A 118,749-nucleotide genomic window follows, 5' to 3' on the forward strand; every position below is an offset into this window, starting at 1 on the left:
ACGAACCACATTTAAGTGCCAGGGAATCTCAAGAACAGAGCCAGTTTCCAAAAAATATAAATCCACATTTAGACCAAGATTAGCTTCTAGTCTAGCAGAATCAATCAAATAATAATAAACTCCTACCTTAGCTGAGAATAGGGTTGGGTCCCTTGGAGGACAAAAGAGAAACATAGTCAAGGCTCTAGCAACTCAACAATTTAAGCCAAAGGGGAATGTGTTGAGAAGTCCAAGGGTGGCTCCACCTTCACGCTCCATTTGCTCTTTCCCCTCTCGCTCTAGGACTTGGCTCTGCTTGCTTCTGCTTCTCCTGGAGCAGCTGCCTGACTTTCTCCTTCAGACAAGCTTTTCTCCATGACGCAGGAAAGCTGGCCACACTGATAGTCCAAGCCAACTTCCCTAGAGCAGATGAGGAGGAGAGAAACCTGCTCTCTTCCAGGTCTGTATAGCAAATCACAGGGAAGAACTGAATGGCTTTGCAAAACCAGCCATCATGGAAGTGGGTGACTGACCAGACCTGGGTGGTGTGCCATCCCTGCGGTGAGGGGCCATGCTGGGCACCAGGAGACCCTGGGATTGACAGTTTCACCTGAATGACATGGGATGAGGAGGCGCAGTTCCCAAAGGAAAGGGGGTGCAGGGCAGACAAAAACAACAGGTGTCCACTACAATAGCACTTGTTCTCAGGTTGCGTAGAGACATGACTTATCCACCAAAACAATCAGAGAGGGATAAAAACAGTAGTGCATTCACATGCCCAAGCCTTGAGTCAAAGCCCTTCAGGAAAAGGAAGTGATCTGATGGCCTAAAGGAGATTCTTTAGAATAGGAGGAGAAAGACACAAATATTTTGGTCGGCTTCCCTCCCCCTTCTTGAGAATTATCATCATAATCACCTTATTCTCCAAATTAAGTTTGGAAACTGTGATTTGATAATTATGCAGACAATTAGCCAGAATGTTTGAGATTGGGATCCTTTGGGAAAACCTGGAAGATTTGGTCAACATAATCATACTCATTGAGAGAATGGGCCTGATGAAGGATTTTTTTTCTTTTTCTTACAAATAACTTTTCTTTCTGATTATAAATGGGTGTGTTTATTGCAGAAATTTTGGAAAATACAGAACAGTACACAATGAAAATAAAAACCACTCTTGTATTTGTTAGGACTGGGTGTGACTGCAAGTGAGAGGAACCCCAAGATAACAATGGCTTAAACAGGAGTGAAGTTTATTTTGCTCAAAGCTACATGAAGTCCAAAAGTCCAGGCTGGCATGGGAGTTCTGCTCCACAGAGGCCTCAGGATGCCCAGGCTCCTTCCAGTTCACTACTCTGCCATCCCTGCAGCGAGGCCTGCATCCTCATAATCTAAGCTAGCAGAGCAGAAAGGCAGCAAGAAGAGAAAAGGATAAAGAGGCCAAGGACCCATGATGGCTATCTCCTAGGGAAGGTTCTCAGAAGTAGCAACACAACACGTCCATACCATCCCATTGGTAAGAATGTAGTCACACGGCCACATCTACCTGCTGGGAAGACTGGGAAATGTAGTCTTTTTTCTGGGTGGCTATTTGCCCAGGTAAAACCCTATTACCATAGAACAATGGCTTTTGAGGCAACTAGGGGTCTCTGATAAACCTGTAACCATAATACCCAGAGATAACCACTGTTAACATCTTGGTATACGTCATTTATACACACATACAAAAACACACACACACCTGCATATAGAAAAATAGATATAGGTATATGTAGACATGTAGATAATGATACTTGGTGTATATGTGTGTGTGTGTGTATAGGTGTGTGTGTGTGTGTAAGTATATATGTGTGTGTATTTTTATAATTTATATGAATAACATATATAAATATTTTAAATGAAATTGAGATCCCACCAATTATACTATTTTCTCATCCCGCTTTTCTGAAAAATTGCAGACCTTAAATAAAGTCTCTTTTATTATCTATTTTAGCACTGAGTCATTTAACAATTAGAGTAATGTAATGCTTTATGATTTTCTTTTAAATACCTGTTTTTCCTTTATAAATCCTGGTTCATGAAGTTTTCGTTTATTTATTTTGAAATCACTGTAGATGCACAGGAGGTTGAAAGCAAGGTACACCAAGGCACATGCATTCTTCCCTTGCCTCCTCCAATGGTAACATCTTATACAGCAGTGGTACAGTATCAAAACCAAGATATTGACACTGGTACAGTCCATAGAGCTTATTTAGATTTCACTAGTTATACATGGACTCATGTGTAGCCTTACATAACCATCGCCACAGTCAAGAAACTCAGTTCTACTATCCTTTGTGTCATGCCTTCAGAGCCACTCCCATCCCCCCACTCATCCCTAACTCTTGGCAACCATGAATCCACTCTTTATCTCCATAATTATGTTTTTTCATTAATGTTTCATTAATGTTACGCAAATGGAATTAGGTAGCATGTATACTTTTGAGATTGGCTTTTTTCACTCAGTGTAATTGTCTAGAGGTTCATCTAAGTTGTTGCATACACCAATAGTTCCTTTTTACTGCTGAGCTGTATTCCACGGTATGGATGTACTGCAGTTTGTTTAAACATTAACCAATCGGAGAACATTTATTTGGGTAGTTTTCAGTTCGGGGCTATCATGAATAAAGCTGCTATGAACATTCATGTACAACTTCCTATTTGGACATAAGTGCTCATTTCTCTGGGATAAATGACCAAGAGTGTAATTGCTGGGTTGCATTATATGTCCATTTTCAGTTTTGAAAGGAACTGCCAAACTATTTTCCAGAGTGACTGGAAACGTAACAATATGTTGTCAACAATTCTCCTTATCATTAAGCACTTCCTATGTCATTAAATATTCTTCTAAAACATGATATTCCATTGTATGGCCGTACTATAATTTCCAAACAAGTTCCTAATTTTGAATTTTAGGAATATTCTTATTTTTGTGTTATAAATAATAAAGTGAAAAATATTGTGGATAAATCTTTGTGCCTTTCCTTAGGATAAATTTTTAGACATAAATATGCTGGTTTAAAGGGTATGAAAAAACATTTTAAAGTCTTTTGCTTTTTTTTTTTTTTTTTCAAATTGTCCTATTAAAGGTTTCAATTTACAATCCCACAGCAATATATGAGAATTGGGCAAAGTTTCTAAAAATACTAATATTTCAACATAAATTGCAGTCAAACAGTTGGTATCCTTAATATATAAATAGATCTTATAAGTCAACTAGAAAAAATAAATACCCAAAATCAAGATGCTTTGGGCTGCAAATGACAGAAAATTCCAATTAAAATTATATAAGCAATAGAGAAATTTATCACTTCATATAATAAGAAGTCTAAAGGCAGGGCAACTTCTGAATTTGTCGATTTCACACAACTTTAAAAAAAAAGGCACCACGATATATAGACTAATGGTGCAGGCTCTGAAGCTAGATTGTTGGGTTTACATCCCAACCCTTCCATTTACTGAGTGTGTGACACTGAGCAAGTTACTTATCTTATTTATGCCTTAGGTTCCTCTTTTGATAATGGTTATATTAATAGTATCTGTCTCAAAGGATTGCTTTAAGGATGAAGAGTTAATATATGTAAACTATCCATTAAGTATTGACATTATCAAGAGTCTAGGCTCTTTCTGTTTTTCTGTTCTGAAATCCTCAGAATGTTAACATTATCCTCAGTCTTAAGACCTCGTGGTCACAAGATAGCTGCATTAACTCTAGGAATCTCATCCAAGGAGTCCAGAAATAGAAGAGACTACGTAGTCTTCTCTGTTTCTTTCTTAAGAACAGGGAAACCTTTCCAGGAAGTCCTAAACAGATTTTCCTTACATCTCACTGACTAGAAAATGGGTTATTCTACACCAATCTGTAAAAAAAAAAGTAGAATGGAATTACTATGATTGGCTTAGACCAATCAGGATTTATTCATAAGCTAAAACCACCTTCCCTGTGGGTAGAAACCAAACAAAATCAGTTCTTTTTAACAAGGAAGAGAAAAAAGTATATTGAATGAACAACCAGAATGTCTGCTATACATCATATTAGAAAAATGGGCAAACCACATGCACCAGTAATTCATAAGAGAAGCAATGCAAATGGTAAATAAACATGAAAAAGGCTCATCTTGATTAATGAGCAAAGGAATGAAAATTAAAAGGAGCTTCTGTATTTTCTCTATCAATTTGGCAATGATGAAAAAGAATGATAATCATCTACAATAGTGACAAATATATAAGATGCCTAGGAATAAATTTTATACACAAGATGTGCAAGACCTAAATGGAGAAAATTATAAAATTTTACTGGACAACATTAAAGAAGACCTAAATAAGAAGAGATATACACCATGTTCATGGATAGTAAGACTCAGTATCTTAAAGATGTCAATTGTCCTCAAATTGATATAGAGATTTAAAGCAATGTCTATCAAAATCTCAATAGAGTGGATTTTTTTTTGAGAAATAGACAATTTATTTCTAAAATATATATGAAAGAGCAAAGGCCCAAAACTAGTCAGGACACTCTTAAAGAAAGGAATATGGTAAGGGAGTTTTTCTTACCAGAGAGCAAGACTTTTAAAAAAATAAGACAGTAGTAATTAAGATAATGTAATACTGGCTCAGGGATAAGCAAATTTAGCAATGGAACAAAATAGAGGGCCCCAAAACAGACTCACACAATATACAAACTTCACATAGTACAATGGTAGCACTGGAAATCACTGAAGAAAGAATGGAAAAAGAAAATAAAATTGGATCCCAGCTCTTACCCTACATAGAAAGTAATTCAAAATTATATGTAAAGGCAATTTTTAAAATACAGGAGATTATCTTTATGCCTTTAGATTAGGGAAGGATTTTCTAAATAAAACACAAAAAGCATTAACTATAAAAGACAAGATTGATACATTTAATCACATTAAAATCAAGAACTCTGTTCAAAGACATCTCAAAGTGAGTAAAAAGACAAGCCATAAACTAAGAAAAAAATTAGTATTCAGAATATATAAGGAACGCCTAAAAATCTATTAGAAAAAGTTTTTTTTTTTTAACCAAAAGAAAGTAGGTAAAAGACACAAGTAGATATTTCACAAAGGAGAAAAAACACACGGCCAATAAACATATGGAAAAAAAAAAAAGAACAACCTCATTAGTAATCAGGAAAACAAATTAAGATTCCAATGATATATCCTTTTATATCCACCTGATTCCACCCCTACCCCCCAAAATAGTTGATAATACCAAGTGTTGGTAAGCTAGAACTCTTTAAGCCCTACTGGAGGGAGCATACATTGATTTAACCACTTTGGAATACTAGCACTATTTGTAAAGTTGAATATTCACATAGCCTATGACCCAGCTGTTCCACTTGTAGGTATGCCAAGATATACAAAAGAATATTTATAGTTTATATTCTCTCACCCCCCAAAAAGATTGGAAACAACCCAAATATCTGTTGAAGGAAAATGAATACATAAATTGTGGTATAGTCACATGATGGAACATTACACAGCAGTGCAAACAAGAGAACTACAGATACATATAACAACATGGATAAATTTTAGCAATGTCATACTAAGTAAAAAAAAGCAACTTGTAGAAGATTACATTATAATACCATTTGTAAAAAAACTCCAAAACAAGCAAAATTAATCACTATGTTGTTTAGGGATTGTAAATATAAATTATTTTTTCATAAAGCAAAGGAATATCAATCAAAATTTAGTTTAGTGGTTATCCTTGGGTGTGGCAGAAGGCAGGGAAATGGGTTAGGAGAATAGCACACACATTGATGTGATGGTACTGGCAGTATTCTAGGTGTTTTTTTAAAATATCACAAATTATTTTTTAAAATTGTGGTAAAATATACGTAACATAAAATTTACCATTTTAACCCTTAAGTGTGCAGTTCAGTGGCATTAAATGCACTTACATTGTTGTACAATATAAATGGACATCCATCATCAACCATTCATTTCTAGAATTCCTTTCATCTTGTACAACTGAAACTCTGAACATTAAACAATAAATAATCCCTCCCTCAAGCCTCTGACAACCACCATTCTATTTTCTGTGTCTATGAATTTGAGATTTTTAGTTTTCAAGTTGACAGATGGGCCCATGGGTGTTCATTTTGTTGTCAAGTTTCATAACTTGCATATACATACTATATACACATGCGCACATATTCTTTTGTATGTTTAAAATAGTACGTACCTTATTTTTTAATGGCTTTATACCTGGAAAAATAATGACAATATCCAAAATTGGCCAGAACATAAGTGCCAGCAAGCATGTAAACTCATAGAATTTTTTGGACATTTTAAACTTAACACACAGTAAAATTGACAAATATTTTATGGCTTTTGGGAGCTACTATGTTTTCAATTTTGGTTTCTGATTATTCATCAATAGTATACAGAAATATGATAAATTTTTGTGTGTTGACCTTGTATCCTTGCTAAATTCACATATTAGTTCTAGGAGGTTTTTTCTTATTATTGTTGATTCTTTGGGAATTTCTATGTAGACAATGATGTTTTCGGTTAATAAGGACAGTTTTCTTTCTTTCCAGTCTGTATGTTTTTAAAATTTCTTTTTCTTGCCTTATTGCACTGGCTAGATCTTTTGAGTATAATATTAAATAGGAGTAGTGACAGTGGACATCCTTGCCTTGTTCCTGATCTTAGAGAGAAAGTAGTCTTTCACCATAAAGTATGATGTTAGGTATAGGATTTTGTAGATGCCCCTTATCATGCTGAAGAATTTCCTTTCTACTGCTAGTTGTCTGAGAGGTTTTGTGTGTTTTATTTTAATTCAATGGCTGTTGATTTTTGTCAAATGCTTCTTGCATCAATTGATATGATCCTGTGGTTTTACTTTTCAGAATATTAATATGGTTTCTCAAATTGATTTTCAAATACTGAAACAGCTTTGCATTCCAGGTTTAAATTCTACTTGATAATTATACATTAATCTTTTATGTACTGATGGATTTGGTTTGCTAATAATTTGTTGCAGATCTTTGTATCTGCATTCATGAGGGACAATGGTCTGTAATTTTCTTTTCTTGTACTATCTTTGTCTGATTTTCATATTGATATATTTTTTTGGAGAACAATTTGTCAACTGTAACAACAGTCTTAGAAATGTGTGTGCCCAAGGACTTCACTTCTAAGGATTTATCTTAAGGAAATACTTAGAGATTCTCATTACACACAGACTTTGGGTTCAGACACACCTGGATTTAAATATAAACGCATCCCCTTACTAACTGCTTAAGTTCTGTGGCTCTGTTTCCTGATCTGTAAAATGAGGATAAGAGGACCTACCTCACAGAGATGCATTAGATGAGACAATTCACACACAGTGTGCAACACCTAGTAAGCTTTAAGTAAATGGTAGCTCTTGGTGTTATGTTATACTCTCTAGTCTCTGTAATCTGTCCAGATGGAAGGACATCATCTTTGCTCCCATATTAACTCCCACTTTGAATCTCCTTATTGGTGGGTATTCGATCTCCTCATCCCCGATTCCTCCGTCGTATATTATGCGTGCTAGATGTTGAAAAGGAAAAGGCAAACAAACAAAATATATATATATATTGTCCCTGCCTTCAGGGAGCTCAATCTATTAGAGAGACAGAGGCGCAAACGAACCAGTAACACGCAGTGTAACAGCACTATAACGGGGCGTCGGCCCATGGGGTAGCTGACCCTGGACGCACACTCTGAGCGTCTGTGTCTGGAGGCTGGGCCGTCACCGGAGCTGAGGGAACGGGAAGGAGGGCGGCAACTTCTCCAGCGTAGCCTCGGGTAGTGGTGGGGGACGTTCAGACTGGCTGTTTCCACAACAACTGGTCTAGCCACCCTCCTGAGGCCTCACTTGCGAGGTCTTCTGCGTCTGAGGAGGTAGGAACGGTCACTTCCGCTCCTCCAACCTCGGAGGCGCGCGGGCGCTCGGCCGTAACTGAACAAATCGAGCTCCAAGTCTCTGATTGGCTCTGGCAGGTGGCGGGGCGGGATGTGGCAGCGAGGGGCGTGGCCCTGCCGTCTCCCAAACTGGAGTCTTCCTCCCAGAGCGGAAGCCGACCTCTCCTGCCCCGGAAGTGCAAGCCTGGAGGTCGTGCAGGTGTGGATTCCTCCGGCGAGGCGGCTCCTTTCGAGATGCCGGGGGCTGAGGCCAAGGACTCGGAGTTGTCCGAGAGGATCGAGAGTTTCGTGGAGGCACTGAAGCGGGGCGGCGGGCGGCACAGCTCCGAGGACATGGCCCGGGAGACCCTGGGGCTGCTGCGCCGGATCATCACGGACCACCGCTGGAGCAATGCAGGTGAGGCAGGCCTAGCTCCATCGCCTCCCTCGCCACTTTCCGTTTTCGATCCTGGGGCGGAAAGTCGCCCAGGCCCTACCGCGCCCTTGCCGCGCTTACCCTCTCTCTTTGGACGACAGGGGAGCTGATGGAATTGATCCGCAGAGAAGGCCGGCGGATGACGGCCGCTCAACCCTCGGAGACCACCGTGGGCAACATGGTGCGGAGAGTGCTCAGGATCATCCGGGAGGAATATGGCAGGTCAGGCCCACGTCCTGGGCCGGGGGTTGGACCCAGTGACGCTTTTTGCATGGAGCCTTTATTGGAGCTGAGCAGCTGTTGTTGCCTTAATGACCACATCTCTTCCCCACCTCCCTCTTTGGGTCTTGTTGCCTCCATAGACTCCACGGACGCAGCGACGAGAGCGATCAGCAGGAGTCCCTGCACAAACTCTTGACATCCGGGGGCCTGAGCGAGGATTTCCGCTCCCATTATGCTCAACTCCAGTCCAACATCATTGAAGCAATTAATGAGCTGCTTGTGGAACTGGGTGAGTCCTGATCCCTAGGTGGACAGGACAGGTGGCAGGCAGATGAGGGAACAGAAGACCCTGGAAGTTGTTCATCAGCAGAGATGGGAGATAACCAGTCCTCTGGTTCTCGGAAGTTTGCCCTCATCCTGATTAGGAAGGGTTGGAATAGGTGGCAGACTAAGATAACCCTCTTTACATTTCCTTACAGACTAACCCCTTATCGACTGCAAATCCGCTGTGGCAGAGACTCTATTTGGGAAGAGCTTTATTTTTATTTTAAAGAAGATGAACCCCCGAAAACCACAGTTGATAGACTCTCCTTCACTAAACTTCCTCTTGAATTTTTATACAGACACACATACACATATACATATACATACACATACACACAGGCCACCTCCATCCCCCTTGTCTCTGTGACCCGGGAGAACTGCAGATACTTATTGCAATCAGCGTTCCCAGGGGAGGAAGAAGCCGGGTCTGTCTGTGCACTGAGCTGCTGCTTCCAAATTCCCCCCCCCCCCCCAATTTTTCTGCCATGGCCTCCCTGTCAGGTGGAGGTGTTGTGGCCACCTTTTGGAGGAGTTCTTTTAGGGGGAAGCTCTGTTTACCCCATGCTCAGCACTTTAGAATTTCCCAAATTGGACCATTTCTTGCCTAAATTCATTGTCTTCAAAGTCAATTGTAAAGAGCTGGTGTTGGGACCCGGCAGGGGCGAGGGGAGTAAGTTGATGAATAGGGGTGCTGCTGGGCAAGAGGGTAGACTGAGAACTTGGGAGGTGGAAGATCATGGAGGAGCAGGGCTTTTAAGGAAAGGTGACATTCTACATTAAGTCCATTGACCACATGTTACCAGGGTCTGCTAGGTGGGCAGTCTAGAGAAGGGCGTACATCCCTTTCTGTTTTCTGACGTGTCTGTCTGTGTTGTAGCATGGCAGTGTCATATTTTCCTTGAAAAACTGGCTTCTTGCAGAAGGGACAACGGAGAACATCGCAGCCCAGGCTCTGGAGCACATCCACTCCAATGAGGTGATCATGACCATTGGCTTCTCCCGAACAGTGGAGGCCTTCCTCAAAGAGGCTGCCCGAAAGAGGAAATTCCATGTCATCGTGGCAGAGTGTGCGCCTTTTTGTCAGGTACGGGGACTGCTGGAGTTGCTAAGAAAAATTTAAAATGAGAGAATAAAGGAGGCGTAGGTGGGCTCCATGCCATCTTTGAATTGATAAGCAAGGCACAGTGAGAAGACAAAGTAAAACACTAAGGGAATTTTCAAGTTGTTCATCCTGTTAACATTCTTAAACATTGGTTTAGGAAAGTTAGGTGACATATTTTTCATACCATATAAAGAATGAAACCTTTGTTTTTAACCTTCAAGACCCAGTTTAGATATCATCTCCTCTGGGAAACTGTTTTTCACGGCTATTCTTCTCCCCCTTCTCCCCAACCCTTCCAATCGAAAATGAATCAATTCTAGCTCTATACTACTTCCTACTTCAGTACCTCTATTATTATATCTATTACTGAATGTTAGAGTTTTATATATATGCCTCTCCTAAAAACTCCTTGAGAGAGTCAGTGGTATTCACTTCTGTAAAATAAAGGCTCAATAAATGTTTTCATAGAACTGGGTAAAAAAAGAAAAAGAAAAAAAAGAAAGTTGGGTGAGCTGCTAGGCCCAAGAAAAGATAAATATTGGTTGTTTTAGGCATCAAAATAGGGTAAATTACCTTGAGGATGACTGATGCTTGGTCTAACCTCACTCAATCTTTAGGTAAATAGTAGGTCTCCAAAAAAGGAAATATGTAAGGATGCAAGGATGTTGTAAAATAATGAGCTAGGATCTGTCTTGTCAGCTCTGCTGGATTATGCAAGCAAGTCATATTTCCAGTTTTGTGGCTGTCCTAGTGCTGCTGGGGAGTAATAAACATTTATTAGAGTCCCCTGGGCTTCCTCCCGCTTCCCAGAGAATACCTACCAGATGAGTTAGTTATCTGTTGGAAGTTGCGCGTTGGATATGTCCAGTATCACAGAATCCCCCAGAGCTCTTTCATTCTCTCTCACTCTTCCTCCCAGCATCAGCCTTTCTCTCCTATTGCAGGGTCATGAGATGGCAGTCAATTTGTCCAAAACAGGTATTGAGACAACTGTCATGACGGATGCTGCCATTTTTGCTGTTATGTCAAGAGTCAACAAGGTGGGTGTATTTGGGTTATAGTATGTCGAATTCATGAAGATTATACTTCTAAAATGTTGGTTCTCCACCCCCACCCCACCCCCAATATCCATGAGAAGAGAGGAAAGTTTCTAGCACCTTTTAAAAATACATACATGGGCCTTTTCAATCTATTAACTGATTTTGTTTCCCCCTTTATCTGAGTCATTGTTCCTCACTTGGAGGAGCCTCATTTTGGTTAAAGCATTGAAAAGAAATAAGTGGGACTAAGTTAAGTGTGTCAGCTGCTAGGGATCTGGTAAAGGGCTGCTCACTTCTGCTCAGAGAGCTTGGCGCTGGTGGATGGTGGAAGAAAGGCTCCCCGCTTCTCAGGAGGTATGACAGATAGATTTCCAGGAAAGACAGGGCTAAGAACAGTAGATATTGCAGTTTCCTGTCCTGTACTATGTTCATTCTTCCCTTGCAAACCCACTTTTATGCTAGAACTTGTGGTCTGAGCCTAGACTCCCTTTCCCTTGGGTGTACCAGTGTGTGACCCCCCCCAGTACACCAAGACTGAGGCTGAGCATTCAGGCTCTTGTGCCCAATGGCCTGTTTAAGGCTCTATTCCCAGGATGGCTCACGTTTTCTTTCCTGTCCCAAAGGTGATCATTGGCACAAAGACCATCCTGGCCAACGGTGCCCTGAGAGCTGTGACAGGAACTCATACTCTAGCACTGGCAGCAAAACACCATTCCACCCCACTCATCGTCTGTGCACCTATGTTCAAGCTTTCCCCACAGGTATGTCTGTCCGTCTCCAGCTGGTCTCTCGTCTGTCTCTAGCCAACAGAAGGAAGTCAAGGTGTAGGTCTGAACTCTGGGCCTTCAACCTTCTCACTCTGGGGCTTCTCTTTGTCTGCATTTACTCAATGGATTAGACCCAGTTGAGGCTGGAAAAAGCCACAGAAGTCTTGATCCAGGAAAAGCCATTGATAGTTACAACCTGTGAGCTTCAGTAAGTCAAAATTGTAAGGTCAGGACAATACGCAGTTGGGGAAGGCCCTTTGTTTACATTGCCACCACTTGCTGACACCATTTCTGAAAGTGCCAAGTAAGTTGAAACTAGAAACATAGAATTGGTTTTATTTGTTCCAGGGACTGTCCTCTGTAGCCTGAATACAAGAAGTTACTAAGGTGAAAAGCAATTTCACCAGTGATAGAAGCTACTTGCTTTGAACATATCAGCCTATCTATAGGTGTTTACTTTTTTAAAAATTGAGGTGAAATTCACATAACATACAATTAACCATTTAAAATTGTATAGTTCAGTGGCATTTACTACATTCACAGCATTGTGCAACTACCACTCTCTAGCTTCAAAACTTTTTCATCATCCCAGAAAAACACTCTGTACCTATTGAGTAATCACTCCCTATTCCTCCTTCTCCCCCATCTCCTAGTAATTGCTAATCTGCTTTCTGTCTCTATGGATTTGCTTATTTTTGATATTTCACATAAAAGGAGTCATACAATATGGACCCTTTTGTTTCTGATTTCTTTCACTTAGCATAATGTTTTGGGGCTTCATCCGAGTTGTAGCACAGTACTTTGTTCCTTTTTGTGGCTGAATAGTATTCCATTGCATGGATATACTGCAATTTAATTATCCATTCATCTGTTGATAAGCATCTGCGTTATTTGTACCTTTTGGCTTTTGTGAATAATGCTGCTGTAAGCCTTTGTAATCAAACGTCTGTGGATGTATGTTTTTTATTTCTCTTGGGTGTATACCTAAAAGTGGAAGTGTCAGATCTCTCTCTCTTTTTTTTTCTTTTTCCCTAATTCTTTTCCAGTTCCCCAATGAAGAAGATTCATTTCACAAGTTTGTGGCTCCTGAAGAAGTCCTGCCTTTCACAGAAGGTACAGAAGTTGCTTGAATGTATGTGGCACACGCGCTTGTGTGTTTTGGGTTTTTGTGTATGTGTGTTTCGGTTTTTGGTTTTGGTTTTGGTGGCCAATGGGATTGAATGCCGTCAGGTTGTGTTTTTTTTTATCATACTTCTTGTGGGGACTGTTCTCTTTAGCAGCTTAGAGTGCTTGGGGTCCTGATCTAATCCATGTTCATTTTCTTCTAAAACTAATATATTTTAGCTGAGTTATTGGGGCCATGGCGGGTTGGATCACCCAGCACTGACTGGGTTTGGCCTTGAAAGTTGTTTCAGACACAGGCGACAACCCAATGATAAAATGTTCTTGTTTTCGGCTGCTGCAGGGAGTCATTTTGGTACCGTAAGGTGACTGCCAAAGAAAGCAGGCTGTGAAATGTTACTTCTGAAACTCGCCTGTAGCCTGGACACCTTTGTGTGTTGGGGTCCATTTCTCTCACATATTCTGAAGGCAGCTTTGCTCAAAGAGCCTGCTGCCTCATCAACAGTTCGCATGGGCTTTAACACCCTCTTGGAGCAAAGCATAGTACTCGGGGTGCTGATTCTTCTTGGAAATTGAATAACTTCACCATTTATCCAAACATTCATTCTTTCAAGAAATATTTATGACTATTGAGTAACCACTGTGTATCCAACACTATTTCAGGCACTAGGGATATAACAGTGAATAACATAGATAGGCCCTGCTCCCCCAGAGTTTACATTATGTTTCAAAAGACAGACAAGAATATGTCAGGTCATGGGATGTTTTAGGAAGAAAACAAATACGAAGGATGAGCAAGAGAGAGAGTAATATGAACTATAATTAGTGTAGTGCGGTGGCGAGGGGCCAGATCTTGAAGGTTGCAATCCCAAATTTGAATATTACTCTAAGGGTTATCTATGGAAAGGCATTAGAGAGTTATAAGCATAGGGTGTATCATGATCTGAAGTCATCTCTTCTGGTTTGCATGTTGCTGCAGTTTCCCTTCCTTGGGGTGGCGAGTATACTTGCATTACTGAGCCTAGAATCTATAAGATATTTAATTATTAGAACAGGAGCCTTGGTTTTATCTTTTGCTCGTGTGATTACCTTTCAGGGGACATCTTGGAGAAGGTCAGTGTTCATTGCCCTGTGTTTGACTACGTCCCCCCAGAGCTCATTACCCTCTTTATCTCCAACATTGGTGGGAATGCACCTTCCTACATCTATCGCCTGATGAGTGAACTCTACCATCCTGATGATCATGTCCTATGACCACCACGCGTCCTAAGCAGAAGCTGCTTAGGCACACACAGAATGGAGTGGAGACTTCAGTGCCACGGCTGAAACACATCTTCCTTGTAATGGGGGAGTGATCTGGAGTCAAGCTGAGAAAACTTGATACTGATAATGTTCCCTGCCGTTTCAGTCATCCTATAACCAGGACGCACATCCAGGACTATTTTTTGCCTTTCAGGTCTCAGCAGAGCAGCAGGTCCAGGACTATTTTTTGCCTTTCTTGACCTATTGATTTTGGAGCCTCTTAGTGACTTGGGGCGTCTGTTTCAGGAACTTAAACTTTCTGGTTCAGTGGTGTGTTAAACACAACACTGAAGACCTTGCTGGGCTACAGGTTTTTGCTCAGAAATGACTGCCACGCCTTTTCTGAGGCTGTGCCAATAAAAGCTGCTCGAAGGTTCCTGAGTTGGTTTATTTATTGTCCTGCTCTGACTGAAGTGCCTGCAACAGCAGCAGCAGAGCCCTTTGGTGTTTTCATAGCGGGCAATAATCAGAGGTAACAGCCTAAAACAGAAATGCAGATGAAAGTATTTATGATTCCTTTATAATTGACTGGAATTCATCCCAAACAACTTGTTAATAATCCAAGACAATGGTTCCAAAATCACTGATCATCAGAATCATCTGGGAGTTTAAGAAAATATACAATCCCAGACCTACTGCATCTGATCTCTGGGATGGCACGTGGGAGTCTGCTTAGAGTGCCCCAGAAAAGGACCCCCTCATGTACTGTTAATAGGATTGTAAATTGGTACAACCTTTTCCAGGGCAATTTTGAGTCTTCTAGAATTATTTTTATAAGCACACAAAGACACAGACAAGAGTATCCATTGTAGCAGCTGTAACGTCACAGCCTAAGTGTCCAGCAATATAGCATTTTGTATTCTGTTAGTTAAAAACAAGACAGGTTTTAAAATAAGTATGATGTACCATGGAACATTATGTATACACTGCAACAGAGGTTTCAAAGGGCGGCTTGAGACCAGTGTCCGGATTAGACATTTTGGCTGCTTCATCTAGTATTTAATTTGAATTATTTACCAGTATTTTAAAATCTGGAGGTTACACATTAAACAAATTCAGATTTCTTGCTTCTGAAGATTTGGCAACTCCGGGCCCACATTCCCAAATGGCAGCATTTGGCTATAGTTGAGTAGCTTCTAATTCCATTAAATGGAAAACCCCCAGTTTTCTGCAGTTCCAAGCCATGTCCACTAAACTCATTTATGTTGTCTGCCGAACCCTTGTAGGCATCTGAGTGGTGACCCTTGTGTTAATGAATGGGATAGATTTGTAAGCAAGTCTATTTTATATTCTGTATAAAACCAAAATCAAGCTGGGAAAACAAGATGCAGAGCAATCTGCATGACATGACCCTAACTTCCTTAAAACAAAATATATGCATGCATAGGATAAAAGTCTGGAAGAATAACACCAAACGGCAAGAAGGAGGACAGCTTCTAATTTTATTTAGTGTGTTTGTATATTGTTTCTCTTTTTTATGTGTACTACTTTAGTAATTCTGTTTTCAAAAAGTCTCCCCAGGTTATCGAGATTATCTGGATGCCATGTTTGGGAAGTTTGGTCCAAAACAGGGGTCCAAGGTCCACTGAGTGTGCAGGGGGAACCCCCTGGGATGCTTGTCACAAAGCCGGCCTCCTGCCTCTTGTAGCAGTGTCTATGAGGTACGGGAGGAAGTTCTAGGAATCTGCATGTTTAACAAGCAACCCAAGGGATTTTAACAGGGCATTTGATAACCTTGTTTTGATAAACACTGGCCAGAGGTAGACGATGAGGGAAAGGCCTCCACTCTCTGTTAGCTACTTGACATGGGCGGATCTTTTCCTTAGGACTCTTATCTTCCCTGAGACAGGGAAAAGGCAAGACTGAAGAGGGTCAGTCTAAAGGACTGACCTAAAAGCTCTCTGACACAGAAGAGCCTGGCTCACTTAGGTCTCTGTCAATTATTTCTTAAAGCATCTAAGACCCCACGCTTTCTCAGTGAAGTGGCTTATAGCTACCAATTTCGAGCGATTGTCTCCTCTGAAGGCACCAGTTCTTAACGGCAGCTCACTTGGGTACGACCATGTGCTCTGGAGTAAGAGCAGCAGTGAGTCAAGGAACTTAAATCTGTTTCTGGCTCCAAAAGTGCTTTATGATGCTTGTCCTTTGTGCATCTTGGTCTCTGGGTCTAAAATTAGCACCAACATCCTGCCCAGGCAGAACTGAGATGGACGAAGTTTACCAGGGTAGAGGCTGTCTCTTTGGTCAACACTACAGTGCCTAGAACAGAACTGCACAAATGCGTACTCTTTAGAACCTCAGTCAAGTAAATCCCACAAAGCTGTTTATATGTCTAGTTTTTCTATTTCTCTCTCTCCCTTTTCCCAGTTGAGGAAGAGTAAATATTGGAAAGGGAGAACCTGTTCTGAACAGGGAGAAGCTAAGGAGTTTGTGTCAGCTTCCTACCTTATCAGCCTTTGTTTGGGCTTACCTCCCACCCCTGCTTTTGCAGCAGAATCCAGAAGCTCATTTAAAAACTGTTGTAGCTTGGAGAATTAATAGAGGATTCCATGGATGTGGAGGTCTTCCTGAATATGCTAAATAAACCAAGTTAGATCACTTACTCAATACAGTTGTAAAGACACTTTTTCCCACGGTTTATGTCTTCCAATTTGGACGGAGGGCAGGAAAGGCACAATTCCTGGAACTCAAATAAGGAATAGAAATTCCCAACATAGCCTCTTAAGAGAAGTCTCTGAAAAATACTTTACCAAGAAAAACTGAAGTGTAAAGTGATACCTCAAAGAAAAAAATGCTGGTACTCGCAAGATCATAAGTTTCACAGATGTGCTTCAAAACCACTTCTCAAAGTAATCTGTTGCAGCAGTCTTTGGGTTTATGAAGGCTGCCAGGCTCACAATTCCACCATTGAGCTCCATGACTCTGTAATACCGCATATGTAGAACTCGGTACATCAGAATGCTTTGCCATAAAGATAGTACCAGATGGTGATGTAATTATTGTACAGGCCGTACACTATCCACCTGTCCTTGCAAAAACTCCCTCTGCAGACATGCATCTAGTTGACACAAAGGAGCTATTTTGAAATGTGGTTTGGAAGTGTTTTTTTATCTCGTCTACTTTGCTTTGGATTATCCTTTCATTCACCAAACAGTTGTTCCAGGATGTTGTGCAATGGCTAAGCGATTACAACCAATAAAGAGCTATAGTCTAAGCTTTCAGTCTTCACAACACACAGCAGAGGGCTGCCTTCAAGCCTAACCACACTTGAAACGACAATCGCCTAATGTTTAAATTAAATATTGTGCTGACGAGAAGAGGCCTTTCAGTAGTGTTTTTGCAGGCATGTTAGTTACATTTATTTATTTATTTTATAAATTTATTTATTATTTATTTTTGGCTGTGTTGGGTCTTCGTTGCTGTGCGTGGGCTTTCTCTAGTTGCAGCGAGCGGGGGCTACTCTTCATTGCAGTGCGCGGGCTTCTCATTGTGGTGGCTTCTCTTGGGGATCAAGGCTCTAGGCACGCGGGTTTCAGTAGTTGTGGCACGTGGGCTCAGTAGTTGTGGTGCACGGGCTCTAGAGCGCAGGCTCAGTAGTTGTGGCGCACGGGCTTAGTTGCTCCGCGTCACGTGGGATCTTCCTGGACCAGGGCTCGAACCCGTGTCTCCTGCATTGGCAGGCGGATTCTTAACCACTGCACCACCAGGGAAGTCCCTAGTTACAGTTAGAATTAAGACCTGCCTAGAGAAGAAGGAAACTACTTAAAAACTTGACAAGGTTCCAAAGATTCATAATTTATATGTAAGATTCTGCAGCTAACTCCAAACTACCTTTTTTTTTTTTTTTGATCATGATTGGATGCTCCTTAGAGCAAGTTGTTTAGTCAGGCAAGTTGTACAGGGAAAGTCTGGCCAAATCCAGCTTCTTCACGCCGCTACTTGAGTCATGCTAGCTTGCTGGCTCGATAGATTGCAATATGTAAGACACTCAGATCCCCACAGGCTTTGATCAGGTTGCCTGAACTTTATCAGATGTTTCTGGATAAGATTGAGTGCTCTATGACAAATGGGCATGGGATGAAAGTGATTCAAGGGCTTGAAAAATCCTAAACCATAAGATAACTTCTTTTTTCTTTATCTCTTCCACAGTTTCTGCCTCAATACATTTAGAAGGGACTCACTAAATGTTACTGAATGATAAATAAATGAATAAATGGAGAGATAGAAGGAAGGAAGGGTTTATTTGGTGCAGATTATCCAGATTTTTGGTTTCCCAGGCTTGCTTTTCCTCTCTTCTGAGCCCACCTTTTTGCCATCTCACTGTTGATGAGCAACTTCAGCTGAGAAGGGGTGAAAATTGGCACGATATACAGTGGCAAACATACCAGTCAGTTCTCATTGTTAACCTGCTTTTGTGAAGGGTTTTGATGGAAGGAGGTGCACTTCAGTGGAAAACAGGTAGGGAGAGTCTGGTTCTTTGTGCCAGAAACTGCTCTTCCCTTCCTTCAGATATGCCGGTACTGGCCCCCACCTGAAGCTCCGGCTGAGCCTGGTTGTCAGTGCCGTCTAGGAACTGATGGGCTGCATCTGTTCTTGCTTGGCATGGCTTCCGCAGCCCCCTGCACATCTCTAGAACTTGGCCTTGGGCCCCTTCCTGCTCTGACCTGTTTTGATTGCCTTGTTCTTTTTACTATCTGTTAGGCTCAGATCCCAGCTGTTCATTTGTGTCTGACCTTTTGCCTTGCTCTGACGTCTGATTGCTAGACCCTCTCCGTTCTCAACTACTCATGGCGTTCCAGATCCCCAGGTGGGTTCTGGACTTTGCCCTAGCCCCCTCCCCAGACTCTCCTTTTCCTTCTAGCCTACACTCTAAGCTTTGCCTTAAGCTTTTCTGATACTAGCTCCTATTGCCATCTATATAGTTTTAATTCTGATGGTAGAATTGTTAATTTCCATTTATTTCAGTAATAAAGACATAGCTGTAACTCAGGGTGATTCCTACACTAGAGGAAGTTACCTAGTCTATCATTAGTTTCCTTGTCTCTCTCCCTGACTGAAGCTAAGCTTCTTGACGGTATGCACCTTTATTTCTCAATACAATTCTGATGAGTGTTTCTGACAAAGGAACTTGTTAAGAATGGCTTCGTTACACATCTCATCTCTCAAGTTTTACTCTCAAGTTAACAAAGCCTCCGCTAACCAGAATCAAGTACAGTTAAACCACTAAGTTTACAAACTGATAAATCCCTAATAAATTAAAAAGATATAGGGCAGTGTGGGTAATAATGGGAATGTGTGCAGTGTGAAGTCCTACAGACCTGGGCTGGAATTCTCCCTCTCAGCAAACCGGTTAACATCTCTGAGGTTTAGTAGTCTAACGGCAAGAGAGAGATACTAGTTTCCTAAGAGAACTGTTGTAAGGATTAGAGATCATGTATACAAAGCATTTGGTATACAGTGAGCCCTCAGTAAATGGAAGCTAGTATCGGGACTTCCCTGGTGGTCCAGTGGTTAAGAATCCACCTTCCAATGCAGGGGACGCAGGTTCGATCCCTGGTCAGGAAACTAAGATCCCACATGCCGCGGGGCAACGGAGCCCGTGTGCCGTGACCACTGAGCCTGCACGTTCTGGAGCCCACATGCCACAACTAGAGGAGCTCGCGACGAAGAGCCCGTGTGCCACAACCCGGACCCGACCCAGCCAAAGAAATAAATAAATATTAAAAATAAAATAAAATAAAATCTTAAAAAAAAATGGTAGCTAGTATTCTTGTTCTTGGAGCCAGAAAACTTGGCTACCACTCTCCGCTTTACTTATTAGCTATGTGATCTTAGAGAATATTTTTCAGACTTACTTTCCCACTTTGTAAAATGGGGAGAATAATACCGCCTTATCTCATGGGTTGCCAAGAAATTCAAATAAGTTATGCAAATATTATTTGTAAACCTTAAAACACCATATAGGTGTTAATGATTACCGTCATGTGTTTGAAGATTAAATGTATCTCTGCTCTTATGGCACCTGAGTTAAAAAACAAAACAGAATGAAACAGAACCCTAACAGGCAATAAAGATAATGTTAGATATTTCTGGCTAATTGGTTGGTTTTATGCTGATACATGCTACTGAGTTCATAAATTATTAAGATAGGATAATTATCTCGTGCATTGCTAGAGTCAGGCTGGGCAGGATGATTGGTTACATGATTTCTGGAGAACTTTTTCTAGTCCTCTGCTGTTCTCAAGAACACAGGGGTTTGAGATTATTAGCAAGACCTTGTGAAATCGCACCCCATCACCCTAATATAAGAAGTATTGTAATGCTTTTTTTTAATCGTACAGATTGGTCTGACCTAAAAAGATTTTTAAAACTCCCAGGACAGGGCTTCCCTAGTGGTGCAGTGGTTGAGAATCAGCCTGCCAATGCAGGGGACACGGGTTCGAGCCCTGGTCTGGGAAGATCCCACATGCCACGGAGCAGCTGGGCCCGTGAGCCACAATTTCTGAGCCTGCGCGTCTGGAGCCTGTGCTCTGCAACAAGAGAGGCCGCAATAGTGAGAGGCCCGCGCACCGCGATGAAGAGTGGCCCCCGCTCGCCGCAACTGGAGAAAGCCCTCGCACAGAAACGAAGACCCAACACAGCAATAAATAAACAAACAAACAAACAAACAAACCTCCCAGGACAGCTGACCTCCATGTAGCTCTGGAGAGGGGAGACAGAGGTCCAGAGGCCACGGCACCCCACCGGGCCTGGAGGCTGAGCCCCTGAAAATACCCTCCTTTCTAAGGCTAGACCTCCCAGTCTATGAAACCACTTATACGTATTTAGAAGAATAAAGGCCAGTGGTGCCTATTCTTCAGGGTTCCAATTATGTAATTCTACAAGGATCTACGAGGCTCCCCTTGAAAACTAGTGAAGGCTTTCCCTAAACCTTCTGTGGATGCACTACTTCATCACTCCCGTAAGATTCACTGCAGGGCTGCCGGCAAACGAATTTTTCTCCCGTAAGCACAAATTTGTTTCCTGTATTAAAAAACGAAGAAAATCATTCCATTTGCTACAAAGGCCAGTGGGAGCAGGCTGGTCAGGAAATACAAAAGTAGATATTCTCATTGCAACATCTTTCTCATTGTATGGCATCCCAGATGCAAAAAACATTACCAGCTGTTTTTTTGCTTTTTCTTTTTTTCTTTTATAGGACTTCAGTCTTTTGAGTCTTATTAACCAGAAATCAAGTCATCTAAAAAGGTGGGGGAAGTACGGATTAAGAGTGGCATAACAAGCATCTGCAGAAAGATCAGTCCTGGTCCCAAATGAAATTACGAGGCCATTAGTTAGGCATATGTAATGAAACCAAGATACAATTGGAAAGGGACCAAAATAACATTTATCTCCTGAAAAAGTGTAGAGAATATATCTGGCTAGGTTGAAAGAATAAATGCTGCATTTTTGATATGAAGATTGCTTTCACATAGAGATACTTAAGTACAAAAAAATGTTTTCTAAAACAAGTGCATAGTACTTTCACCATTTTACTGGTTTGGGATATGAACAATATGTCTCTGAAAGGGGGTTTATTTTTTTGTCTTACATTCTTTTATTTTTTATATATATGCAAATATGTTTTATGTACAATAATTGGTTCTATCAAATGATCAGACCAAGACATTCTATTGGAAATCTTCCCCAAAATAGATTCAGGTGAAATCAGATATTTGTGCACTTCGTGGACTACCAGAACTTGAGACTTCATTATTGATTTCAGTTTTGAGATCATATACATAATTCAAAATATACATGAACTGGGTTAAGGTGATAAATGTGGGCTGAAAGAAACCACAGGATTCAGAACAATTAAACTGTGTATTTTGCTGGCATTTGAGCCACACTGTGAACAGAACACGTGGGTATCCCATAGCTCTTTTACTGTGGGAGAGGGGAAGCAAACAGCTGATACGACCTGGCAGAGGCTTCTTCGCCAAGGGCTCCTTTCTTCTCCGCCTCTGCCCCCTTGGGTTCTTGTTTCCCTGTGTCATCCTCCAGGGCGGCCTGGGCTGCACCTTCAGCCAGCAGGGAACAGTGCAGCCACAGGAGGAAGGAGAGTTCCTTGGCTATGCCCGTGGGTTTTTTTTTTTTAATTTATTTATTTATCTTATTTATTTAGTTTTGGTTGCGTTGGGTCTTTGTTGCTGCGCATGGGCTTTCTCTAGTTGCGGCGAGCGGGGGCTACTCTTCGTTGCGGTGCGTGGGCTTCTCATTGCAGTGGCTTCTCTTGTTGTGGAGCACGGGCTCTAGGCGCACAGGCTTCAGTAGTTGTGGCTCGCGGGCTCTAGAGCGCAGGCTCAGTAGTTGTGGCGCACGGGCTTAGCTGCTCCGCGGCATGTGGGATCTTCCTGGACCAGGGCTCGAACCCGTGTCCCCTGCATTGGCAGGTGGATTCTCAACCACTGCGCCACCAGGGAAGTCCCTATGTCCGTGTTTTGATGGTCAAGTCTTCCTCTGCCGGTTCCCTTTTACCCACGGGGTGGCTCACCGGCTGGAGGCAATCGGAACCACAGCCAAATCTTAAACCTGGTGTCCACGTTCGTCCCCTTTTCATCCACTTGAATCTGGAATTTCATTATGTCACCACGTGTACAGCCCCCACAAATCCAGTCCCAACATGTTTAGATGTCTTGTCGAGGGACCCGTTTCTAGAATTTTCATATGATCAACACGCTTGTGACAGAGCGGGGCTGGAGCTGACAGCTCCCCTCTTGGGCAGGCGGAGGCTCCGGAGCTGTGGGCCGCCTGGGGCGCCAGCTCCAGCCACCGCCCCTTGTGGGCTTGCGCCTGCCTGAAGGGTTTTAAGGAGGCAATAAAACAAAGAACGAGGAGCAGTGCTTTACAGTTGCTCTATTCCATCCTGGTCCTTGCTTCTCTTTATCAGTCGTTTTTATCCTTAAAATAATCCAACTATAGGCCTGGTGGAAGACTACCCGGCACGTTTTTAATGAGCGTGGAGAAACTCTTTAAGGCTGAGATACAGAATGTAAAGCAGCAGCAGAGGGAAGTGGAGGAGGCTGGGGGGGAGGAGGGGCTGAGGGAGCAGGCTGTGGGAGGTCTAGGAAGGCAGGCTTGACCCCTGGGAGTTCAGCATCAGGTAGATCACATCAGCACAAACTACGAGGCTGGAAAAAAATTGCAAAACAAAACCAAAAACCCCCATCCCACCCCCCAAAAAACCCACAAACAACCAGACAATCAGACAATTAATCATTAGATTTTATCCCCAAATAAATTACAAAGAGTAGATATTATAGGGCAACCTCCAGTGTCCATGGATGCCAATGAATGAACTGTCTTTAGGCTTGAATTCCATCTGGCTACTTAACTGGAGGGATCATCTGCTCAAGGAAGCCGCAGATGCTGATTGGTGCCCTGGGCCCATTCAGTCAAGACCCTGCCAGTGCCTGCTGCTCACACTCTGCCCAGAGGCCTACAGCCAGCATCCCTTCGGTTCCTTAGAGACAATAATTCTGTTCTCATGGCAGCTCACAAGGAGGCGCGGATGCCTGCAGGCTTTGCCCTGTGTCACATCCTTCTGCTTTTCCAAAGAGATGCCAGGCCTGAGCCATTCTGCGAAGTTTAGCAAGATTGGGTTTAATCTATGGGAAGAAAGAGAATAACTCCAATTAGCAGTATGAAAAGCCAAGGAGCATCTAAGTATTTCCTAATTATGGCTACTCAAATCAGTTTTGATTTCTAATTTCTGGATTCGGAAAAGATTATAGATTTCCTTAGGATAACTGGGACTGAAAACTCAGTCTAGGGGCACATCTGTTCGGGAATGGAAACAAAACTTTTTTCATTTTTTTCACTGTCATATGAAACAAAAAGTTCTTAATGGAGTAAAATGTACTAGATGAGTCAGAAAACATTAGTACCTGAAAACTCCATGCAAGAAAAGACTTTGTAGCCCTTGACAGGAAAGGTAAGCAAAATAAAAGATTTTGGAAAGCGGCAACGTAGACATTCCTATTATGCTCTCACGTTCTGTTTCATTTAAGATTATAACAAGGACAGAAAATGCTCTTTAGTTTAAACCACTCGGTGCCTTTACTGCATTATCCACATCATTGTTCCTGGACTGCTGAGCAATCAGGGTCAAAGCATAATGTGAAAATGTCCTAAGCTTGGTTTCCTGCCTGAAGGTCCTCAAATCATTACTCTAGAGATCCCTGGAGATGGCTACCATTTCCAGTAAGTACTATCAAGCAACTGGCTGTTTTGGCTACATTTGCCAGCAGTGAATTTGCTGTGTTTCTACCAACCTTCTGTGGCCCCAGAGAGAACTTCTACATCTTATCAAACCTAGAGCCCGTAGGCAACAAATGTTCAGGATACATCAGTCTGTACATGTGGTAAACTTAAAAAATACAAAGGCATCATATGTAAAATGAGATAGTTCAGCCTAAAGTCCATTTTGAATTTGAGCTAGAAGATGAAATGGTGAGACTTCCAAGAAAACTTCCAATGCATATTTTCAAAACTCTCGTAATTGGGAAAGGATTACGACAGATTACATCTGGTTAATAGGAACTAGTCTCCTGTTAGTCATTGCTCTACCTGTTTTTCCTGCTCCAAGTGGTCAATGTCAGCTAACGGCAGCATGGAGGGCCTGCCATGAGCACACTGGAACGGCAGCTGGCACCAGGACAGAGCTTCAATAAGGCGACAGCTCTCCTCTAGGCTCAGGTCATCATTAAACTTAATGGCCCCTAAACAAAAGACAGGAACAAGAGGGTATGGTGTGTATGGTGGGAAACCGGTGTTGGCCCTGGGTCAGAGCCAAATATCTGGGAAGAGCAACGTGGTTCTGAGGCTTCTTTCATGTGACTTTAATACTGCTTGAAATTGGCTTCAGGACCAACCTGCACTCAGCTTTTCCTTATGGAGTCACTGTCTGTCTAATCCCTGTAGCAGGCATTCCTTAACTTGTTAGGATTTTGCCTTCAGAGTTTTTTCAAAGAGGCAAGAGCAATATTTTTGCCTACTTCTTAGGTTTGTGAAATCAAGGTCATCTTTCATCCAGAGCCAATCTATCACCAAGATCTCTAATTGTTTCCCTACAGTGTCCATTTTATTTGCTGCTTTTTTCTATTTCTAGCATAATCTTCCTACTCTAAACTCTCATATTGTCAGAAACTGCCTTTATGCATACATTAATTCACTCAGTCAACAAATATTTATTAAGTATATACTCCGTGTTGGAGCTACGCCAGGCAGTGAATGAGATGGACGCCCTCCACCCTCATGATGCTGACAATCTAACAGGTGAGACAAACATTTAACAAATAGTTACACAAGAGTTTAAATTATAAGTACTATAAAATATAGAATATCAAAGAATATATAACCGGAAGGCCAAACCCAGTTTAGGAGGGTCAGGGAAGGCTTTCTTGACAAAATGATATTTAATCTGAGATCTTAGGTTAAGAAAAACATGGCTAATTGAAGAATGAGCAGAAGGGCATTTCAGACAGAGGAGAAAGGCAAGCGCAGAACTTAGCACACAAGACCAAGACCAAGGAAGCAGGCTGGAATGTGAAGGGCAAGGTGGAGAGTGATGTGAGAAGAAACTGGAGAGGCAGGCAGAGGCTGGACCATGAAGACCCCTGCAGGCCATGGTAAAGAATAAAATGTTCATCCTAAGAGCAATGGGTAGTCATTGTCAGGTTTTTGGTAGAAGAATGACATGCTCAGAGGAATGTTTCAGAAAGATTCCTCTGGGTGTTGAGGGAAGAATGGCTTGAAGGGGAGCCAGAATAGATGTGGGGAGACTAAGTCAGAGGTCTCAACAGTGGCAAGAACTAGGGAGGCAGCAGTAGAAACTGATCACATCGGAGACATTTAAGATACACTCTGAAGGCAGAGATGATGAAATTGGGGATGGAGTAATACGAGGAGTAAAGATAGGATAAAGGGGGGAAGGAGTTTGTGATATTTATAGGAGACAAATTAATGAGGGACTGAGGTTACAAAGCCAGAAAAGACAGGAAGTGAAGAGAGGAGAAGGTTGATGGGGAGAGATCAAATGGAGGGAGGGTGTCTGGAGTGGACACCCCACCATGGTCAAATGATAGTTGCAGGGGATTCTTTGGCTGTCATGATCCCTAAAGTAAGTTCCTACAACACCCTTTTCTATATTTTATCATATTGCGCTACTCAAGAACCTTCAATGATTCTTGCCCTCTGTATAAAGTCTAAAGGCTTTGCTGTGACCTTCTAGGTTTCTATGCTTCCTCACCAGCTTAATTTCCTGATATTCTTTGCTGCTCCTCATATAACTAATTTGTTTCTGCCTTTGGATCTCTGCACAGGCTATTTCCTCCCCTGTAGTAAACTCTCCCTTCCTCTGAATCCATGTCCCTCAGCTCATTCAAAACTTGACTCAAAATGCAGTTACTCCTCCACTCATATAAGTCAGTCTGCATTATGGTCCAATATATATGGTGGTATTTTGCTTTGTAAAAGTAATTTTTTAGGGTTCATTTTTAGTGTATTGTTTCCTGATCTAAACTGAACCCGCCAAGAGGCAGGTGATAATTGTGTCTTCTACTTCTTTCATAAATGCTGAACCCTGCCAGCGCACAGCATGCAAAGGCACTCAATAGCTGGTGTGTCGAGAGTCTTACCATGGCAGGCTTGGGATGCCAACACCTTCTGGACAGTCAGTGGCAAAGTCCCTTGGATGCCTCCTGTGGTCTGGAGTAGCTAATGCATAAACACATCCTTTGTTAATGGAAAAGCAAATGGGACAATGGAGCCTTCTGTGTGCGGTGTCTCTGTGTGAAACCCCAAAATAAGAGAAAAGCTTACCTCCACTTGTTCTTGAATAAATTCCTACAAGGAGAAAAAGGAAAACAGGCATTAATCGATTGCTATGTTATAATTGCCCTTTGATAATTTACAAAATATTCCAATTTTCTTCTTTAAAATATGCCTCTTGAAGAAAAGAGTTCCAGCAATATAGCACTTAGGTGCAAATAATTTATTTGTTGTAAGGCACTTTGAATACGAAATACCAAGACAACTGAAAGAATTCTTACTGAATGGAGAATGTATTTAGCTACTGAAGCTTTCTCCAGAGATAGCTCATCAACTCATGAGGTTATATAACTGGTAGCCTAATGCCTCAACTGAATATCAGGGAGGTTTCTCACTAAGAGGCTGTCTGTTTGCATTTATAATCTTAGCTAGAACATGTTTAATACTGCACATAAACAGAATAAATACACAACAATCGTCAATACAACTATGCACTCAGTAAAACACTTGTTTAAATATCATAAAAATAAGTAGTCACTTAGTTCCCACAGGCATTTTTTGTGTGTGACAATTCCCTTCAGGTCAAAAAGCTTACTCTCTGAGGCATTTTGTTGAGAAATTTCTCCTCCTTTGCATATCTCTGTCCCTAGGGTAGCCTTTTCAATAGTAACATCCCTGCAGATGTTAATATTTACAAAAGCACTAAAGAAATTTAAAGCAGACACTATTTCATGCTACTAATTTGTTTACCCTCTGGAGGTTAAAAACTGTTTTGAGATATGGCACATTTAATAATTTCTTTATAAGAAAACACAGGATTTCTTTACTCCTAGAAATGGCTATGTATAAATTAGCTTCCTGGGAATTCCCTCGTGGTCCAATGGTTAGGACTCAGAGCTTTCACTGCTGGCACCCGGGTTCAATCCCTGGTTGGGGAACTAAGATCCCACAAACCAAGCAGTGTGGCCAAAAAAAAAAAAAAAAAAAAAAAAATTAGCTTCCTAAGATTACAACATGATAGACTTTTTTTAAACCACACTCAGAAAGTTCTCTTCCCGAAAACTTAGGAAAAACACTCTGACATAAACCACAGCAAGATCTCTTTTGACCCACCTCCTAGAGTAATGAAAATAAAAACAAAAATAAACAAATGAGACCTAATTAAACTTAAAAGCTTTTGTACAGCAAAGGAAACCATAAACAAGACAAAAAGACAACCCTCAGAATGGGAGAAAATATTTGCAAATGAAGCAACAGACAAAGGATTAATCTCCAAAATATACAGATAGCTCATGGAGCTCAGTATCAAAAAACAAACAACCCAATCAAAAAATGGGCAGAAGACCTAAATAGACATGCCACCAAAGAAGACATACAGATGGCCAAGAGGCACGTGAAAAGCTGCTCAACATCACTAATCATGAGAGAAATGCAAATCAAAACTACAATGAGGGACCTCCCCAGTGGCGCAGTGGTTAAGAATCCACCTGCCAATGCAGGGGACACAGGTTGGAGCCCTGGTCCGGTAAAATCCCACATGCCGTGGAGCAACTAAGCCCATGTGCCACAACTACCGAGCCTGCACTCTAGAGCCCACAAGCCACAACTACTGAAGCCCGCATGCCTAGAGCCCGTGCTCCACAACTAGAGAAGCCACTGCAATGAGAAGCCTGCGCACCGCAACGAAGAGTATCCCCTGCTCGCCGCAATTAGAGAAGGCCTGCACGCAGCAACAAAGACCCAATGCAGCCAAAAATTAATAAATAAAAGTAAATTTAAAAAACTACAATGAGGTATCACTTTACACCAGTCAGAATGGCCATCATCAAAAAATCTACAAACAATAAATTCTGGAGAGGGTGTGGAGAAAAGGGAACCCTCTTGTACTGTTGGTGGGAATGTAAATTGATACAGCCACTATAGAGAACAGTATGGAGGTTCCTTAAAAAACTAAAAATAGAATCACCATATGACCCAGCAATCCCACTGCTGGGCATGTACCCTGAGAAACATAATTCAAAATGGGCAGGGTGGGATAGGGAGGGTGGGAGGGAGGCTCAAGAGGAAGGGGTTATGAGGATATGGGGATATATGTATACATATAGCTGATTCACTTTGTTATTCAGCAGAAACTAACACAACATTGTAAAGCTATTATACTCCAATAAAGATGTTTTAAAAAAAAAAAAAAAAGGACACATGTAACCCGAAGTTCATTGCAGCACTATTTACCATAGCCAGGACATGGAAACAACCGAAATGTCCAACAACAGATGAATGGATAAGGAAGATGTGGTATATATATACAATGGAATATTACTCAGCCATAAAAAGGAACGAAATTGGGTCATTTGTAGAGATATGGATGGACCTAAAGTCTGTCATACAGAGTGAAGCCAGAAAGAGAAAAACAAATATCGTATATTAACACATATATGTGGAATCTAGAAAAATGGTACAGATGAATCTATCTGCAGGGCAGGAATCGAGACACAGACGTAGAGAACGGACATATGGACACAGCGGGTGGGAAGGGGAGGGTGGGACAAACTGGGAGATTAGGATTGACATATATACACTGCCATGCATAAAATAGATAGCTAGTGGGAACATGCTATAAAGCACAGGAAGCTCAGCTTGGTGCTCTGTGATGACCTAGATGGGGGAGGGGGGTGGGAGGGAGGTCCAAGAGGGAGGGGATATAGGTATACATATAGCTGATTCATTTCATTGTACAGCAGAATACAACATTGTAAAGCAGTTATATTCAGATAAAAAAATAAAAATAAAAAATAAAAAGAATTTAAAAGTTTAAAACTTCAAAAAAAAAAAAGAAAATTCTCTTCTCTGCCTCATTTACAGACGAGTCCACCATACTTATAAATGAGCACAGTTACCAAGAGCTAGTTGGTAGATACTATGTAGTTTTTAAAAGCCACATATTTCCCCAAACAAACCTAAATAGAAAGATGTCTCATAATACCTGACCCACTAACAAAGTTTAGTGTGGATACAGATCAAACCTAACTTCTTTGCTATTCTCTCTTGTGCTTATATATCTGGGACTTGTAAAACATCAGTCTGTAAGCATGCAGAAGGGGAAACGGATCTTATTCTCTATTCATTTCAAATTTCAAATTGAACATTAATGCTAGATAATTTAATATTTAAAAGGCTCATTCATTAGGCTAGAGGATAGAACTTCATAGAAAGATGTCTTAGTGATCTTTCAACTGCTAGATCCAAGTAACCACCTCTTCTTCAAGATACCAGAACTGTTCCAGCTTCTTTCAGAATCAACAAAATCTCTCCTGATCAGCCTGACTTAACATAATCAAGACTTGCTGAAACCATAAGCCTTGTTTCAGTTTGAGGTAAACTTCTTGCCAGTACTCTTTGAAGTCACTTTAGGAAAAGTTTTCATTATAATTTTCTCGTTAAATACTTAAGGATTGAATTACTATAAAAGATTCTAACAGATCCTATCTCTTGGATTTAAGACAATTTGGAGGAGGAGCCTTGGAGAAAATAAGCTCTGTTGGGAGAAAAGAGCACTGCTGAAAGCCAAGCAGAGGTGGTCTGATCAAAGGGCAATTCTGGGAAGGGTAAAGTCAAGATGATCCCAAAGCTGGCACGTTAGCTGCCTCTTCCTCTCAAATGTCTTCTCACACTTAGACTACAAACATGCTCAAGTCTCTCCCATCTGAAAAGAAACAAAAACCTTTCCTCCACCTGTGTCCTGCCCCATACTTCCTGACACCCTTAACCTTTAGCTGTCGCCCCCATCTCTTCGGTATGTAGCCGAAGTCCGGGAAAGAGAGGGCTCCTTAGCTCCCCTTTCTCCCTTCCTGCATTCCTGACGCCCTGCCCACCCCTAGGAACAGATTCCACAAGGCAGGCAGTGTCCTCCCGACAGTCAAATCCAACTCCTCAGGCTTTACTCTCCGGTCACTGTTGACCATTCCCTTCTTGCTTAAAACTTCCCTTGGCTGTGGCAATATTACCTTTCCCTGCTTTTCCTCCTCCTTCTCTGACCAAATATTTTCAATCATCCTTTACAGTCTCTTCTTCTCAGCAGTAGCTTTCCGGACCTTTGCCAAAACATATACACCCTGAATGCTGGTGTTCCACAGCCTCCATGCTTGGCTCTCTTTTTATCCTCATATTCTCCCTGAACAATCGCACGTCTGTTAGACCCTTCTCCAGCTTCTGATATTATCAAAATATATACAGTTGACCCCTGAACAACACAGGAGTTAGGGACACCAACCCTCTGTGCGGTAGAAAATCTTTGTATAACCTTACAGTCAGCCCTCTGTAGACGCGGTTCCACATCTGGGAATTCAAACAACCGCAGATCCTGTAGTAGTGTAGTGTGTATTTTTTGAAAAAAATTCGAGTATAATTGGACCCGCACAGTTCAAACCCATGTTGTTCAAGGGCCAACTGTATACTGTTAACCCCCAAATAGATACTACAGCCCTGACTTCTTTCCCAAGTGCTAGATCTCAAAGTCTGTCCATCCACTGGACATCTCCATTTGAAGGCACATTCAATGTGTCTAACCTAAGGCTCATAATCTCACTCCCTAGCCAGGTGTACTTCTCCTCCTCTGTTTCCTTTTTCTGTCAACGGCACAATCCCTCTAAGTCATCTGAGTGAGAAGCCTCAGAATCATTACTTATCTTTTCTCCTTTATCTCTTTTATATTCTCTTGCTCACCAGGTCCTCTTGATTCTACCTTCCAGATTATGTTTCAAATATGTCCCTCCTCTCCATTCCCATTGCTACTGACTTAGTCAAATCTTCATCCTGTCTTACTTGCACCAGTGCACTAGCCTCTCAACTGCTCTCTACCTCAAATCTTTCCTATATCCATGTATCCCACACTTTATCCACTAAATCTATCTTCTACTTTTTATTTTTAAATATTACTAAAGTAATTCAGATTTCTGGAAAAAATGATAGACTGAGTTGATGTGGATTTTCCTGTGCTCCAAACAGAAAGAGCTAAAGAAGGAGTTAAGAAACCACAATGAATAAAAAAGGACACCATGAGAAAAGAACAGATAGATCTGAGAAAGAGCCAAATAAAATTTCTGGAAAAAATAATAGTCATTGAAATAAAAAAGCCAGTGGACAAGTTAAACAACTAATTAAATAGTAGATGAAGAGTGAACTTAGTTTACTGGAAGATAAATGAGGAAATTTCCCAGAATACATCACAGAGAGATAAAACCATGGGAAACATGAAAGAGAAGGCAAAAGACATGGAGAATAGAATGATAAGGTCCAGTAGACATCTGATAGCATTTCTAGGAGGCAAGAGAGAGAAGGGGGGAAGAAGCAATGTTTGAAGTGATAATAACTATATTTTCCAAATTGAATACGTAAGATGAATCTCAAGAAGGAAATCAAAATAAATCCACACAAAGATATATCATAGGGAAATGGCAGAACACCGAAGACAGAGAAATCTTAAAAGCAACCAGAGACAAAATCAGGTTACCTACAAAGTAATGATAATAAAATTGACAATGGACTTCAGTAGCAAAAATAGAATGTCAGAAGTAACAGAATATTTTTGAAATGCTTGAGGGATAAATAAGAATATGGAATTCTATTTTTAGCTAGACAATCATGCAAATGTGAAGGTGGAATAAAGATGTTTTCAAAGATATTTTATTCCTGGACTCTTAACAAAAGAACTTTTAAGAGATTTACTTCAGTGAAAAGAAAACTGAACACAAAGAATAAGTAGGATGCAAGAAGCAATAGTAAACAAAGAATGGAAAACATTTTGGTTAAGCTAAATAAACATTTACTATAAAATTAAGGTCTACCAGGGGGATTAAAGACAAGGTGGAATTAAAATAGGCAACAAAATTGAAGATGGGAGAAAAATGGTACAAGAGAAAGGGTGGTAAGGTTTGTGTACGGTTTATGAAGAGAACAGAAGAACAAATTACCTTTAAACTGTGTTATATATGCAAGCTAAAATTCCCCTTCTAAACCAGTAGAGGGGAAAAAAAGAGAAATAAAGAAAACTCTAATAGAAAACAGGAAAGGAGGAAAGAAAAGACAACAAATACAAAATAAATTGTTTTAAAAAAATGAAACACGTAAGTAAAGTATTTAAAATGCAGTGCTAAAGTGTATTTTGCTCTTCTTCATTGGCTGCCTACAGGATGAAATGCAAACTATTCAGCTGAATATGCTAAATCCCTTTATGAGTTGGCATTAACCACCTATCTAGCCTCATCTAGGCCCACCACTACCTTGTGTGTATCTTAATTCGAGCCATGTGTATTGGTAGTTCCCTAAGCACGGGATCTGCTTCAAGTCTCTGATATCTGTTATTCTGTCTAGAATGACCTTATCCCCTCTTCTGTACTTGGCAGGCTCCTACTGTTCTACAAGACTTTTCCTGAAACAAACAAACAAAAAAACAAATGCTTTTCTGTGATAGTTTCCATGACCTCCACCCTCCTGGGCACAGTAAATATTCTGTATTTCCATAGCACTTTTGAACATACCTCTGCTGGCCAAATTTCATTATAGTATAATTATTTAAATGTCCTTCTCCCTCACCTTGAGCTAATTCATCTTTGAATCTCTGGCACCTGGCACACAGCAGGTTATTTCATAAATGCTTGTTGAATAAAAGATGAATATAGAGAATTTCTAAACAAAGTAGGAGGTTATTAGCACTCAGCAGTTTTCTCAGCTTTTGCAGCTGTCTTACCTCCACAATGCTCTTGGTCACAGTAGATCTCCCTCTTCGAAGTTCACTGGCTTCTCTTTCCACAAAACAGAGTGGTACTTTTCCTACAAGGACCAGAGAATCACTAGTGTCTGGAAATATAATTTCAAGGCCCAGATCTTCCAGATTTTTGTGGTAACACCTAAAGAGATAACCTCAAATGTAAAAGAATTACTTCATTCACATTTCAGTATCAGTTCCAAATACTTGATAGTTTCTCAAAAGCTGCCACAAGCTTTAAAACTTACACTATTTTTCTCACACTTATGGTTGTTTATTTAGATTTTATCAAATTTCCTTTTTGATTTACAGTAACCTTTTTTTCCCCCCTCTTTTCCATTGAGAGAATCAATTTGTTTCTATGTCTTGTTCTTAAATTTTTTATTCTTCACTGAGGAATTGCTAACTTCTCCTTGCTGGCACTTAAAGAAGTCTGGCACAAATAAAAGGGCTAAGAATGTTTTGAATCAGCATTAAAAGCAGGGAGATAATTAACAGCCGGAGGAACTGAGAAGTCCTGATTAACGGGATGTAAATAAATGGATCTGCCTCTAATATAAATTATACCCTAGGGAAAATGATTTATTGGCAGTGGCATATTCCCAAACCTTAAATAAATTTAGAGACAATTCTCTCTTTTTTATTTCCAATAATTTGTGCCACCCCGAAGTAGGAAAATGTCCTATCTTGTGACTCATTATATGATTTGCCCCCTCCTTGTGGCCCGGTGTTTTACTTTCTTCCCAGTATGATTATGGTAACAAAAACTAAGAATCTAGAATGTACCAAGGCAAAGCAGAATGGAAGCAATTACTGCAGTAACTTCACTTTCAGAAACAGCACAGCATAAATATTGACCATTCCAAGAAATGGTAAGAGTACTCTAAGCCAACTGCTGGAAAAAATTATCAGGGAAACTCTATCCTATACTCAATAGCTGTGATATAGTGGAAAGAACAGCATTTGGAGTCAGACGACCTGCATCTGAGTGCCTGCTCCGCCACTTAAAACTTGTTATGACCTTGAACAAGTCATGTAACCTCTCTTGGTCTCAGTGCCTCAACTGAGATAAGGAACAATAGTTATGCTTATACCCTAGCCAGAGAATGTACATTAGCAACATCACAACCTCATGGTGGTACTAACGATAAGAGTCTCCTTTGTTCCTCTGTCACTGTTATCTCTAGTGGAGGACTTATAGTGGAAGACAGTAATTTTTTTCGACCAGAGCCTTGTGGCTGTTGCTTCTCATAGGAACCTATTGAGAGAAAGATGAATGGGTTAAGAGCAGGAAGTGAAGTCTTCCAGATTCAGATAAAAATGAAGACACAGTCATGGAATTATTATAATGCTTAGCAGCATGTTCAATGTTCAGTTTTAGGCTTTGAATTTCCATTATTAAAGTCAAACTAGTAAATATCTAGTTTGTTTATTCATTTTAGCAGTATTTTCTTAAATAAGAAATATAAGACTTAATCTTACATTCAAATGAACAATGCGATGTTCCTGTAGATAGTCAACAAATGTGGTTTCAGTAACAGAGGCTGACTAATATGGATTACTGGGGAGATAAAAGGGGTTTACTTCACAACCCAGTGGCTCAAGAAGGCTCCCTCATTCTTCCAAAAGGATTTCCCAGGCTCTGAAGAGAATCAGTCAGTACTATTCTCAAATGGTCCAGGGCCTAGAGCAAGAAAGTTTTTCTAACACTTTTTATTGTATCTTTCCCAACTCTTAGGTCTTCATTTTATAAGGAAAAGTGAACATGGAAGTAACATCACTGCCATTCGTCCATGAAATACCTCCCTAGGTCCTCACCTAACTCTACAACATTTGGGGTTTTTATTACGTGACCACAGGAGTAAAGATTTTCCTGGTATTTTACACCTTGGGGAACAGACTGCCTCATATGAGAAAAATGGGTAGCAAAGATTAAAAAGCACATATTGACTTCGGAAGAATCCATAACACATTAGTGATACAGGTTGCCTCTGGGGAGAGAAACTAGGTTGGATGAAGGGCAAGGGTAGAAAAGAGACCTTATTTTATTCCCTTTTGTACCTTTCAGACTTGAGCCTATTGGATTATACTACCTATTCAAAAACAAATTAAATTTTAAAATAAAAACAATATATTGGGCCTTCTGAGCTGCTTGGTAGTCTCTGCCTGATGAACTGTGAAGGTAAACCAAGATCACATGGGCATGTGGAGGGGCATATCTTTGTGCTGAAAGTTGTAATAAAGTAGCCTAATCCTTAGGGTTGATGATAAGGATACAGCAAATATGCCTTTGACCATGTGTTAAGACACACATCTTTGAATTAGTAAAGTGAACTACTACATTCTTTCAATTATAAAAGAAGCCATACCAGCAGGCTTCAGCTTCATTTTTTTTTTTTAATAGTTTTTTTTTTTTCAGCTTCATTTTTTAAAACGTACAATTCATCTTTTTTCACAACAGTCACAGCTAGAAAAACTCTTTCAGGTGCATTAATTCTGCTGGGGAGTCTCGAATCGTTCCTAGTCCTCAGCAGATCCTTACCAATGGTCAGCTGCTCCAATCGGATGCGCTCGTGGGCAGCATGCTGGTCCACCAAGACTAGCAGGTTTCCACCTAGAAGACCAGCAAGCACCACCGGGTTTCAAATTCTCAGGTCAAGATTAAAATAATCATGTTGTGTTGAGGAAGAAAAAGCTTAATTCAAACTATTTAACAACGTGAGCATAAGAGAAGCATACAAACTGAGCAGTAACAACTGTATCTTTGATTTCCTAAAAAGTTAAAGTTATGGGAAAAACTACAACAAATGTATCCCTGATGAGAAACTCTTTAGTTCATTAGTATTTCATTTCTAAAACATGGTGAAAGCCCTACATTCTTAATGTTTAAATACTGATTTTGCTTTATTAATTCAAATTTGATACAATGAAGGATCATTAAACCACACATTTTATAATCAGCCGACCTTGATTTGCAAGCTACCCCAGAACCCATGAAGCATTCTACTACACTTTAGATCAGAGGTCAGCAATATTTTTCTGTGAAAGGCCAGACAGTAAATATTTTAGGCTTTTGGGACACATGGGTTTCTGTCACAACTACTCAAATATTCATTCTGAACCAAAGCTGCCATAGACATGTGAATATTGTAGCTGTGTTCCAATAAACTTTTTACAGACACTGAAATATTAATTTCATATAATTTTAATGTGTCGAAAAATATAACTCTTCCTTTGCTTTTTTTTTACTATTTAAAAATGTAGTATACCTGAAACTAATGTAACACAGTAAATTAACTACACATCAATTAAAAAAAAAAGTAAAAACCATTCTTATCTCCCTGGCTGTACAAAAACAGGTTATGGCTGGATCCGGCCCCCAGGCCACAGTTTGCCTTGCTTTAGACTCAGGCTTCGCAAACTTTGAACAGCAGACAAATCACCTGGGGATCTTTTTTTTTTTTTTTTTTTTTGTGATAACTTCTCAATTATATATATATATATATATTTTTTAACATCTTTAATGGAGTATAATTGCTTTACAATGGTGTGTTAGTTTCTGCTTTATAACAAAGTGAATCAGTTATACATATACATATGTTCCCATATCTCTTCCCTCTTGCATCTCCCTCCCTCCCGCCCTCCCTATCCCACATCTCTAGGTGGTCACAAAGCACAGAGCTGATCTCCCTGTGCTATGCAGTTGCTTCCCACTAGCTATTTTACGTTTGGTAGTGTATATATGTCCATGCCACTCTCCCTGGGGATCTTATAAAGATGCAGATTCTGATTCAGTAGGTTAGGGGTGGGACACAAGATTGTGCAAGTCTAACAAACTCCCAGGTGATGTTATTTACAGACCTTGATTTTGAGTAGCAAGGCTTTACACTCTCAGGTGCAAGAGAGAAGCAGAATGTCCTGACCCCAAAGCCAAACCTACAGGGAAATAAATCCCTTTCTCACTGACAGAAGGACTGATTCTCAATTACATTCGTACATCTTTTTAGCTTGTAATTTTATTACTTTTGGCCAAGGGGTTGAGGTTTATTGTTACTGATTATATTGAAATAAAAGTTCTCCTCTTGAATTTGATCAAACTAGATAATGCCTGTTTTTCCTATTTCTACGAAAGATTAAAAAAATTGTTTGTATGACACCATCAAATTCATGGCGTTAAGAGCTACTGACTTGAAAAATAAAAAGATTATAATTTTTCTGACAGCATGTTCAACCGCAGAACAGGCCCCAAAATGTTGAATTTTAAACTCCTTTGAGGATAGGAGGAGTTGCAGCTGGTTGTGATGAATACTGAACATCCTGTATTGGGCAGAACAATGGAATAAATAATAAATTATGAGGGAGTAACCTCAAACTCAAAACCTGAGCCAATGTGAATTACCAAGAGTCAGGGACCCTACGAAATCAATCCTGCACCTGACTCTGGAGGAATGATTTATAGTCTACAAAATGTTCATGACATTTTCCATTCCTTGAATGAAGCAGAATATATGAAGGTAATTTACTCATGTCAGAGCTGTATTTTTGATATTCCAAAATAACAGAATAGAAGCTTCATCAGGGCAAGGATTTTTGTCTGTTATATTCCTGGCATGTATAATAGCACCAGGCACATAACAGGCACTCAATAAATATTTACAGAATAAATGAATGAATCGTTATTCTTTTTTTTTTTTTAAATGTTAGGTTAATGCTTTTTTTTTTTTTTTTTTTTTTTGGCTGTGTTGGGTCTTCGTTTCTGTGTGAGGGCTTTCTCTAGTTGCGGCGAGCGGGGGCCACTCTTCATCACGGTGCGCGGGCCTCTCACTATCACGGCCTCTCTTGTTGCGGAGCACAGGCGCCAGATGCGCAGGCTCAGTAATTGTGGCTCACGGGCCCAGTTGCTCCGCGGCATGTGGGATCTTCCCAGACCAGGGCTTGAACCCGTGTCCCCTGCGTTGGCAGGCAGATTCTCAACCACTGCGCCACCAGGGAAGCCCTGAATCCTTATTCTTTAGAGGATCATAACTGAACAACTGAATTTTATTATAGGTGGAAACATGCAATAAAAAATGCCATTATATGGCATTAATTTCACAATAATTTAAAACAATAATATATTTAACCATTAAAAAAGATGTGCAAATATTAAAATAAAAGTAAGTCAATTATAGGAATAGGTTGCTTTTGGTATTTGTGAGCAACAATAAAAATACTTATATTTTGATTTAGAAAAATTTTTTTATATAAAAATACTCCTTGGTGGCAGCTAACCAATACAGTGACAATCCAGAATCTCAAGAGAAATTTAAATATCTGGAGATTTTGTGGCTACACCCATCTCAGGTGCCATTGGTAGAGATTTTGGTATTAAACAACAAAGAATTCCAGGTAATCAAAACTTTAGAAAACAATCTATTCACTTTCTAGTAGTAAGACTACTAGAATTTGACCTTCACTAATTCTATATTTATGATAATTACGACAAAACTTTTGGTTACTTTACCTTTGATCTGTGATGACATTTACTAAATAAACTTATACTGTAAACAAGATAAAAAAGAATATTTTAAAATACAAAGAGAATGAACTGCTTTCAAACTTTAGAAGCTCTCGTCTGCAGGTCTACCCATCGGGAACCAACTCCTCCAGTGGTGCTCAGGACTCAGCCACTCAGGCCTTTTCCAGAACCTGACAGGATCAAGCATTCCTTGTAAATGGCTCGAGAGTCTTCCAGTTAAAAAAAAAAAAAAAAAAAAGCCTTCTCGCACCCTCACTCTCCTTAGTCCCTCTTCCATGTCACAGATTTTGGAGTCTCTCCTGTCCTATGTCTTCTCTGAAACAGCTCTCATTTGAAGTCCCTGACCTCCACTGTCTGGAAATCTAACAGATATTTTTGGTCCTCATCTTAACCTCTCGGCAGCACTTAGTACAAAGTCTTGGCTTTGCAACACAACCTTTGCTTGTTTTCTTCCTATTTCTGTTCCTTCATAATCTCTCTTGCTGGTTCACCCTTTTCTACCCAGCTATTAAATGGCGGAATTACTCTAGATTCAGAATATCTCTTCCCCTCCTCACTCTTCACTCTTCTTCTAGGTGATAAAATTTATACACACGACTTCAGTGACCGACTTTATGGTGACAACTCAGATTTAGATCTCCATGTCAGAATGCTTCTCGCATCCTAGACCTGTAATATTCCTGACACATTCTTGAACATTTCAAAGGGATTTCAGACTGAACTCATGATTTTCACCCTTCTTGCCTGCTTCTTCTCCAGCCTCGTCCTGCAACATCATCCACTCAGTTACATAGGTCAGAAAACCAGGAGTCATCTATGATATACCTTCCCCATATCCAATCCATCACCAAGTCCTGCTGACTTCATCTCCTAAATATCTTTCTCTCTAGGTCACCCTGATCCCAGCTACCCATCGTTTCTTAGATATTGCACCATCCTCCTAACAGTCTCTCTGCAGTTACTGGGACTCCATCTCCACACCCGCTCTAGGCTCCACACTGCAGCCAGAGCAGTATTTTCAAAATGCAAATGTGATGGGACTTGTGCCGCTGCGAAAACAAACAATACAAAAGAAAACAAAAAGCCTTCAGTTGTTTCCAATTGGTGCTGGGACGAAGACAAAGCTTGTAACTGGTCTTTAAGATCCGGCTGCAACCTACTTGTCTAGCCTGTCTCCTGCTCTCACAGAAGGAAGGGCTTGCCCTGCTTCCTATCACTGAAGGAGAGGAAAGCACAAATTGCATATTATTCCCTCTGCCCAGAATACTCCTCCCTCCTTTCCTTACCTAGTTAACTTATACTACATATCTCACTTTACCCACAAAACCTTCCCTGACCTCCCTACTAAATCAAATCTCCCAATATAGATTCTTACAGCATCTTGTTTCTCTCCTCCATAACACTAGAGTTAAAATTTTGTTTGTGTAACTATCTGTTTCTCTTGCATGTATATTTTCTCCCACCATTGTATCCCTAGCACAGTCCCTGGCATGCAATAGGCACTCAATCAATATTTGTTGAATGAGTTAATGTTATTATTTACAAATTGTTGTTGTTTTATTAAAGCAGGTCACCAAGAGGTTACATGTAACTCTTGATAAATCTATCAGAGTTCATCATATAAACTTTCTATTATTATAAAGGGAACACATTAAAACATTATTAAAAAGTCAAAGACTATAAAATATTTTAAAGAGTAAAAGATGAAATTTCCCCTCTGCCCATTTCCATTCTCACTCCCAAGGTAACCACTCTTAATAGTTTAACATGTATATACATGTCTATGTGTATGTATATAAAACTAAATGTACTTTAAAAGTGTTGTTTCATAATATTAATTTAGATTGGTTTTCCCTAATCTGTCCAAATCATTGAAACTGTATCGTATATAAAAAAATAACCTTAAAAGGAGGCTGTCAGAAGACCAGCTGGGGCTTCCCTGGTGGTGCAGTGGTTAAGAATCTGCCTGCCAATGCAAGGAACACGGGTTCGCGCTCTGGCCTGGGAAGATCCCACATGCCGTGGAGCAACTAAGCCCGTGCGCCACAACTACTGAGCCTGCGCTCAAGAGACCGCAAGCCACAACTATTGAGCCCATGTGCCACAACTACTGAAGCCCGCGCGCCTAGAGCCCGTGCTCCACTACAAGAGAAGCCACTGCAATGAGAAGCCCATACACCACAACGAAGAGTAGCCCCTGCTCACCACAACTAGAGAAAGCCTGCGCACAGCAACGAAGACCCAATGCAGCCAAAAATAAAAAAACCAAACAAATAAATAAATAAATTAAAAAAAAAAAAAAAAAGAAGACCAGCTGGTTACTGAGGCTAAATCTCATTCTTACCTGCCTCACCATTCTCTTCAGTCTTAGTGCTCATTACACAGGCAATAAACTTGTTATCCACTTGCTGGAGAACCTGCCATACATTCAAATAAGTGATACAATACTAAATAAAGATTAACAAAGGCATATCTGCATAGAGAGAGACAAAACTGTACTTAATTTAAAGTTGTTTGCATTATAACATTCATATCTAAGACTGAGGACAGGTGCGGATGAACCTGAGGGAGTCATTAGGAAGGAAAAAAGAATAGGCAAGTAGAGTGATCAGAAGACAAAAGAAGAGACTACAAGGAAACAGATAATATGACCAGAGATTGCTAACAAATAGGTCTGAAAAAAATTTGGAAAATGTATGCAAAAGCAAGGAAACCCATTTTGTAGGAGCTAGTCCGTTAAAGCAGTAAGTTAAAAGCCACCGGTGGCTTCAGACCTTGGTGGCTCTGCTCTGCCTAGATCGGTCTAACCTCCTAATTTGTTTCCATACTGAAAATAAGGAGATGAAGACAGCCTGAGTGGTGTAGAGAGAGGGCAAACTAGAAAAGCAGATGAGAGAAGGGGTCGCTTCTGTTAATGGAACTCCTCAATCTGGGGTCTCCTAAGCCATATCATTTGTAGCCTCATACAATAGAGGGTCATTTAAAAAGGGGCATTGTTGCACAGTTAAGGACAATGTCTCTACATTACTTAGTCGATTTACAAATTATTGTCAATATAGAAAGTCAATATACAATCCTTGAAACTGTGAGCCTGAATCCATAATTCATCCCTCCAAACCTGCTCACACTAAAAAGGACACTTTTTTCTTTGAAATTATAATTAATCCTTCGCTTTTTCTTCTGATGATAAAAGTTTCAGAAAGATTAAAAAGAACACATGTGCCTTGACCAGGATGGTCTATATCATCAAATAAATCCAATTTCACAAGAGTTAGTCTAGCTTAGGTCTTTTATATATATATATATATATATATATATATATATATATATATATATATATATATATATATATTTTTTTTTTTTAATGAGATTTTAAAGTCAATCTTTTACCTGCATCGAGTGAATCATTTCTTTGGTGAAACGGTAAGGATACAAGATGTTGTGAATTTTAACTGCTAGGCTCTCAGCCTGGCCGCTGCTAACGTCAACAGCAACCTAGAAAGACCCAGAACAAACGTCATTTACATTGTAATCTTTTATGTCTGCAGAACTGTTTTACCAAAGATCTCAAAGTGCTTTACAAACATTCATTTTCACAGAACCTATTAGAGGTGGGTTGAATTCAGGGAACTTATAAAAATTCAAAGGCTTTATGAATTATTACTCTTAAATAATAATTTTTGTTTATACACAAAATTACTGACAAACACCAATACTTTCAGAATAACAATTTGCCTGCGCTTCATGAGCAAGTCCTTAAAGACATCTTAACTGATGAATCAGTAACAAATGCTCATATACTCTACACCCGTATTACAACACACAAAGCACATTGTGTGATAACCCACTGAGGAGAGGACGCACACTCAGGTCCAATGGCGAACTGTTCCTCTAGCAGAAGATTCACTGCTTTATCTAATGATAACAGTTTTTATTACCACCACCCTAAATACTTTGCCAAAGCTGCAAGTCAGGGTTTCTGAGAGTGGTAAACACATTCACTATTCACACGGTGGTTACACATGTCTAATCTAAAGTGTCCGAGCTTCCAAACTGCTATGAATTCTGATTCCTCCTCTCTACAGTAAGTATTAATTTCCAAATAAATTATTTGGAAACATGCTCACTTGCCATTCATAATTACAAATGAATATAGTCATTCATGCCCATACCCAATTTAAATGAAATTCAAATTTTTAAATAACAAGCAAAGAAGAATTGCTGCAGACCTACCTCTGGATAACGGGCAAATACTGGGTTGTCCCATTCTGAGAACAAAGACTGAAGCAATTCGGGACCAACAGCATCGTCCCCAGTAGCTACAGCAAAAGGGGACAAGTAAAGTTGGCATCAAGAGCCTCAGAGAAGAGGGTGAATGGTGAATGGTGTCTCATGCTTGGTGTGGTGCAGCCTCAAGACCAAAGATCAGACACATTGTTCCCACATTCTGCAAATGTGCAGTGTTTGCTGTATCTCTAAGTTGTTTTGATCTGTTACTTTTTAAATGAAACTTGATGACTGTATCTTCTGGTATTATAGCTTTTTCTCCAAACTATTTTCACCAGATATTTCAGAATACAAGTCCAGAAGAAAAACCAGTTCAAATTAGTAGCCTCACTTCTTTTAGGTAAAAATATACCTTATCTATTTTTAGAAATGAAGAAAAGAAAAATGATAAATGTCTGTAGCTTTTTTCGCAGATCAGAATTTTGCTTATATAAAACTAATGCAATATGGACTCAGCTCCAATCTTTAAAAATAAGAAACATTTTCTCAATCACAAGACACCACAGACTGCATGATCACACAGTACTGACCTCCTCTGGAAAAGTAATTTCTGATCTAAATGCACGCACTGAATTACTTAGTTCTGCTGTTAAATAGGACCGTGGGGAATTCCTGGTTCCAGGAAGGCACAGCTGGCACTGATCAAGCTCAATAACACAACCATGCTTTGTTTTCTTTAAGCTAGGTGGCACAGTATGTACTAGGTGTTCTGGCAATCTCTGTTAATGCCCCTACCTCTGTTATTCTGTCTCATCACAGTCCTCTCTTCCCGAGCTCTAGGAAGGAAAGGAAGAACAAGGTCGCTTCTAAAAGGATGACACCTGTACTGAGATCCTAAATATAAAAAAGAAAAATCTAGACATTTGAACTCAAAAAATAAACTATTAAAAAATTAAGTTACGTAAAATCTCTTTCTGCACAAACTGAATTAAGACATAAGGCAGACTACTAAACAACAGATTGAGTCAGAAGTTCTTTAATGAAATTATTCTGCTAATTTAGGAATCTGCACTAATGCTTAGTCCTATTATCCATCTATACCAGACAGAATGAGGAAGAATAGATCCCCAATTTACATGCCTCTTATTCCCAATATATGTGTCTCTCTATATGTGTGTGTGCCCAGTATGTGTCTAACATTTATCTCATCATATTACAATTGTTTAGATGGCTGTCCTCTCTAATAGACTGTGGACTCTTGAAAGCAAAGCCAGTTAATCTGCAATGTGGCAGCTCCAAGCACAGTGTGAATGATCAGCAAATGAGTGAATAAATGAATAGATGAATGAATGAAAGGTTCTCAACTTAAATTCCAAAGTCCAGTAAGATCTGGCCCAAATTCTACCCTCCTATCTGAAGGATGATAAGATTTTTTGAGTTTTAGGAACAATGCTGAATTTGACAGTTTTGAACGGGGGCAAAACATGATGAAACCATTATTTCAAAAAGATAAATCTGTTGGACAAAAACTGGAGAGAGATAAATTCAGAAGGATAAAAGTAAAGTGTGAGATGAAATAAGGTTGTGTCACTATTAACAGAAAGGACAGCGTTAAAGACATTTTAAAGAAAAAAACTACCAGGGCTTGGAGACTTGACACTATTCCTTAAAATTACCTTTATAGATCCTCTCTTCTGTGCAATTAAATTTACCTCTTAACAGTTCATCTCATGTGATGTTTTACGTGTGGTTCAACAAGTCCTATTGTTCTGCTACGCAACAGCCATTTCCAGAAAGGTAACTCTCCCTGTGAATGGAGGGTGCTCAGAAGCCATCTTTTCTTCGAACTAGTTTCTAGACCCTAACTACTTAATTTGTCATTATGAATCTCTGACTTAACATGACTCTCAAAAGTTCACCACAAGACTTGCTAACGCAGACGTTAAGCAGGTAGAAGTGTTTTACACATCTAGATTTGTTTAACAGGAGCAGGTGTTTAGGTTGAGTATGGCAGCCAAGATTGCCCCCCTTTGTTTTAGCAACAACCATCTCAGTTTAATGTGATCCAGTTATTTTTTGTCACCATATCAGAAGCAGTTGCGTTTCAGGAAGACGAGGTGCCAGTGCCTTAGATTTACCTCCGATAAGCATTCACTATAAATCAGGACACAAAACTACATACGTTGAAAAACACGTGTGTCTTTACGAGCCGCCTGCTAGTCTCAGGAGCAGTACTGAAGAAAAGGGTTTTCTTCTATTTAATACTTTGAAAGTTACTACAGTGATTATTTTTTTTCACAAGGAAAAAAACTGGAAACCACTGAAAAATAAAAGTCTTATTTAACCTTAAATAAATCAGAGCCTCCTGTTAGAGATACTTATCCTAGGAAGAAATTACAAGTTAATTTGCAATTACCTTCATACTATTTACATTCTTTTGCAACATTCAAGACTTTTAATACAGATGAACATTTAATGTTTATCATCCTGATGCAAAACCAAGATTATTGCCAGATGGAAATCAGTTTTACCATCTCCCAACATCTGGCTCTCAACACGCTGCCAAAACAATGTCACTTTTAATGCTGACTGAGACCTGGGAACTCAGAGTCCTAGCCTAGGCTCCAATGTGGCCTTATGGTCTGATCTAAAAGCCACATTACTGTCTTTCTGAATAACAGCCACTTATACAGATGAAGATTATTAGCATATGTATTATAATAAAGTACATTTGAAAAGTATGATTATAAAAATACATACTTAAACTATATTCCCCAAAATTTACGGTCAAGTTTTTTTCTTAAAAAAAAAAAAAGTTTATAAATATACTACTGTACTGAGCCATAGATTTTCCTGGGAAACCTAGGATGATTACAGGATCATTCTGGCCCTTTACCTGGGAGCTGCAGAGAGCAACTTCCAGGAAAATACCACGCTGGCATTGCAGGTGCCTTTAAAGACAAATTTCTTAGACAGCTGTGTGTTTGGGAGAGGGGAAAGTGGGGTAGGGAAACACTGTAGATCTTCTCAACGATCAATAGCACCATTTTCATTAAAAACTGTCTCACCGAGAGTGGCATGGACATATATACACTACCAAATGTAAAACAGATAGCTAGTGGGAAGCAGCCGGATAGCACAGGGAGATCAGCTTGGTGCTTTGTGGCCACCTAGAGCGGTGGGATGGGGAGGGTGGGAGGGAGGGAGATGCAAGAGGGAAGAGATATGGGAACATATGTATATGTATAACTGATTCACTTTGTTATAAAGCAGAAACTAACACACCATTGTAAAGCAATTATACTCCAATAAAGATGTTTAAAAGAAAAAAAAAAAACTGTCTCACCCTCTTGCACATACCTACACCCATAGACACATATACATACACTTCCATTCTGTATCATTCTTTCACTGTATTTTTATGTTTAAATAATAATAGACCTGGAGAATTTTCACATACATTTTATAATTAAACTTCAAAATGTTCTATCTGCTGAGATAATCTCTTTGAACATGATTATCTTACTCCTCAGCCATTATTCCCACCTTCCAAAGCATCCATGCCAGTGAACACCATATACTTACCATTCTCAAGTAGAACATCCACAGCCATAGTTGTCAGGTCTTTAGTACAAGCAGCCCGAACATCCTCAGTAGGAGCAGTGAATGTGCTAAGTCCTGTTAGCTTGTTGATGTAAACCATTCTTCCCAGGGCTACATCAAAATGCTGCTGCCAATCCAAAGAACATGTGTTCGACTCTTCATTTTCAGAACAAGTTCTTGCTATAGACTCCTCACTCTGACAACAAGTTCCATTTTGGCCAGCTGTGGAATCTTCTCCGTGACTCACTAACATTCTACTCGGAGAGTCAGGACTTCCAATCTGTTGTTCTGAAGCCGTAAGAACATCTGAATCCTTACCGATAACTGTAGAATGATCATAGGGCAGTACTAAAGGAGTTTCTGACATCACAGAGTTCTCTGTTGTATTGTTGTTAGAATATGTTTCACTGTCTTTATTGAAGGGATTACCCTGTGTGACAGAGTCCGACATTGGGATGTTGCCACTTTCTGGTTTTTTATGCTCATTTTTAAATAACTTACAAGAATCTAGGGTTAACCCACTGGACAAGTCACTGTCTTTCCTACTGGAATCTGATTGTGGAAGTTCATTAAAATGACTCGTCATCTCCATTGTTTGAGTCTCTCTTTCGGAGCCTTTCAATCTGGATAATTTAGAGGCTAGTGATTCAGGTGACTTCTCAACATCCAAAGGCTTTCTGTTAAAATGAGATAACTCCTGTAGAGTCATAGGGCTTTCTCTTAAGCAAGGCATCTGTTCTTCCAAACAACTGTCTTCCTTGGAGAATGGTAACTTTTCTGAATAAAACATGTGACTTACTGGTTGACAACTACTATTTGAATCATCATGTTTCACAGTAGTGAGTTTACAAATACCAGAGTTGTCTAAGTGGTTTTTGTCTTTCCACAGAATGTCAGGTTCAACCTGAGGACTGAGATTGGTAGTGATTTCTAAAGTGATACTTTCCTCCACTTCTGTATTCAGAGGATTTTTAACCTTCCCATATTGCCTCTTAAACTTCTCTAAAGATCCTAGTTGTGAACTTAAGCTTAGCTTCTTATGAACTATGGGTTTGGCAGAACAAATCAACTTACCTGTTTTCTTAGTACCATTTGAAACATGTCTACCCCAAGAGAAAGAGGATGCGTCAGGTAGTAAGCAACCTGTGTGCGATTTTTTACTACTTTCCTGAAAAACAGCAAAATTTTTATAAGTTGCTATAGGTTTGTTCTCTAGCCCATAACTTATATTTGTTCTGCACAATCTTTTGTTGGGCAGTTGAGCAAATTCTTTACTTAAAGTGATGGTTAAATCTTTGGTGTTTGGAGTCTCAAATGAATGGCGTGTTCTATTTCCAAATGTTTCTTTGGCACTCACAGGACCAGGTTGAACATAATTTTTAAATAAATGTTCTGTTTCAGTTGATTTAGTTTGCTCATTTTGTACCACATGAGTTATGAAGCCAGTGGAACATAATTTAACTTGCCCATAACTAAAAACATTTATTCTTCCACAATTACTAGGTTCTTTTTTTCTTTTCTCTTCTTCTCTCTGAGCACCATGTGCTCCCGATAATGTCGTCTCAACAGGCAGAGGTTGGCATCCCATTTCAGTAGCATCTTTAAATCTCTCTGGTTGATTCTGAATTCTATTATTTTTCAGGATGTTGGCAGCCATGCCATCAGCAGTAGTACTTACTTTCTGTATTTCTAGACCTTCTCCACTCCCCTCAAAGTGATAAAGTGTCTGAAAAGGGCTTGCAAACATTTCTGAACTGGTTCCACATGGATTTTCTGAAGAGTTAAGTTCCAAGCAAGATTTTTTATGTTTCTCATTTGCTCCTGATTCTGATGCTTCAGCTGTCTCTTGTTCTAAGATCCTTGACTCTGAGCAAGCGCTATCTTCGTTTTGTAAAGATGACTCCATTTTACTATGGGCTGGCCCATCGGATTTGTAAGTGTACAAAAATGAATCATTTGTCTTTTTTCTGATACCTTCTGAATCCCTAGAATTCTGTATGTTTATGTTTTCTACAGGAGCTTTTCTTTTCACAGCTTTTGATTGCAAATTAAACATTTCACAGGAATCCAAAATATTATTACATGCTTCTTGGAAATTGACCTGGTCACACTTCTCATCAGAGGACACTTGCTTCTGAAGAGTGGCACTAAATAAACTAAAATCATTTTCTTCACTAAATTCCTTAAGGTCTTCACTTGATAATTCCACAAATAATTTTTCTTTCTTTAAAAACATTTTTACTCCTTCCTGAATGCAAACCAGAACAGTATCCCAGTTCTGAAACTCAATCAGAGTTTTTGCTGGCTCCAGGCACACGTCATACTCACAGAAGTGGCACTGCATATTGATTACATATATACCATGGAGTTCTGGGTTAGACCGATGCCGAGGACTTGAATTCGTTTGCCTACTGGCAGAGCCGTTCTTTGGCTTGCATATAATGCTTTCTTTCCTTAATAAAAAGTCAATGAGTTTATGCAACTTTGTCCTTAAAACTAGCCTCTTGTTCACAAACAAAAACTGCATATTCTTATTATAATGTGCTTCAGAGCTGATATAGCCACTAAGCTCAAACTCCTTATATTTAAAATCTATTTCTCTTAACTTTTGGGACTTACCCAGTCCATAAATTTGACAAAATCGGGAACATATGTCTTTGGTTTTAGGGAGCTGAAGAACCATGGAACCAGAAACATCATTTCTCAAAGAGAAAGAAATGGAAGGGTGCATGAGTGAGAGAGCTTCTATCCTCTGCCTAACCTTCTCAAACTCCAGTCTAGGATCCATGCATTTCCTCCTTACAGGTAACTGATAAAATAGGTTATATACAGTGACTGTTGTCCCAGCACTTGGTCGAGTCAAGTCAGCTTCACAAGCTTTCAGGACTTTTCCATTCTGAAACAGCTTCACAAAAGTTTTCATTGACTTGTTTTTCTTGGATGAAATTTCCACAGCACTGGCCATGTCAGCTATACTGGCCAAGGCCTCCCCTCGGAAACCATAAAACCTTGGGTTCTCCAAGTCCTGTACAGAGTCGCACTTACTAGTGAAATAACGATTTCCCACATTGTCTACATCATCACTCCCCATCCCAAATCCATTGTCTATCACCTGAACTTGGAAGGTTTCCATGTTTACCCTGACAGCCACACATTTTGCTTCAGCATCAATACTATTGAGGGCAAGCTCCTCAACACATTGGCCTAAGGAGCATATAGCCAAACCAGAACGCAACCTGGCTTGTACTTCAACTGACAAGCACTTGATCATGGCAGGTAGAAAGCTGGTGAGAAAGCCAGGCACTGGTTCCCTTTTCTGACTGGAAATAATTGCCTATGGGAGGAAAAACAAAACAAAACACACACACACACATTTAAAGCTTCGGAGTTACATGGCATCAACCATTTCTCTCAAGCTTTATAAAGAAATATTTGAGGTAAATGAAATCTCTTACTAAACCACATTGTAAAACAAAACAAAACAAATTATAGCTCTGATCTCTAGGCAGATCACACAGCTCTTGTTTGGTGCAGTGGATTTAACATCCAAAACAGCATTCATAATTTCATAATTTTTACTGCTCCTCTCTAAATCCCATATGCCCTAAAGTGAAATCAGAATCACACTTGAAGTTGACCTGCAAAGACATGTTCAAAATGCTAATCACTTCACCAAGAACAGATGCCTAAATTCCGCTAAGAAACATTAGCTAGAAATTATTCATGAAAAAAAAGTCCAAGCTAGTTTCATAACATTTATACATTACACAATAACCATGACTTTTAGAAAAAACTTATAATGAAGTGTTAAGACACTGTAATAACTAGGGTGAAGGAACAAGAGAAAATAAAATCAAATTATGTCAAGAAGAGATTAATAATTATTATTATTGGCTAAATGTAGTTATCTCAGGGGAAACAGACTAAGAATGGGAAAGGATAGGGCAGGAAAATTCCTTGTCATTATAAGCCGTTCTGCATTTGATTTTTAAATCTTGTTCATGTATTACTTTGGTAAGTTTTCAGAAGGCCCTTACTATTATTTTGTATTTTGGTCTTCACAGATGGCTTCAAACTACCTTGGCAATAATCATGATGGCAAGGGGCTGTTTAAACTTGATTTTAAGTTTTCTGGCAGGTAAAAAAAATAAGATTATAGTGCAATTAAAGGTCACCTCCCTTCACAGCTGAGAGCAGCATGGCGGGGGGAAACCTCTCGCAAGTGGTAGGGCTAGTTTTTCAAACCCGGTAAAATCAGAGCGATAATTGCCGATCTGATGATTTCTAACATCATGAACTTTGCAGCCGGCAAAAAAATGAGAGGTAAACGTTTAATAAGTATTCCGACTGCTACCCAACTCAACGATTTCCTGATTATATCCCAGTCCTTTCAGGGCTCCTGGGACAAATGGGACGACTCCATCCGGGTTCTGAGCTAATAAGAAAGCTTCGGGGAGCAGGGCGGAGGCCGCCTACCCCGCCAGACCCAAGTTCCACCCCCATCCCCTCCCCCAGCTGGCAACCAGAAACCCCAGCCTGCCCAGGCTCGGGCGCCCAGCTGTAGGCAGGCCAGAGGGCGTCCCGGAGCCCCTGCGCAGCCGGTCCGTAAAGTTAGCCCGCAGCGGTCGCCAGGGCCCTTCTAGTGGTAGAAGAGCTCCCGGAATCATCCTTCCGTCGCGTGCTTTTCCCCAAGTCACCTCGTATGGCGCCTCAACAACTCCCTGACACCAACCGCCTCGGACGCCGGACGCACGCACGTTGGCTCGCAAGGCTCGTGCACGCGAGGCTCATGCACGCGCGAGCCCGCGAGCATGCGCTTCTCAGCTACCCCGCCAAGAACACCCGCTCGTCCCTGACACCCCAATGCGCATGCGCACCAGGTGTTCCCGGCTTCGGTACTCATGTGTGCCGAGGTCTCTTCTCACTAGTACCCCGAATTCTCAATCCTTATCCCGTTTTAGCATGGCGTGAAAAGCTGTTTCTAGCAATTTTTACTTGTTTTTTCTTCTTTCCCCTTCTCTCATCTCTCCTTTGCACGTACTACCATTTAATTCAATATATATTTTATTTGCTTATCGTCTATCTTCTCTCACTAGAATGTAAGCTATATGAAGGTATGGATTTTGTTTATTTTTGTTTGCTGCTGTATCCCCATGGCAAGAACAGTGCCTGGCTTATGTTAGGTACTCAATTAATTAAAAATCCAAAGCCTTCCATTAGAGATCTATAGTATTATTTCAGAGCTGGAAAAGACCGAGAAACTATATAGCTCTATTCTTAATTTACAGATGAGGACAAGACTCCCTTCACTGACTTTTTTGGTATCTTCCCAATACCACCGCAGCTGTCTTTTCTAGTGGAATGAGAGTGGAACTCTAAGGGCATTGTGAGAATAGGTGTTTTGGGACTCGTTAACCAACCTTCAGTTTTTGCTTTGTCCTGTTTTCATTGAAACCTTGTATTTTAAAAAATTGGAATTTATGACAAACTTGTCAAACCCAATAAGCATTTGATATATACTTTTTTTAATGGCTGACTAAACCAAATCAGGAGATTATCTAAGTCTGATGAAGCAAAATGCTTATTGCTTGTATTAGTTTGCTAAGGCTGCCATATCAAAGTACCAAACTGGGTGGCTTGAACAACAGAAATTTATTTTGTCACAGTTCTGGAGGCTAGAAATCTGAGATCAAAGTGTTGAAATGATGATTTCTTCGGGGGCCTCTGTCCTTGGCTGGTAAAATTGCTGTCTTCTCCCTCTGTCTTCACACATGTTCTTTCCTCTGTGCACACAGGGCTGTGTCCAAATTTCCTCTTCTTATAAGAACACTGGGGCATAGTGGATTAGGGCCCACCCTAATGACCTCATTTAACCTTAATTACCTCTATAAAAGCCCTGTCTCCAAGTGTAGTCCCATACTGAGGTATCCAGAGTTAGGACTCAACATATGAATTTGAGGGGGGTGGATAATTTAGCCCATAACATCAATTTATGTGAATTCCTTACACAGAGGACAGGAATGACAGCAGAAACTCCAGAAAATGAAAAACAATTAGTCCAAAATATCATTTGAACAGCTAACAAATTGAACTTGTGGTATTTGTTCTTATTAGGTGCAATTTCCTGAAGAAAAGCTCATGGAAACTATTAAAAAGAAATGATTAAAAGTAACTGCTTTTTCTTTCAGACTTCTTTAAATTACCTCAAAATTCTCTTCCCAAAGATGTTTATTAAGTAAATACCTCTTATTTTGCCCACAATGAAGTTTACCAAAAAGAAAATAAGTATCCTACATGGAAGGTTCTGTGTTTTTATTGATTAGAATTGTGTACAGTTGTAATCCTTCCATCATACACATAATATACAGTAACTATCAAATATCTGATACTAAAATAACTTACTGACAAATTCTAATATTGAACACAATAATTCTATCTCTATTAAAAATAAAAAAACAAAACCACTGAGTATCTTGGAAAATTTAAATTCAGACCGTTATTTAACAATTTGGAAATCTGAGTAATCCAACTTTAAGATGACTTTCTCATTGTTGAAGCTTGCTCTGTCAATGTGTGATTTGGGACTTCCTCTTGTCTCAAGCCATTCCTGCATATGACGTACTTTGGAGGTGGGACCTTGCAATTGTCCTTGCACTGTGCCCTGGTCAGTGTTCTGGACCCAGCCTACTAATCCGAGCTTTTTACCCTCAGCCTAAGGGAAAGAAAAAGACAAGAGAGAGAAATCCAGTGAGATTGAACAAAACAAAATTAGACTACAATCTCTTGCCAGAATCTTGGCCTAGAATCAAGCCACTGAAACTAATTTGATATTGTCCAGAACAGTCAAAACAGAACTACAGCAAGGAAAATCTCATTGCTGATCTTAACATGCAGTGTTGACCACTTGACTCCATTTCCTTCTTCCACCCTATAAAACCAGGCACCAGAATTTTTCACTATGTCGTCAATCTGGTTAAGTACTAAAGATTTAAGACCAAATCAGATGCTTTCAAAATGATTCCCTAAGGCTGACTGTTGTTAGGATACTGGAGTATATCTTGTTCATTTTCCATCTCCTAATCAAGAATCTACTGGGTATATTAAATAGAAAAAGCATGAAGCTATTTGATCCTTCTTTTTTTCTTTAACCAAGACCACACCTAAATAAATCCAGATGATTAAGTGTCCAATATCTCTTTAAAGATCATTAGAGACTATTTTACAATTTCCTGGGCAACGCAATCCATTGTTCTCACTGTAAAGAAACTGTCTAACCCAAGGTCTTTATGTTGCATCCAAAGCCCACTTTCTCTCATCCTCCTAGAGAAGGAAAAAGCAGCTGGTGATCAGCCTCTAAACACCAAAGTTTCATGAGACTACATTAACTATTGTTTTCACTTGACTTTCTTCTGTCTAAATAATCACAATGTCTTTAATGTTGCATGAGTTTATGAAAATCATCTAATCACTGTAGTTGCTCTTTTCTTAGACTTTCCAATGTTCTTTCCTTTAAATCATTAACTGTGGAATGACTGAAAATTGGGGAAAGGTAGCAATGTTTTAGAGGCAATTTTATTTTTGTAAAATTTCCAATTAAGGATATTATAAAAGTTATTGATAAGTTATTGATTGTTACATTCTATCTAAATAGAAGGGGTTAGATTACAAAAGAAAACGGGAGTTAACTTGATTGCATGTCCAAATGCCAGACTAGTGACCTAGTAAATATGGGAAATTGCTGGAGTTGGCCAAAGAAAATGTTACGCATAGCAAAATTTGTTTCATGAGGAACTGAAGTATTCATCAAATCAGTTACGTTCAAAGCAAAGACATGTTTGCATAATGAACAAAAGAGACTTTGGTCAAATAAATAACAATTTAAAGGATACAGAGGAAATTAAGGAATGAAGAAAAATAAGAGATACCTACAGCATGATTGAGTATTGTAGATTGTGGCATTAAAAAAGAACGCAGAGAACGGATTTGAATAAGACTCCACATCCAGCTGACTTTGTGTAACAACTGCACTCTTCTACTTCATGTTAACCTAGGGGAATGGGCTATCCCTAGTTCTTAGTTACCTTATATGGTAAATAGCTATAGGAATGATTGTGTTGAGTTTTGAGCAGGAGGTTATAACAGTACTGCTCAAAACTAATTTATTTAAATTTTAAATTGCAATGTGATTTATCTGAACTCTGAGAGTGAACAAAACACTCCCAACTTTGGTGTTGAGAATGGGGATTTCCTATGGGTTTTATTTGTGCACTCGATTCTGTTCTTATTTTATATATATATACACACACATATATATGTATATTTATTTATTTATTTGGTTGCACCAGGTCTTAGTTGTGGCAGGTGCGTGCCTTAGTTGCAGCTCACCAGCTCCTTAGTTGTGGCATGGGAACTCTTAGTTGTAGCATTAATGTGGGATCTAGTTTCCTGACCAGGGATCGAACCCAGGCCCCTTGTATTGGGAGCATGGAGTCTTATCCACTGTGCCATCAGGGAAGTCCCTGTTTTTATTTTTAAATGATAACATAATGTTGCTGAGTCACGTTCAGTTTTGAATATATATCTAAACAAGTAAGCAGTGTTTTCTCCTAAGAAAATTCCAAAAAGCTAATTCTCCTTCATAATAATATTTCTGCTTGGATGGTCATCTGGAAACATTTTAAAGAATATAATCACCAACTCTAGTCTCAATCTAAAAGGAAAGTACCCTCAAACTAATAACCTAGACTTCCACCTTAGGAAACTAGGAAGAGAAGAGCAAACCGAATCCAAAACAAGCAGAAAAAAGGAAATAATAAAGATTAGAGCAGGAGTTAATAGAGATAGAAAAAAGAAAGAAAAAAAGAAAGGAAGGAAGGAAGGAAAGCAGGAAGAAAGAAAAAATAAATGAAACCAAAAGTTGATTCTTTAAAAAGACCAACAAAGTTGTCAAAACTTAAGCTAGCCTGATCAATAAAAAAAAGAGAGAAGGCTCAAAGTAGTAAAATCAGAAATGAAAGAGGGGACATTACCACCAACCTTACAAAAAAAAAAAAGGATAATAAGGGAATAATATGAACAGTTGTATTCTAACAAATTAGATAACTTAGATTAAAAGAGCAGATACCTAGAAAGACTCAAAAACTACAGGAACTGAATTAAGAAGAAATAGAAAATCTGAATAGACCTATAACAAGAGATTGAATTAGTAATCAAAAACTGCCCATGATATGTCAATGGACATTTAGGTTGGTTCCATGTCCTGGCTATTGTAAATAGTGCTGCAATGAACACTGTGGTGCACGTCTCTTTTTGAATTATGGTTTTCTCAGGGTATATGCCCAGTAGTGGGATTGCTGGGTCATATGGTAGCTCTATTTTCAGTTTTTTAAGGAACCTCCATACTGTTTTCCATAGATATGGCACATATATACAATGGAATATTACTCAGCCATAAAAAGAAATGAAATTGAGTTATTTGTAGTGAGGTGGATGGACCTAGAGTCTGTCATACAGAGTGAAGTAAATCAGAATGAGAAAAACAAATACCGTATGCTAATGCATATAGATGGAATCTAAAAAAACAATGGTACTGATGAACCTAGTTGCAGGACAGGAATAAAGAGGTAGGCATAGAGAATGGACATGATGACATGGGATGGGAGGGCAAAGCTGGGGTGAAGTGAGAGTAGCATCGACGTATATACACTACGGAATGTTAAATAGTTGGCTGGTGGGAAGCAGCAGCATAGCACAGGGAGATCAGCTCAGTGCTTTGCGATGACCTAGAGGGTTGGGATAGGGAGGCTGGGAGGGAGGCTCAAGAGGGAGGGGATGTGGGGACGTGTGTATGGGTGTGGCTGATTCGCTTTGTTGTGCAAATGAAACTAACACGGTATTGTGAAGCAATTATATTCCAATAAAGATAGTATTAAAGGGCTTCCCTAGTGGTGCAGTGGTTAAGAATCCACCTGCCAATGTAGGGGACACGGGTTCGAGCCCTGGTCTGGGAAGATCCCACATGCTGCGGAGCCCGTGCGCCACAACTACTGAAGCCCGTGCACCTAGAGCCTGTGCTCCGCAACAAGAAAAGCCACTGCAATGAGAAGCCCGTGCACCACAACAAAGAGTAGCCCCTGCTCACCACAGCTAGAGAAAGCCCACGTGCAGCAACTAAGACCCAAAGCAGCCAAAAATAAATAAATAAATTTATATTAAAAAAAAAATGGGTAAAGGATTTGGAGACATTTCTCCAAAGAAGAAATATCTTCTTTCATGTGCCAATAAGCACATGAAAAGATGTTCAACATCATTAATCATTAGAAGACAAACAAAACCACAATGAGGGTATACACATACACCAGAATATTACAGAGCCTTAAAAAGGAAGGAAATTTGAACAGATGCTACAACATGGATGACTCTTAAGGATGTTATGCTAGTGAAATAAGCAAGTCAGGAAAAAAACCGAGTACTATATGATTCTACTTATATGAGTTACCTAGAGTAGTCAGATTCATAGAGACAGAAAGTAGAACTGTAACTGCCAGGGGCTAGGGGAGGGGGAATCAGGAGTTATTGTTTAATGAATACAGAGTTTCAGCTTTGCAAGATGAAAAGAGTTCTGTGGATGGGTGATGGTGATGGTACCACAACAATACGAATGTACTTAAGGTCACTGAACTGTACACTCAAAATGGTTAAAATGGCAAATTTTACATTATTTTACCACAATTAAAAAAAATGTGTTCTATAGTTTCCAAATATTTGGGAATTTTCCAGTTTTCTGTTATTGATGGCAGTTTAGTTTCATTATGGTCATAGGAGAACATGCTTTATATGACTGAAATCCTTTTAAATTCATTGATACCTCAAAACAAAACAACAAAAAACCACAATGAGATACCACTTCACACTCACCAGGATGGCTATAATAAAGAAGACAGACAATAACAATTGTTGACAATTCGGAGAAATTGGAATTCTCATGCATTGATAGTGGGACTGTAAAATGGTGCAGCTGCTTTGGAAAACTGCTTTGGCAGTTCCTCAAAAAGTTATACATGGAGTTATCATGTGACCCAGCAATCTACTCCTAGGTATCTATACCCAAGGGAATTGAAAACAATGTTTACATAAAAACAGGTACATAAATGTTCACAGCATCATTATTTATAACAGCTAAAAAGTAGAAACAACCTAAATGTCCATGAATTGATGACTGGATATATACAATGTGTTATATCCATACAGTGGAATATTTTTTTAAACAATTATTTTATTATTTATTTATTTGGCCACACTGCAAGGCTTGTGGGATCTTAGTTCCCCAACCAGGGATTGAACCCAGGCCCTGGCAGTGAAAGTGCCGAGTCCTAACCACTGGACCGCCAGGGAATTCCCTATACAATGGAATATTACCCAGCCATAAAAAGAAATGAAGTACTGATATAAGCTACAACATGGATAAATCTTGAAAACATGTCAAGTGAAAGAAGCCAAACACAAAAGGCCACATATTGTATGATTCCATTTATATTAAATGTCCAGAATAGGCAAATCCATAGAGATAGAAATGAGGTTAGTGGTTGCCAGGGGCTGGGGGGATGAAGAGTGAGTTTTAATGGGTGTGGGGTTTCTTTTTGGGGTGATAAAATGTTCTGGAATTAGTGTACATCTTTATGAATACTAAAAAACCACTGTATTATACACTTTTAAAAAAATAAGTTTATTAATTATTTATTTATTTATTATTATTTCTGGCTGCGTTGGGTCTTCGGTGCTGTGTGTGGGCTTTCTCTAGTTGCAGCGAGCAGGGGCTACTCTTTGCTGCGGTGCGCAGGCTTCTCATTGCAGTGGCTTCTCCTGTTGTGGAGCACGGGCTCTAGGCACGCGGGCTTTGGTAGTTGTGGCTCGTGGGCTCTAGAGCACAGCCTCAGTAGTTGCAGTGCACAGGCTTAGTTGCTCTGCAGCATGTGGGATCTTCCCGGACCAGGGCTCGAACCTGTGTCCCCTGAACTGGCAGGCGGATTCTTAACCACTGCACCACCAGGGAAGACCTGTATTATACACTTTAAAAGGGTGAATTTTAAAAAAATATTTATTTATTTAATTAATTAATTAATTTATTTTTGGCTGCGTTGGGTCTTAGCTGCCTTAAGCGGGATCTTCGTTGCAGCGCAGGGGCTCTTCGTTGCGGTGCGCGGGCTTCTCTTTAGTTGTGGCGTGCGGGCTCCAGAGCACGTGGGCTCTGTAGTTGTGGTGCACGGGCTCAGTAGTTGCGGCGAGTGGGCTTAGTTGCCCCGCGGCATGTGGGATCTTAGTTCCCCGACCAGGGATCGAACCCATGTCTCCTGCATTGGAAGGTGGATTCTTAAACACTGGACCACCAGGGAAGTCCCAAAAGGGTGAATTTTATGGAATGTGAATTATATTCCAACTTTAAAAAAAAATCCCTTTAAGTATTCTCATCACTCATTCTAGGAGTGATGGAATTTAATTAAGAGGCTAGATGATATCAACACATAAAAAGACTGTAGCAGGGGCTTCCCTGGTGGCGCAGTGGTTGAGAATCTGCCTGCTAATGCAGGGGACACGGGTTCGAGCCCTGGTCTGGGAAGATCCCACATGCCGCGGAGCAACTAGGCCCGTGAGCCACAACTACTGAGCCTGCGCGTCTGGAGCCTGTGCTCCGCAAGAAGAGAGGCCACGATAGTGAGAGGCCCGCGCACCCCGATGAAGAGTGGCCCCCGCTTGCCGCAACTAGAGAGAGCCCTAGCACAGAAACGAAGACCCAACGTAGCAATCAATCAATAAATAAATCTTAAAAAAAAAAAAAAAGACTGTAGCAAAACAAAATAATTGTTAAAATGAACACATATAATAAAATGATTATAAGTAGTCAAGAATAAGCTACAAGTCTAATTAAGGGGAAAAAAGGATGACATTTTCCTTGCAGTTTTCCAAATCAATATTTGTTTTTCTGCATTCTTTTATTCTCTCTTTAAATTGAGGGGTGGGAGGCGCAGTAGAGAAAGATGGAGTATACTGCCATCTGGTCCTTTTCGCTCAACAACTTTAATTAATCTTTGAGGCTGCCACCTCCATTTACTAAATCACAGGAACTTACCATACATAATTGGTAGCAAAGCTAATTGGAACATAGCTCTTGCTATGACTTTCAGTAATTCTTTATTTCCAACAGGCACTTTATATATGAGCATGAAACAGGAGGAAATGATTTGCAAGTAACTGGAAAAAGAGATAGTGATATTTAACATTCATATTTCAAAGATTCAGGTTTGAATTTTAAGTACCACAGTCCCAGGAATGTGACACGTGGCAAGTTCTGCAGTCTTAACTCAGTATCTTTGGGGTTGGAGATACATTGGGAAGGCAATAGCCTGATACCCCTCTATAGAAGACAGAAGGCAAACTGAGATTGCATCTGTGTGTGCCCACTGAGGGAGGATTAGTGATATTAAGACAGAGGCTGTCAATAGTTTGTTCATCCCCTCAACTACTCCCTAATATCAAATAGGAATACCAGGCTCCATGTTTAATGTTACCATTACTTACCCTGGAATGGATAAAGTATTTTCATTAGAAAAGCTTCACTTGGAAAAGGTAATTGTTCTTTAAAAGCTAAAATGAGTGGAAAGGAATTACATAGGGGAATGGGAGAGGTTGAAAAAGGAAAGAGGTCTGAAGAAAATGCAGCAGCTGCAGAGCAAGCAATTAAATGTCACAGGTTCACTTAAATGCCATCTCTTTGATCAATGTTAACTTTCCTACAAGAATTGTGACTTGGTTTGATGATGCCACAACAGGGAGAACTGGGGAAGCCCTCTATTCCCCTTTGGAAAAGAGAAGCTCATCCGTATGTGTCTAGGTACTCAAGTACCACTGTTAGAAAAGACCAATAGTAACAGTAGACAAATTTTCCATTTGCATTGTGTTTTACCCACTGCAAAGCATTTTCATACCCATTGTTTTACAAACCACCTCTTTGCCAGCCAGCTACCAAATAGAAAGCTTCTCCAATGCATATTTTTCAGGAACATGTCTCTTGTTCCCATGCTCATAACCTAGGTATGTCCCCAAAGCCTGTAAGCCACATACCTGAGTGTACTTGCGGAAAAACACACCTTGCACTTTCCCAAAAACTTCATAATCCACTGATATCAGGGTGTCCCCTTCTGCCATACTCATGCTCAGACCTGTCAGAGACCATGAAAGCAGAAAAGTAAAGGACTCATTATCCTATTCCCGGGCCCCCAATCCTGAGGCAGAAAGGGTCACACACACACCTCTCCATCGTTAACCACTGTGACCTCTCCCTGACCTTAAGGTGCCAGTACTTCGAAGTAAGCGGTCACGTGTAAGCGCGGGTGTGTGAAGTTAACAGGAAGACACCCGGGCAAGGGAGCCCACAGAGGCCTCTTTTGGGGCAATTACCTGCTTATCCAGTTACATCCCTACACCCATCCCCGGTCCCGCTCCCTCTCCATCCCTCCCTCTTCCCACGCGAACCTGGCTTCCGCGCCCCTACCAGAATGCCCTCCTATTAATATTTTAGGGCTAATCGAACTGATGGGCACGCCCCGGGGCCCTGTCCCAGGCTCACCCTCCTCGTCTTCCTCTCCGGTGGACTACCCCGGAGACCACCAGGCCAACGGTGCCCCCGGTTGCGTAACCGCCGCGCCCGGTAGCTTAGAACGCGGCTCCTCCTTCGCTGTCTCTCATGCCCATCACCTCCGCCGGCCAATCACACACGGAGCGCTCAGCCCAGAGCCCGCCCAGAGGGTGGGATTTCGGGACGCCAGTGTCTAGTAGCTCCAGAGCCTCCGATTGGCAGGGGGGCGGGATCTGTCCAGGGTCTCGGCTACGGTACTGCAGACCGAGCCCTCACCCCACCTCGGTCGCTAAGCGCACGCCTTTTTTCATTTTCTCGCGGGGATAAAGACAAAGACGAAGAAACACTTGAGATAAATCCAATCATTCTGTAAATATTTACTGAGAGCCTCTGTGTGCCAGGCACAGTTCTAGGTGGTTGACATACGTTAATGAACAAAAAGGATCCCTGGACCGGAGGAGATTAAATTCTGGAGACAGATGATAAACACTAAACATCATAAACAAACAAACAAACAAACAAATTAAATAGAAGACATACAACTTTTCTGCCCTTTTTCTCAGTTCTCCTCCAATTCTGAGTCATGCCTAAGTCTGGAATTGGTAGCAGCGGAGATAAGTGTATAGGAGGTCCCAGTGGAGGTTATTTCTCCCTTTGTGATTCTGGAAGCGGCCCACCAGAGTCTACATTACTAAGAAAACTACAAACAATGCTTATCTAAAGCAATCAATCCATCAATCACAAGCACAAGCAAAATAACCCATAATCACAACTGAATCAGTCAATCTAAGCCAAGTGACCAAGTTGCATGAATTTCTTTTGGGAGAAGGGAATTGTCAAGGGGAGTTGTGGGTGATGATTGTTAAAAATAGGGTCACCTTGCACCTATGGTCAACTAATCTATGACAAAGGAGGCAAAGATATACAATGGAGAAAAGACAGTCTCTTCAATAAGTGGTGCTGGGAAAACTGGACAGCTACATGTAAAACAATGAAATTAGAACACTCCTTAACACCATACACAAAAATGAACTCAAAATGGATTCGAGACCAAAATGTAAGACCAGACACTATAAAACTCTTAGAGGAAAACATAGGAAGAACACTCTTTGACATAAATCACAGCAAGATCTTTTTCCATCCACCTCCTAGAGTAATGGAAATAAAAACAAAAATAAACAAATGGGACCTAATGAAACTTCAAAGCTTTTGCACAGCAAAGGAAACCATAAACAAGACGAAAAGACAACCCTCAGAATGGGAGAAAATATTTGCAAATGAATCAACGGACAAAGGATTAATCTCCAAAATATATAAACAGCTCATTCAGCTCAATATTAAAGAAACAAACAACCCAATCCAAAAATGGGCAGAAGACCTAAATAGACATTTCTCCAAAGAAGACATACAGATGGCCAAGAAGCACATGAAAAGCTGCTCAACATCACTAATTATTAGAGAAATGCAAATCAAAACTACAATGAGGTATCACCTCACACCAATTAGAATGGGCATCATCAGAAAATCTACAAACAACAAATGCTGGAGAGGGTGTGGAGAAAAGGGAACCCTCTTGCACTGTTGGTAGGAATGTAAATTGATACAGCCACTATGGAGAACAATATGGAGGTTCCTTAAAAAACTAAAAATAGATTTACCATATGATCCAGCAATCCCACTTCTGGGTGTATACCCAGAGAAAACCATAATTCAAAAAGACACATGCACCCCAATGTTCATTGCAGCACTATTTACAATAGCCAGGACATGGAAGCAACATAAATGCCCACCAACAGACAAATGGATAAAGAAGGTGTGGTACATATATACAATGGAATATTACTCAGCCATAAAAAGGAACGAAATTGAGTCATTTGTTGAGACGTGGATGGATCTAGAGACTGTCATACAGAGTGAAGTGGGTCGGAGGGAGAGAAACAAATATCGTATATTAACGCATGTGTGTGGAACCTAGAAGAATGGTACAGATGAGCCGGTTTGCAGGGCAGAGGTTGAGACACAGATGTGGAGAGCGGACATATGGACACCAAGGGGGGAAAACTGCGGTGGGGTGGGGATGGTGGTGTGCTGAATTGGGTGATGGGGATTGACATGTATACACTGATTTGTATGGGATTGATGATTAATAAGAACCTGCAGTATAAAAAAACAAACAAACAAAACAACTAATACTAAACTTTCATTGGGTTACCTGTATGGAAATATGTTAATATAAATGTTTCAGACATTATGTGAAATTTCTAAAAATCTTATATGTTCTGGTATAATGTTATAAGTCATAATTCTAGTTATTACTTTAAAATGTATATCTCAGAAAAAACTAAATTTCCTTGTCAATTGCAAAAAAAAAAAAAAAAAAATAGGGTCACCTTATAGATAACTAATGAGAACATACTGTATAGCACAGGGAACTCTACTTAATGCACTGTGGTGACCTAAATGGGAAGGAAATTCAAAAAAGAGGGGACATATGTATATGTATAGCTGATTCATTTTGCTGTACAGTAGAAACTAACACAACACTGGAAAGCAACTATACTCCAATAAAAATTAATTTAAAAAAAAAGTAGGGTCACCTTGAAGGCATTTGAATACAGATACCCTTAAGATTAAGAATGTGTATGAAGGAAAACTGTGGTGTTTATTGTTGCTCTTTGGAGTGCTTGTGTACCTTACATCCCTTCATAACATAAGACTCCATTTGTGAACATGCCAGGTTGGCAGACTTGGCAAGGTGAGATGGCTTTGCAATGGAAGCCATGGAGATTCATTATTCCATTAGTTCCCCACTACAAAGTGAGGATCCAGATCCTGGAGAATCATATAACCTCAGTGCTGGCATTGGGGTGGGAGTGGGGTGGGAAGCTGAACTGAATTGTTACGCTTGGTAATATTTGAAAATAATGCTGAACAGAGTAACTGGCTGATGTTATTTAAAATTTATTTTTTAAAAACTAGTTTCTCTGTAGAATTAACCTATTGAGTATCTACTATGTATATACACTGCAGGATATACAAAGATGGATGGTATATCATCTTTGCCCTCAAAGAGTTTTTTATTTAGTGTAAGGGACAAATACGCGTGCAAATGATGACAATACAATGCACAACATGCTAATTCAATTCCACAAGCATCCATTGAGAGCTCATCATGAGCCAGCCCTGTGCTATAACAAGGACAGAAAATATTATGAGAACACAAAGGAGCAAAGAGATTCATTCTGGCTGGGAAGACTGGGAAAGCATTCTTGGCGGAACCAACATATTACCCAAGGTTACACAACCACAAACAGTAAGTGATGGAGCTGGGATTTAGTTCCAAGCAGTCTGAGTACAGAACCTACTCCCATGAATGCTATGCTCCGCCACCTCCCAGTACGTGGAGCTTGGAGTAAGGCCACTGAGGTAAGAAAGAGCAAGTAGTCAGGTGTGGCTGGACCAGGGTTTCTCAACCCTGGCTGCACATTAGGACCTTGGGGAAAGCTTTGTAAAATACTGATACCCAGGCCTCACTCCCAGAAATTGCTTTCCAGGTAGTCCTAAAGCACAGCCAAGGTTCAGATGCCCTGGGCTAGCCTCTGGGGAGGCAAGACTGGAAAGGTAGGCTGGACCTAATCTGGCAAGCTGAAATACCATGCTAAGTTACCCTTTTCAACTTTATCCTATAGGTAAAGAAGAAGCCACTGGGTAGGAGAATTATGGGGTCAGAAGTATTCAGGATAATTATTCTGGCAGCAGCCAGAAGGATAGGTTTGGGGAGCAGATGAATAGCAGTTAGGAGAGTGGTGCCATCCCAGTGAGAAGTGAGGAAGAAACTCACCTAGGGTTGTAGAAATGTAAAGGAGGGGACATATATGAGACATCGCAGAGCAACTTCAACAGAGCCTGCTGACCAGTTAGAGAGAGGGGGTGACAAAGTGGGAGGAGTAGAAGATAACTGATGCTTTCAGCATGAGAGGGAACACTGGAGAAGTAGATTGGGGAATGCGGAGGTGTTCACAACTTCGTTTTCAGTCATATTGAGTTTGAGTTTCCTGAGGAACATTCATGTGCAAGTGCTACATGGGAATTTGGAAATTTGAGTCCGTAATTAAGGAGAGAGAACTAAGCTAGATATCATTTAAACATAGGTGAGACCTGAAATTTCAGCATTTGGCTGAAATCATTAAGGAAGAGAATGTCTGAAACTACATTTATATGAGAAATACGAGGGCCTTGGAGAACATCTACATTTGGGGGGCAGGTGAGGAAAAGACATAAATGCAAGGACATGAAAGAAGAAACCAAGAAGGCACACAGGAGCAAGTGAGAAGAGAGTTCCAACAGAGAGAAAAATCAATGTCAAATGAGTAGGCCGAAGAAATAGCAGTTTTTGTCTTTAGGGTCATTGGAAGGTCACTGGTAGCCTAGCAGTTAAATAAAGCGGACAGAGGGGAACCAGACCACAATGGACTGGACAATGAGGGGGAGTCGAGGAAGTGGGGGCAGGAAATGTACAGTTTTCTATTAAGAAGTGGAGAAGAGGAGAAAGGAATGGGACCCTAAGGTGAAAGGTGTGGTCAAGGGAAATGAGGCTTTTTTTGCAGGGCAAAGTTAAGCATATTTTAAAACCACAGAAGAGTGTGTGGATAGATATAACTTGAAGTTATCAAGATGCAGGGGTAAAGTGAGTCAATTCCTGGAGGGTACTGAAAGGGACTAAGTCAAGAGAACTCAAGGAAAGACAAAGATTCTTCTTCCTCATAAAAAAGAGGGAAAGAAGTCAAGACGGAGGGAGGCACCCTGGGAAATTCTGCCAGGCTGGAGGGGAGCTTCTGGAGTTGATGACAGGCAAGCCCCATGCTGAGATAATTGGGACCTTGAGAAGAGTTGGAAATATCTGGAAATGCATACATAGAGAAGGCAGTGGAGAGTCAACTAGGAAAGAAAACGAGGCATAAAAGGACTGCCTTGGAGCACCACCAAGGCATTTCTTTATAACATGTAAAAGCTGTATTATGACATGTTGAAGTATTAACACCGACCACTGCTGTCTGTATTATTTTCCATGTGCATGAATCTTTTAAGTAGTTACAGGGAAAAAAGTAAGTTGCCTGTTCCAAAGAGCTTACACAAATGAATTTAAGTATGAAGACAAACTCTCTTCTGATGTTAGCAAGTTATGGAGTATCTTTAGCGCTGAAACCAGGCTATACTGAGCATTTTCGATCTGGTAGTGAACTTTATTATCATTACACTTGTCTGAGTCATTCTTGGGCCCTAAGAAGAGAGGGCCAGAGCTACCACGTGAGAGTAAAACATTATATCAAAATAATTAGATTGGCTACAAAAACTTCCCCCCTTCTGCGTAGCAAAACCTAGCCGAGTTGCTAAAATTTGACGCAAGCTACAAACTATTTGCGACGAAAAGCATGGAGAGATAGTATACAGCCGTACCTGGGGCCCGTACAAGGCAGCCGAACGTGCTAAGAAAGGCTATCAGCAGGCCCACTCCCGCTAAGGGGGCAGACACCGGAATCCTGCGGCAGAATGACTTGAGGGCACATCTAGGCGCTCCGTCTTTTGCCAGAGAAGGGCACACCCCAGGATCTGAGACCATCGCTCTGAGAAAAATCCAAGCTCTTTGATGGAGCCCCAGAAAAGCCTCTCCCACCCCATTCCCCCGTCCCCTAAGGGAAGAGCTGGACGGAGCTGCAGAGTTGGCGGGACACCGGGTCAAGCGACACTCTGGTCGACCGCGCCCGCGCCCGGGGCGGCGCCCGGTGGTGTGCGGACTGCGCTTGCGCACGCCTCACCCACCCACCCACCGTGGAATTCGCGGCGAGGCGGGGCTGGGCGCCCACGCTCTCCCGTCTCCAGGCAACCGAAAAAACAGAGGCTGAGAGCGCCTGCGCGGCCGTCGGTGGAGGTAGGGTGTGTGGTCAGGACAACTAAGTCCTGGGGTTTCCCCTGAGTAGGAGCTGTCCTCGAGAGCCTCAGGTACGCGGAAGGGCGGGAAGACATGGGGTCAGCAGCTCGACCTCCCAAGGGCCCGACAGACTGAAGAGCGAGGGCTTGTCCCCAAAGCGGAGTCTCCAGTAGAGGCTTCCCGGCTGAGCCCTCCGGGACAGAATGCGACTTAGGCGTTCCGGATCTAAAACCCGTGGCGGCCAGATCAGGTGGTCCCCGCCTCTCAGATTACAGACCTTCTGCCATCTGTGCCGCGGGGACTCCTTGGGTGAGGGTTTGCCAGCCAGGCACCTGCTGCAGGCCCTGAGCTGCAGCAGCTGTGCTCTTTGGGGTCAAGCATTGTTCCAGCAGGAGGGAAGCCCCGAGAACTCTTTGTGCCAGTCACTTACCAATGGGCCGCAGTTTTCTCACCTATAAAATGATGGGGCTAGACTCGGAGTCCTAAGGTCCCTAAATTCGAGTCCTGTAACTCTGAGAGAACCCCTCAGTTTACGGGTGAAGTAACTGGAGCCAGCGAGGGGAAGCTGCTTGTCCTGTGTCACAGGCCTAAAAACTGACTTTCAGTCCAATAGCTCTTTCCACCTGCTACGGAGTATGCTGTGTATGGCAGAGGCTGGTACTGATGCAAAGGAAAGCCAGGTGACAGGAACACCTGTATCACATTCCTTTTTCTATCCTCAGGACCTAATAAGCACCCGCAAGACATAATAAGTGTTCACCAAATGTTTATTGAGTGAAAGCTCTGGCAGACCCAGCACCACTGTCCCTAAAAAGTCTAAGGGAAAATGTGGGTAGGACAAATGTAGTAACAGTTTACTTTAGCAGCCGAGGTGAACCTCAGACAAACTCCTCACATATGTCTGGTTTAAATCTCCCCTAGGCTTCAGTCCATGCCCTGAATGGCTGGTCTCCAATTGGCACTGCCTCTGCCTGTGGGCATTATGCTCCCACATAATAAAACAGAAGCTCCAGAGCTCCACTCAGCTAAGCAAGACCCCTCTGAAAAAGGTGACTCTTCCCAGCGGTCCTCTATGGGGCACCCGAGGAACAATTTCCAGCAGAAGCTTTTGAGCAACCAAGAGCTGATGCTGGATAATCTCTACACTCACCCCAAATGGAACACCTGCACGAAAGCCCGGAGCTACTCCTATCCCCGCTGTGCTGGAATCAGCCAGCAAGATTCAAGAAGCAATCCCCAGGGCCAAGCAAAGTGTTTGTTTTACTCACCAGGCCCTCAATCCCGGTATCCCAAAGCAAATAACCAGGAATTCATCTCCTTTACGAAGAAGCGAGTTGGGGTGGACCGGGCATACCCACTGAAACCTGTGTTTCATAGGAAGCCCCATAGTACAGGTGAGGCTGGCACTGATGGGAACCAGAATGTCTCTCCAAGACCCCCTGAGCCAAGAAAGTTTTCATACAGTAGCTTTGGTTCAAGGAACTGGGTGAATTCATCTGTGGTTGGTACAGTTGCTGCCAGTCAGGAGGACAGGGTCATGGCAAACCCCAACAGGATGGAGTGGACGCAGATCCAAAGACTAGAAGCTGCAGGGGAGAGTTTAGAGGAGGAAATCCGCAGAAAACAGACTCTTCTGAGGGAAAAGCTGAAGAAGACAGAGGAGGAACTCCGAAGGATCCAGAAGGAAAAAGAACAGGCTGAGGAAAACGAAAAAAGAGAGCTACAGAGAATGGTACTCCCCAGGAGGAGAGTTAAAGGCAACAGCAATACCACATACAAACCTATCTTCTCCCCAGAATTCATGTCTGAGGAGGTCTTCAGTAGAGACACGGGAGAGGATGAAACTTGGGGACGGTCTCAAGAAAATTCTAGTCCATTCCAGTTCTCTGATTATGGAATTCAGAAGCTCAGAAGGGAAAGACTGGTGGCAAGCAATAACAACATCCGAGACCGATTCTCAGGGCGATTGAAGGAGACGTTTTCTCAAGCTTCAGAAGCGCCACTCAGTGCTTTGCGGAGGTCCACCAGCAATTCTAGCTCGTCTAGGGCACCACACTCCTCGGGCTCCAGCTGTTCCACTGAAGAGCCAGAACTGGGCGAGTGCAGCCACTGTGGCCGAAAGTTTCTCTTGCTCAGGCTGGAGAGACACTCCAACGTCTGCCGCAGGATGCAGAGTTCCAAGAGGAAAGTGTTTGATTCCTCCAGGGCCCGGGCCAAGGGCACAGAACTAGAGCAGTACTTGAACTGGAAGGGACCAGCCTCAGTCAAGGTAACAAGGGCCTTATGGATTTGCCTTGAGTGGGGATCATTTTAAGAGCCTCTTATATCCTCATCCATTTTCTTTAAAAAAATTTCATGTGTCATATAGGGAGAAAGTGAGAATTAACGTTTGATTTATTGATTACTACTGTGTGCCAGTCACAGTGATGGGAGCTTTTCATATGATCCTCACCACAACCCTGTGAAGATTTCATTATCTTTTATCAGTTCAAAAATCAAGTGTCAGAGAGGTTAACTTGCTTGAGATCACAAAGTCTTAAATGACAGTCAGCATATAAATCTGGGTCAGAATTACTCCAAAAATCTAGACTTAAAAAATATATGTCCTTTTGATTATAAAAGTAATAAACACTTACTTTAGAAAATTTAAGAGAATGAAAAATATAAAGAAAATATTATGAAGCATTTCACTACCCTGAGAGAATTCTTCGCTCTCTGCAATATATTCTGCTACCTCCCAAGATTAGGACTTGCTACCACTCCTATAACTGTATCTATTTTTTCAAGATTGGCTAATTTTGATATACCTTCTTAGTAAATACATGAAACACAATTGTTTGGAATTCTTTTTCTCCCCATTTAGAGCGTAAACACCTTAAAGTTAGAGGACTTTATTTTTTAAATAATTTTTATTGGAGTATAGTTGATTTACAATGTTGTGTTCGTTTCAGGTGTACAGCAAAGTGGATCAGTTATACGTATATATATATATATCCACTCTTTTTTAGATTCTTTTCCCATATAGGTCATCACAGAATATTGAGTAGAGTTCCCTGTGCTATACAGTAGGTCCTTGTTAGCTATCTATTTTATTTTTTATTTTTTAAAATTTATTTTTGGCTGCGTTGGGTCCTCATTGCTGCGCACGGGCTTTCTCTAGTTGTGGCGAGCAGGGGATACTCTTCGTTGCGGTGCACAGGCTTCTCATTGCAGTGGCTTCTCATTGCGGAGCACGGGCTCTAGGCACGCGGGCTTCAGTAGTTGTGGCACGTGGGCTCAGTAGTTGTGGCTCGTGGGCTCTAGAGCGCAGGCTCAGTAGTTGTGGTGCATGGGCTTAGCTGCTCCGTGGCATGTGGGATCTTCCTGGAGCAGGACCCGAACCCGTGTCCCCTGCATTGGCAGGAGGATTCTTAACCACTGCACCACCAAGGAAGTCCAGTTATCTATCTTATATACAGTAGTGTATATATCTCAATCCCAATCTCCCAATTTATTCCCCCCCAGCACTCCCTCCTGGCAACCACAAGTCAGTTCCCTACGTCTGTGACTCTATTTCTGTTCTGGAAACAAGCTCATTTGTACCATTTTTTTTTTTTTAGATTCCACATATAAGTGATATCATGATATTTGTCTTTCTCCGTCTGACTTACTTCACTCAGTATGACAATCTCCAGGTCCATCCATGTTGCTGCAAATGGCATTATTTCATTCTTTTTTATGGCTGAGTAGTATTCTATTTGTGTATATATACACCACATCTTCTTTATCCATTCATCTGTCAATGGAAATTTAGGTTGTTTCCATGTCTTGGCTACTGTAAATAGTGCTGCTATGAACACTGGGGTGCATGTATCTTTTTGAATTATGGTTTTCTCCAGATATATGCTCAGAAGTGGGATTGCTGGATTAGAGGACTTCATCTTTGGTGAACATTCCTAGATGCAGAAAAATGTTGTAAAAAGTGACTTTGAGACACTTCCATACATTTGGGGGAACTTCATAGGCACATTTGGACAGTCAGATCTGGAGAAGATTGGTGAAGCTTCTACCACCTTGTCAAGGTTATAACACTGGGGTTGTAAATGAGTGTTTCTCAAAGTGTGGCATGCTGACATGCATTTTTTATTTCAGTAATTGTAATGTGTATTAGAAAAGTAAAACATAGTAAGCCCTTGATTTCTAGGAATCATGAATTTAAAGAAAAATAGTAAGGGGGATGAAGTGAAAGTGGTATGCAAATGATCAAAATGTGGGAAAGCCTAGACCACATGATCTCAGAGCCCCGTCCAGCTCTGAGTCTCGTAAACTATGAGAGTGTTATTCTATTTTCATTTCCTTCCAACCCTCCCACTGCCACGCTAGCACCTCTTGTCCGTTAGCACTTTACAGTTTACGTGTGTATTTGCGGGGCCTTTAAAAACTCACGCTTATGTGGTGGCTGTTAAGAGAAGTCTTTTGCAGTTAGTTATTTCTTTCAGTACGATATGGGAGATCACTACAAGAAAGTCCTTTCCATGTTTAGCGACCCTCTCCCTGAAATCCGGTTTCCAACGAGAAGTCAACATTTTGCCCTTGCAGATAATGAGATGATCATCAGTTTCTGTTCTTTCCTGTTTTCTTTCTGGTCAACCCAATAATCCACTGGGGTATTCTCTGTCCCACTATAGTGGTTTATTTCTGGCCAGAACCTAAAAGAATCTTGTGTTTCTTAAATTCCCAAATACAGTAGCAATAAAGCAAAAAAAAAAAAAAAAAAAAAAAAGAAAGAAAGGGTTTCTGAGATCAGATGCCCTAGCTTTGTGGAAACTAGTTTGAGGAAATATGTTGCATTGAGGACATCAAGGCAGAAAGGATCTGGATTGAGATGGACTCCTCTCCTTGGACTGTCCCAAGTTCTATTCCAAAGCTTTGTGCCTTTGTAAACTGAGTGGTTTGTGTCTCTCTGTTATTCCTTCAGTGTACTTGCAAGAACAGGTGATTTTTCTTTTATCCTTTAATATTCACATAACTTCCAGCAGACTCATACTCTTGTCTCTCTACTAGACCTTATGTATTTGAGCATAGAGACTATATCTTTGTGCTTTGTGATTAATAAGTGTTAATTGAATAAACTTCAATACAATGAAGAATTAAAGTATAAGTATCATATAGTTGAGGAACTTTCCCCTAATTCAATTCTAAAGGTTCCTAGATACCATCTCTAACACTCTGATTCTCTTGCCTTGTCTGTTTCAGTAAGATTTTCCTGATGGATCCTTCCTTTTCCTTTGATAACAACTCTTCCTATATTCATCACCAAGCAGCTACTTGCTTGCTTTCTTTTTTCTTCTTTATAAAATTAATTTTATTTTCATCTAAGCAGTATTTGAATACATTTAAAAAATCATGTAGTACTAAGTGACCTGTAATGCAGATCAACAGTATTTTGCCTCATCCCTCTCTGGCCCCTCATCTAGCTCCCACAGGCAGTTCTGATAGATGACTCTTCTGGTATGCATTTCCATATTTCTAAATAATATACTTATTTGCTTGATTTATCAATTTTGCACATTATCCGTTGACCTCCTCTTATGGACACTCTGGGTTCATATCCCCTCTCCTCCCACTTTTCTCCTTCCCTTATCCTTCCATTGTAGTGAAATCACAGTTTTGGGTTAAACCAGTAGTCAGCTATTTATGTGATAATAACCACATAAATTTTGTTCACTGCTGAGTGAACAGATTCTGCCCCTGCCCACATGCGCCCAGAGTTAATAATTGACCCATGTTTTAATTTGCTTGGTTTCCTACATACCTAACTCTATTTTTTTTCCCCTGAATGATCTGCCCAGTATCAGACACCTGTTAATGTTTTTCTATCAGTTTGACTTTTTTTTATTCTGGAACCTCCATCCCACCATTCTTTTTCTTCCTGCTCCAGTCCAGACTGGTTCTTCTCCAGGCCTGGTGCAGACCTGTTGTTTGGAACTTCTCCCTGCTTCTCTCCTGTTTCCAGCATCCTGTGTCTTCCTTTTTCTTGCTTTACTCTTTGCTTTGCTGAAGCTTTATTAAGAAAGGTGCATGGGAGGCATATTTTTTGTCTTGGGATGAATTAAAATATCTATATAATAGCTTTATTTTTGATTGATGAATTGGCCAGGTAGAGAATTCTAGCTGGAAAATTATTTTCTGTTAGAACTTTTATGGCATTTCCCCACTAGCTTTTAGCATCCAATGTTACTGTTGAGAAATCTAATACCATTTTGATTTCTGCTCCATTATATGAAACCTATAGATTTTTTTCGTTTTCTTAAAGCTTATAGGATTCTCTCTTTATTCTGAAATTCTACAATGATCGTGTTGGATAGTGGGTAGGCCATTTCAATCTCAAGGGTAGTGATATTTATTTCTAGGAATGTTTATTGTCTTCTTTCTTTAATAATTTCCTCCTTGTGCTTTCTGTTTTTGGAACTCCTGTTAGTCAGTGTTGGACTTTCTAGATTGACTTCCTAATTTTCTAATCTTTTCTACTTTCCATCTTGATCCTTTTTCCCATTCTACGTAACTTTTCCGACATTATTTTACAACAGTTCTATTTTTATTTTTAGCTATCACAGTATTAATTTATAATAGTTCTTTCTGGTTCTCTCATTCCTTTTTCATAGTATACATATTCTTGTTCCATAGATAAAATCTCTTCTAACACTCCTTGTTGATATTATGATTTTCTGTAAAAAAATTTCTTCTGCTACCTGCCTTGTTGCTACTTCCTGAGTGTGTATGCATGTGTGTTCATGTACTTGTTTGGTCTCTTCCTTGTTAGAGCTTTACTGACTGTCCGTTCATATTTAAGCTTAAGTGGGGCTTGTTGACTGAGGGCTTTCGTATTAGGGTTATCAAACAGTGAGCCTTTTAATTGGGGTCCCTCAGAATCAGCATCTCACCTTTTCTCTCAACTGCTTGGTGCATCCAGAGAACTCTTGCCTCCTATGAGGGTACCTGTGTCTGGTACTCTGGGAGCTGAGTCGGGGAAGGAAGCTGACCGTTAATTCCACAATACATTGTGTACACTTGCCCTTAATCTCCATTTTCAGCCCCTAGATTAACCCTGTTCTCCACTGTGCCTGGATGTCCTGAGTCTGAAACCTGTCTGGTTCAATTTCTCCAGAGAGGGTGCTGGAAGTGTTGGACACTTGGATGTGCAAGGTGGAGAGGAGCCCTGGGAGCCAACCTGTTCTCCGCCCTGTACCTCCCCCTTCCCACTACCTGTATTTCCAAGCACTGAGCCTCTCAGGGGTTCTGCTGGGAAATACAGCTTGCCTCTCAGTACTATCCGCCCTTGCAGGCCCTTAGTTTAAGTCAGCGGTCCCCAGACTTTTTGGCACCAGGGACCGGTTTCGTGGAAGACAATTTTTCCACGGATGGGGCAGGGAGGGGGATGGTTCAGGCGGTAATGCGAGTGATGGGGTAGCAGCAGATGCAGCTCCGCTTGCTCGCTTGCCCGCCGCTCACCTCCTCCTGTGCGGCCCGGTTCCTAACAGACAGCGGTCCAGAACCAGTCTGCAGCCCCGGGGGCGTTGGGTGTTGGCTGGTTTAAGTGCCTCCAGTCTGGCAAGTCAGTTATCATTGTTGCTTCTTTCCTGTTCTCTTTGACCTTAATTTCCTGTCATTCTAACGGAGACTCAGGAAGGGGATGAGATAGACACCAAGTTAAATGATCAGTCTTCCTTCAATTTACAGGCTGAACCTCCTTGGAAGAGCAACTGGAAACAGAAGCACGAATCTTTCATCCGTACCCTCCGTCAGGCTCGAGAGGTCCAGCAGGTAATTGCCAAGGGTGGAAACCCCTCCGACCTGCCTCCCATCCTGCCTGCAGAAAATCCAGACTATATTCAGTGTCCTCACTGTAGCCGCCACTTTGCTCCCAAGGTGGCAGAGTGGCACATTCCTAAGTGTAAGACCATCAAGAACCGCCCTCTGCCTCCAAGGAAGCACTGCAGTTGAGCAGACAGCAGTGGAAACCTCCTCGATAGTCCAGAAGGCTCTGCTTCTCTTCAGCAGTAAATGGGAGTAGACTAGTTTGATGCAGAGCAGAAAGAACTACAACTTTTACATCTCCCAGGTCTGCCTGCAGAGCTGAAATCGGTGAAGAGAGAGAGCCCCATTGCTAAGCAGCAGGAGGCAACAGGAAGCCTCAGCTTCCCACTAAATCACCGCCTCCGGCTGGTGTGCCTCATGTTATTGCCCTAAGAACTGATGGGTGAGAACACGTGAGAGTAGCGAGTAGGCTACATTAAAGCTCTCTTCTTGCAAGCCTGATTGTGGTTTGTGCTAGTTAAGTGCCTGCATTTGCTGTGCCTTCTTGCCGCTGCCTCTACATGTATGTCTATGGCTTCTGTTAACTCCTCTTGTTCTTGCAAGAAGTTGGCTCGTTGGTATCAGAGGATCATGGTATCTTATAAAAAATACAGTTTTGCTGTAAGGCAAATGACCTCCCCAATACATGGTCCTGGCCAAAAGTCAATACAAGTATGGAAGGTTCAGGCGCCAGTATGTCCTAAACCCTCCCCATGTTGTACTGTGTAATAAAGGGAACCTCATCTTTATGTACAATACTTTACAGGGTAGGGATGGGGGAAAGCACACTATGTCTCTGTAGTTGTTCCTTCCTAATGGATTTCATATGTCCAAAAAAAAAAAAAAAAAAAGGAAGGAAGGAACTTCAGTTTCAGCTATTGCTAGCACTCTGCTTTCAAATCAGGTTGGTTTAACGACTTTTAAAATGAAGCAGCAAAATGTACCATCAAAGCAACCTGGGACATTCTGGTGTCACATGTCCCTGCTGATCACATCACAGTAAACTTCTATTCTAGAAACTAAACTTTGAAGGAAAAGATACCAGATCTAAAATTTTCTCTGGGCAGAATCGTGCCTACTGCAAGTAACCTTCATAATTAGGCCTTCAATAAATGGGTTTGGGGAATTTAAAATTAAACAAATAATAAAATGAGTGAGTCTTAGACTTGTCAAACGGGAGAAGTGATGTGATAAGGTAATGTCTGATGGGGGAGATATCAGTTCAGGTAGGATGAAGCTAACACAACAGATCTGAAATACTATTAAGATTACTGTCCTGAGAGCATCACTCAAATTGTTAGTTTAAAACACTGGAGAAAAATCACCTAACCTGACCTGGGCAAAGGGGACTGTGCAGACCACAAAACCACATTTACTAAACTACAGATGGCCACTCACTCTTGTTCCGTTTCCTCTGCAGCTTCTGCTCAGTGGCTGGGCTAACAGATCAGACCAATTTGATATGCAAGTTTAAGGCTTTAGCTGTGAAGCTGTTAGACACTAGGCTAAAAAAAATCATATGTTTCAAAAAACAGCATATATTGCTTTATGCTCTTCATAACTGTTACAAAGAAAGAGAGGTATCACATAATAGGGCTTTTGGTTGGTCATTTAAAGAAAACTCAGAGAGACACTGGATATTTAACCCAATATATACATTCTCCAGTCAAGTTTAATGAGGTACCCACTTTAAGTTTCACACTTGATGGTAAAAGCAATAGGTGACTAGAATGAGTGGTGGCCAAGGTCACACAGTGGTAGCCTGTGGACTGCTTTGCCCCGCAGGTATGTTTTATTTGACTGACATAGTATTAAAAATATAATCCGACATTAAAAAATTGGGATATGGAGCATCTTTTGAAAAACTGCAAGTTCTGGAAACCCTGGGCCTGCAACCCTATATAGCACCAACTGAGTGGGGTTTAGAATCAGTTGCTCCTTCCAGATGGCGTGGAGCACGCAGATCACCACAGCCCCGCCTGGCGTGCTTCACTTATTTGCCTTGCCTGCCTGGTCTGGAACCCCTGGATGGTTATAAAGGTCACAGACCAGGGGCCTCCAGGGAGAACAATTGTTGTGTGTGTGAGGAGTGCTTTCTTATGCTGCTAGAGGAACAAACGTCAATGCCATAGTGTTCCCTTTGATCTCAACATGTTTAGGCCTTTGATTATATCCGGAATATCTATTAGCCTTTTAAATTTAGCTTGATCGGATCTTTGGGAAGAAGAACCTTTTTCTATCTACGTCTCTTCCTAGATAGCAGAGGATGACAGAGAATAAATAAATGCTGCTTGTTAATGTCCGTGTGTTATACTACTTTATCCAAAAAACTTTAGTGCAAGTAGATGCTATAAATTTTAAAGTTCAAAAGGTTAAGCAATGAAAAAAAATCTTACGGTGAAACTCACTTCGTTAAAAAGTATATGCAGTGTATTGAATGCAGCACAGCATCTTTGGCCAACATTTGCTTTAGGTCATCAGTTTGTCACTTTTCACAACTACACAGGAGGTAGCAGAGATGTGATAGTGTCTTTCTCCCTAATGTTCGTAATTCTGTGAGGTTTAGTGATCAGCATGTTTATTTCCATAGTTAATCATTGAAGCAATAAATGATTTTTTTGCTTTGTGGCAGGAAGGAACTTGTTTCGTAGTCCTGACTACAGCCCACTCTGCCCTGACACTATCATGAATAATATTTCTTTGGAGGCCCAAGGATGCTCATTTGAAATAATTCATTTACAATACATCCTTGCACCAGAGTTGTTCTATTATGAATGTTTCCAAATATACGGCAAAATCAAATGAAATGTGAGTTAAGTCTGCTCTTGCTCTAAACTTCAGTGAAATGTTCAGCCAAGAGAAGTTACAACTTGGCTATGCCAGGGAGACCAAATACAGTTCAGCCTTTGTGAGGGAAAACAGTTTTACAAACATAAACTGGCAGTATCACTTGAAAAAGCCCACTGTGGCGATAAGTACAAGACATGACCCTTCCTCTTTTAATGGCTCATCTTTTTCTCCTTCTGCATTTTAAGCACTATATTTTAGAAGTTTTGGGGGGAAAAAAGTTGTAGCAGCAAAAATGATTCTATTAGTAAGAAAAAGAAACTGGCAAGAAGCAAAGATTATTTCTGTGCAAATGTCCCTTGCATTGTTTCTGTTACAAGACCATTTATTTCTTTATTTATATAAAGACCCACTGAATCAAAAATTCACGAAGGCCTAGAGTCTGCGTGTTTTATCCCCAGTGACTAAGGTCCATGCGTAGGCTCACTGAGGCATAGCACTGATTGAGAGTTTAAATGTTTATTTAAAACAGAAATGTCAAACCACTCCACCCTCAACCTTTCAAACATCTGGCTAACAATAAGCTAATTCTTCAGCAACAATGTCAGAGCAGAGGGGTAACTCGGGTTATACTATAACTCAAAAGCAATACTACTGGAAAACTTAAAACACCTAGCACTACATAAAGAAAAGTAGGACGCAATTTAAGAGAATTAGCTACAGAAAACCATTCAAAGGCATTTCTGCTGCCTCACCTTTTACTTTTTATCTGATGCATGGCTACCACCTTTGAACTGGTTTCTGTTTGCGTAGCTTTTTGGTGGGAAAAATCATATGGCTATCCCAGGCACAATTTGGGAAAGTGCAAATTGTCTCTAAGGCACAGAACTTAGATTCTCAGCCAGATTAACAGCAAACCTAGACTTCCCAAGGGAACATGCTAGAGAAAACGACCCCAGCGTTCCACTGCTAGAGAGTGACTTCCCCTCCGGACCAAGAGCCCAGCTCTCACCCTCCCTTCAGTGCTCACTTTCATCCCATAGTCTCAGCAACGTGCCCATGTTCCTCGGTTCCATGGCAGAAGCAATACTCATGATTAACACCCAAAATGACCCTGCCTCTCAGGCCTGCTGAGATGGTGAGCATGAGGGATACAGGAACGTGAAAGGCCAGTCAGTCCTTAAAAAAAAAAAAAAAATCAAAGTTGCATTTACATGATGAATCAAAACCCATTGTTAGGGTTTGTTGCAAACCCCAAGTCCCCAGAACTTGCAACTTTAATCCAGGGTTGGCCCCTTCCCTTATTTTAAGAAAAGGCTTCAGTGATTACATTAGTACCATTGTACTAGGCTTCCCAGAATTGAGAAAACAATGGGAATATTAAACCAAAGAAGATCCCATTGAATAGAGTTGCCCATCCCCAGCTGAGGGGTTTTCCCGGAGCAGCAGCCTTTACACCACCAGTTTTAGGGAAATGGCAAAATTTCCATTGCACAGGTCCTTCCAAAATATTAAATAGATATCAAACATTCATTTTTTGGTTGGGGAAAATGAAACAAAAATTAATTTAGCTCTTTCTAGGGAGGTAGAATATGAGACTCATCAAGGCAGCTCCTGTGACTCAAAATACTAAAGGCTAGGTGGAAACACAATGCTCACATCCTTAGGTAAAGCCATCAAACGTTTCTAGGACACTTTCTCTCTCTGGGAAAGCTAGCTTGCTCCTGTCTACAAGGACATGAAGACACGGGGATCGGAAGGGAGCTCTCAGCCAAATTCCTCTCACTTGGCAGGCTCCTCCTGTTCTGCTAGGCTTCAGGGACTGCCTGGTCTGGGGGCTGGCTTTGGGCCGCTCAAGTAGGAAAGATGATACAGATTCACTGATATGGCTTCATAAAACATCAAAAGGGGAAACATACTGACTAGACATACAGAAAGGGAGCGGTTGGGGCTGCTGATGTCAAGATTAGAACCCTAAGAGCCATGAAGGCAGAGGCACAAGAAGTCTTCTCAGGGGCAGAAGACTCAGTCACTCTTGGCCCTCTCGAAGACACCGAGTAGAGGCAGCTGAAGCAGGACCTCCCCTCACGGTTTCCTCTGAAGTCCATTCCTACTGCCCCACAGACTCAATTCTCTACGAGATGCCTCATCTCTCAGAGGAACCTTCCAAAGCTAGGAAATCCCACCCTGCGTTGGCCACAGCCTGACACTCCTGCTGTGTGACGAGGAGGGACCTACCCTTCTTTCTCTACTCCTCACTGAAGAAGTCTCACTCAACCCTCAGAGGAAAAGCAATCTAAGCCCACTGCTCCTCCTCAAGCATTTAGCTGCATAAAATAATTGAACTTTCTGAAAACAAGCCGGAGATTGACTCCACCAGACATACTTTCCTGGACTAAGGCTCCTGAGAGGGCTTAGAACACTTCACCACTCTCCAGATGACCCTGGATGGGCCACACCTGGTTCCAGCCCACTCCAGCTTTACACTTTAACCTCCTCCACCCAGAGGTGCAATGCCTCGTGTTGAATTCCCAAGGCAGCTTCCAATTAATGGTGAAAATGGTAAGTGGGATGTAAGCTGCTACCAGCAAAATTAAGGTAAGCATTGTGTCTCCTCTTCAAAGGTGGGATCACCAGATGAGGTACAGAGCTGCTGTTGCTATGGCAGTCACTGAGGACAAAGCCAGGGCCATGGGGCCCTTCCATTCTCCAACACAAAACCACTCCTAGATCCTATCTAATAGGCAATGCTACTCTCCAAGTGTACATGGAAAGTGCTTCAGAGCCTCCGCCGCCCGCTCCTTGTCTGCAAGTGAACGAAGCCAGGAAAGCGCTCTCTGCGTTCAGTAAGTGTGCTGTGAAGGTCTTTGGATTCCAGTTTCCTGGAGGCTATACAGGCTCAGGAGACTAGAGGCTGGGTCTACAGGAGTCTGTTCCCAGGAGGCACCAGGAATCTGAATCTAAATCAGGCTTTGGATCCATTTCCATCTCTTCCTTTGCTGTCTGAGTTCCTTTGGAATGCATCCCCACCTGTCCAGATAAAACACAGGTCCAGGTTAACAACATTGCTATCTAGTTACAGCATTTCAGGACTAGATTTTCAATGCCGACCTCTAAGAATGTGTAGCCATGGTTTTGTGAGGAGCTCATACTACTACCTTAATAATAGGACCTTAGATAAAGTCCACACTTGTACATTTGTTGCAGGTAGGGTGACCAAGTGTCGTGGTTTGCCCAGGACTGCAGGATTTTCTGGGATGCAGAACTCTTCAGTTTTAGAACTCAAACAGCCCTAGGCAAAACAATCCTCCTCCCTCCTACAGCTGCCAATCACTCCATGCTTACTTCAAGTGTGTATATTACTTTCCAAAGTACTTTCATAGACATTATTTCATTTAATCCTCAAAACAACCATACAACAACTATTTTCTTCTTTCAGGTGAGAACCAGGGCTCAGAGAAACGAAGTAATTTGTCCAAACACATAAACCTGGTAAATGGCAAAACCAAGGTTGACAGTATTTCCCTAAGCTAGTTCACTCTATATAGAGCAATACTATGGCCCTTTAAAAACGACGCAAGCAGCATCACCGGTGAAGTATTTTTACCAAAAATGTTTAACTTGAACCTAATCAAGCCTTAAGTCTAACTTCCAGTTCACAGAAATGACAGAGTGACAGAAGAATAAGATAAGCAATGTCTCAGGAAAATAAGGCAAATCCAGAATGTAGGACATTCTGTTAAACTGACCCTGTTTCTTCAACAAACCAATGCCATGGAAATTTTTTTAAAAAACGGGGGTAGATGACAACAACAATAATCCAAAAAGAAATGCACAAGACTTCTAAGAAATGATAAAACTTTATGTAAGAACATAAAGGAAGACTTGAATAAATAACTATTCAAGGCTGGGAAGACTCAGCATTACAGACATGTCAACTCTACTCAAATAAAGATACAATTCAAAGCAAATCTAATAAATTCCAATATAAATACCAAAGGGAGTTTTGAGAAACTTCACTTTTGAGGAATTCTAAGATTCATATAGAAGAAGCAATGTGCAAAAATAGCCAATGTAACCCCGGAAAAGAACAAAAAGGAGCACAGGACTTTCCTTACTGGGAATCAAGACATTCAAAACTCTAGTATTTTAAATAGGACTAATTAAATAGCTCAAAGCAACAGAGAGCCTAAAAATGAACCCGTGTGTATTTGGATATTTACAATATATTAAATGTGATCTTTCAAATCAGTGAGGGAAGTATGGATCACTGAATAAAATAATTTTAAAATGTTAAAAAAAAAGGGGGGGTAGGAGTGGTGATGGAGGGAATTGTTCTAGATTAAAAGAAATGAGAAACATAATAGTGTAAAAAGGGGTTCTTGACTGGTTTCTGGTCTAATAAAAACAGTTATAAAGGACATTTTTATGGGAAAACTGGGAAAATTTGAGTATCAACAGGGTACTAGATGAGAATTGAGAATACTAGTGTTATTTTTGTTAACTGTGATAATAGTACTGTGGTTCTCCAGAAGAATGACATCTTTATTTTTAGATATGTGTAATAAAGTATTTAGGGAGGCTATGTCATGACTTTCATAATTTACTTGAAAATGGTTTAGCAAAAAAAGAAAAAGGAAAAAAAATACACGCACATACACACACTCATATTTCAAATACACAGATAAATACCTACACATATTTTAAACATACACACATACACAGACACAAACACATTTGAAATAATTACAGCAACATGTTAACAACGGTTGAACCTAGATGGTGGATGTATGGGTGTCCACTGAACTGTAATGTTTAAAGTTTTTCATAATAAGTAGAAGAAAAAACAAAGGTAACAAAAATACAATGGAAGTTAGGTGATGAAATGATTCAATCCAGGTGCCTGAAGAAGGACCAAGCATCTGGGATTAATTACAAACGTTACATCATCAAAAGGTAAGTACTTGCAAAGAAGTAAGCCTATTTCAGGCATTGGTGTTTTGTTTCTGTGATTCTTCAAAACAGAATTAGAAATTCAATTATTCTTTTAATGCTCTCACCTGCTGCCCTCCTTCTAATTTCTTGTTCAGCTTCTGTAGCTGGGTAAAAATCTGAAGGTTTTCTTGCTGTAACTTCTGTTGTTCAGCCAGACACTTCAACACCAGACCCTGCAGTCGCTCAACCTCCACCTGCAGAGTGCTGCATGCACAGGTAGGAGTCAAGGGTGTTCCCTTCCCAGCGCATGTTCCTGCAGGGTTCAGCCGAGGTGGCTAGAGAGACAGGAGAAAAGGGTCATAGGAGGTTCTGCCCGGATGCTACAGCTCTCCAATCCAAATGTCCCCTAAGTGCTACCAGATTTTACTTTTAAAGTAACAATATAAAACACATACACATGAAGTAAATGGAAGAGAAACAGAAAACTGCTGGGATTACAATAGAACCTGGCTCTAACACAACAGAGCAAGAGAACTCTCAGTGCCTCAGTCTGCATTATGGTAAGGTAAAAGAATAATCATCTATTTTGGAGAACTTTGTGAAAAATTTTAAAGTCATTGATATCTTCCGATTTAAAATGCTGAAGTGAGAGAATGCACAATTTGGTTTGGAACAAGTCTTTCTTTTTTTTTTTTTTTTTGCACGCGAGCTTTCTCTAGTTGTGGCAAGCGGGGGCTACTCTTCGTTGTGGTGCGCGGGCTTCTCATTGCGGTGGCTTCTCTTGTTGCGGAGCATGGGCTCTAGACGTGCGGGCTTCAGTAGTTGTGGCACACAGGCTCAGTAGTTGTGGCTCACGGGCTCTAGAGCGCAGGCTCAGTAGTTGTGGCGCACTCTACTCTATGTGCTCCACGGCATGCGGGATCTTCCCAGATGGAACAAGTCTTTCTGATCACAGTGAGGACACCATGATTCAAAGGGTCAATATTCATGAAATGTAGTGGATCACACTTTAGAAGAGATTTAAGAGGTGTTCACTAAACAGGATCGCCAAAACAATTCAAGACGGCTAACTGACAGAGGAATTAAAATGTTTACCTTGAAGTTTCAAAGGCTTTATTTCCTCTTCTGGGAAGCTTTTCAATTATCCTAGCCTGGATTTTTCTCCCTTCTTCTACTGTACTTTGTTTATAGGAAGGGTCAACAAATGATAGCCCACGGGCCAAATCCAGCCTACTGCTTGTTTTTGTAAATAGAGTTTTATTGGAACATAAGCATGCCCATTCATTATGCATTATTTTTGGCTGCTTTTGTGCTACGATATCAGTATTGAATGGTTGCAAGAGACTGTATGGTCCACATAGCCTAAAATAATTACTATGTAGCCCTTTAGAAAAAGTTTGATGATCCCTGGTTTACAGTTTTATTGAGATATTTACCACAATTTGATTTCTACCAAAGTTAGGTATACATGCATTGCTCCCCCAGCAGACTACAAGTATTATTTCTTACTTACATTTAGAACCTCCAACCTACCCCAGCAGTGTCATGAAAAATTGGATTTGAATTTTGGAATTTCAGTTTTGGTACTTCTGAGGCAGAGAGAAAAGAAAGACAATCATCTGGTATAGAAAGATGTGGGCCTGTCAGAAATGTGAAAGGGTAGATACTTTTCCACAGAAATCAGTTTAGCCTTGCGTAGAGGCTTTGAGCACTACTGAACAGACAGTATGAGTTGATGCTGGGCAGCTGGGAAACCAATGAAACTAGAGGGGAAGACAGTGAGGCCAGGAGAACTGGGCAGAGCTTACAGCCACTGTTTACCTAGTTGTGATTTAAAGGCAAAAGCTCAGTTACCCAGGCTCCTGCTGGGGGCTTGTGTTCCAAAGGAGCTTCAGAGCCCACCTTGAGTCCTTGTAGCTCTTCGTAGGGCAGAGTATCTTTCTCAGATTCTGAAAAAGCTGCACTTAGGGGGGATGGGCTGTCAGGCATAGGGATGAATTCTGCATTTTCCAGCTCCTATGTATAAGAGAAAGAATCTCATCAGTTCTGTTTGAGCCATTTACTTTCGCCCAAATTCTCTTCTTGATATAGCTTTCACTCTGTCGTGACATCAGCACCCTCTAGTGGAGCAGGACAGTTGTGGTTACAACATAGCTCGCCCTACCTGTCAACATCCTGCCATTCCTTCCTTCCTCTGAGGAGTGAATAGTGAAGCGAATTCAAACTCAAATCCAAGAACATTTTGGAGTGTCTGACATGTTTCTCTAACACACTCAGTCTACACAGGCTGTTCAGTAAGTTGGGAAGCTCTAAGGTGATGGCAGTGAGGCCAACTGCCAGGTTGCTGAAGGCTGAGGCTAAAGCTTTAGATAGAACCGTGTGCTGCTTCCTCCATTCATATTCCTATGTAGCTATCAAGTTTAATCTTATTATAGAGGGAGGTTTAAATCTACAGGTTCTCTCTTTGGTGCGGGGGGGGGGGTAAAAAATTTAAAATTTCTCTAACTATAAATGTTGACTGTAGAAAATGTGAAAATACAGATGGGCAAAGGGAGATGATAAAAATCACCAGTAATTCCATCACTCATAGATAACCACTGTTAAAGCATTTCTATACCATAAGGCATTCCAATTGCCCCAATATTCTACTTCTACGAACCACAGTACAAAATCTAGAAGCTTAATCTTTGCATGCATGCATTATAAAAACTGCCTTCAAGGAAGGTTGCATTAATTTCCATTCATTTAAGTAATACAGGTATGAGCACATCTTATATCTTTTCTTGTCAGGAAGAAAAAGGATTAGAGATTTGGTGATTTTGGTTCAGGTAGAAATCAGAAACCTAGATGCCTGCTGCAAAACGCTTGGATAGGACACAGGAAACAGATCCTTTCTAGTCCCTACAGAGGTACCTCTACCAAAGGAATTACCTTTCGAAGCCAGCCAGGACAGGAGCTGCTGGCCCCACTACCGATCCTCACAGCCTCCGTGGGACTGACTAAACCTTCCATTCCTCGGTCTGCTTCCATTGTTCCTCGGAAGCCTCCACTTGGATCAGGAGTTTCAGATTCCTGCTGACTGTCCTCCTCTTCTCCCCTACCGCCACCGCTGCCACCTCCTGGGCTAGAGCTCTGAACCACTGACAGATACACAGCACAGAAATAGAAAGCTTTGCTATGCAGCAAGATTTACCATCTGATAGCCCCACCGACCCCTGGAGAGGTTCCTAGAGTTGCGTGAAGCAGAACAGCAACAGTGTAAGTCAGATACTTGGGACTAAATTTTTAGTTTTATACAAGGTACTGTGTATCAGTATCTTTATAGCAATATTCACTTCTACTTTCCAAACTTGCTTATCCTTATGTCCACAGCAGATTATCAATGTTCTACAGCATTACTGAATACTCACCCCAACCACAGCATCCATGCCTTAACAGATATACCCAGACTCCAACATCCTCCATAGAGGTTCATCTTATATACAAAGCTTTTTCACATTTGAGCCAAACACCTCTTAAAGTTGCCAGATAAACTCACCATTAACTCCCTTTACGGGGAAACACCTGAATGGAGAAGTCCTCAACCGTTAAATTCATTAAATTCTTTAATGACTATTCGTAAGAATTTAAAAAATATGATGGCTGGTTCTTTAAATATCATGCAGCATATTCCAAGTTACATTTAATGAAGATGAGTTGATGTACAGTCAGGAAATGAAACTGAGTTTTAATATGGACCAAAGAAAAATATAACTAAGAAAGTAATTTGCCAAAGCTAAAAAAAAAAAAAAATTGCGTGGTATATTCTAAAGTTAAATGTAAAAGCTTATTTATGATCACCAGCTAACCTGGCTTGAGGACTGACTATGCCACACTGTGATCCTACCGAAGCAGCAGAACTGTAGATGCCAAAATAACCTTTCAAGCTTGCTTTTTTGTTTTAAATGGCTTTTAAAAATTATGTTACATTTGACATACACATTAAGACTATTTTTAACGTATGTGTAAGGTTTGATGCCTAACAAAATAACCATACATGCATCTACTACATGAAAGTACAATTAGTTTCCAATACGGTAGCCATTAGCCAAATATGGTTATTTAAATTTAAACAGAATCAAAAATTCAGTTCCTCAGTCGCAAGAGCCACTTTTCAACTACTCAACAGCCACATGTGGCTGGTGGCTATTATACTGGACAGCACAGACATAGAACATTTCCATTATTGCAGAAAGAGCGATGGGACAGGGCTGAACAAGAATATTACCTGTATTGCTCCATCTGCCTTGTGAATTCCTTCCTTCTCTGGCCTCCTACCTACATATAACTACTCTGATTAATTTTGTATTTTTCATTTCTTCTTGCAAAAAAAAAAAACCTTTATCACATACTTAGGTATCCTTAAGCAATATATTATTTATTTTGCTTGTTTTTGAACTTTATAAAAAGGCATGTAGTCTGCTGCAACTTTCTTTTTACATTTCACATTATGGAAATATTTGTACATGTTGTTCATTTTAACACATATAATATTCCACTGGATGGTTATAACATATTCAACCAACAAATATTTATTGAGCATTTACCATGTGCCAGGCATTCTTCTAGGCAATGTGGATAAAATTATTGAATAAAAAAGACAAAAATCGTTGCCCTTACAGAGTTTATATTTTCCAGACAATGGACACGTGCTTTTAATCTTATGTTTTTCCTTTAAATACTGTTCCAGTAAAACGGAGCTGTAATATAACAGCTGTGCTTAGCAAAAAGGTATTTTATCACTTGTGACAGATATTAATATGCACAAACAGATGCTGAGCAATGGATTACTAAAGGAAACTAATAAAAGGTATGATGTGTGTTTGTGTAAACTAGAGCTCAACAAGTCTAGATCAGATTTTCAACTGCCTTTTTGGAGGATTAGTCTGCTTTCATTCTGGGTCTTCATCTGTTTTGATTGCACAAAATATCAGAATCCAGTTCTGAGACATCAAAGACTACAGGTACTCTAGCAAATGGAAAACCAAAAGGAACACAGATTCAATTTCCTAGCATGGCCCCAAATAAGAGAACCATGAAGAAAGCAGCCAAAGGAAAAGTATTAGAGAGGTTTGGGCTGATTTTCCCAACTACATTGAAAGTTTAGCCAACTTTTAATTCTAAGGGCTTATTCTGAAGGACTACTTCTATAGATTGGAATACCCCTGGGAACACTATGGAAGTAAAGGGTAGACAGAACCCATAGCCCCTAGCATTGTAAGAAAAGAAACAGTACGTAAGTCACAATACAATGTTGGGCAAGCCACATAATTACTCCCACATGTGTGGTGGCAAAGATGTACTCTCCCTCTGACCGCAATGTAAAAGTCATAACTTACTGTGAAATCTACCAAACTATGACCTTCCCTCTTGATCACTGTATTCCTCATTTCCCAAAGATATTTCCTATTTCCTTTTTTGGGAGGCTGCATGGAATTCAACCCAAAGACTCACACCTCAGAAAACCACTGGTACTTGAGATACTACTACTTACCAGTTCCGATGGATAAACCACTGCTATTCGAACGGATGGTCTTAGAATTCAATACTTTCTCTGAGGAAAAATATTCAGTAGGTAAGCATTGTTTACAGCCAGAGACAGGAAAAGTGACAGCCTAGGACAGGGAGTTAATCTAGGAGATAACTGCTATCTCTCATACCAGATATAAATATTATAAGCCAAGCACCAATAGCTACTCTAACTATATTCAACTATGTAGCAATTCTCCACCTTAACTATTCTTTGGAATCACCTGGGAAGCTTTAGAAAGTAGAAATGCCTAGGTCCCACCCCAGAGGTTCTGATTTAATTGGTCAGGACAATGGGATTTCTAAACTCCTCAAGGGATTCTAACGCGCAGCCAAGATTGTGAACCACTGACCTAAAGAATGAACTTCTAAACCTTCACACAGACCTTTATAATTTGTTCATAACAAAGGAATCTTTATGCAGGAAGCAGTTATGATTCAGTTTCTTTTTAAAGGTGTACTGTATGTTTCTCACAAAAGCATGAGCACAGATAAACTAATTAGTGGACTACTAGAAGTAACAAATTCTACAGCGAGGGGGGCAGAGCCTGAAGTTATCATAAGACAGCAAACGACAATGTTCTATTCCTACCACTAGATATGGTATCAATGACAATTATGAAGACTTACACGAGTAGCTTCTTTTCTTCAGGACACTTCTGTTTGCCAGAATGTGACCACCAGTAACTTAGATGTGGGTCTATCCTCTGTCAAAGCCATCCTAACCAACACATATGGACCCTTACCAACAATGAGAATGGTGTGCCAGCCTCGGCAAGATAAGTCTGGGACGTGATGCAGAGATCCAAAGATAGGCCGAGGCCATGAAGTGCAGATATCAGAGCCATGTGGTCTCTCTGTGGGGGTCATTGCCAGGCGACCATTACCACCATTGCCCCAGGCAAAAATGTGATTATCTAGACAAAAAAAATTAAATAGCAGACAATTGAACAGAACACTGGCTTCCCAACTCTTCTGGGTTCCCCATCTTTATGCCCTGGAGCTAAAAAGATTTTCCACCATGTATAAAACAAGGGAAAGCTATTTATTCCCCTATATAAAGCCTAAACAACTCCTGATGCCACCCAGGTAAAAATGACCACCGCTCCTACATACTGCTATCCATTCATTCACTCATTCAACATTTTTGGTCATTCATTCAAATAATTATTGGGCATCTACTTCATGACAGGCACTGCTGGAAGTGCTAGGAAGAGAGCAGAGAACAAAACAAAGTTGCTGCCCTTGTGGAACTGACATTCTAGTGGGGAGAGACTGATAAATAAATTACTTCAGGTAGCATTAAGTGCTAAGAAGGAAGATAAACAATAAAGAAAAGTGGAAATAAACAATAATAGTAGGGTATCATTACTTTAGACAGGGTAGTCAGAGAAGTACTTGTTGATACTTGAGCAGAGACCTGATTGAAGTGAGAGAGAACCAGGTGGATATTTAGGGGAAGAGCTTTCTAGGCAGAGGGAATAGCGAAGTGCAAAGTATGTATCACAAACACAACACAGAAGTCCTCTGCAGCTGGAGCAAAGTAAAGGAGGGGACGGTGGCCACAGAAGAGGTCAGGGGGTGACTGAAGTCTGGGTCATGCAGGCCATTCCAATGACTTTGGTTTTTACTGTTTGAGATAGGAAACTAGTAGAGATTCTGAACAGTAGGTATTTAAAAGGATCCCCCAGGCTACCATGAGGAGAACTGACTGAAGGGGCCCAAGGATGGAAGCAGGGAGATCAGTTGTAATAGTGAAGATGGTAAAAAGTGGTTGGATATATTCTGAAGATAATCTATAGAATTTGCTAATGGATGGGATGTGGGGTGTAGGATAGAGCTGCCATTTTCTGAAACAGGAAGGCTGCAGGAGGAACAGGTTTGAACAGAAGATCGGAAATTTGATTTTGAATACAGTAAGTTTGTTTGAGACGCCCATTACCTCTTATCCAAATCAGGGCATTTTTTAATGAAAAGGGGGTGCTATTAATGATTAAGCCCGGACAGTAGGCATGAATCAGGACCAACCTGGGAAGACTGGGCTATAAAGCCACTTTATCTTTAGACATCCAAATCAAGGGACTGTTGAACCAGTGAGTCTAGAAGTCAGGTACGGTAATTAAAGCTATCAGTGCTCAGGGAGGATTTAAGGTAATAAGCTCACTTAGAAAATAAAGGGAGAGGGACTTCCCTGGTGGCACAGTGGATAAGACTCTGCGCTCCCGATGCAGGGGGCCCGGGTGTGATCCCTGGTCAGGGAACTAGATCCCACATGCATGCCACAACTAAGAGTTCACATGCCGCAACTAAGGAGCCCGGGAACTGCAACTAAGGAGCCCACCTGCTGCAGCTAAGACCTGGTGTAAACAAATAAATGAATAAATAAATATTAAAAAAAAAAAAAAGAAAGGGAGAGAAGGATTGAGCCCTGGACACTCCAGGCTTTAGACTTGGATACTACAATCATGGCACTGAACCTACCTGACTACACTAATCTGTTTATACGTATGTCTCCCCTACCCTACTAGACTGTGAGTTCCCTGAGGACAGGGGCTTTCTGAAACTCACTTTTTTTTTTTTAATTTGAAGTATAGTTGATTTATAATATTATATTAGTTTCAGGTATACAACATAGTGATTAAATATTTTTATAGATTATATTCCATTTCAAGTTATTATAAAAGAATGGCTATATTTTCCTGTGCTGTTCAATATATTCTTGGTGCTTATTTATGGTATACATAGTAGTTTGTATCTTTTAACCCCATACTCCTATCTTGCCCCTCCCCACTTCTTCTTCCCCACTGGTAACTACTAGTTTGTTCTCACTCTCTCTGTACGTCTGTTTCTGTTTTGTCATACTTATCCATTTGTTTTATTTTTTAGATTCCACATATAAGTGATAACATAGAGTATTTGCCATCCTCTGACTTATTTCACTAAACATAATACCCTCTAGGTCCATACACATTGTTGCAAATGGCAGAATTTCATTCTTTGTAATGGCTGGGTAATATCCCATTCATTGTATATATGCACCACATCTTCTTTATCCAGTCATCTGTCGATGGACACTTAGGTGGCTTCCATGTCTTGGCTGTTGTAAATAGTGCTGCTATGAATACTGGGGTGCATGTATCTTTTCGAATTACTGTTTTCCTTTTCTTCGAATATATGCCCAGGAGTGGAATTGCTGGATCATATGATGGTTCTATCTTTACTGAGACTCACTTCTACAGTCCCAGAGCCTAAAGGAGGACCTGGAGCATAGCAGGCACTCAGTTTATGTCTGCCATGTGAATGAGGTGATCAAGTACAGTTCAGAGGAGTAGAGGAACATTTATCAACAGGTAATATGCCCAGACACAGAGTCTAACTCTATACTCGTCATTCTGAAGTTTAACTTGAGAAGTACACAGATATTGAAGAAACATTACCTCTCTGAGGCCCTGTCAGAAAGTGCTACTGAACTTGCTATACTATTTTTAATCCTCAGTGACATCCTGATTCTGTCTTTCTAGGTACCATTTCCATTTATCTAGCCTGAACTAACCAGTCTGTTCCCTAAAACCACTTGTTTTGGGACAAGCAGGGAAGGTTAATGTGCTACTCTGAAGGCTGGTTCACTTAATTAAATATGGTAACAGATCACTTATCTGACACTATCGCTGGACCTCTCTTGTGTAAGTGACAGGCACAGACTGAAAGAAAACAAAGACATCCCAGAGCATGAGCAATAACAAAAAAAGCCAAAATGAGTCAAAAGATAAGAAGATGAAATATGTTTTTTTGTTGTTCACTAGTCACAAGAAAGAAGTGGCTACAAAAATCAAGAGAGTTTAGAAGGTGATACAGGAAGAGAGAAAAAAGAAAAAAAGAAAGCACAAGAAAGAGGAAAGGGAGTGAAGGCTAGCAGAAGCTGCAGAAAAGAAGTGGTGATAGGAGCAGGATGCTGAGGAGAAGAAATAGCTGAGAGGAAAGAGAGAAGAAAATTCCATTAGACCAATTCAGAAAGTTGAGAAACACATGGTATATAGCCCTTCAAGCCTTAGCAGTCCCTAAAGACATCACTGCAGTGCAGCTGACCCCAACCAAGGAGCAAGGTTAAATTATGTTGTTCTCCTCTCTAGCCACCCAACATTTATTGGAACCAACACGGTACTGGGCAAGGTATATGTATAAGTATTTAATAATTCTTAAAACATTGTACAAAAAAAGTTAAAGTAAAAAAAGTAGGGATTTAAGAGTACTAACTTGCCATTTTCTAGAAATCTGACCTTTTTACAGCAATCACTATGTTGGACACATGAAAAGTTAATGAAGCTCCACAGGTATAAAAATTGGCCACCAATTTAACACAGATAAAAAAGTAAACATATGATCCAGCTACACAAATAACCAGTCCACCTCTTTTGCAAGCAAAAATTAAAATTTAGCCATCTATCCAGAAAGCCTGAAATAACTGAAATAACATGTACAGACTCACCATCAGTGGCAGCAATGGTAAACTCATCACCGCAGGAGACTCTGATCACCTGCTTTCCACCTAGGGGGCCCCCCAACAGGTTGATTCCTAGACGCTTCTTATAATTTCCAACGCCCAGCTGTCCACACTTGTTGCAGCCAAAGGTCAGCAGCCGGCCTCGCTCTGAGACAGAAGCAAAAATAAATAACCAGGTAAAAATGGGTCATGAAACAGAGGGAAAATGCAGACAATGTAGAGTCCCATAGACCAGCTTCTGGTTGTTAGAGTATACAAATATAAAGCTAGCTACACAATCCTGGACCTAGGGCAGCTAGGGCATCTAGAACTATGACCAATTAGACCCAGGAAGTGACTCAATATTATATATTCTATTTTAAATGTGGAAAATGGGTACTATTTAACTTAGAAAACTTATAGATGGTGCTAATTACAAATAGCAGTTGCCAGAAATTATAGGTATGGTATTCTCATTAAGGAATGTATTGATTATATACTTATAATGATTACCAACAAAATATTTATTCGAATGCCCAATTTGTTAATAAGATAATACTGGATGATGTGGGGAAATCAGGAGAATGTACATATAGTTAAGAAGAGCTACTACTTGATAGAATAAAAGAACCTGAAATACTAAGGCCTGTGTACACAGTCGTACATCAACTCACCATCAATAGCAGCAGTGTGAGTCTTGCCTGGGGCAATTGTACGGATCTTATAAAAGGACAACTGTTTGGCCAAGGTAAAGGAGGTTGTGTAGGGGACTTCGTGGTATGCCTGAAACAAGGTAGAACACAAAGCAAAGACTCATGAAGTAAAAAATGGAGGGGAAACAGGCTGAAAATGTTGTCGTGGTAACCAAAAGGCCTTTCAAGCGAATATGTTATTAAGAAGGTGCCAGGTAGCTTTTCATCTCCAATAGATTAAAGAAGAAATAAGCTCAATATGTAATCGGAGAATTTAGTATGAGGCAGGACTTTCTGACCACAAAAGTCTTAAGATTCCTAAATAAGGGTATGCAAAACATGAACTCTCCATCCCAGAAGGCATCTATATAAGGATAGAATCATTGACTTTTGTCTTGGTTATACACTCTACATACCTAACAAAAGCAGGGGAAGGAATTAAAATCCTGAAGACTCTGTCCAGCCCATCAGTTTACTGTGATCTAATTTTACCTACAATATTCTCAACTTGTTAAAACCCACGTTCCCTTTAGATTAGCATAAAAATAAATCTTCCCATGTAAGTTTAAAATTTCACAACAAACACAATGTTATAACAAAACCCAAATCAAGTAATGGTAATTCTGAATATGCCTTTTCAAACTACATGGACACCCTCCCCAGACCTGCTCCAAATTTGCACTCTCCCATTTCACAATCACTACTTTAGAGATTGCTTAAAAATTCTTACCTTTTCCATTGAGACAGCAAACTTGTCTCAATATGACTCTTTAGAAAATGACAAAAACTCATCATACTAACACAAAGAGGGGACTAGTACTTAATATCAGTGGCGAATTTATGACATCCTTGAAGGAGGTGAATGGTAATTACATTTAATAAGCCTGTATAGGATCAGTGATTTGAGAGTAATCATAAAAACTCCCTAGAGTGGTGGTACATGGAAAAATGTTTCTTTTCATAATGTTAATTTTCTTGTACCTACTTCAGTGATAAGGTAGAATCTGAATTCCATCACTGATTGTTTGTAGTCAATTTATTTATTGAGGTATAACGTACTATACAATATTGTACAGCTTGATACATTTTTCTAAAGGTATATAAATGTAAAACTACCATCCAGATCAAGATATAGACCATTTCCATCACCCTAGGGTCCCTCCTACCCTTTCTGTTAACACCTATGCCCCTCTTCCCAGAAGTAACCACTGTTTTGACTTTTGCCATCATAAGTTAATTTTGCCTGTTCTTAAACTTCATATAATGGGCATCATATAGTATGTACACTTTTGTGGCTGGCTACTTTACTGGACATAATGTCTGTGAGATCGTCACTTTATTCTTAAGTCAAATTCCACGGTCACAAACCAATAATAGCATTTCCAAAGAAATTCCAACCTAGAGAAGTTCTGATGATGTACTTAGGATACCAAGCGGGGTACTCACTTCATGATTGATGATTCCAGACATGCACTGATTCAGACCCAGTTTGTTGAACTCATTGAGTCCACAGGCCAGCACTTTGCCTGACTGGGTCAGCAGAAATGTCCCATCACAGCCACATTGAACTGCGACAATAATCAAGGCCTTGGGAACATCCACCTGCAAGAAAAAAAAAAAAATCAGAAAATCTCCCAAACATAACTTGTATTAGGGAAAAACCCTCAAATTCTTTAAAAAATGATGTTCTGCATTTAGCAGAATGACTACAAGGAAATAAAGGTTGCTCTATTTTCTTCAGATTTGCCCAGCAGCTTAGAGGCTACTGTTTTCAACAAGGAGCTCAAGTTTTATAATAAAGTAAAAGAAGGCAATTCCAGGTCAGCTAAAAGTTTTAGCAATAGGTCCTACTTAGGAAGACTTCTCAGAAAACACTGGGAAAAGAGAAGCTTCGATCTATTACTGATTTAGCCCTCTGAGATGCAGAGATCCCATGATAGTTACAGAAGAAGCTCAGTAGCCCTGTGGGGTGCCAGTCTGGTCATATAATAAGTGAGGTGACCAAGGATTGAGGCAGCAGCCAAGACTTCTGAAGGCTCACATCCCTCTGCAGCTAACTAGACAGGGCTGAAGAATGGTGGGGGGACATGATGGATGTCTGTGAAACCTGAAAACTCAAACCTCAAACCTTCTCCTATAGTCTTTTCAGGAGAAGAGGAATAGCTATGAATCCTATTGATTGAGAATGGTCCCACAGATATATGTTAATTTTTAAAATGTAAATAAACATTGTTAATAGTGAACAGTGGGTGAGCCTGTGTCCTACGGTGCATGTGACCGTGCTCTCTCTGCTTGTTTCAGCTCCCGTGCCAGCTCTTACAGTGCCAGCTCTTGCAGTACTGAGAGGAATTAGATATTACATTTCATACAATATGACCCCTAAATACAAACAACTACTTCATTTGGTATCCAACTGTGGAAAGGGGAAGGGAAATGGCTGTGCTGGGTTAAGGGATACTCTATTGCTTTCCAATATTTCCCATCCAGGGTGTGTTTAGCTTGATGTGACTTCTTCATTATACATTCTGATTTTAGCGCTCATCCCCAAGCAAGATGTGACTCCAGAGTGTCCACAGTGGCTGCATCTTCTTTCGCAACTTTTGATGATTTAGTCAGATGACAAGACCACATAGTGCTAAATTAGGAATCCTGGATTGTCAGGCTCCCAGATAGGAAATATTTCAGGGATAAACACCTTGATATGAGGAGTCAGGTAAAGAGGACACATTACTGGAGTCTGTGTAACCTAGATAGGCTCTAGGAAGAAGTTGCCTCTGATTTTACCTTTTGTGGTGTATAATAATCCTCTTCTGAATCCAAACCCAGCCTTCCTGAGACACACATAAGAAAGAAAATCATTAAAATGAGGGCTTCCAGGGACTTCCCTGGTGGTGCAGTGGATAAGACTCTGCGCTCCCAATGCAGGGGGCCTGGGTTGGATCCCTGGTCAGGGAACTAGATCCCACGTGCATGCTGCAACTTGGAGTTCGCATGCCACAACTACGGAGCTGGTGAGCTACAACTAAGGAGCCCGCGAGCTGCAAATAAGGAGCCCACGTGTTGCAGCTAAGGAGCCGGCAAGCGGCAACTAAGGAGCCCGCTTGCTGCATCTAAGACCTGGTGCAACCAAATAAATAAATAAATAAAAAAGAAATAAAATAAAATAAAATCTACTATACCTCTCAACTTAAAAAATAAAATAAAATAAAATGAGTGCTTCCTTCCCAATGAAAATATTCTATAAGATTCTCTTTTACTGGACTTCCCTGGTGGCACAGTGGTTAAGAATCTGCCTGCCAATGCAGGGGACATGGGTTTGAGCCCTGGTCTGGGAAGATCCCACATGCCACGGAGCAACTAAGCCCGTGCGCAACAACTACTGAGCCCGTGTGCCACAACTACTGAAGCCTACACACTTAGAGCCCGTGCTCTGCAACAAGAGAAGCCACTGTAATCAGAAGCTCACGCACCGCAACGAAGAGTAGACCCCACTCGCCGTAACTAGAGAAAGCCCGCGCGCAGCAACAAAGACCCAATGCAGCCAAAAAAAAAAAAAAAAAAAAAAAAAGATTCTCTTTTACTGAATTAACACTTCTTAAATAGAGGCTGCATGATGTGTTTAGAGGCACACAAGCATGAGGTCAGGTTGTCCACCTGGGAATAAGTGGACAGAGTCAAGGCTACACCTACCATATTCACCACAGCCCCAAGAGTAGACTTCTTTGTTTCGTGTCAAAACCACCACATGATTATCTCCACAGGAGACCTGCTCCACTGGATTGTTTAGGAAGAAGTCCAGCTGCATGGGTTCTAATAGTTCAGGGCCAGCAATCTTGTCCATGCCCATGCAGCCATAATAGTCAGATCCAAATGCATAGAGCTGACCTTCATCTGTGAAAGGAAGGAAAGCAGAACCCATCAAAGGAATGACTTATTTTGTCTAATCAGAAAGCTGGGCAGGGCTGGAATGAGGATGACCTCAGCCAATGAGCTCACATGGGATGATTATATCAGAGAAATCTGATAGACTGTCTATCAAACCTAGAGTTGTTGGTATTTAGGGGGTCATGTGTACTGTTACAGTAACAGTTAAAAAAAGAATGGTGGGATGATATATTAAAGAGGCTTAAAATTTTACCGGGGCCATCTCTATTTTACAGAGAAAAAGGGAAGCACCAAGGAATCATAAAGCGAGTACTGGCAAGACCCAAACTAAATTTGAGCTCCCAATTCCTGATTCAGCGTTATCTACACCTGACTAGGTAGTGAGGTTATTTCTGCTCCCCCCACAACTGGGACATATGATATATTTCTCCTAATCCCACCTCTTCTCTGTTATCCATCTGCCTTCTCCTTGCTCATCACTACTCTAATGCTATAGCAAGTTGGGCATGTTGTTATTAATGTGTATAATATTTGCTCACTGTCTTTGGTTCTTTGGATACTGTCTTTTGTTGTAAAATCCCAACTAAAACTGCATAGAATTAAGTAAAATACCCCACATTAAATGCACCTGGGTGCTTTCTGCTGCTGGCTTACCTGTTACACAGACAGTGAAATCATCGCCACATGACACCTGATGGATAGCTTTGCCTTGCAACTTTTCCACGTGCTTTGGCTGTCGGTAGGAGGCTTTGTCTCCATGGCCCAGCTGACCATGGAGTTTAGTACCCCCTTGCATGTTCTGTGAAATAAATAGGTCTTGTGAAGTTTTAAACTTTTCACGCCAAATCTTTAATCTAGTCTTTAATATCACTTCTTATTAAGAAAAACAGTAGGAAAAAAATCAGTTGGAAATATAGAAACGGGGAAAAAAAAAGGTAAGAGGATTAAACCTTTTAATGGTAGATAGTAAAAAACCCCTGCCAACAGATAAAGATTATTAAAGTATCCAGACTGATATCCATCGGGCCTTAAAAGGACCCATTCTCAATTTTGTCTTTCTTCTTCAAGTCTAAGGTGAACTGTCTATTTAATTATGGGTGATGATGAAAAAACTCTTTATGCAGTCTAATTTGATTGTTTTTTTACAGGAGTACAGCCTCTTGGAAATCCTTATAAAAGTTTTACAAATTTTGGTCACAGTTTCCCTGAAATACGTAACCGTCATAAGGAATCTGGTTACATCAAAGACGCTGCTATAAAGCACTGAGAATAGTCCTACATGACTTTTCAACAGTTTTAAAGACATAAGTAATTCTTCCCATTCAATAACTCAACTGTAAGTCCTTACACAAATGTTTTTTAAGGCACTAATTTCAATCCACCTCTGGCAGCCCCCCAGAAACTAGTTCTTTAAGTGAGAGGATTTTAGGAAATAACAGCAAGTTAAAACTCTATAACAGAGGCCAAATCACTCATTCTTTCTCTCAATCCAATAGTTGAGTGTCTACTCTGTCACACACTGGGGATAAAGCCTGTCCTTATGGAGAAGTTATCTGAAACTACTGGAAAAAATGAGCTCCCTCAGGAAGGAGGAAGAGTGGGAAGAACCGGGAACCTAAGATAAGACAAGGTCGGGTAAAGAAAAAGCAGCCTGAAGTGAGCCTGAGAAGGCACAGCGGAAGAGACAGGAGCAAAGTCAAGAGAACATGCTCTTGCGGCAGCCAAGGGAAGACCAGGCTTCAAGAAGGAGGGAGTGACCAACTATGTCAAATACTACAGGAGATCAAGCAAGGACTCAAATGTACCTATCTGTTTTATTTTCACAATTTATAGGTCATTTTGTCAAGAGTAGTTTCAATTGAGCGGAGGGATAGAAGCTGCACTGTAGGTGAATGAGGAATGAGTGGGAGATAAGAAAAGAGACAACAAATAGAGGCAGTTTGTTCGAAGTGAGAGAGAGGATAGAATCTAGAGGTGAACAAAGGAAAATTCTACTCAAGATATTCCACCTTCAATCACTGATGGAGGTCTTAGAATTTTCCTGACATGGTACACTGCTTCATTTGTTTACAAAGCTATTTCACAGGTATGAGTTGCTCTGAAATGCATGGTAATAGAACAGAGTAATTAAGTGACCTTCTGAACTCACCCAGTGGTAAATGAGAATCCAATCTCCTGAGTCCAAGCCTTTTAATTCTTTCTCTCCTTCTTTCTCTCTCTTTCATTCATTCATTCAAAAAACATTTATAAGCGACTTAACATGTACCAGGTATTGGGGATACATCAGTGAACTAAACAGACAAAATCCCTACTCTCAAAAGAGCTTACATCCCATCATCCCATGCTGCCACTTCTGCAGCACATGTTCAACCAACAAAATTCTTAGACATCCTGGGCCCAGTAAACAATGAGGCGCACGTCACCGTTCTAAAGTACGTAGCTTTCACTTACCACCCAGGTGTATAGTTCCTTCTCCACTGTGACCACAGCAAAGTGGGTATTCCCTGCACACACCTGCCGGGCACTACAGCCACTCTTGATGACATCCAGTTTCTGGGGAGTGGATTTCCCACCACCCCAAACATAGACTTCACTGGTTCGGGATGTTACCACAGCAATGGGTGCTTCAGTCACAGTGCTTGACCTGCCGACAACCCCCAGAACAAAGGAACATTTAACATAAAAATTATATCAAAGAAAAATGCTTCCAGTCTTTTCCCTGAGAACTGCCAATTATGGTATGAGAAAGTATGTTCTTTCTCGACAACTTATTTCAACCCTCTATCATAGCAGGCTTTGCAATTCCTGCCTTAAGGCTTCATCACAGCTCAGCCAGATCAGATAGCAGTCTGATCCATAACACCTACACTTTTCAACTTTTCAACATTCATCATGATAACGATGTCCACTTTAGCATGAGGGTAAAATTATAGCTTTCTTTTTCTCTGACATGACTATTTGACATTTAAGCAGATGTTGCCTTCTGAAAGGATGCCAAAAGCTTCTTACTGGGATCAAACAATGTCCAGACCCAAGAAAGAAAGACCCCCTGGTGGTAATTTAAGATATATTACTTTTCAAGAGTCTCTTGAGCATTACCTTGGTCTCTTTGTAGGTGCATTAAGCAGTGTGACTTTTTCCTCCATCTCTCTGCCAAAAGAAAAGCAAAGATACATGAGAGAAATAATAGGTTCCTATATTGCACTAGTGTCTCTTTAAAACCTTTCACAGACTTAATCTTCTATAAACCATATGCCTCCCACAATGTTACAATACTTTTAGGAAAGTACTTCGATACAACTGAAACAGTTCTATAGGCCTAGCATTAGACAATTCATTAAATACAAGGGGGCCAGTAGTCTGGGGCCATTTGTTTTCTGTCTCTGAGGAATGTTCCAGGCCGGACCAGAGAGCCTTGAGAACCTCTGATGCCCATTTTAGGAACCTGCTGACATCTTCCTTTAGTCTGCTCACTGACTCCCTAAACTCAACATCTCTAAAGCTCAGCTCATTATCTTTTTCCAATACAGCTTTTCTTTCTGACTCTCCTAATTCTATAGCGGGCACCCTCTATTCTCCCAGTGAACTAGGTTTAAAACTTCAGTGGTTTTGGACTCAGCTGTCTTCCTTTCTTCAATATTCAAGTTTTATAGATTCTACTTATACAATGCCCTTTTACTCACGTCTCCTTCCCAGTCTCACCACCTTGGTTCTGGGCAGCTTTACTTCCCAACTGGGCTGTGGTAGCACCTAATTGGTCTCACCACAGTTTTAATCCACTTTAATCAGTCCTATACTGATTTAACACTGATATTAGTACTGCTAAATAACTCTTCCTAAGGCGCATCTCTCATCACATGAACTGCCCTCTCATAAATATCCAACACTTCCGTACTATTCCTTGAATAAAGCACAGATTCCTTCATCTGGCATTCAACATTCTCTGCCTACCCTTCCAGCCTTCCTTCCCTGTATCCACTCCCATGTTCTAACTCAGGGTTCTCACTCTGCCTAAATCAATTATAGCTGAAGACCTGGGGTGGTGCTTAAGAACCAGCATTTTCTTTAAATTTCCTGAGGTGTTGCTATTGAGAACGCCAGGTCTAGAACCTCTAGCCAAACAGGACTTAGTGTGCTTCCTGAATACTTCCACAATTCCCTGTGTCTGTGCTTTATCTGGAAAGCTCTTTGTCTTCTGTTTTTCCATCAAAGAACAAAGTTCTAACAAAGTACTACATGTAAATCTCCAACTCTCTCAATAAAAATTGCATTATCAATGGAAATATTTAAATAAGAGATTTAAACAGTGATTATATTGTTGGAAAATAAGCCAGATAAAGAATTAGAATATGCTTAACCAGCCCTAGAGGGTGATATTGCCTGAATACGAATAGAACATAAATGGAAGGTTACAGTGCTGCATCTGGAGTATTATACATAATTCTATGCACTAAAACACTGGCTGGAGATCAACTGGAGAACCAGAAAAGATTAATTTAATACAACAGAATAAAGGTTACTGACCAAACAGCAGAGATTATGGAATTAGGTATACACTTAATGCATCTAAGGGCAACACTTGAAAAAGAGCACAGTACACGTTTGAATATTGGGAAGACTCAAAAACAAAGAACTGGTAGAGGAGGAAGAAGGGTTGTTAGGCAAAAATAGTATAATAGGATGAAACAGAGACTAGAGCATTTAAGAAGGATGAAGAACACCTCTTCCTTTGAGTTAGGGTTTGAAGCCTCCTACAAAAAGTGAGGGATAAAGGACCTTCTTCCTACCTCTAGAGACCTTTAACACTAAATAAACCTCAGGAAATAACCTGTCAGGAATCAATCAACCTCGACTACAGGAAACGGGCAAAAGGTATCTGAAGAGGACCCATCCAACTGCAATCTACCATCTAAACAAATGCACTAAAAAGCAAAGGCCTGGTCCAAACCCACACTACTATCCAACAATTGTTGAGCATCTTGTGCCAGGCCCTGGGCTGAGCACTTTATATGCATTACCTCCTTTAATCCTCACCCTACCTCACTTTATAGAGAAAACTAAGGGACAGAGATGTTAAATAACTTGACAAAGATAATGACACAACTCAGATACAAACATAAGGATGTCTGAGTCCAGAGCCCTCCTCTCTTAATTACTACACTCTAGTGCCCAAACTCTAGATTAGAACTCACAGAAGATGGGGAGGAGTGAAGGGCTCTAGGGTCTCATCAGTATCAATTTAGAACAAAGTAGCACAGGTTAAGGAGGTGAAAGTCAGGAACTACATCAAGCAATGAAAGCAGAGATGTTGGAAGAAAATAGCAGCAGAGTGGCAAAGTCAGGAAACACCACCCTCTCTTTGTAGTACTCTGGTCAGGCTTCTAATAGTCAGTCAGCCATCTACAGAAAGAAAATGAAGCAACTTCTTTGTTCTTTACCTTCTGCGTTTCCTGAGAAGAGGGCGAGCCAGAAGTTCATCTGCAGTGGGTCTCTGCTCAGGATCCTAAAAAGTATCAGTGGGTTAGTTTTAACTTAAAGGGAATGCGCAAGGGACTTCCTGGTGGTCCAGTGGGTAAGACTCCATGCTCCCAATGCAGGGGACCGGGTTTGATCCCTGGTTGGGGAACTAGATCCTGCATGCATGCTGCAACTAAGAAGTGTGCATGCCGCAACTAAGAGTACATGTGCCCCAACTAAGCCCACATGCCGCAATGAAGATCCCGTACGTCACAATGAAGACCTGGTGCAGCCAAAATAAATAAATAAATAAATATTTAGATAAATAAATAAATATTTAAATAAATAAATAAATGGAATGGGCAAAATGGGATCTAAAGACACATTTACTTCCTCTTAGAAGGCTGTAGGTTTGTTATTCAAAGATCACTGTATATCATCCTTCTGTTTCAAAAAACCTATTTCTTATGTCACATTCTATGCTTCATGCTCACTATCATCAACACTTATACGTGAATGAGAATGCACCTTCCTCACTTGTTTTAACTGTTAGGGCAGTGGTTCTCAAATTTCAGTATACATAGTACATAAGAATCTGCTGGAGTACCTGTTACAAATAAAGATTTCTGGGCTTTATCCACAGAGGTTCTGATCCAGTCAGTCTGGAGTGGGGCCCAGGAATCTTCATTTTCTTCTTGTAAAAATCCCCCATCCCCTGGCGATTCTAATGCCTGTGGCTCCTGGACCACCTTTGAATAATACTGACCTAGAACTGCACTGCAAGGCAACTGTGACATTTAGAACTGTATACATTCTGCACATTAGGAATTCTAAATTACCTCTAACTATTATTTTATAAAATCAATTTTAAAAAATTAATCTTGATCATAAAAAATGGAGCACAATTTAGATGGTAAATTCATTTCGCAAATTAGTAAAGGAAGAATTTGTTGGCTGAAGCATACAACTATCATGAACTGCCAATGCCTATTCTCCCGGATATAGCCACAAATACATCCTACCCTGGGGAAGTGGACATGGTTTTGTGCAGGTTCATCTATGCCATACTCCAAACACTGAGGCTGGAAGGGAAAGCACTGAACTGAAATCAATATGTTAAGTCACGCTTACCTGGTCAAGGCATGCATGGACCATTTGGATCAGTTCCAAAGAGTACTGGCTAGAATCAACTTCCATGGCCCGGATTCCTTGTACAATCTTCACACACAAGTTGAGTGGGTTCTATGAGAAAATGATTATTGTATTGTCCTTGGTGGTTATATAAAGATGACATTATAATCTACTAGTAGGGGCTTTGAGATGTCTGTGACTATCATGTAAAGAAATGGCAATAGTTCTGAATTGGGTCTGACCTCTTTTTACAACTGTTGGTACACATCAGCAAGAAATGGTTAGGGATGCACTACTGCTGTCAGATAATGAAGCCAACTGGCCAACATGGGGTATGACTATGTGACCAATAGAATAATACTCAGAGTATATTATAATCTGACCCTTCAACTGAATCTTAAGAAAAAGGAAAGCAAGGTTAGCTATGCTTCTTGGCTTTAAGTATGTCCTTTGCCAACTAATTTGCCTCCTAATTTATATATCCTAATAATGGTTATACAGGTGATACTCTGCTGTAACAGACAAGGCAATGAATAATAAGTTCATAATGATAAGAAATTATTATAACAGTGCCACCACACCTTTACTGAGACCAACAGAAACATAAGTTGCACATATAATGTTTTTTAACCCTTGCAAACAACATGCAGGATTATCATTACCAATTCAGAGACGTAAAGTAACTTGCCCAAGACTACACGGATAGTAAAAAATGGAGCCATAATTTCAACCAAAGTCTATCTGACTCCAAAACTCATTTTCCTTCCACTATGTTATTTAAGAGAACTAGATGACAGATCAGAATAAACTTCAGGACTTAGAAAAATAAACAGGTCTCATAAAAGGCCAAAGAATTCTGCATTATCTTACATTTGTATTTTCATATCCATTAGCAGAGCATCTCTATGAGAGGAATATGTATTTTTTCCCTTGTTATAGCTAATGAAATAGAGGATGAAAGAGATGAAGTGATTTGCCTAAGTTCTCACATCTGGCTTGCAGAGGATATTGGATGTGAATCCACTTGTGCTACTCAGATTGTGATCCATGGACGAGTAGCGTCAGCATCATCTGGGAGTCTGTCAGAAATGCAGAATCTCAGGCCTCGCTCCAGATACACTAAAACAGAGTCTGCATTTTAACAAGATGCCCAGGTGATTTCCTATGTATATTAAAGTTTGAGAAGCACTGCTTTATACTGGGCTTTACTTAAGAAGAAAAGAGACTTAAAGGGATTTGTTGTTTATAAAACAGTAGCAATCTTTAGTAAGAGTCAGGATGTAACTTTTCATAAAAAAGATCAAAACACTTTAATGAGTATTATATAACTTGCCTTAGCTTTTATAAAACGATGTAGCTGAAGCGTAAGAAATGAAATGGCTTATCTAAATTGCTGCATCACACAGTCGATCCTAGAGCCAGTTTTAAAATTACAGTCAACGGATTCAAGGACCGTGCTCAAACTACTTGATTATGATTATTTCAGTGGGGAATTCAAGTTGGAAATAAATCTTGTCTATAGAATTTTAGTAATACACTACTAAGCCAGTACCTGAATACTGGTTATTTTTCCTATAGCTGATTTCTGTTCAAGAAATCAGAAGCTCAGGAATAAAGTTGATTCTCTCAACCAAGCTGTACCATTTGCAAGGACAATGCAGGGATAATACATCAACTTACTGTAGCATCAAACGTTCTCTTTAGCGTAAGCAGTTCAAAAATGACACAGCCCACTGCCCAGATATCAGACTTGAAATTGTATTTAACTCCTTGGCAGAGCTCTGGAGACATGTAATATGGAGTTCCCACAAGCTGAACAACAAAGAAAGCAATCAAAAAATGACTTCTTTTCTGAGGTAACTATATTAATATTTCAACAACTAAATTAAATTTCCTAGAACTAGTGATAACCATTACAAAACATTCATCAGCATATCCCAAAATGGTTTTTATGAGATGATGCCACTATGAGGAGAAATCTTATTCATATCAGATCTCTTGGCCCAATTATAAAGGGACAATCTCTGTGGTAAAGACCTATGGTAATTTGGGAGACAGAAAAGCTCCGTGATTCCTGGATCACAGAGGATTTAGGCATTCAAGACCCACTGAAGACTTCACAGACTTTGTAAAAAGCATACTTGGTAAAAGTTCACTAATAGAGAAAAAAAAACTGGTAGTGGGGAGATGATAATTGAATAAACGGGTTAAAAGTTCTAATTGAAATGCATAGTAGTGAAACTTTGTAAATGGCTCAATTTAACATTTGTAATACTAACACAGCTAGTCAATTTCTTACAAATTTAAAAAGACCTTCTGAGTTCAAGAATGTGTTGGAAGGAAAAAAAAATGCCCTGAATGGAGGTCAGGCCTCTCCCAAGATGACAGACAATGAGTACCCTGGAAATTCTAGTAAAACTGATAGCCATCCTTCATCAGCAAGGCAAAGCAGTTTTTCAGATGGCTTACATGGCATTTATAAATTTTCATATCGTTCCTTCTTTGCATTTAACTGGCTTAAAAAAGTTAAATCTTGGTTTTATCAGATTACTCTTGATGAGAAAAATCCATGCAACAACATGACTACTTCCTCAGAAACTCAATATGGCACCGTCATACAAGCAAACTGAGTCCCTGAAGCTGACTCCCAACCTTGGCTATCAGTATCCTTGGATGTTTCTAGATTGCTTGCAGGCACATCCCAACATTATCAAAAATAATCATCAGGACAAAATTAATTTACATTTTCAAGTTCTTTTAAAGACAAAGCATTGTGAAACCAGAAGAGTAATAATTGGGTTTTATAAGTCCTAGAAGGATCAGATCACTGTCTTTAAAGATCAGCTTATGTCTACTCTTTACAAATGGTCTTTCATAGGATTAGGTAAGAAGGGAGCTCTGCGGTTCAGACTGTGTATCATATTAAAGATGAGATTGTTCCCTGGGCATCAGCCTTTATTTGTAATATAGGGTTTCTGAACCAGAAAAAACTCAAAGGAAACACAAGAGATGTCTAACACCCTAAGAACAAACATTAAATGAGAGATAAAGTGAAATCTACTAAAGATCCTAGGCTGGAAAAAATGGTAAAGTATTTTATTGCTTTTAGAAAAGTCTCTAGTCAGTGTTGGAAAGGGCAATGATGTCAGAGCTGTTATGTGGACAATGGCTCTTGAAAAAACACCTGAGCATGTAAATGACTGTTAGTGGGTCCAGGAAAAAGACTCCTGAAGACTTGCTTTATAAGTATGGAGAACTTGCAAAAATATTGAGAAAAGTGTGCAAAATTTAGGGGGTATAGTTATATCTCACAGTGCAGGAAAGGAACAGAAAAAAACTACATTGCGGGGAATTCCCTGGCGGTCCAGTGGTTAGGACTTTGCTTAAGATCCCACATGCCGCGTAGCGTCACCAAAAAACAAAACAAAACCAACCAAGTCAAGGATAACACATACTTACCGTCTCAGCCATGGAATACTCAGAATTAAGTTTCTTTGCTAGGCCATAATCTCCAAGTTTTATCAGGTTTGCTTTGGTCAGAAAAATATTTAATGTCTTTATATCTCTGAAAAAAAAAGATGCTGTATATTAAACCCATATACTCAACTATTTTATCTCATCCCCCTTCCCGCCCAAAATTAGTACAAAATAAAAAGAGTGTGTTACCACTGCTCAGGCTGTTACGGGATCCCAAAGAGTGGTCATCACTTTCTCATACATTTTAACATTGAGAAGGGGACTTGGGGGAGTGGAGGCAGAGAATTAACTTCATCCTCCATGGCTTTGCAGCACAGGCATGTCCCCCAAAACACTGAAGTCTTTAGGAAAAGTTGAGAGGGTCAGACCAAAAAAAAAATGGTGCCCTAGGTAATCATAATTCCTATAAGGTGTACTGCCTCTTCAATTAACACTTGTGCCTTGAAATAAGTGATTATCAAGGCAATTTTAACACTTGGTTGGTGCCAAAGTTTCAAATTTGTTAACGCAAGAGAACAGAAGAGACAGCACATCCCAGCAGCAAAATGATTAGGCTATGTAGGTCATCTAAATAAAATCACTGTCTATCTCTGACCATAAGTAACACAAATAAACTGTGTCTAGTTCATACTCTGGCTTCCTTTACTGAAAGATGTGAAAAAAACAGAACAATATTCTTTGTCAAAAAGAAAGTAACAATACACAACTGTAGCCACTTGACAGCTATCAAGAAATATATGGTAACTGAATGGACAAACCAATAAAAAGGGAAATGCTACTGTATTAACATTAATCTCTAACAATGATCCATGACTCACTTAAGCAGGGTATAATGACGTGGAAATGTTCTTATAATGGTTCTCTCCTATAGCTAGAAGTGAATAGAAAGCTGTTTCCCCTGGCCAAAGCTCTGGTAAAACTGCATAATTAATTGTACAAAATGAATAAGCTTTTTACTTAAATTATTTATTTACTTATTTATTTATTTTTGGCTGCATTGTGTCTTCGTTGCTGCATGCGAGCTTTCTCTAGTTGTGGTGAGCGAGGGCTACTCTTTGTTGCGGTGTGCAGGCTTCTCATTGCGGTGGCTTCTCTTGTTGTGAAGCACGGGCTCTAGGCGCATGGGCTTCAGTAGTTGTGGCATGTGGGCTCAGCAGTTGTGGCTCACGGGCTCCAGAGCGCAGGCTCAGTAGTTGTGGCACACGGGCTTAGTTGCTCCGTGGCATGTGGGATCTTCCCGGACCACGGCTTGAACCCGTGTCCCCAGCATTGGCAGGCGGATTCTTAACCGCTGAGCCACCAGGGAAGCCCTTTTTACTTAAATTAAAAGACTTAATTATAAAATTAAAAACAATTGCCCATTTTATTGCTCAGAGAAAACATTTACTATGAGTTCCAACCAATCTAATACCACTTTTATAGTGGCTTTCTAGGCTTTACTGATGAATTAATGAACTCACCTCTAAAATACTTCTTAAAAAGATGACTGAGCAGTACTTAGTTATTGAGGAGGTTCTTCCTAGATCACAAACAGTTTAACTTTAGGAAGTGAAGATAACGCCCCTCATTACTCACTGTTTCCTTCCTAAATTATATCAACGGAAAAGCCTTGACTGCTTAATCAAGAAAATAATAGTGCTGATGGGAGGTACCCAAGGTGAGGGTTGGATTGGTGGAAAGGAATACATCCCACATTCTTTCACTCATTACCTATGAAGGATTCCAGCTTTATGGATACAGCTCACTGCTGAAACAATCTGAAATAGGTACCATACCACCATCTGCAGAGAAAAAATAAATTATACTTGGACTGGAAACAAACCAAAAAAACCATATAAATAAACACACACACTCGAACACACAAAACAAATGAAGCTGCAACCAGAGGTTATGATTCAACATGACTTGACATTTCTTGCTTGTAGGTTGAGTAGGCAAAGAAAAGTGGTAGGGGTTTAAAAAAAAAAAAAAAAGCAGATCATTATAAAATAGTTCCAATACTGTTATATAGTATGATGAAGCAGACTTGTGGAAAGAAATCCAGGAAGAATGCAAAGGTACAGAAAACTGGGCATACCAGTATGCAGTAATAGAACCAGGAAAGAAAGCTCATAGAGAATCATGATGTGGAGGTAAACCATTTAGGAAGCAGCTATAGACAGCTTCCTTGTTAGAGGTTTCCTTTCTCATGAATATCAATCAGAGCCTGGAAGGAGTCTGAATAAAAGGAAAAAAACACTCTTCATTGTTGTAAGAGTAAATACAGAACTAGAATGCAAGAATCACAACATTACAATTCTAGCTTCTTTCCACAGAAATATGAATTACCTCTTCCTCAAACAACTTGTCCTTCTGACGAAGGATTTTGTCATATAGGTTCCCTCCTGCAATAAACAAGAAACAGGTTTGAATTGCTTAATAGAGATCAACGCTCCTAGGGTTTTAACAGGTGCCACAGTAAGTGAAGGATTCTGTTTCCTCTTCAAAGATTCCCCTTCTTCCTTCTCAGCTCTTGGGTACATGGGTACAAAATTCTTCCCATCTGTCAAGGACTATATCTGAAATATTCTTCAGAGATTCCCCTCCCTAACAGAAGAGACTCAATACGAAAACGGGAAGTACAGCATTTTTAGAAACGATGAGAGTAAAGACACTTTCTATAGTACCCTAATTTATAAAATTACTTTGAAAGTCTTCAAAATCAGATGATTTTCTTTTCCAAAACTCCTTTTAAAGGAATCTGCAATATTTTGGTAACAACTCTCTCAGTGTGACTATTAGAACATTTGGGTTATAGCTGTGATGTGATGTTTTGTATATATAGGTGTATATCATCAACTTCTTTTTCTTTCCACTTCACGCTGAAAAGGTTTCCCAAAATTTAGGGTAGACTCTAGATTGTTTCCAATCATTACTCCCTTTACTAACTCCTTCCTGCAGAGTAAGTCTGAATTTGCTTCTCCCTTTCATTATCAAGTAATACAGACTGCAAATGATGATGGTTCATTTTATTTCCTACCTGCAGCTGCAACTTACACTGTAGTCCTGGTTCAGTTTCACAACTTTTTTTCCCCTTGCAATTTAGTAACTCAGAGTTTCAATAAATACACCATTCGTTCTAGTTCCTCCTAACCACAAAGGAAGTTAGCTACTTGAGGCTTCTGCTACTTCAAAAATTTCTAATATAATCTCATACATTTAGGGTTGAACAAAGGAACAATCATGGTACACAAGAATCCAGTAAGAAAGTTAGAAGTCTAGGAGCTTTCTCTTAAGAGATTTAAGTCAAGAATATGCTGGGACCTCTTTAGCATGCAGCTCAAGAAAGGGCTTTGGGGGTTCTCTTACGTAATAAGGATAATAGCTTGTACAGTATTTATCAAAAATTTGCTACATATCAAGTACTATGCTAGGAGCTTTACATATTCATTTCATACAACAACCCTAGGAGGTAACTATTGCTTATCAACAAGCTCACTTAAGATAAGGAGGCTGAGGCACAGAGAGGTTAAGTTGCTCATGCAAGATAACAGAGCTAAAAAGTAGTGAAGCTTAGGATATGGGTTCAGGGTCTATTTTCTTAACAAACAGGCTATACTGCTATTTTACAAGCAAAAGGGTTCAAAGAAATCATTTTCATTTTCAGTCAGCTATGATCTTTGAACCACTTTTCAACAGGATGGCTTTAGCTGAAGTCAATATAAATAAATATTACCTACAAGATTTCATTATATATCAAGTCATTTCATTATATATTATATCAAGTGTCAAACCATGCTATGTCTCTAATGCCTGACTAATGTCATTTCATAAGGAAAAAAACCTTGAAAAATGAATGTAAAATTCAACTGAACAAGTAATTTGAAGATGGAATTATCATCACAAAGGAGAATTTGAGTATGCAGGGGAAAAATTCCTCCCCTCATTTTGTAGATCATTTCAAAACTCTCCAGGGCCTGAACTATTTCTCTTAAACTCTAGAAATCCATTTAAAGTTCTTATTCTTTGTATATGTATCTTCTTTTTCTCTCCCCCTTAAGGTAAGTATAAGCACAAGAATGTCTCACTGGAGGAAGTCCCACTGAATTCTACCTTACCATTACAATATTCCAGCTCAATCAGCAGGGTGGTGTTGTCCATGAAGTGATTGTAGTAGGCAATAATGTTGTCATGCTGCAGCAGCGCCAGAATAACAATCTCATTCAAGGCATCACGACGTTCCTTCTCAGACAGTCGGGTCAAATCAACTTCCTTCCACACGACCAATGAGTCATCCTGTAACACAGTAATAGAGCTATCATGTTTTCCTCGCGCCTGGCAGAGAATGAATCCACACCCAGATCTGTAAGCCTAGAAAGAAAACTTCCTAGACTGACTCCTTTTTTTCCATTAAACATGAACAGACTTTAAAAGGTTCTGCATACAACCAAGCAACATAATTTACTGCAGGCCTGGGAAAGCATTAAGATGCTGTTACATTGTTTCTACACTTAATTTACACGATGTCAATTCCAGGTAAAAAATATGGGATGGAGGTAGGTCTCAAAGATTCTATTGAGGGACATTATGAAAGACTGCTAGTCATGATGAGGATTGTATTGGAGAAATAGAGAACAGGAAAATGGTTACCTATGGCTGACCACAGTTTCTTGTAAAATAGAAATGTTAAAATTGCCTCTAATTTTATAAATTTAGATTTCTCTAGTGACTGTCATTTATCCTTTCTGGATAAGAATAAGCCAGGTCTAAGGGCTCTGAGTTCAGTTTCCTCACCCTGTCCCATTCTGCAACTCTGTTTCTACTGTCACTTTTATGTTATCATGTTTTCCTCTATTCATGAAGACTTACCTGTGGCTCCCAATATTCACTCCGTTTTATAATATCTCTAATTATTTACAGATACTGCTCCCCAGCCCGCGAGCACCCCGACCTAAATAACCCTCCCTATCCTTTAGAATGGCTTCGTTAGGCCTTTGAAACTTTGGGGGAAGATCAATGAACCTTCTACTGGGCATTTCCTTAATTTTCAGAGCTCATACACTAAAATATTTGTCCATTCTTTTCCCCTTATATACACATACAACTTAAATGCTATTTGTCACTAACAAGACTAACATGTCTTCCCAATGAAATACACGCTTCTTGAGGGAAAGGGCTGCTTCTAATTATACTCCTGTAAATTCACAGATGTAATAAACATTTGGTGTTAGGGATAATACGTGCAATTTTAGGGAAAGTGCAATCAAACTTAAAACAACCTTGGTAATCAAGTTCAACATGATAATAATGGAAAGGCATGCACAAGGAGATGTGAAACGCCATTCTAGCCCAGGATTTGCTTCTAATTTAAGCGGGCAAGTCCTTAAATATACTATCTTAGTTTCTTTAACTATAAAATAGGAATACCAAAGCTCACCTCCTCATTCCCGTATTTTGAGTACAAATAAGAAAACAGAATACTAACAGTAACTCTAACATTATACATTAATCTTGCAACCACCTCTCTCCTCCTCCATCTTTTAGCCTTAAAAGTACCTTGGAACACACACCAGAACTGCAGACAGATAGATCACTGATAGATCAATCACCTTCAGCAACCCCAGCAAGTTCTCATTGATGCTTACCTATTCTAAAACTAGTTTTAAGACTTTAGTGATCAAACCCTGTTATGATTAGTTTTTGGAAGTAGACTCCCCAGTATAGGGTTTTAATCAGTATACATTCTGAACTTGAGAGTCAGTAATCCACGAATCTCTTCAAAGGACTTGTATGTGTGCAGTAGTGGACTGGGGGGAGGGCATGTTTACATTAGATTCTCAAAGGAGTCCTTAGCCCTCCCAAAGTTAAGAACTAATGGCTTAGAATATACCAAAATAAAAAAGTATTTCCCACGCATAAACGCTGCTGGATAATCACTGAAGAAACTAACACGTTACAATCTTCCCCATGATCTTCAAGAAAAATCTCCAACTGACTGTTCATATCTGAACATAAAGATATGGCAAAGGCAGGGGAGCTGCCACGGATGTGGGAATTTTGAAGCTATCCCCTCCTCTCCACCTCGACCTTGGAGAGCTGTACAGCACAATAGGAAGGAAGTTTTGACAATACCTCACATTCATAAACTACTTTAATTTACAGTTTGCAAAGTATCTTTGTTCGATTCTCAAAATAACCTTAAAGAATAAATATTACGTTTAAAGTACGTAGCTATCACTAACTCCAATTTACAGATGGGAAAACTAAGGCTCAGAGAAGGTTCAATGACTTGCTCAGTTGCCTGATTTAAACAAAAACGACCAGTCAGTAAAACCAATGCTCTAACGAACTCCTAGTGCAGGAGAGTTGAACGAGTGATAAAGACCCCGAGACAAATACCCTGCGGGGCCCTAACACTAAGCGAGGACGACGAGCAGGGAGAGCAGGGCCGCGCAGGCGGGGCGGGGGCGACCGGAGCCGGGGGCCGCTACCTCGGTGCGGCGGTACAGCGTGGCCTCCCCGAAGGCGCCGCGGCCCAGGATTCGGATGGGGATGTAATGCAGCTCCTCCTGCTCCGCCGCGCCGCCGCCGGCTCGGGGCCCCGGACCAGCGCTGGGCCCCGGGCCCGAGTCCCCGCCACCCACGGACTCGCTCCCAAAGTCCGAGTTGAGGGAATCGCAGTGTCGCTCGTACTCGCCCAGCACCGACATGGCGGCGGCCGCGGGACCCGCCTGCGTGTCCCGGGCGGCGCTGACGGCGCTGCGCCTCTCCCGCTTCAGACGCCAGCCCGCGGCCCCGTCAGCCCAGCCACCCCGCCACCCAGCCAGGGTCCATGGTGGCTCCTTCCCCCTTGACCCGGAAGCAGTTCTGGGTGTTTCCGGCCCGGCGGGGTTTCCTCCGCTTTCGCTGGTCGCTCGTTTAGCATAACGGCAAGGCTGCTTTTCCTCCAGGCCGGCTGGGAAAGCGAGGCCTCGGGCGGGGTTGGCGGCGCCTGGTGGAGACCGCGTGGAGTCCAGTGGCTCTGGCGGGGGCAAGGGCGTCATCGACGGGTCTGCAGACCCCTCCCCTGATTGCTGGCCAGGTCCCCAGACAGTTTTGGTTTTTTTTAATAGATCTTCATTGTAGTATAACTGCTTCACAATACTGCGCTAGCCTCTGTCGCACAACAAAGTGAATCAGCCACATGCACACACATACATCCCCAGGTCCCCTCCCCCTTGATCCTTCCTCCCACCCTCCCTATCCCCCACCTCTAGATCGTCGCAAAGCACCCAACTGATCTCCCTGTGCTATGCAGCTGCTTCCCACTAGCTATCTATTTTACATTTGGTTGTGTATATATGTCCATGCTACTTACCCTCCTCCTACGTCCTCAAGTCCATTCTCTACGTCTACGTCTTTATTCCTGCCCTGCCACTAGTTTCATCAGTACCATTTTTTTTTTTTTTTACATTCCATATATATGCATTAGCATATGGTATTTGGTATTTGTTTTTCTCTTTCTGACTTCACTCTGTATGACAGACTCTAGGCTCAGACAGTTTCGATGTCCAGAGGTCATCCAGTCTCAGATGGGCGCCAGGCCTATCTCAAGGGCAGTGACGGGGGAAACAGTCCCTTCCAACATCGCACAGTGCTCTTTGTTTAGTAAGCAATTTATACCTTTTCCCCTCAATTTATACCTTCCCCCCCCCAGCGGAAATACTTGCCTCCTGTCATCTCAATCAGTGGGCCCAGCTGTTTCTTCCAGAACTACCCAGGACTACGCTGGGTCCCTCCATCTTCCACATAACTTCAAGAATATTTTGTCAACTCCCCTGACACTCCTTCCAGATTTCACATTCTCCTTCCACGTGTCTTTTCAAATCTTTGACCAACTGACCTCATGCAACATTCTTTGAGCACTAAGTGCCAGATACTGTATTTGGAGGTGGGGAATCTGCAAAGGTGCTCCCTGCCCTCAAGTCACTAAAAGAATTGCAATACAGTGGAAAAACATGTTCCATCAGTTATGCGACCTTGGGCAACTTTACATCTCCAAGGTTACTTTTTTTTTTAAATTAATTAATTTATTTTGGCTGCATTGGGTTTTCGTTGCTGCGCGGGGCTTTCTCTAGTTGCGGTGAGCGGGGGCTACTCTTCGTTGTGTTGCACGGGCTTCTCATTACAGTGGCTTCTCTTGTTGTGTGCAGAGCACAGGCTCTAGGCGCATGGGCTTCCGTAGTTATGGCATGCAGGCTCAGTAGTTGTGGCTCGTGGGCTCTAGAGCGCAGTCTCAGTAGTTGTGGCGCACGGGCTTAGTTGCTCTGAGGCATGTGGGATCTTCCTGGACCAGGGCTCGAACCTGAGTCCCCTGCATTGGCAGGCGGATTCTTAACCATTGCGCCACCAGGGAAGCCCCAAGGTTACTTTTTAATCGTAAAATTGTGGGAATATGTCCTACAGAGATAACAACTAACATTTATTGTTATGTTCCTGGCACTATGCTAAAGGTTTTCTTGGGACTTCCCTGGTGGTCCAGTGGGTAAAACTCCCCGCTCACAATGCAGGGGGCTTGGGTTCAATCCCTGGTGGGGGAACTAGATGCCACATGCATGCTGCAACTAAGAAGCCCACGTGCTGCAACTAAAAAAGATCCAGCATGCCACAACTAAAACATGCTGCAACAAAGATCCCACGTGCTGCAACTAAGACCCGGACCCAGCCTAAGTAAATAAATATTAAAAAAAAAAATAAAGGTTTTCTATGTATAATCCCATTTAATCCTCATAGTATTCCCATTCTACAGAAGGAACTGAGAGAGAAGGGTTAAGTAACCTGCTCTGTGTTACATAGGTAGTGAGGGGAGCTGGGAGCCAAACCCAGCAACATGGCTCCAGCTCTCTTTCAGAGAGCAGGATGTTTGGGGGCTAAGAGAAGGTAGTGTGGCCGGAGGCCATGGCATAGGTGGGGTAGAAGCAGAAGACAAGGCCTCAAACGTTTATTTAGAGAATTTGGCTTTTCCTGTGGGCAATGGAAAATATTGGAGATTTTTAAGCAGGGGAGTATATGATTTGTGTGACTATATGCCCTGATTTGCTGGGGGATGTCCCAATTTATACCTCCCCCCCCACCGCATAATTAGTAAGTCTTCTTTTGCTCATGTGCCCAGCACAGACAAAAACCAATATGATCACCTTACATAGACCAAAGCTATACTTTACAAAGAACTCTCATGACAATATGGAAGACAAAGACTGGAGGCCGGGAGACAAGCGCTGAGGTACTATCACTGAGAGTGGAAAAGGGGCCCAGATTTAAGAAATCCATCTGAGGAACATTTAGAACTTTGTGCTCAGTTAGGATATGGTTGGTGAGGCAAATCTGAGTCCGGGAGACTCACATCTAGGTTTTTAGGTGGATAGTGACAGCAAATACAGGAGGAAGAGAATTGGTAGAATGGGGTGAAGGGCATGAGAGCTAATGAGCTCACATTCCCCTGACCTTTCTAGAGTTCATCAATGTTCCTTTTAAAGTATGATATCCTACACTCTGCATAACCTTCCACTTTGGGTCTGAATAGGAGGGTACAAGGGACTTCTGTCCTCCTTGATCTGGATCCATTTTTTCTATTATTGTACCAGACTTCATGATGATCTACGTACGCTGTGCTTGTATTTAACTAAACGTCTATCTCTTTTTCACAGCCAATCTGATGCAAAGTAACACAGCTGTCCCACCAGATCACATCACTCCTTATTTTCTTCACAATGTTTATCTATAAAATTGATGTCTTATTTGTTTACTTTATTGATTATCTCCATTCATTGGAATATAAGCTCCATGAGAGCCTGGATTTTGCCCTCTTGTTCACAACTATGTATCATCAGTGCCTAGAAAAGTGCTTGATATTATAGGCCTAAAAATTATTTGTTGAAAGAATATCAGGTCGTTATTATTTCATACATATATAACATTTTTTAAACCAAAATGCAAGACTGACTGACTGATAACCCCTGTTAAAATTTTTGTTGGTTTCATTCTGGGGTTCTTAGATTGTACAGATAGGTTTCAACTTTCAATTCATTCATCCAACAAACACTGAGTACCAACTTGCGCCAGGTGCTGGGTTACAAGAGAACAAAATAAACATGGTTCCTACTCTCCTGGAGCTTACAATCCATATAACAGACAAATAAACAGGCAATTACAACCGTATATAAGTGCTATTATAAGGAAAGTACAATCTTCTAGAAAGGCATTTAGGAGGGGCACCCTTCTAAGCCAAACTAGCTGGGTTAGTGAAGGCTTCCCGGAGGAATGTCCAAAATGTTAAGTCAGTGGTGGCTAAAGAAAGTAGGGAGATCATGCTGGAGAGAGGACATTCCATCTACCTCCTCCTATTAATTAGAAGGCACTTTGAGTGAGGATAGGTATTGCTTATTCATCTGGGTCTACTCCAGAGTTTAGTTCAGCACATTAAATAGAACAGATGATCAATAAATGATTTTTGAGTTGAATGGAAAAAACAATTACTTATAGCTAGAAGTGCTGACTTTCATTCAGAGAAGCTGAGTAGGTTTCAGCCAAAGCTTAAAAATTCACTTTTCTGGGGCTTCCCTGGTGGCGCAGTGGTTGAGAATCCGCCTGCCAATGCAGGGGACACGGGTTCGAGCCCTGGTCTGGGAGGATCCCACATGCCGCGGAGCAACTGGGCCCGTGAGCCACAATTACTGAGCCTGCGTGTCTGGAGCCTGTGCCCCGCAACAAGAGAGGCCGCGATGGTGAGAGGCCCATGCACCGCGATGAAGAGTGGTCCCCGCTTGC

General features: G+C 40.7%; 5 protein-coding genes across 16 annotated transcripts; 2 read left to right on the top strand and 3 right to left on the bottom strand.

Annotated features, from left to right (window-relative positions):
* Nucleotides 1–8,116: 8,116 nt before the first annotated feature.
* On the top strand, nt 8,117–14,611 carry EIF2B2 (eukaryotic translation initiation factor 2B subunit beta). Its single transcript, XM_059914678.1, has 8 exons — nt 8,117–8,337; nt 8,457–8,577; nt 8,718–8,866; nt 9,822–9,985; nt 10,948–11,043; nt 11,667–11,804; nt 12,857–12,923; nt 14,029–14,611. Exons 1-8 carry the CDS (start codon nt 8,175–8,177, stop codon nt 14,184–14,186), a joined length of 1,056 nt encoding a protein of 351 aa, XP_059770661.1. The 5' UTR covers nt 8,117–8,174; the 3' UTR covers nt 14,187–14,611.
* An 8,869-nt stretch (nt 14,612–23,480) lies between these two features.
* Nucleotides 23,481–52,137, bottom strand: MLH3 (mutL homolog 3). Of its 10 annotated transcripts, XM_059914680.1 has the most exons (13): nt 51,853–52,109; nt 47,138–50,489; nt 44,348–44,446; nt 43,559–43,644; nt 42,716–42,820; nt 41,670–41,742; nt 36,350–36,421; nt 34,954–35,065; nt 33,790–33,949; nt 27,096–27,119; nt 26,912–26,990; nt 24,843–24,994; nt 23,481–23,881 (listed from the first exon to the last, which is right to left on the bottom strand). In XM_059914680.1, the coding sequence occupies exons 2-13, from the start codon at nt 50,424–50,426 to the stop codon at nt 23,759–23,761; spliced, it is 4,374 nt and encodes a 1,457-aa protein (XP_059770663.1). In that variant the 5' UTR covers nt 50,427–50,489; nt 51,853–52,109; the 3' UTR covers nt 23,481–23,758. The 10 variants fall into 10 exon arrangements, 9 of the variants coding, with proteins under 9 accessions (XP_059770663.1, XP_059770669.1, XP_059770670.1 ...); XM_059914686.1 differs by lacking the exon at nt 47,138–50,489 and having other exon boundaries at nt 44,348–44,388; nt 51,853–52,009; XM_059914687.1 differs by lacking the exon at nt 47,138–50,489 and having other exon boundaries at nt 51,853–52,005.
* A 655-nt stretch (nt 52,138–52,792) lies between these two features.
* ACYP1 (acylphosphatase 1) lies at nt 52,793–67,572 on the bottom strand. Of its 2 annotated transcripts, none has more exons than XM_059914690.1 (3): nt 67,245–67,572; nt 61,274–61,371; nt 52,793–53,867 (listed from the first exon to the last, which is right to left on the bottom strand). In XM_059914690.1, exons 1-3 carry the CDS (start codon nt 67,405–67,407, stop codon nt 53,652–53,654), a joined length of 477 nt encoding a protein of 158 aa, XP_059770673.1. In that variant the 5' UTR covers nt 67,408–67,572; the 3' UTR covers nt 52,793–53,651. The 2 variants fall into 2 exon arrangements, with proteins under 2 accessions (XP_059770673.1, XP_059770674.1); XM_059914691.1 differs by lacking the exon at nt 67,245–67,572 and adding an exon at nt 61,779–62,258.
* Nucleotides 67,573–67,706: 134 nt separating this feature from the next.
* ZC2HC1C (zinc finger C2HC-type containing 1C) lies at nt 67,707–76,301 on the top strand. Its single transcript, XM_059914694.1, has 3 exons — nt 67,707–67,787; nt 68,638–69,985; nt 75,436–76,301. The coding sequence occupies exons 2-3, from the start codon at nt 68,657–68,659 to the stop codon at nt 75,697–75,699; spliced, it is 1,593 nt and encodes a 530-aa protein (XP_059770677.1). The 5' UTR covers nt 67,707–67,787; nt 68,638–68,656; the 3' UTR covers nt 75,700–76,301.
* Nucleotides 76,302–78,842: 2,541 nt separating this feature from the next.
* NEK9 (NIMA related kinase 9) lies at nt 78,843–114,794 on the bottom strand. 2 transcript variants are annotated; one of them, XM_059914693.1, is made up of 22 exons: nt 114,435–114,794; nt 112,062–112,239; nt 110,293–110,348; nt 109,675–109,745; nt 107,947–108,052; nt 106,168–106,299; nt 104,488–104,598; nt 103,338–103,402; nt 100,999–101,049; nt 100,351–100,543; nt 98,554–98,698; nt 97,705–97,905; nt 96,799–96,845; nt 95,461–95,616; nt 93,997–94,105; nt 93,329–93,490; nt 89,589–89,759; nt 88,808–88,867; nt 86,206–86,414; nt 85,177–85,290; nt 83,400–83,609; nt 78,843–81,369 (listed from the first exon to the last, which is right to left on the bottom strand). In XM_059914693.1, exons 1-22 carry the CDS (start codon nt 114,651–114,653, stop codon nt 81,247–81,249), a joined length of 2,889 nt encoding a protein of 962 aa, XP_059770676.1. In that variant the 5' UTR covers nt 114,654–114,794; the 3' UTR covers nt 78,843–81,246. The 2 variants fall into 2 exon arrangements, with proteins under 2 accessions (XP_059770676.1, XP_059770675.1); XM_059914692.1 differs by having other exon boundaries at nt 85,129–85,290.
* Nucleotides 114,795–118,749: the final 3,955 nt, after the last annotated feature.

This window comes from Balaenoptera ricei, chromosome 2, assembly GCF_028023285.1.
Source record: "Balaenoptera ricei isolate mBalRic1 chromosome 2, mBalRic1.hap2, whole genome shotgun sequence".
Taxonomy (NCBI): Eukaryota; Metazoa; Chordata; class Mammalia; order Artiodactyla; family Balaenopteridae; genus Balaenoptera; species Balaenoptera ricei.

Coding starts and splice junctions, on each gene's coding strand:
- EIF2B2 (XM_059914678.1), top strand. CDS start 8,175: ATGCCGGGGGCTGAGGCCAAGGACTCGGAGTTGTCCGAGAGGATCGAG. Junction 8,867..9,821: donor TGAGCTGCTTGTGGAACTGG/GTGAGTCCTGAT, acceptor GGCTTCTTGCAG/AAGGGACAACGGAGAACATC. Junction 12,924..14,028: donor AGTCCTGCCTTTCACAGAAG/GTACAGAAGTTG, acceptor ATTACCTTTCAG/GGGACATCTTGGAGAAGGTC.
- MLH3 (XM_059914680.1), bottom strand. CDS start 50,426: ATGATCAAGTGCTTGTCAGTTGAAGTACAAGCCAGGTTGCGTTCTGGT. Junction 42,821..43,558: donor TATTTGCCCGTTATCCAGAG/GTAGGTCTGCAG, acceptor GGGTCTTTCTAG/GTTGCTGTTGACGTTAGCAG. Junction 35,066..36,349: donor ATTGGAGCAGCTGACCATTG/GTAAGGATCTGC, acceptor TTCTCTCAATAG/GTTCCTATGAGAAGCAACAG.
- ACYP1 (XM_059914690.1), bottom strand. CDS start 67,407: ATGGTCTCAGATCCTGGGGTGTGCCCTTCTCTGGCAAAAGACGGAGCG. Junction 61,372..67,244: donor CTGCCTTGTACGGGCCCCAG/GTACGGCTGTAT, acceptor GGTCTCTGACAG/GTCTGAGCATGAGTATGGCA. Junction 53,868..61,273: donor TTTTCCGCAAGTACACTCAG/GTATGTGGCTTA, acceptor TCTTTCCCTTAG/GCTGAGGGTAAAAAGCTCGG.
- ZC2HC1C (XM_059914694.1), top strand. CDS start 68,657: ATGGCTGGTCTCCAATTGGCACTGCCTCTGCCTGTGGGCATTATGCTC. Junction 69,986..75,435: donor AGGGACCAGCCTCAGTCAAG/GTAACAAGGGCC, acceptor TTCAATTTACAG/GCTGAACCTCCTTGGAAGAG.
- NEK9 (XM_059914692.1), bottom strand. CDS start 114,653: ATGTCGGTGCTGGGCGAGTACGAGCGACACTGCGATTCCCTCAACTCG. Junction 88,868..89,588: donor GCACACCATTCTCATTGTTG/GTAAGGGTCCAT, acceptor ATTTTTCCTCAG/AGAAAGTATTGAATTCTAAG. Junction 83,610..85,128: donor AGCCCCCAGCAGGAGCCTGG/GTAACTGAGCTT, acceptor CTGTCTCTCTAG/CCACCTCGGCTGAACCCTGC.